The sequence below is a fragment of the Schistocerca nitens genome, chromosome 2, assembly GCF_023898315.1.
Source record: "Schistocerca nitens isolate TAMUIC-IGC-003100 chromosome 2, iqSchNite1.1, whole genome shotgun sequence".
Taxonomy (NCBI): domain Eukaryota; kingdom Metazoa; phylum Arthropoda; class Insecta; order Orthoptera; family Acrididae; genus Schistocerca; species Schistocerca nitens.
This window is the reverse complement of record NC_064615.1, coordinates 317,546,258-317,668,153: the sequence shown is the minus strand read 5'-3', so window position 1 is coordinate 317,668,153 and position 121,896 is coordinate 317,546,258. Positions and strand designations below refer to the sequence as shown.

General features: G+C 40.2%; 1 long non-coding RNA gene across 1 annotated transcript; it reads left to right on the top strand.

Moving 5' to 3' along the window:
• Positions 1–289: 289 nt before the first annotated feature.
• On the top strand, positions 290–109,232 carry LOC126236093 (uncharacterized). The gene is made up of 5 exons (XR_007544869.1): positions 290–635; positions 40,904–40,970; positions 60,239–60,387; positions 79,167–79,281; positions 108,798–109,232. It is a non-coding gene; the product is annotated as an uncharacterized LOC126236093 (long non-coding RNA).
• The last annotated feature ends 12,664 nt before the right edge of the window (positions 109,233–121,896 follow it).

Here is a 121,896-nt window from a genome sequence, read left to right as displayed (position 1 = left end):
CGAAGTTAGGATTTTCATAGCAGAACTGTCACTGTTTTTTCTCGCTAGATTAGAAATACTTCATTATGTTGATGTGTAGATATCTAGAACATCCAATATAAAATACTTATGAGGGCGCAGAACGAAAAACATTTTCATCCGTGTTTTGACACTTCGTTTTTTGCCAAATTCAGATATGGCGGACACTCAATGATAATCTCTTACCGGCACGGGCTAGACCCATCTATCGGTAGGTCCGGTAGTTGAGCATCCCTCATTTCGCTAGCTTTAGACGCCTGTCTGTTTTTGGCGTAGGGGATAAATGACGTCGCCACAATCTCAAATAAGCGTGGAGATGTTGCGTTTGTAACCCCAGCGAAGTCAAATTGGAATGCATGCTTCTTGCTGTTAAGCCTACCAGTAAAGTTCGGTATCGGAAGTAAAGCCGTTATCTATTGCCTTAAAAATGAATGAAAGTGATACGATTCTTTGCTTCGTTATTGGAACTTGCCATATCAGCTGTTACGCGTAAGATGATGCAACTATATGCAAATTCATTGCTGGCACAGACTTGGACGGAATCAACTCTTCGGTCTCGAGACAGTTTGGAAGTTTTTCATCCGGTTTTGGCGAAGTGACTGTGGTTGTATTGTAAGGTATACAGTTACTAATTTTTGTTTCCGTTTCACGCAAGAAATGCAATGTATGTTGCAATGCTGCGTAGTTTCTCTAAATCGGAATGAGGAGACTACTGATCAGAGTTTAGAACTGTGATGAAATTCTTCTCAATACTATAATTACGCTTTGTGACAAGGCATGCCTAAACCATTCTTTTATATTAACACCAGGTTTGAATTGTACTGAATTTGCTGACTGTGATTGCATACCGTATCCATTACTGAGTAAATAACTATTATTTTTGCGAAACTAAATTTGTGCGTTGAGAAGTTAGTCGCCCATTCAAAGAAAAGGAAATTACCATAAAGCTTGTAATTTGTGATTTTACTCAGCCGTTTTCAAAGTTGTTCTGTTGCCGCTATTTTTCTGTTGTTGTGCTTTATTGCAGAGGTCAAAGTAAGGAAAATGAAAGTCCAATACTACTAACTGCTACCACTGAACATGTAGGGCCAATATTGCAGCAGATGGAGCCCATACCATTTAAATCTGATTGTTATTCGAGAAAATAAAAACTTACCATGTGATATTGATTCGTGGAAGAATCTAGCCTCTAGAATTTAGTGATGACAGGCCCCTACTGCCACAACACAGTTTAATATAAGTGTTACTGTAAATGACAAGATCCAGTTCTCAAAAAGGAAAGAAAATGAACCAATTATTTACAAATAGATACTGCAGGAAAGCCTTAAATTCTGTAAATCAGATATATTGGCAGTGGTAATTTTTATAACAGAAGTTATGTTTCTTACTAAGTGTATCATCAGATCTTCCAAGGATTATCCTACATAATGTTCCCCATCTTAAAAGAGATGAATATTAACAGCATTAATACATATTGCTAATTATAAAATTTATTGATTGTTGGATGTACATGATCTCTTCCAAGTAGTGTGTGTGGTGTGCAGGCATTTCTAACTGCAAATTGCATTGTCATAAGATGTTATTTCTATAAGTTGCATGTAGCTGCCTCTTCTTCGTAACTTATGTAAACAATAATTTTCATATTCATATTTAGTAACATAGCAACTAAACTACAAAAGAAACTCCAAAAATATGCAATTCAATGACACAGAACTTACTAACATGCACATCGCTGCTGCTACCTACAACTGAGGTGAAAATCAGTGGGATCATATATAACTGTGAGAGTAAAATGTTCCTGGTTTACATGATATTTTTATGTGCCTGCTGAAAAATAGCAGTAGTAGTATCAAATCACTCTGTGCAGATATAACAAATGAGTCCTTCATGTCTGTCTGCTTCTGCGAATACCTAACACATGGGATAACTGTTATTATCTGTAATAAGACCATTAAACAAAATATGCTTATTATTTACTCAGACCCTTATTAGAACCCCTGGATAATGGGGAACTTGAAACACATGTTCCCAGGGCCAAACTGAAACATTTGATAAAATATGTATTATAACCCTCTCAGTTGCAAATAGTCGCATTTGATACCTAATTTGGATTGCACATTATGATTATTTTCAGATGTAAAATAAAAAATTAATAAACAACTATTTCAGCATACAAAACAGATAGAAAATATTTAAAATTATTATTTTTTAATTGTATCTGAATAACCAGACAATGTAGATTGACAGTATTTAAAATTCCTAAAATTGTACATGATTAATCATGAGTTGTGAAAAGTCAAAAATCTTTAAAACCACAGTCAGAGCTGTAAAATAAAGGTAACCGCACAACACACTTGTGTTAATATTTCATGGCATCGTGGACAATGCATCTGAGCACAATAAAAAAAAAAAAAAATTCTTTAAGTTCACCCTTGAAGTCACATAGGCACTGTGTATAAAATTACATGATCTCCAAATGCTGTCTTACTATTTGGTACTGCCGTGTGTTCTTTAATTGGGTCTCAAAAGTTCTTCCAGTCGTTACGTATTAATGTTATACACACCCAAAAAATTAAATTTACAATGTGATGTATTTGTATGAATCATTTCTTAGTTTTAAATTAATTGTATTATATCATCTAGACAGTTCTTCCATGCATTGTAATACCACACAATATCAGTACATTACCACTTCCCCTCACAACTTCCTCCCTTCCTTAACCATCATTTATGACATGGTTCTGTTTGAAGCATAGTGGGCTTAGTAAAATACTAGATGCTGTGGATGTTAACACAGTAGTATTGTACTGTAACCTTTGTCCTACAGCTCTGACTACATTCTTTTTAAAGTATTTTAACTTTTCACAACTCATGATTCATGCCTTTCAATTCTAAGAATTTTAATTGGTAAATATTTAAGTTACCGTTATCTGGTTATTCAGGTACAATTTTTAAAAATTAATAAATTTTAAATATTTTTAATATGTGTTACATAGTAAAATATTTTTTTATCAATATTTTATTTTACATCTGAAGATGGTCATTATATGTTATCGAAAATAGTTATCAAGTATGACCTTTTTCAACAGACAAGGAAGCCCTTGAGTTCAGTGTTGCAATTTCAACCTATAGTAAGGCTCATTTGAAACTGTTGTGTTAGCATTTACAACAGAAAAAAATATTAGATGCTAATGACTCACCATGCACATCAGGAGGGTGACAGAAATTGAGTGTCCAGAGGTGCAGAGATCAACCTTGTATGGGATGTATTACACTTCACGAAATGGAGACTGTCAACATTCATGAAATGTTCAAAACAAACCATTAACTTGCACTGTGAACGTCAAATGAAAATTGGTGTGCCACAGGGGTTACAAAGGTTCGCACCACCAGTTTCAGCATGTTGAAGGGAAGTTCCTTGGGAGTTACAGTTTTTGCAGGATGTTCAGCTAGGTATCCACTCTTAAAGAATGGATATAGAATCATAGTGGTGTCACAGGATGATGAAAAATGGTGGAATGTGATTGCATGCAACCAAATGCAAAACAATCTGTTGTGAAAATGGCTATCCTTTAAGGCATAGTGTATAATATGTTTTATACACACAGGAAAAACAAACTTGCAGAGGCTGACTTTATCCAGTGGTTCCAGGTAGTATGAGTTGTAATGCCACACACTTTTCAGGAGGGATAGTTTGCTCTAAGGGAGTATGATTTTTATATGTAGGCTAGGAATTGAGCAAAAGCAAGTTATTTGGACCAGCTATTGGCCAAAAACAGTGATTATACCATAATTGTAGTTCTCTTACATCCATTTTCTCACTATTGCTTGCTGCAACACAAATATTTCCTACTGCCTTTGCAAGGACACACACATAAGAAGGAATTACAGGGGGCAGAGCACCTCCAACTTCTCACAGCAAAATAAATAATTTTCCATACAATTTACCATCCAGATTAACAGTCAGCTTAATTGTATTCAAGTGCGTTAAGGAATAGATGTTAGTTGATATTGATACAGCTCTCTTGGTACCTCTAATTTGCAGGGATCCTTACATATGCTTTTCCTCTTCAAATCACGGTTGGTTGAAGTTGAAAATGAATCCCTTATTGAACAAGGAGATTAGTTTGTTTCTCATCTACAAATTTTTCAACCAATTCCACACATTCCTGTGCATTGTCAGGTTGACACTTCGTTTGAAATTTTGTTATCTTATGTCTTCCACTTTTGTAGCACAGTGTGAAGTTATGCAGCGTCCCACTGCTTCCTTTGAAATCATTGTACTCTATGCCACAAGCAGTTTGATGAGCATAACTTAATAGATCACTATCATGCACATCCTGTAAATTGTACCGAGAATCCTTGGAATGCTCAAACACCAGTTTTTGTAACAAGTGCACCTTCCTTATGCACTACATGGTCATATTGCTGTGGAGTTATTTGAAATTTGTTCATAATTTTTTTTTCTTCTGTACTGTGGATGATCTTCCATGTGTGTAATTATGTTTAGTATCTACACCTTGGACAATTATTGTCCTGTACTATGTTTCACTGGAGACGGGATTTGTGCCTTTCTGTCTGACAAGGATGATGGACAACACAGGTCAACACCAGTTTCAGCATCATGTCCACTTCTTAGGAACATATTGCCATCATTGTACTCCGTATGTACATTGTGCACACGGTTGAGCCTATATGACACCACACATTCTACTGACTCATCTTGCAGAAACGTTAATATTTGACCTGCCACTTCTTTCTCACTTTGCAAAATTCCTTGTGTTCCTTCCTGATGAAATGTCAACTTCGGCAACTGTTGTTTATATAATACAATGTTTGCTTCATTTATCGTTGCCATTTTTCTGCTTTGTATGAACACCACGAGCACTATAGCACTGTTGTGAAAAACTCGTTGACTAAGCAGATCAACTACACTCTGTAGCATCATGTTGTGCTCACCATTGTATACATCCAGTCCTGCTTTTTTTGTTGCCATCAACAGCCAGTATTGTGGTTGCATGGTAGACAATATGTGGAGCATCAGATGCCGTGAACATCATTGGCCTTTTGCAACCTTGCACTTGAGCAAATATAAGTTTGGCAATCAAGTTATAGTACATAGGTATGTATATTAAAGAAATATATTATGTACTTCAATTGGCGAGTCTCATCTGTCACATTAGAGGTTAAAAAGCAATTCCATGTTTTTTAATAGTTCCAGTGGAATGATATGTCATGTTTGTTCCTGTTGTTATGCTTACAGTATATGTCTACGGCTGGTATTTACAATAGTTCTCCCTTGTGTGCGTTACTGACTGCAAGATATGTAACAATGCTGAAATCATAATATTTGTTTTCTGAATCTAGAGCTACAGTGAACTGTGGTTGCTGTGCTGCATATTACCCTCACTGCCTTCTTTTGAAATTTACGTACATTCTATATCTACATGATTACTGAGCACTTCACAGTCAAGTGTCTGGCAGAAAGCTTAGTGAACCACCTTCAAGCTGTTTCTCTACCATTCTGCTCTCAAACAGCATGCAGGAAAAATGAGCATGTAAATCTTTAGTTGCAAGCTCTGATTTCTTTATTTTATTGTAATGATCATTATGCCCTATGTAGGTGAGCACCGACAGAATATTTTTACAAACAGAGGAGAAAGTTGGTGATTGAAATTTCACAAGAAGAGGAGGAGGAGGAGGAGATTTAGTGTTTATCGTCCCGTCGACAACGAGGTCATTAGAGACGGAGCGCAAGCTCGGGTTAGGGAAGGATGGGGAAGGAAATCGGCCGTGCCCTTTCAAAGGATCCATCCCGGCATTTGCCTCAAGCGATTTAGGGAAATCACGGAAAACCTAAATCAGGATGGCCGGAGACGGGATTGAACCGTCCTCCCGAATGCGAGTCCAGTGTGCTAACCACTGCGCCACCTCGCTCGGTTTCACAAGAAGATCCTGCCGCTATAAAAAAGTCTTTATTTCAGTTATTACCACCCCATTTTCCGTATCATGTCCATAGCAATCTCTTTACCCTATTTTGTGATAATACGCAACAAGCTGCCTTTCTTTGAAATTTTTTGATGTGCTCTGTCAGACCCATGTGATGCAGATCCCACACTACGCAGCAGTACTTCAGTAGAGGGTGGACAAGCATGGTGTAAGCAATCTTGTTAGTAGACCTGTTGCATTCCCTAAGTGTTCTGCCAATAAATCACAGTCTTTGGTTTACTTGCCCCACAACATTATGTATGTTATTGTTCCAATTTAAGTTGATTCGTGATTGTAATCTAAGTATTTAGTTAAATTCAAGCCTCTAGATTTGTGTGACTTATCATGTAACCAAACATTGTGTGGCTTTTGTTTAGTGCTCATGTGGATGACTTCACACTTTTCATTATTTAGAGTCAATTTTGACTTATCACATCATACATACATCTTGTTTAAATCATTTTGCAATTGGTTTAGCTCCTCTGGTGACTTTACAAGACAGTAAATGACAGCATCATCAGCAAACAATCTAAGAGGGCTGCTCAGATTGTCGCCTATGTTGTTTCATCTACATCCATACTCTGCAAGCCACCTGACGGTGTGTGGCGGAGAGTACTTTGAGTACCTCTATCGATTCTCCCTTCTATTCCAATCTCGTATTGTTCGTGGAAAGAAAGATTGTCGTGTGGGCTCTAATCTCTCTGATTTTATCCTCATGGTCTCTTCGTGAGATATAATAGGAGGGAGCAATATACCGCTTGACTCCTCAGTGAAGGTATGTTCTCGAAACTTCAACAAAAGCCCTACTGAGCTACTGAGCGTCTCTCTTGCAGAGTCTTCCACTGGAGTTTATCTAACATCTCCGTAATGCTTTCACGATTACTAAATGATCCTGTGCCGAAGCGCGCTGCTCTCCGTTGGATCTTCTCTGTCTTCCCTATCTGGTACGGATCCCACACCAGTCAGCAGTATTCAAGCAGTGGGCGCACAAGTGTACTGTAACCTACTTACTTTGTTTTCGGATTGCATTTCCAATGAATCTCAGTCTGGCATCTGCTTTACCAACGATTAATTTTATATGGTCATTCCCTTTTAAATCACTCCTAATGCCTACTCTCAGATAATTTGTGGAATTAACTGCTTCCAGTTACTGACTTGCTATATAGTAGCTAAATGATAACGGATCTTTCTTTCTGTGTATTTGCAGCACATTGCACTTGTCTACATTGAGGTTCAATTGCCATTCCCTGCACCATGCGTCAATTCATTGCAGATCCTCCTGCATTTTAGTACAATTTTCCATTGTTACAACCTCTCGATATACTACAGCATCATCCACAAAAAGCCTCAGTGCACTTCCGACGTTATCCACAAGGTCATTTATATACACTCCTGGAAATTGAAATAAGAACACCGTGAATTCATTGTCCCAGGAAGGGGAAACTTTATTCACACATTCCTGGGGTCAGATACATCACATGATCACACTGACAGAACCACAGGCACATAGACACAGGCAACAGAGCATGCACAATGTCGGCACTAGTACAGTGTATATCCACCTTTCGCAGCAATGCAGGCTGCTATTCTCCCATGGAGACGATCGTAGAGATGCTGGATGTAGTCCTGTGGAACGGCTTGCCATGCCATTTCCATCTGGCGCCTCAGTTGGACCAGCGTTCGTGCTGGACGTGCAGACCGCGTGAGACGACGCTTCATCCAGTCCCAAACATGCTCAATGGGGGACAGATCCGGAGATCTTGCTGGCCAGGGTAGTTGACTTACACCTTCTAGAGCACGTTGGGTGGCACGGGATACATGTGGACGTGCATTGTCCTGTTGGAACAGCAAGTTCCCTTGCCGGTCTAGGAATGGTAGAACGATGGGTTCGATGACGGTTTGGATATACCGTGCACTATTCAGTGTCCCCTCGACGATCACCAGTGGTGTACGGCCAGTGTAGGAGATCGCTCCCCACACCACGATGCCGGGTGTTGGCCCTGTGTGCCTCGGTCGTATGCAGTCCTGATTGTGGCGCTCACCTGCACGGCGCCAAACACGCATACGACCATCATTGGCACCAAGGCAGAAGCGACTCTCATCGCTGAAGACGACACGTCTCCATTAGTCCCTCCATCACGCCTGTCGCGACACCACTGGAGGCGGGCTGCACGATGTTGGGGCGTGAGCGGAAGACGGCCTAACGGTGTGCGGGACCGTAGCCCAGCTTCATGGAGACGGTTGCGAATGGTCCTCGCCGATACCCCAGGAGCAACAGTGTCCCTAATTTGCTGGGAAGTGGCGGTGCGGTCCCCTACGGCACTGCGTAGGATCCTACGGTCTTGGCGTGCATCCGTGCGTCGCTGCGGTCCGGTCCCAGGTCGACGGGCACGTGCACCTTCCGCCGACCACTGGCGACAACATCAATGTACTGTGGAGACCTCACGCCCCACGTGTTGAGCAATTCGGCGGTACGTCCACCCGGCCTCCCGCATGCCCACTATACGCCCTCGCTCAAAGTCCGTCAACTGCACATACGGTTCACGTCCACGCTGTCGCGGCATGCTACCAGTGTTAAAGACTGCGATGGAGCTCCGTATGCCACGGCAAACTGGCTGACACTGACGGCGGCGGTGCACAAATGCAGCGCAGCTAGCGCCATTCGATGGCCAACACCGCGTTTCCTGGTGTGTCCGCTGTGCCGTGCGTGTGATCATTGCTTGTACAGCCCTCTCGCAGTGTCCGGAGCAAGTATGGTGGATCTGACACACCGGTGTCAATGTGTTCTTTTTTCCATTTCCAGGAGTGTATATTGTGAATAGCAACGGTGCTACGACACTCCCCTGCGGCACACCTGAAATCTCTCTTACTTCGGAATTGAGAATGACATGCTGCGTTCTGTTATGTAGGAACTCTTCAATCCAATCACACAATTGGTCTAATAGTCCATATGCTCTTAGTTTGTTCATTAAATGACTGTGGGGAACTGTATCAAACGCCTTGCGGAAGTCACTTGTTTATGTAGATTAGGAACAGCAAAGGGTCTATAACACTGCCTTGGGTAAAGCCACATGTTACTTCTGTTTTTTTACTCAATGACATTCCATCAATTACTACGAACTATGACTCTTTTGACTGGGTGGCTCCAGTCACACAACAGAGGCGGTACTCTATAAGCACACAATTTGATTACAAGTTGCTTGTGAGTAACAGTGTACAAAAGCCTTCTGGAAATCTAAAAATATGGAATTAATCTGACATCTCATGTTGATAGCACTCGTTACTTTGTGAGAATAAAGGGCTAGTTGTGTTTCATAAGAAGGATATTTTCTGAATCTGTGCTCACTATTTGTCAATAAATAATTTATTTGAGAGAATTCATAATGTTCAAACACTGTATATGTTCCAAAAATGTACTGCAAATCAACATTAGTGATATGGGGCTGTAATTCAGTGGATTACTCCTGTTTCATTTCTTGGGTATTAGTGACTTGTGCAACTTCCCAGTCTTTAGGTACAGGCCTTTTGAGAAGCGAAGTATTTTATATGATTGCTAAGTATGCAGCTATTGTATCAGCATACTCTGAAAGGAACCTGACTGGTACACCATCTGAACCAGAGGCTTTGCCTTTATTAAGTGATTTAAGCTGCTTTGCTACACTGAGGATATCTGCTTCTAAGTTCTAGATTTAAATTCTGGAATATTTACTTCATCTCCTTTGGAAAAGGAGTTTTGGAAAACAGTGTTTAGTAACTCTGCTCTAGTGGCACTATTGTCAGTGACATCACCATTGTTATCATGCGGTGAAGGTATTGATTGCTTCTTGTTGCTGTTGTATTTTACATATGACCAGAATATCTTTGGGTTTTCTGCCAAATTTTGAGACAGAGCTTTGTTATGAAAACTGTTTAAAGCATCTTGCATTGAAGTTATCTAAATTTTGAACTTCTGTAAAACTTCACCAATCTTGGGGATTTTATGTTCTTTTAAATTTGGCATGCTTTTTACATTGTATCTGCAACAGTGTTCTGACACTTTTTGTGTAGCGTGGGGGCTCAGTACCACCACTTAATAATTTATTTGGTATATATCTCTGTTGGCGTTGATACTATTTCTGTGAATTCAAACCACATCTGGTCTACATATTCATAGTCAGATCTGAAGGGGTCAAGACAGTTTCTTAGAAAGGTGTCAAGAAAATTTTTATCTGCTTTATTTAAATAGATGTACTTCACATTTATTTTTGGTGGATTTGGACGTTACGGTATCTGAGTCGGGGGACACTAAAGGGAACCAACAATTAATTTATTCCAATTGTCAAGTATAACCTCTACCCACACTCAGAGGAACTATCTACTGCAATTTCACTACAAGGTAAACAATTTCTGATAGCAATAAACACTCTACCACCAACTGTGCTTAATCTGTCTTATCTGAACAAGATTAGGAACTTGGTAAAAAATCCTACTGGACTTATTTCTGACCCTAGCCATGATATATGACTGTGTGTTATGGTATAATAGACAACTCTCAGCACTGCAGTAACAACTCAAACGTGTAATTTTCTTAGAGCAAATATACCTTCACTAATTTCTATGTGATTGTCCCAAGATAGTTTGGAATAGGAAATGAACTGCACTTAATTCTTGTTCTAGTTGTGTGTTATGATTCCAGGTAATAAGTAGATCCTCTGCAACATCAGATATAAAGTCAGTTTCCTGTCTGCATCATTTACTCTTTACTGACTTGTTTATTCATTCATTCATAGACAGTGTAGCTATTTACAAAAAGCAAAACAAAGGGCAGATATTCAAATGTTTTCCTACAGTAATGTAAGGTGGAGGTATTCACAGAAAGGCAAGTGGGTATGTTCCACTTAGAAAGATGGACAAGGAGAGGCAGCAGATACAGAGAGGAACAGAACACGAAAATTAATCAGTATTATAAATTAATGACATTCAGGATGAAGATAAAGTAACTGATACAGGTATGGTGTGATTAGATGAAAGACTCACGATTGTATTGTATATTTATTGGTACCGCTTTAGCACATAGTACAGATTATACAAGTGCTATTGGACGGGGGGAATAAGGAACATTAATGGAAGAAGAGAAAGTAATGAAAATTTAAAACATTTCTTTTTTATATATGAAGAATAAAAATGCATTAGAAAGCTAAACCAGAACTATTTAATTATAAAAAAACTGGACAAGGTAAGAGAAATACAGTTCACTCTCATCCAAAACTGTAACTGTTGTCAAATAAGTAGTTACACTGTGACATTATACCCAACAGACCTTGAATCTGTTAAAATGTTTATTCACAAAAGTTGGAATATGTTGAATTATTGTCTTAACACGATATCATAACAAAGTTACTAACACACTCAAAAACAGGTTACATTCACCCATGAAAATTGATGTAACATTCTCACAGTGTTCTGTGTAATGATTATAACTTTCCTTCTAGCCAAAGTTCCATCACCTGTGATGGAAGTCTTAAGCACAATTTCCTGCCACTCCTGTAACTATCCTACAAAGAGCAAGAGATATTCTGATAGGAGAATAAGTGACAGTAACATTCATGCATCTGTAAAATCTGTTAAATGCGAACAATAATTACTTTAGAGAATGTTTTTGCAGTGGAATACTTTGAAATGGCGTATTTCATTTTTATCCAATGTATGGTGGATTAGGTGAAACAATAATTTGAATAGGCAGATTATCAAATAATTTCCACTTTCACCAAGATCTGAGTAGACTATCATACTGTCTATTTAGAATTTTTTTGCTTGTTTCAGATTTGATAGAGTACCAGTGTTTAAAAGCAAGCACTTCCCATTAAATTTATATACCATGTTCGTATAATCTTAAATAGGACCATGATGATTTTACAGTACTGTACAGTGACTTCTTAAACACAAGGTGGTTTGACTATTTCTTTTTCCATAGTGTGACTTATGGGCTCTTCCTGAGGGTGAATTTACCATTTTCTATGCAGAGATCTGCATATTACTACAAGTAATAGAGCTCATGGAGCTTGAGGCTAGAGCATTGCTGAGAGTGTAGAGCAAGCTGGCTTTGCCAACAGATTGATGTCATCTGCTGTCGACAGGATTGGTGACAAGCATGCCGTTGCTTCTGTTGTCCATTACCTCAGACTGCAGTGGACATGAAACCATTATTGCTGACATACAGGCAAAATGCAAATTTTTCAGGCACGTCCCCAATGTATCATTACACCTAAAATACATTCCATGGTGATTAAGGTACATGGTATGTTAATTATGTTCCAGGACTGCCAGTACCTCAAAATTAAGCATAAAATTAAGTTACAAAATTGCCATCATATTAATTTTCAATCTACATCCCCTTTTTGCCATACACACTTTGCATTGATCATACAGGCCCTGGAATACATAGGTAAAAGCTTTAATCAGAATACTGTTCCAAACTTCTGTCTTGTTCTACTGATTTGATTCAACATCCTCAGACACACAAGAATACCAGTGTAGCTGGAAAACAAGGAAATAGAATAAACATTCACAATCACAAGTCTCTTGTACTTCAAATAGAGTGTTGCAAACTGCTACAAAAATATCGTTACTGCATAGCTAGGTTCAAAAGGTTTGTAGGTAGTCAAACATTTAGTAGACATTTGTGCTTATGATTAGAGGAAACACATTTTAAATTTCCTGATGCTTTTCTGCTAATGGGATATAGTCTCCACATAAAGTAAAGCCTACTGGTAAGTGGGGTGAGAATTTTAAGGATTAGTAGAAGACACATATGAGTACTCGCCTCTTCTTACGAACACCAGACTACAACCAATTGCTATTACAATTATGTACACCGTAGAGTTATTCCTGTGTCTGCCACTGTCGTCATGAACCTGTTTACGAAGAGACTGTCACTAACCATATCACAAAATTCACAAGCTCATTCTTGCCCTATATCTGTCCTTGTACTCTACAGCCCTTGTACACACTACTCAGGTTGAAGGGACAATGACCTACAATCCAGTTACCAGTTTCCAACCTGGAAATATCTACCAGACAGAGCGGTATCCAAGAGAATGCTCTCTAGATGTGTGCTCAACAATGCAAACTGGTGACTTTACAGACATCTGGCTATGTCTAAATGTGGAGGCAGAGTCTAGGACTGGATGGACCACATTAGTAAAAGTGATCCACCATGATGCAGATACATCCTTGTCAAAGTTTCAGATTAGCTACAAAAACTGTCTGTTGTTTGTAATGACGAATAACTGTGCAACCAGAGACAGACATGCAGCTCTGCAGAGGTCCAAGTGCAGGCCATGTGTTTGGAACCTCACAGCCTTTCAGGTGACAGTTTTTGAACTCCATCAGCCATTCCACTGACCAACTCATAAATTAGAAGCAATAAGCAGAATTTCAGGAAGAGGCAGAAGATGCCCCATGTTAATACTGTAGTGAAGAATGGGGTCTCCTGATCAGCAAGAATGGTATTGCACTGAACATGGCAGAGAATTTCACTCAAATCACCAGTGCTGGCAACCAAGATACAGCTTTTTGTCACTGCTGTGTGCTTGCTGAGAGGGGCAGTTGGGACATCTGTTCCACCGGTGTTGAAGTGTATAATTGTCCATTCTGTATGTGGGAGCTGGACTCAACATTACCTGCAACCTGTTACCCAGCACTGGGTCACAACAAAATCAGTTGTTGATTGGCGACTCCATGTTGTCTTGTGCACAACGACCAGATAACAGGTATACTTGAAAAAAGAGACAGCATTGGTCGTATATTTTTTACTATTGCAAAATCGATTTTCTGTCACTGAGTGACCATCTTCAGTGCTATAAATATGAGAAACTGCAGGGTTGGGATTTTTATGACCAAAAATACATTGAAAATTACTACTAAATGGCTTGAAAATATTGATAAAATGACACAAAAATTAATGATGTAAAATGTACATGTAAACAATATAGCACTGAAGATGATCACTCAGTGACAGAAAATCGATTTTGCAATAGTAAAAAATATACGACCAATGCTGTTCCTTTTTTTTTTTCAAAAATCAGTTGTGGTATGTTGCACCATCTCTTCATCAAACTTTCTTACTTAATGTGGGCAACTGGGCAGTTTCCAGACTCATGAAAGGAAGATATTTTAATTTCCTTTCTTACGCCAGGTGGATGTGCCCAAGTACTATTTCAGTGTTGCTGTCACCAACAGCATGGGGAAACACCTTGAAGCATGTAGTGAACTGCTACCTTGCCTGGATCTTAGAATCTAGGGAGCTGTAGGAGTTCAGGTGGTATCACCCCATCTACTTCAAAATACATACTCTACAAGTCCCCGTATGTTGCATGGGAGAGGGTACTATGTACCACTACTAATCATTTCCTTTCCTGTTCCACTTGCAAAATGAGGAGAGTGAGTGAGTTACCTGGGCCTCACTTTTGATCAGAAGCTTACATCACTATCACATCTGAAGATTTGAGAGTGTGATTCTTCAAAGCCATACATAATTTAAAATGAATTGCAGTTTAAGTTTGGGCAGCAAACTGAGCCTGTTTGCTCCAGTTTTGTAGAGCTTTTGTGTGGACCTAGTGTGCTGTAGATACATGGTGTACAGTTGTGCCTGACCATCTTACCTTAAGATAATGGATACAATGCACCATGAGAGAATTAGTCTCATTTCCAGCCTATGAACTGAGGGTGGTGAGTCATCACTTCATGTCAGACAGCAGCTACTCGTGGTGTGACAAGTATACAAAATAGTTTTCACATTCCAGGTACCTTGTGATGGCATGGCAAGTATACAAAATACTTTCCGCACCCCGGGTACCTGAATATTCGTGTAGCTACTTTAGAATAATATGAGCATCAAGGCTATTTGGGATCTTTGCAAAGAGCCTTATTTTAGAAATTTGTGGTGGTGAATATTAAAATTTTATGCCAAAGATGAAGTAAATTACAATTTAGCCCAGAATTCTTTTAAATTGAACCAATTTTCGAAAAGAAAACACTTCACTTTATAGATATTTGATAATATTTTAAATGAGCATCAAAGTTTTGAGAATCTTTATATAGACAGGTCAATACAGAGAGAACCACTTGGCTTCTCAATAGTTACAGTAATTGTACTTCATCATGTCTTCGGGGTCTGCCTGTCAGCTGTTGGCAAGGGGCACACACAGAGGGAGGAGGGGGGCCATTGGTGGCAGCTGCCCCACGTGAGAATTTTCATTGACAAATATGAGAAACTGCAGGGTTGGGATTTTTATGACCAAAAATACATTGAAAATTACCACTAAATGGCTTGAAAATATTGATAAAATGACACAAAAATTAATGATGTAAAATGTACATATAAATAAATAGTCCCTTCCGCAGGGAATGAGCGTAGGGGGCGAGCAGATGTAAGAATCCAGCACTGCTGCTCATGGCAAGGTCCTAGTGGAGGTAGTTTGTCGTTACCTTCCTCTGACATGTTACGAAGTGTTAAGCGTGTTCTGTGTCGTGCGGATCGCTGTGGTGAGTGCTTGTATAGTGTAGTGTTGTGTTTGTGTTGCTATGAATGAAGGGAAGGAAGACAGTGGAGTCCAGTGCTGTTATATAGCCTACCTCTCGACAAGCACTGAGTTTAATGTTCCCATCTGCAAGATGGATCACCATCAACAGTCTCACTTGCCCTCATTCCATGAGACACAGTGGAGAGGTTTGGCATTTAATCCAGGGCATTGGTGCAAAGACTGGTGATCAAAAGCTTTTTTGTCACCCCCCTCTCCTCTCCTCTCCTTGCCGGCCAGATACTCAATGACAATTTCATCCACCATCAGGATTCGAACCGGCTCACCTCCAAGGTGAACTTCACTGCACAGGCATGCATTAGTGACTTCATCTGTGGATGCTGCTATAAAACATTTATAAAGTGAGATATAAAATGAACTAGAGTAATGAAAAACTTTATAGGAGATTGGAACTAAAATAATAAAAAGAGTAATTAGTGTAAAGTGACTAAGTTGTTCCTTAAGAAATCACAATCTTTGAAGATGTACAAATTCCTATGTAAACATCCCATGGACAATTATCATGTATGACTGTAATTAGAAAACATTTCTACATTTGCTGTAACAAAGGAAGCATTGACACACAAATACTGATATTTCGCAAATGGATGTATTACATTTGGTACAATAATGATACAAACTACCAATATTTTTGCTTTAATAGCCATAGCTGGTACAAGTTAACAACAGTAAGTGACACAACAATATCAGTATGTGGATGAACCATCAGTTTATTTTCAACATTTAAAAAGACATTCTTCAGCAATATTATTACATTTCTCCTAGAGGTTTGGGCATTGCTTATTGTTGCCAACATTAAAAGAATGATTTATTGTGTCATTAAATGGTTGTTAAACACAATTGCATAAGAAATGAAGTAGAATTTTATGTTATGCATTATCATATAAGTTGTGCGTGAACATGGACTCGAGTGGAAAGTACGGGAATGTTAAAATATATTTTGCTATAATTGTACTGTAAGCTGCAATAGGACATATTATGGGGACTCTTACCGGTATATGAAGTATTTCGTAGCACACCTTTACACATTATATGATACACACATTTCACAATGTAGCAAATGTTAGAATCCAACTTTTGATGCTCTGTATTGCATCAAGTGGCATTGTACAAAAGATATGTAAAATGTAACACACTCATTTAGTCAACTACAGCTCATTTAAGTACAACTAAGAAGAATCTTTAATTAGTGGAAAAGTATCTTACTGTACCCATAAATTTTACAAAATTTACCGAAAAATTAATTATTTCATTTGTGTAACTATCAGATAATAATCACATAGAAATGTTAGTGTTAAGATCAGTTCAGTCATTAAATGGGAAATTAAGAGTCAAAGTTCGATTATTTCATAAAATATGAAAATTATTGTTTTGGGTAGGTTTCTGGCTAACTGGTGCACTGAAAGTTGTGTTCACTCTCAAGAGATTGTTAATATAAAAACTCAAATCAGATTCATTGTAACTAATTCTGTAATTATGAGTTCAAGAACTTTCTGTCATAAACAAACTATTATTTCGATCATTTGGTCGAAACAAGATTATTATGTAAAATTTGAACTTCAACATTTACTGCCACATTATGTAAGTACTCCAAAATATGTTGTCATCAAAATTCCTGTTGTATGAAGTATTATTAGTCACATTTGTAAAGCACAATTTTGATCCTAAATTTGAAAAACAGTTTTATAAATCACATTTGTCGTAATCAGTCATTTATTACCTTCAAAATTGTAGCTGTAATTTCTTATCAAACAACTGCTTTTAATTGTAATTCTTTACTAATTAATGACTTTATTAAACAATACTTTCAAATAACTAATATTTTTAAGAAACTATGTAAGTAGTGAGCCTAAGAGCTTGGGATTAGAAGAGACAGCAGAGTGGCAGTAATTTGAAGGTAGTTTGAATACATGAACTGTAAAGTAAGTTTCTTCAAGATGTGCATTGTAAGAATGTTCTGGAACAATAGAAACATTAACACAAAATCCAAACTGTGTGTTGGTGTAAATTATGTAATATCATCGACTTTTCACATTGTCTCTTGGGATTTCTGCATTGAAGCTATTAACATTGAATTGGTGGAGAAAAGTTGTTGAAACTGCCAAGGTAAGTACCAATTCCAAGCATTTCATTGAACTTAACACAGACTCATAATCTATGAGTATGTTAATCATACATTTTTAGCCAGAACCTGGTAAAGAGGCTGTGTTAGAAGGCTCATTTATTTTTATTGGCCATATATTAAAAGTACACTGGAGAAACTAATAGGAGTGTAGGAGCTCGCCAGATGCCTCCTGCTACCTGAGTGTAAGATAGTTGAGTGGAGGTGGTGGAGTTCTGTGGAGCACAGGGACGCTATTGAGACATCATTCAATTAATAGTCATTTATTTCCAAGAGATTTTCAATCACTATGTCTTCTTCCGAGTGTGGCCTGGCAGGGCCATGCTGAGCCCACGTTTTGAGGAGTTTCAGGGTAATATGTCAGCACTGGTGAGGAATCTGCTGATGCAGTCCCATGGCATTGTCCGAGGTCACTGCTGCGGCCCTATTGTAGGAGGCATGCTGGCTGGCACATCACTGTCGCCTGGTGTGGCTGTTGGTGTGTGGCTGAACTTCAGCACTCTCGTTGGGTGAAGCTGCACTTAGGCTCAGCACCAGAAAGCTGCATGGCCCTGCTGTTGGTTGCTGAGATTACATGCATGTGTTAGACCCAGCAGCAACATGAAGGTCTCAGCTTATAGCCTGTAATGCAATGCTTGTACTACCAGGTGTGGCAGTGGAGGTGTCTGCTCACAAGTTGAACATCTCTTAGACAGGCAGATCAGGTCTTCATTCACAGAAGATCAGCCTGTCCCTTATCTTCAGATAGTCACAGATGTGACTGGCAGGAATGCAGCTCACAGAAGTTCCCTCCACAGCAGGACAGCTGTGCATTTGTAGCAGTGGGCCCCAAGCTGGCAGTGACTGGTGACACTTCCTCATATTCACCCAGTCATACTGCAACTAGCAGAGCTGGCCTTCCATTGGTATCAGTGATGCAGCTGGAGTGGCCAGACTATGAGAGTGAATGAAAAAAAAAAAGCAAGGGTTTTAAAGCAATCGATGAGGTGATTCCCCCACCCCCGTCCCCTGCTGGCAACAGAATGTGCTCCCATTTTCTGATACTGTCAGCACTCTACACTAGCCTAATATTTAAGTTTGGACATTCGCTTATTCTAAGCTTGCAGCGTGAAAGGTATTCTTGTGTCATCCCTAGGTGAAATTACTACACATAGTCCTGTTACAGAAGAACATTGTGTCTGCTCTGCACTGTCATCTAAGAGCTGAATCAGCTGTTCCTGGCTTCTCTCTTGCATGTTTTGAGGCAGTGAGCTCATGGCTTGTCTGTACTTACGTTCTTATGAGTGCTGACATTGGTTGCACTATCATTGCATACGCATTGGGTGGACTCCATGTAACATTGTCCCAGTTGGATCCAATGTAATTTTATTCTTGCACTTATGCAGATGAGTAGGTAGCGATGACCTCAAATTTTGTAAATCATATGTATTGGGAATATGTTTTGCCCATACTGACATGGAAACCTGCAGGTGCTCCTTCTATCCATTATATTTAAAGTATACTACACTGAGTTGTATTTAGATATGAATGCCCTGGTGCAGATGAGATGAGACCAGAAGAATATATTTCTCATCTGCCTTAATTCCTGTAGTTTCCTGCAGGACTGTCAACAAATAGACCTAGCACAAAAATATTATGCAGAACATTGTCTTCTCTTGCTGCTGGGTACCAGGGCACATGGGAATAAATGAAAATGAGCAAGCTAACATAGCAGCGAAGAAGAGCTGTAGAAGTTACTGAATTGAACCATACCATTGCTAATATATCAGTGGGAAGAAGGGTAGTTAGAGGTGTGCTGCAACAAGCAGTGGACGTTATATTAACTATCCATCATTAGTGATTGTCCTTCCAATCATAAATACATGAGATGACCTCACTCACCTGTTTCAATAGAACTTACTTTTGCCTTTTGATGCAGTGTGATTACCAATACATTTGTTGTGCCAATGTTCCACTCATTTTAATAGAACACATTTTATATTCTGACAAGAAGGCAACAGTAAATTTAAGTGGCTGCATGCAATTTATTTTAGGTGAGAGTTCCTAACCAAACTGTTCATTCTAAAGACAATAACAATTCTGATCTTAAAATCTGCTGTCTGAATATTCAAGGAGTGAAAGACAAAGAATTTATTGTAAATAATTTTGAACTAGAGAACAAATTTGATATTTTGTGTCTGAGTGAACACTGGACAACAGAGAGTGAACTTAGAGCTATCAAATTTGATAACTATAAAATAGCAAATGGTTACTGTAGAAAAGTGCATAAATGGGGTGGTGTTGCATTATATACTATCCAGTCACTCAGCCACTCCATCAACAGGTTGGATCTAGACTATTTGTGTGATGAACAGAATTTTGAAGCCACTGGTATAATTAGTGACAATTTTAAGTTAGTGATAACAGCCTTATACAGACCACCTAAGAGTAACATTAGTGTATTTTTAGAAAAACTGGACATGCTGTTAGATGTATTTAGAAAGACAAAATGGTTACATTATGACATTGTAATAGGTGGAGATTTGAATGCAGATTTTGATGCTAAACATAGCGTCACTGAGCTAAAAAATCTTCTAAGACAGTACAATCTGCACTTTATCAATAATAGACCCACAAGAGATGAAGCATGTCTTGACAATATCTTTGTCAGTTCCAATACTACTGTGAAGAATCATGTGATGTGACAGTGTTCCCATTCTCAGATCATGATTGTGTATCATTAAATTACATATGTAGGTTCTGTGCTGATAAGAGTAACATTGATAAGTCTGTCCCAAAAATGGTAATCACTAAGACTGGTCACAAATGATAAAATTGACAGGTTTTGTAAGTCCTTTACTAATAGAGGCTGGTTTGGCCAATTATAGTCTTTGCCAAGACCTGTCAGCTAAACTAATATTCAGTGACTGCCAGATCAGCCTATGTTCAATGTAGGAATAAGTACAAAAAAGCCATCGTGGAAGCCAAAAGATCACACGACTTCATCACTATTGAGAATTCACCACGAATAAATGCAAAGCTGCATGGAAACTAATAAATAGTGTTACTAAAGATGAAAGAAATAAAAAAAAATCAGTATATGCCCTCAGAAATTAAATGATTTCTTTATTAAATCAGTGCAAGAAGTAGGAAATGCAATCACCAAACCTGTCATTAGCTCATCTGAGATTCTTTCAAAAAATGTAAACCACTAGTAAATACAAGTATGTTTGCTTTCTCTGAGGTCCCACCTAGTCTTGTCCTAAAAATAGTTAAACATCTGAAATCATCTGAGAGTGTAGACATATATGGCATTTCTTGTAACATTCTAAAAAAAGTAATAGATTGTGTTGTGTATCCATTAACATACTGCATAAATAAGTGTATATATGAGGGATATTTTCCTGATGAGCTAAAAGTATCTAGGGTAGTCCCAAAATATAAAAAAGGAAATATTGACTCACCTTCAAGTTATAGACCAATTTCCATAGTCTCAGCTCTCTCTAAAAGTGTTTGAATGTGTAATGTACCAACATATTCTTATAAAATGCAGGAATAATTAGCAAATCACAGTATGGTTGTAGGAAAAACTTTTCAACTGTTGAGGCTATAAACTCAGTAGTCAGACACATCCATCAAGTATTGAGGATAAAGGATTTGCACAAGCCACCTTTTGTGATCTAAGTAAGGCTATTGACTGTGTAGAGCATAAAATACTCCTAGAAAAAATGGAGTACTATGGAATTAGTGGTAACAGCCTTAAAATATTAACATCATACCTAAAGGATTGCAAGTAAGCTGTTTGTGTAGGTAAAGAAAAGTCCAGCATTGAATTAATTAAAATAGGTGTACCACAGGGATCTGTACTGGGGCCTTTTATGTTCCTGGTGATGATTAATGATCTGCCATCATTCACTGAGTCCATAACAGTACTATATGCAGATGATACAACTTTCCATCACTGTAGTAACGATTTCAGCAGCCTCAAAGTTTGTATTGCAGAGACAATGGCTCAAGCATCCTATTGGTTAAAAGTAAATGGCTTCCTACTGAATGATATCAAAACACAGCAGATAGTTTTTAGTCTAAAAGACAAGCTTCCATCAGATGATCCTAGTTGTGTTAAGTTTTTAGGGGTATATATAGGTGAAAAATTATCTGGGGGTCATGTACAATAAGTTAGTGGTAAATTGTCTAGAGTGATGTATTTGCTACAGCAAATTATGGACTGTGTACCTCAAAATTATGTTAGAATGTCGTATTTTGCATTTTCCCAAAGCGCCCTAATATATGGTATTATTTTATGGGGGAACTCTAGTTCAGTGCGTGACATCCTAATACTACAAAAGAAAAGCATTAGGATAATTACTGGTTCTCCATATAAAGCACACTGCAAACCATTGTTCTGTAAACAAAAAATCATGACTGTAATAAACCTATATATTTACTATGTTTTACTCCACACAAAAAAGAAGTTACTGGAAGCAAAATGTTGAGAAAATATACATTTCTACAATACGAGAAGGAGCAGATGCATTTATACTCCTTACCAATGACTGTCAAAGTCACTTAACAGCTACGAACTGATGGGGCACAAATGATTTAATAAGCTTCCACAATATGTACAAGAATTGCCTGAACAAGTATTCAGACAAAAACTGAATGCATGGCTAGTTGCTCATCCATTCTATGACATAAATGATTATTTCAAATGTAATATATTTTTTAGTATTAATGACATGCCTCTTGTTTTCTTTGAATTAACAGTTATAGTATATTATATGCCCGACGTTGTCTATTGCTGTAATGGCCAAATGGCAATAAAATTATTATTATTATTATTATCATTATTAATGAGCCAAGTGTGGCAAAACTGTTACAGTTTTGTGCAGTGTATGGACTTTTGATTGTCTCATTTCCTTTCTTAACGATAGTTTTAGAACTGGCAAACATATTGGTTCTAGTGTGTGTGTGTGTGTGTGTGTGTGTGTGTGTGTGTGTGTGTGAGAGAGAGAGAGAGAGAGAGAGAGAGAGAGAGAGAGAGAGAGAGAGAGAGAGAGAGAAACTTTTGATGCTGTTGGCTTATGGACTCAAGAATCTTTTAATTATTTTTAAAATTTAATGGTTTATCTCTTTTTACCACACATCTCATAACAATAATATACAAGCAATAAAGATAGCTATCATGCGACCAGACAAACGTACGATCATTGTTGTCATCAACAATTTTGGAGGTTCTGGTTTTCAGATTGTTTATGGAGTTATGGTGTTATGAAAACAATGAAAGAGTAAGAAAGTGTAACGAAGTTCAACTTCAGACAATTTGTGAATAAATGTGTGACACAGCAGGATTAAAACATGACGGCTGCTATTAGAGAATTCAAAATGATGTGTTTTTCATTTTCGAAACCTGTCTGGGAACAAAATGGTTCAAATGGTTCTGAGCACTATGGGACTCAACTGCTGAGGTCATTAGTCCCTTAGAACTTAGAACTACTTAAACCTAACTAACCTAAGGACATCACACACATCCATGCCCGAGGCAGGATTCGAACCTGCGACCGTAGCGGTCTTGCGGTTCCAGACTGCAGTGCCTTTAACCGCACGGCCACTTCGGCCGGCTCTGGGAACAAAGTTCCAATTCAGTGATGAGAGTTGAATGGAATTTTATCAGATGAGACATAACAAGCTATAAACAAATATGGGGAAGGGCAGTGAAATTGATTTCCTAAGTCATACCTCAGTTCTGTCCTGTGGCATAATATTCTGAGGCATCGCAGTAAGTGTGTATTCTAGAGAAGCATGCAATAACGATATTGTGCAAAGTTGATTAACTGAATGTCTTGCAGAAGCCTCTTCATGGACCTAGGGATTCTTACACTTACATACCAATACAAATACTTGCTAACCATAGTAGATATTAATAACAAGAGTGAATTTAGGATGAACTCAGCAATTCACAATCACAGCACTCCAGTCCAGTCCCAAGCATCACCTGTCCCATCAAAGGCAGGGCTACCTGTGAAACCAGTCAAAAGATTTACAAGCCGCCGAGCTACAACCACTGTGCTTCATTCTACTTGGGCATGACAACCAACAGCTGTCTGACTGCATGAACAGCCGCCAACAGACTGGCCAAGAAACAGCTCGACCACCCTGTTAATGAGCATGCTGCCCAGCACAATGTTCTTCATTTTAATGACTGCTTCACAGCCTGTGCCATCTGGATCCCTCATATCAACATTAGCTTTTCTAAATTGTGCAGGTAGGAATTCTCCCTACAATATATCCTATGTTCCCATAACCCACCTGGCCTCAGCCTTCATCAGTCATTGTCCTTCAGTCACCTATTCCCTTCCCTTTTCCTCCTCTACAGACTTCTATTACATAAGCACATGCATAGTCTTTTTACTTCTCTCCTTATGCCTCCCTACCTCTCCCCCACCCTGCATCTAAGCTCCTGGCTGCACATAGCTGCCCAATCCTCTCTCCACCTTGTCCATGTACACTCCTATAAAGTGCACTTCTTACCATCCCTCACCTGTACCCTTCTCTCACTCCCCCTCCCTGCCCCAGCATCCTCCTTACTCCCAACCACCCAGATTGCTTCTCCTATCTTGCACAGTTGCTTGCAGTTTGGTCCTGGCAGCCAGAGTCATTGGACATGTGCGTATGAGCTGCTTTTTTTTTTTGTGTGTGTGTGTGTGTGTGTGTGTGTGTGTGTGTGTGTGTGTGTGTGTATATCCTACCCACCCACCCACCCACACACACACACACACACACACACACACACACACACACACACACACAAATGCAAATCACTTACATGACCCCAGTCTCAGAGAGAATCACCAGCAAAGAGAAACATTTCTGCTTCTTGAGTGTATAATGGGAGACTATTATGTAACTTTAAGAAGAATAAGATCATACCTAATATATATCCCTGTGGTACATCTGTTGTAATTAATCTCCATTCTCAAAATGCTGCTTTGTTGTGTACATTCCCTGTTTGTTTTTATGTGACATTCTGCATCATTTTAATTACATAGTATGAGAATCATTTGTCAATAAGATCTCTGATACCATAATATCTGAGTTTGTCTAGGGAAATACTGTGAACTGCATAATCATATGCTTTTGACAAGCTACAGAAAATATCAATTGGCAGTATTTTGTCATTGCGATTTTTTATAGTTTTGTGAAGTGAAAAATAGCATGTTCTTTATAGAGACCCTTTTGAAATCCACATTGATACCAAATATCAATGGTTCTCATACTATGTAATTAAAATGATGCAGTGTGCCATATGAAAATAAACAGGGGGTGTACATAACAAAGCAGCATTTTGAGAATGGGAAATAATTAGAACAGATGAAACACAAGGATAAATGTCAGGTCTGATCTTCTTCTTGTTAAAGTTACGTAAATGATCTCACATGAGAATAAATCAATAATTGAAACAGACTAGTTTACATCCTTAGGTGTTTGTATTGATAGCTAGCCTTTTCCCTGTGGCTTCATTCACATTGTATTTGATGTGTATATTGCACACGTCTCCTCCTGTACCCTCTTGTCCACCTCATCCTCGTACTGCTATCTGAATATTTTCTCATTTTCACTCTCTTGTCTCTCCATCTCCTACTCCTGCCTCTCTTTGTCTCCTCCACCCCTCTCTCTCTCATAACATTTTCTCCCCCCCCCCCCCCCCCCCTCAGTTCATCTCCTGTTCCCACTCTCTCTGTCTGTCTCCTCCTTCCTCTAATTGATAATCTCCTCCCCTATAATTTGTACATCTTCCACTTTCCTTCCATCTCCTTCTTGCCCCTCTCTCTGTCTGTCTCCTTTGACTCCTTCTCACCTCTCCCTCTGTTTGTCTCCTCTGACTCCTGTCTCCATCTCAACCTTCTCCACATTCACTTTGTCCATCCCCTCTTTCTCCGTCTCTCTGTTCATCATGTCCTCCTCTCTGACACTCCATCTCTTCCTCCACTTTCTCTGTCCACCTCATCTTCCCCTCTCTCACTATATCCTTCTGCCCCCCCCCCCTCCAATCTGCTCAGCCATGTCAATCTGGATGTGTAACCCTGCAAGGCTTGTTGATACTATTGGCACAACATGCCTTCTCCCCTCTCTGTCCATCTCCTCTTCTCTCTCCTCTCTGCATATCTCCTCCTCCCCTCTTTCTGTCCATATTTACCCCTTTCTGTCCATATTCTCCCCTCTATCTGTCCATCTGTCCATATTCTCCTCCTCTCTCTGCCCATCACCGCATCCCCTTTTCTCCCTGTCCATCTCCCCTCCTCAGCTCTCTCTGTCCATCGGGCACTGATGACCACACAGTTGAGTACCCTACAAACCAATCATCATCTATGTGTCCATCTCCCCTCCTCTGCTCTTTCTGTCCATCTGCTCCTGCTCCTTTCCATCTCCTCCTGCCTCCACTTACCCTTCCCACCCCTCTATTTCTATCCATCTCCTCCTGGCCCCCTCACCCCACACATTTTTTTCTGCCCCTCTCTCCCTATTGATCTCCTCCATCCCCTCCTCTATCTATCTCAACCACCACCCTATAAAACAGCTGATGAGAACTTTTTTTTTTTTTTTGCCTCTGATGTATAGGTTGCCATGCAAAGTAGGCCGATACTACTCCAACACAACATGCCTGATGTCCAGGGTAGACTACACATCACAGGCTGAATAACCACTATTGTCTGTAATTCCACTCCTATGGGAGCTTTGAGGTCATAATCACCACAGTGCTGATACTTGTGAAATGACCTGTTTGTGTTCAAATTTAGTCGAAGTTGACCCTGGAGTTTGGGAGGAGATGCTGGACATACATACACACACACACACACATGCTGCTTTGTAGAGATACTAGCCTTTTATCCACAGGTTCACCCACATATATATTTGACACATATATAGCTCTAACCTTCTCCTTCACCTCCCCTCACTTGATCCATTTCCTCCTCCTTCTACTCGTCCTCTCTCTGTCTTCCACCTCCCCATCTCACTCACCATCCCCTCCTTCCCCCATCTCTCTGTCCACATGCTTCTCACATCTCTGTCTACCTCCTCTTCCTGCCTCTCTCTCTGAACTCCTTTTGCCCAACAACCCTGTTCATTTTCTCTTGCACCTTTCTCCCCGTTCATTTCCTTCTGCCTGCTCTCCTTATCCATCTCCTCCTCTCTCTCACCCTATTGATCTCTTGTCCCCCTCTTTCTGCCCCCCTTCCTGGTTCCCTGCTTTCTGTCCATCCCCTCTTGTCCCCTCTCTGTTTTCATCCCCTCCTCTATCGATGTCAACATTGCTCCAGCCACATCTGTCTGTACGTTTAGCCCCTGCAATCAGGTCAAAGAAACAGGCCAATACTAGTGCCACAACATGCTTTTTCTGTGCAGGGCATCCTACATGTCTGGGGTTGAGAACCATTTTTTGCTCATGATGTATAGGCTGACGTGCAAAACGTATCAATAAAGCAGGCCACTGCTACTCAGACACACCTGTGTTTCACGCAGGATAGCCTACATGCTGAAGGCTTGCAAATTATTACATGCTGCTGATGTGTAGATCGCCCTGCAAATAAGGGTGATTACTCCAGCCCTTCTTTGCCTGCTGGCTCTCTCTGTCATCCATCTCAACTTCCCCTCTCTATCTGCCCATCCGCTCCCAGACCCCTCTATCTGTCCACCTCATACAAGCCCCTCTCTCAGTATCCATCTCTTTCCACTTCTCTCTGGTCAGCCGTGCACATCAGCACTTGTAGCCCCTGCAAGCATGCGGATACTACCGACACAACACATCTTCTCACGTCTCTGTCCGTATCCTCCTTCCTCTCTCCAGTCCATCTCCTTCTCCCTTCCACTCTCTGTCCATCCTCTCCTGTACTACCTCCCTTCTTGCCCCCCCCCCTCCCCCCACTCTCTCTCTCTCTCTCTCTCTCTCTCTCTCTCTCTTTCTTTCTTTCTCTCTCTCTCTCTCTCAGGCTGGTACTACTCCCGTAACATATCTGTCATGCATGGCAGCTTACACACATATGTATATCTCAGTAAATATTGGGACTAGAGTGTTATAACGCCCTCCCCCCAACCCCCATGTTGTCCTCTCAGGGGAAGGAGTTTGTGTGCGAAATTTGATCCACTTCAGTCCATGGCCCCTGGGAGGAGTTCCCAGGCATACATATATAAATATTCTTAGCCTTATATATATTACTAGACTCTTCCTAAGGTGTTCGCTTGCGTGCATGAATGTCACATAAAATGCTCACAACTTGTGGTCCACCTCCTCCACCCCCTACCTGCCCATAATCTTCTAGCCTTCCTGTCTGTCCATTTTCCTCTCCACCTATTGGCCCATCTCTTCTCTCCCCTTTTTGTGTCCATCTCCTCTTTCCCTGTCCATCTAATCCAGCTCCTCCCTCTCTGTCCATCTCCTCCTCCCCCTCCTCCTCCTCTGTAAATCTCCTCTTACTCTCTCTCCCACTACCCACCCCCTCCTACCCCCCTTTCACTATCCACCCCTCCTGCCTTCCTCTCTCACTATACATCCCCTCCTGCCCCCCTCTGTCTGTCTCCTCTATTATCCACCTGAACCTTCCATCCATACATGTAGTCACTACAAAAGAAAAGAGGTTTGCAAAGCAAGCTGGTATTGCTCCCACAACATGCCTCCGATGCAGCAATGCCATGTCAAGGGCTTCAAAACTGGTTCTCTTCCAAAATGTGTAGCCTGCCATGCAAAGAGGATGATGAAGCAGGCTGATACTAGGCCAACACAACACACCTATTGTGCTGGGCAGCCTACTTGTTGGGAGCAGGAAACATGTTTCTGCCCCCAATGTGTAGGCTGCCCTGTGAAGCAGGTGAATAAGTCAGGTAGATATTACTCCCACTCAACACGCATGTCATGCTGCCATGCAGGGCAGTCTATATGGCAGAGATTGAAAGATACACATCTGTATCTCCGTATTAGACCTCGGGCATATTGGTCCTCACAGATCAATGGGTTTGTGTGTCAGATTTAGGGTTTGGTCAAGTTTGGTCTAGCAGCCTGGGAGGAGTTCTTACAAATACAAACATTTGCTCAGACTTAAATATATACTTTACCTGCAACTTTGCCTGTGTATGTACCCTTCTCCACCACCAACCGTATGTTTCTTTCCTCCCTCTATGACCCATCCCCTCCTAACTCCTTGTCTGAATATTCTTTCTTGCCCCTCTCTCTGCCTATCGCTTTGTCCCCACCTTTCTGCATATCTCCTCCTACCCCATCTGTACCCATCTCTTACTGCCCCCTTCTTTCTGTGCATTCCCTCCTACTCCCTCTGTCTGCCCAGTCCTCCTGCCCCCTCTCTTTTTCCGACTCCTCTTCCCTGTCTCTGTCCATCTGCTCCACCCCCACTCTCACTGTCCATCTGCTCCACTCCTCCCTCTCTGCACTTCCCCTCCTGCACCCCTCTCTCTCCTTACACGTCTCTTCCTGCCCCCCCTCTCCTTACACATCCCTTCCTCCCTCCCCCCTCTCTCCATCCCCTCCTTTATCCATCTTAACCTTCCCCAGGTGTGCCCATCCACATCTTGAGTCCCTGAAAAGAGCTTGAAAAAGCAGGCTGGTACTTCTCCCACAACACACATCTCATGATGTGTAGGCTGCCATACAAAGCTGGTCAACATGACTCCAACACAACTTGCCTGTTGAGTGGGGCAGCCTACATATTGTGACTGGAAAACCATTTCTTGCACCTGATGTTTATACTGCCCTGCTATGCAGGTTGATCAGGCAGGTCCATACTGTTCCCATACAACATACCTGGCTTGCAGGGCAGTCCATGTGAGAGGGGCTTAAAAAGCATGCATGTTCGCATCTCCATATATGTTAGCGCTAGAGCATTATAAACCAACCTGTGATGGTCGTCTTGGGAAAAGGAGTTTGGGTGTCAAATCTCGACTCCTTTGGTCAAGGGACCTGGGCAGAGTTCTTTATATACATAAATATGCTCAGATTTACATCACATATAGTGCACACATCTCTTGCTCCACCTCCTCCCCCCACCTCTCCGTCCATCCCCTGTTCCCACCCCTTTTTCTTCCATCTTCTCCACCCCCTCTTTCTCTGTCCATCTTCTCCTCCTCGCAACACACCTCTCAAGGAGCCCATCCTAAGTGGCAAGTGCTTGGACCCCCCTCCCTCTTTTTATTACTGTGATTTATAGGCTGCCTTGCAAAGCAGGCTGATAAAGTAGGCTGATACTACTCTAGCACAACAATCCTGTTGTGCTTGGCAGCCCAAATATTGGGAGATGGAAAACTGTTTCTTGCCCCTGATGGGCAACTTAGGAGTATTTTTCCCACACAAGACACTGGTTGTACAGGGCTGTCTATATGGCAGAGGCCTGGTAAAGACTTCACATGTCTGTATCTTCTTAAATATTGGAGTTAGAGCATTATAAACCCCCCTACATTTGTGCTCTCAGGGCAGATAGACTGCATGCCATATTTGGTCCACTTTGGACCAGGGGCCTGGGAGGAGTTTCTAAGCGGACATACATATGATCAGCTTTGTGACCAGTTTGTGTAGTGGTGAATCATATGTAAGGTCCAGCACTTTGCTGGAAATGGTCAGTACAGGATTGAGGGATTCTGTTTACCTACTGCAGTAAGTTATGGGAGTGTGGTAGGCCACATTTTTGCTACTCAGTGTTGTGCAACCAGCAGTGTCTCGTGCCAAATACATTGCCTCTTGTTATAACATAATTCAGTTTCAACTGCTTTTAGTGGAATACCTATGCTGTAATGTCCTGGCGTGATTGGAAGCCTGACTGAGCATAAGCAACTGCATGGTATGAGGTCATTGGCAATTGCATGTAAATGTGATAAACAGGTCTGGACCACCACATTTCTACCAGTGATCATAGCCAGTGGAATCACTGTTGCACCAACATTGTCAGTTTTTCCATCTTTTGCATGTGCGTCCTTAAGATGTATGTAGTGCTCAACACACAAACAACATTGATGCTGCCATATTTATTGGAGGTTTTCAATCCCAATTTTTGCATACCAAGAATAGTTGCAATAATTGGCATCAGTTTAATAGGTGGTTGGAGACGCTGGTGTGAACCATAAGTTGGTACACATAGAATTTCACTGTGGTCACCAGCTTTGGCCTGGTTTCACTGGTTCAATATGCAGAAGGCTGGAATGGTAGCGATCATCTCCATGGGAGAAAATGAGGGGGTACTGCAGACTGACGTATGGTCAGTGGAATTCAGATATGCCATAACTGCTGTGTTGTTTTGGCATAGAATGATGTCCCCAATGTTAGTGCTGTCTGTGGATATGAGCTCTGCAATTCCGGGCAACTGGAGGGGATTGAAGAACTGAAATGGTGTTTCTGTTTGCATGGCAGTCATTTAATTGATTATATAACTAAATTGTACTATCACCTGGCATACGTTCTAAGGCAGTTTTAAACTGTGCAATTAGTTTGTTGTGAGTGCAACAATTTTTGTAATGTAATCATGGTCTCATGATGTGAGACAGGATTTCATTCGCATTGTCTGTCTGCCTTGATGACCTTGTTACTTGGGACATTCAACTGTAGGTATATGGGTGCATTGCTTTCAGGGGGCAACATGGACGCTACCTGATTATATATCTGCCCCTCAATCTTGAAAGTTGTGCTGAATGTGGTGTGTGTGCACGGTTGCATGGTATGTGTGATGATACATTATATTTTTTTACGTGCTGTGAGAAATGTCTCGACTGCAGCATATCCCCTTGGCTAAATGCATGTAATTCAGCTGGTGGTCAACTGAGATGTGCCAGTTTAACCTGGACATTCCTATAACACATGCCAGGTGGTTCAGCAGGAAACCATTTGGGCCACAATTGGAACATAATGCTGACATTTCAGCCACACAAACAACTGGTATTTCTGCATCTGTCTTTCACAACATGTAATGGTAGGTCAGTATGGAAGAGGTGTAGAAGTGCCTCTGCCTGATGGTGTTACATGTTTGTGAGACATGTCTAATGCTGTAGTTGAGTCTCATATGCACATGAGTGGGGGTGTACCGACTTAGATGTTGAATCTACACAGCTTGCTGCATTTGATTGCATATGAGTGTGATGTCATTCCATAACCTCAGGACATTCCTGTGTACTTAACATGTTTTGCATTTGGCACTGGGGTACACTTGACCTATTGGCATATGCTTTCGTCTTCATGTGTGTTACAGTAGAGGAGTTGCAGATGGTGTTCAGGTCTTGTGTCAATGCTGTTCAGCCATGTCACACACTGTACTGTGTCAACCTTGCCAGACATGTAATGAATGTAGCATTTTTACATAAGTGTAATGGGGATGGAAACACACAGATATTTCGCATTGGATGAATACAGTGATACATACCTGTGCTAAAAGCCTGTAATTCATCTGGTGACCTTATGACATGGGGCGCACTCCGGCTGTGTAACCTCAACTATGTACTGTGCTTGCTTTGGTATACTGATTGTCATCACCTCAGAAACAACACATTGTTGTCTCCGGAAGAATGGTAATGGAGGAGTGTATGCCGGGGGTAGGCAGTACATCCACATATTGGGGGCTGCCTATCTGATTGCCCATAAGAGGTCTGATATCTAGGCTGCCCTGCAGAGCAGGTCAACAATGCAGGCCAATACTATTATCACACATTACATTTGGGATGCAGGGCAGCCTAAGCAGCAAGGGCTTAAAAAATGTCATGTGTCTGTATCTCCGTAAATATAAGAGTTAGAGTACTGTAAAATCCTCCCACCTCCCTCCCCATGCTAAGTTGGTCCTCTCAGGGCAAGGAGTTTATGTCCCAAATTTGGTCCACATTGGTCCAGAGGCCTGATAGGAGTTGCCAGCTCTGTATACATTATGATAGATTAGGAGCATACATGAATGTCACATAAAATGTGCGCACCTCTTGGTCCATCTCCTTATCCCCTTCTCTGCCCATCACTTCCTCACCTCCTTATCTGTCCATCTCTCCTCCCACATCTGAGCCCATCTCCTCTTCCTTTACCTCCCCCTGTCCACCTTCACCATACCCCTCACTCTGTCAATCTCCTTCCCCTCCCTGTATGTCCATCTTGTCCTCCCCCTTCCTCTCTGTCTTTACATCCCCTCCTGCCCCCTCTCCTCCTACCTGTCCCCTCCCTTATCTCTTCTTATCCATCCCCTTCTGCCTCCTTATATCTCTGTCCCCTCCTCTATCCAGAGAACATCCCTCACAGGCATCCCCATCCACACATGTATATCCTGCAAAAGAGGTTGATAAAGAATACTATTCCTACAAAATGGCTCTTGTGCAATACAGTCTATATGCTAAGAGCTTGGGTATCCTATTTTTCCCATGGTGTGTAGGCTGCCGTGCAAAGCAACCTGATAAAACAGGCCGATACTACTACAACACGACATACCCCTCTCTGCCCATCACCTCCTCGCTTCCCTCTCTGTCCATCTCCTCCTCTCACCTCTCTGACCATCTCTTCTTCCCTCACCTCTAAGACCATCTCCTCTTCCCTCATCTCTTTCTGTCCATCTCATCCACCCCCTCTCTCTCTGTCCATCTCCTCTCCCCACCCCCTTTTCTGGCCATCTCTTCCACTCTCTCTCTCTCTGTCCATCTTCTCTTCCTCCCCCCATTTCGTCTGTCTCCCCCTCCCTCTCTGTCTTTACATCTCCTTCTGTTCCCTCTCTCTCTCTCTCTCTCTCTCTCTACCCTTTGTCTTCTGCCCATTCTCCCCCTATCCATACCCTTCTGACACCTCTCTTTCCTTCTGCTCCTCTATCCATCTCAATCTCCCACAGGCATGGCCCTACGCATATTAATCCCTGCAAAAGAGGTTGATAAAGCAGGCTGATACTACTCCCGCAATATGCATCTTGTGCAGCATAGTCTTTATGCCAGAATTTGGCAACCCTTTTTTCCCCATGATGTGTAGACTGCCATGCAAAGCAGATTGATAAGGCAGGTCAGTACTATTCCCACAGAATGCACCTGTCACGCAAGGGAGCCTGTACAGCAGGAGCTTAGAAAACATAGATGTCTGTATTTCTGTAAATAGCTGGAGTGTTACACTCACCTCCCCCCCCCCCCTTTTCCCCCTCCACGTGTTGGCCTTCTCAGGGCAAGGAGTCTTTGTGTCGAATTTGGCCTACTCCAGTCCAGAGGCTTGGGAGTAATTCTTTCACTGAACTAGGAGTCAAAAGTTACAGATCTTGTTAAATCTAAGCTCTGCAACTTTTGTATTACTGCTAATGTCAGATTGTGGAGAGATTGTCAGGTTTTCAGAGAGCTGACATACTTTTCCTATTTTCATTTGTTAATGTTGGTTGGTTTGTTGTTGAAAGGGATTAAACTACAATTTATAAGCTCCTACCACTAATGTCTATGGTATCATAGTCTGGGGTAACTTGCCATCAAGGAATAAAATAACTGTGGCATAGAAGTGCATAATAAGGATATTATGCAGTCTTAATTCTAGGACCACTTCTAAACAGATTTTTATATAGTTTGGCATGCCCCATAGTACTTTTACTTCCTTACGATGCCTCTTGTCAATAATCAATCACAGTAAAAAATGGCAGCACGTACATCATCTACGATCTGCAATTCACTGTGAAGTGCATGGCAGAGGATGCTTCCCATTGTACCACAAGTTGCTGCTTCTTCCCATTCCATTAACATATAGAGCATGGGGAGAATGATTACTTAACCACCTCTGTGTCCTCAATAATTAGTCTGGTTTTGTCAATTCAATCCCTATGGGAGTGATAAACAGGGGGTATAGTATATTCCTAGCTTCTTCACTTAAAATTGGTTCTATAAACTTTTTAAGTAGGCTTTCATGACACAGATCATGTCTATCTTCAAGTGTCTGCCATTTCAGTTCTTTCAGCATCTTTCTGACACTATCCTGGGGTTAAACAAACCTGTGACCATTCATGCTGCCCTTTTTTGTATTTGTTCAATATTCTTTGTTATCCTATTTGGTACAGGTTCCAAATGTGAACAATATTGTAGGGTGGGTCACGTGAGTGTTATGAATGAAATATTTTATGTACAGTGATTGCATTTCCCTAATATTCTACCAGTGGATCAGTCTGCCACCTGCTTTACCAAAACTGAGACTATGCAATCATACCATTTCATGTTCCTACAAACTGTTACACTCACATATTTGTAGGAGTTGACTGATTACATCTGTGATTCATTGATACTGCAGTCATAGGATACAACTTTTTTCATTTTGTGAACATTTGAAGTGCTCTGCTTTGAAATCATATCAAGATGTGACTGAATATTTGTGCCTCTTGTTTCAGAAAGTATATCATTATAGATAACTGTGTCATTTGCAAAAAGTCTGAGGTAGCTTTTAATGTTGTGTGAAAGGTCATTAGCATTACTACACAATGTGAACAGAAAGAGTCCCAGTAAACTTTCCTGGGGCACACCTGAAGCTACTTCTTCTGTCAGTGACTCTCTGTTCAAGATAACATGCTGTGTCCTCCCCAAGAAATCCTCAGTTCCGTCATAAATCTCACTTGGTACCCCATATGATCATACTTCCAATAATAAGTGTGTTTGTTGTGCAGAATTAAATGACTTTCAGAAGTCAAGAAACACTGCATCTGCCTGATTGCCTTGATCCACAAGATGTCTTGAAGAGAAGTGGGGATCAGATTTCACATGATTGTTGTTTGCAGAATCCATGTTGGTTGGGATGAGGAAGGTCATTCTTTTTGAGATACCTCATTCCAATTGAGCTCAAATATTTTTGAAGATTCTACAACAGATGGATGTCAAGGACATTAGATAGTGCTTTTGTAGATCACTTCAATTGCCCTTCTTTTACATATGCGTGACCTGTTGAAAAGTTAGGTGACAGGTAGTTCATCAATGCAGGAGTATATGATAAATATATCTATAAAAACAAAGATGATGTGACTTACCGAACGAAAGTGCTGGCAGGTCGATAGACACACAAACAAACACAAACATACACATGAAATTCAAGCTTTCGCAACAAACGGTTGCTTCATCAGGAAAGAGGGAAGGAGAGGGAAAGACGAAAGGATGTCGGTTTTAAGGGAGAGGGTAAGGAGTCATTCCAATCCCGGGAGTGGAAAGACTTACCTTAGGGGGAAAAAAGGACAGGTATACACTCGCGCACACACACACATATCCATCCGCACATACACAGACACAAGCAGACATTTGTAAAGGCAAAGAGTTTGGGCAGAGATGTCAGTCGAGGCTGAAGTACAGAGGCTTCAGACTGAATGAAAGACACACATCACAGTAAAGTGTGCCTATGCAGTGCATAAACATTTAGAGTACCCATCTCTGGTGCCAACACAGGCACATCTTCTCATATGCTTACTATCATAAATGTGCACCTTGCAGTTTTTATTGCAATTTGATAATGGTTCTTGCAGCCTCTGGAGAATGAGTAAGTTTCCTTTTCATATACCATGAAGAGCATGTTGGATTGCAGTAACCATATGTGGATGTACATTGTCCCATTGAAACAGCCCATCACCTTCCAGTCAAAGAAATGGCTGTAGCATGAGGATAACAATCTGCACCACATAGTGGATACTAGTTACTTGACCCTGCAGAAACCCCTCATGGGACCCCACAGCCTGGGATAGGACACAGTATCGAAGGTGAATGCTCTGTGGAATGGCAGCTCACCATGCCTACACCATACATGTCTGTCCATCACTAACATACAGACCTAACCTACTCTCATCATTGAAGAAAATAGAGCCTGTTCCACTTGTGAGTCACCTTGTCAATGACACCAGGGTAGTCACGCTTGGTGGTGTCATGGTGTCAGTGGTAGCATGGTCAGAGGCACATGTGATGTTACTCCTGCTGCAAGCAGATAGTTTCCAATGATATAGCAGGTGCAACATTTGTCCATATTTTGTCCCCGGTAGATATCCAGTTGGCTGCCACCGCTTACACAATGGGTTGATTCTGACATGCACCTATACATCACAGAAGGCCAGTACCTGGATTATAGGTGTGGAAATGTTCCACAGACCACTGTTAAAAGTAGCTACACACCACTGACACCATGTGCCTAAAATGTACAGCAATCCGCTGATGTGGCCATGCAGCTTCCTGCAGGCCTGCAGTGTGACCCTGTTAAAATGGCTGAAACTTTTCAACTGGAGTACATATTTATCGGTGGTGTGTGGTTGTACCCCTGAATGAATGTTGAAAATACTATTCACTCCTTAACTTGGCATTTACAGAGTCAAAGCAGTGGTGCAGAGACAGACTTCCTGAGTGTCATCTGATTGCTGATAACAGTGTCAACTAACCCATTAACACTAAAACCCATCATTATGCACATATTATACACTGGTGCCACTGAATACAGTCTTTGATGGTGTTGCATATTTTTCCCTCTGGCACTGTATTTTGATATACCCCACCCTCTGAGAGCTCCCATGAAAGAAATAGCAAAATTAATACACTGCAAGAGATTAAAGTTGTAAACATGAGAGCTGTCTGGAAAGGAACCTCTGTTTTTTGTGCGTTGTGGAAGTAATGGCGGAAGTAATGGGATATATGGAAGAATCACTACACTGAATCTTGCAATAGGTCAGTGTGTTTGGAGCTGAGATAGCAAGAAAGTTACACTGAGTCTTGTTTGCTTGTTAAAGACAAGCAATTGAAAATCCCACCAAATGTGAAATAGATTCTGTAATTCAGTTTATACTGATAAAGCAACTCAGAGCTGTTGACATTCATCACAAAGTTAGTAGTGTATATGGATCAAATGTGATGAGTGATGGTGTTGTGTATCAGTGTTGTTGTGTATTACGATTAATACGATTGTTCATGATGATAAGAGAAGTGTGTGTCTGTTTGTGGTTAGCTATTATCTGGTACAGAAAACTGTCATTCTCAGAACTAGAGTTTCACAATATCTCAGTTGTTGGACAATTTTCAGCAGATTTTTTGGAGTGTGTTACATGAATTTGACACCAGAGATGGGGTACCAGAAGTTCTGTACTTGCTGGATTCCAAACTCTCAGGTGCTAAAATTTTATGTAGTGGGAATTGATCAATTGGTTAATAGATATAGAAAATGCCTAAATCTGAAATTCAACCCATGTATCATAGCCAAATGTCTGAACATGAATTTTTGTTGTACTAACAGATGTATAGTTGACTAAATTTCTTGTAGTTTTACTAGAAGTTTTGCAATAGAACTTCACTGCAAAAGTAATTGAGATACTGTGCCCTACTTTTTAGCATGGAAACACATGTTAATTACTATCTAAATATTTATTACATGGTAATTTAGATGTTTGCAGTTTTGGTTTGTGCTAATTCCTGTATGCATCTTTAAAATGTGCTTCACAACTAAATTTGAATAAGGAGGTAAAGTTTTCAGACAATGGAAAATCCAGCATGGAATGTAAAAATATTATGAAAAGGAAAGTTGCTAATTACCATATAGTGGAGTGCTGTGTGTGTGTGTGTGTGTGTGTGTGTGTGTGTTGACAAAAGCCTTAATGGCTGAAAGCTTTAATTGTGGGAGTCTTTTTGTTGTGCCCATCTGCAACTCAGGTAAAGTTTTATATTTACTGTGGCAGCTAATTTGAAGGAATGGCAATAGGAGTCTCATTCTTGTAACAGCATCAGTTTTTATAACACTATTCTTCTTGGTATGAACATGTTGAAGAATTCTTCTATAAAAAGATGTGTAGAGGAATTATGGACAAAGTTTAAGCAGATTGTAAATAATGGTCTGGAGAGTTATGTGCCTGTTAAGTGGATAAAGAATGGAAAAGACCTACCATGACTCAATAGCAAAATTCAGAGGATGCTGAGGAAGTAGAGAGGCTGTTGCACTCTCAGTTCAAAAGGGAACACATTTAAAAAATGATGACAAGTGAAGGTTGGAAGAGATTCGTGCATCTGAAAATATCGATGCACGGAGCATACAATAAGCACCACCATCACCTTAGCAAAAGATCTGGAAGAGAACCTGAGGAAATTCTGGTCTTATGTAAAATCACTAAGAGGGTCCAAGGCTTTCAGTCAGTCCCTTGTTGATCTGTGTCATGTGGCAGTTGAATATCAAAATGAAAGTCAAAGTTTTAAATTTAATGTTCATGAAAACATTCACACAGGGAATCATACAAACACACCGTCATTTGACCATTGGACAGGCTCCCATACTGATGGCATAGTAATGACCATCCCTGGTGTAGAGGAACAACTGAAAGATTTGAAAGCAAATACCACACTATGGCATTGGCCCATTACCTAGCTTGCATTTATCGTGAATCTCTCACCCAGCACAAAGTCCCAAGCAACTGGAAAGAGGCACATGTGACTCCAGTATATAGGAAGGACCCGCAAAATTACAGACCAATATCTCCCCTTCTGTTTGATGCAGAATCCTTGAACATATTCTCAGTTTGAATGCAATAAACTTTCTTGAGACTGAGAAGCTTGTGTCCATGAATCAGCATGGTTCTAGAAGGCATCACTTGTGCAAACTCAGCTTGCTCTTGTCTCACATGATATACTGTAAACTATGGATGAAGGGCAACAGGCAGATTCCATATTTCTAGATTTCTGGAAAGCATTTAACATGGTGCCCCATTGCAGGCTGCTAATGAATGTATGAGCTTATGGAATACATTCACTGGTATGTGAGTGGCTCAAAGACTTCTTAAGTAACAGAACCCAGTATGTTGTCTTCGACGTTGAACGTTCATCGGAGGCAAGGGTATCATCAGAAATGCCCTAGGGAAGTGTGATAGGACCGCTGTTGTTCTCTACATAATAAATGATTTTGTGGACAAGGTCGGCAGCAATCTGCAGTTGTTTGCTGATGATACCATGGCATATAGTAAGGTGTCAAAGTTGAGTGACTGTAGGAAGATACAAGATAACATAAACAAAATTTCCAGTTGGTGTGATGAATGGTGGCTAGCCCTAGATGTGGAAAAATATAAGGTAATGCGGATGAGTAGGAAGAACAAACTGGTATTGTTTGGATACAGTATTATTAATGTCCTGTTTGACACAGTCAAGTCATTTAAATATCCAGGTGTAATGTTGCAAAGCAATGTGAGATGGAATAAGAGTGTGAGAACTGTATTGGAGAAGGTAAATGGTCGACTTCAGTTTATTAGGAGAATTTTAGGAAAGTGTGGTTCACTTTTAAAGGAGACCACATATAGGACACTGGTGTGAACTACTCTTGAGTACTGCTCAAGTGTTTGGGATTGGTACCTGGTCGGATTGAAGGAAGACATTGAATCAATTCAGAGGCGGGCTGCTAGATTTGTTACTGGTAGGTTTCAACAACATGTAAGTGTTACAAACATGCTTCGGGAACTCAAATGGGAATATCTGGAGGGAAGGTGACATTCTTTTTGAGAAACACTCTTGAGAAAATTTAGAGAAACCACGTTTGAAGCTGACTGCAAAACAGTTCTACTGCTGTCAACATGCCTTGTGCATAAGGACCATGAAGATAAGATACGAGAAATTAGGGCTTATACGGAGGCATATAGACAGTCATTTTTCCCTCGCTCTATTTACGAGTGGAATAGGAAAGGAAATGACTAATAGTGGTACAGGATACCTTACACCATGCACCATATGGTGGCTTGTGGAATCTATGTAGATGTAGATTTAATATTGCTTACTATTTAGTCAATGATCAAAACTATACAATGTTGAATAAATCTTTAAATGATACTCAGTAAAGGGAAAAATGACTTTAATAGGGTATGTCTTATTTTACTCTGTCATTTTATTGAATTCAAAACTATGTGATATTGTTTCCAAGATCCTGTATGTTTGTGTTTTACTCTTTATTTGTTTTATAATATATCAACCTAATGCATATACTTCCTTGCTGTAATTTCTATGAACAATTTGCCTTGTGGATGAGTCACTCAGTCAGGGCAGGCATTACATTAGCTTCAAAACCAGGAAAATTATGCTTTCAATGCAAACACATTAATAATCAAACATCTGTGTGCCAATTTAATAGTATTAGAAGAGTGTTGTTACCTTAGCAGTATTGTTTTAAGTAATCCTTTTTGCTGTTGTATGGCAGCCATCATGTCTTTAAAATTTGTTCCACCTGTGACGATCATGATTGTAATTTAAAATTTGTTGCTGTTTTCAGACATAATCAAAAATGGCATTTTGCTCATGGAGGGGTGAAGAATATTATCGAGATCATTTTGAATCAGGTAATGTTACAACAAACAATTTAATGCATTGTGTGTATGCAACTTCTTGTTGCAATCTTTCTTCTTACTTGTAAGGTCATTTAATGGTGGTTCTTTTTTCATAATTTGTTACAAAATACCTTAAAAATGTTGAAATATTGGAAGGAGAAAAAATTAGATAAATGGAACCATTGTAGAACTTTGATCTTAAGTATACAAATTATGTACATAAGAAGACCATCCATTGCAACATGCCATGGTACGAAAATGTGTAGACAAATAAGAATGGAAAATTAACTTATAAAAGTTTTATTAATTTGGACACAAAGTACAAATACAAGGTCAGGAAAATAAAAGTGTCCTGGATGATTGGATATGATTGGATGTGAATGTATGCATATAACCACATTTCCATGATGTGCACACCACGTGTATGCCTGCCATGTGATCCACAGAAGTTCAGAACATAGTGCAGGCTGTGTCAGTGTGAGAGGAGCAGTGCAAAGGAGATGATAGTATTCACGGTGGAGCAGTGGATGTTCATTGTAGAAAGTTATGTGACAACAAAGTCATGGAAATGGTATGGTCAGTTGTTTGCTGAGAAATTTAATGGTGTCAAAGTGCCAGCAAAGACTGCTGTGCAACACTTAGTCCAAAAATGGTATCAGACAGGATCTGTTTTGAACAAATCAGAAGCCATTCTGAAACATGGCCAGAACTGCTAAAAAATGAATGATGGCCACTTTCAACATCTGCTATAGTCAGGTTTGTACTGTATTTCCTTTCCTCTGCTGTGTTTGTTTTTTCCCTGCAACTCCTTTTTCTGAGCCATTTTCATTTGCCCAACCCTGTATAATGCTAGATTTGATTTGGGGAGTTTAGAAAGAGGGCCAAGGTACCCATGATCTTCTGTTATTTTCACAGTGGTCTTTAATCCAATACTTATTTTACTTTTTTGTGTCTGGAGCTGTTACTTTTTCGGCCCAATACTGTGCTAAGTCAAAAACGTCAGGCTTGCTTAGCCAGAGATCATCTAGGAAGCAACGTGCAGGACAATTTTGGCATGTTGGAAAATGCTCCATGTTTTGTATTTCTCCACAGTCGCACTTATTGTCATCAGGTTCTAGTAGGACCCATTTTACCGGATTAAATTTTACAGAGGCAACACCAGTACTGATACAGTTTAGTACTTTCTGTAACTTTTAGTTTAATTCAGCACCACTTGTTGGATATTCTGAAATGGGGTGGCAGACCAGGGGATCATCCAAGGTGTAATTGAGAAACTGATATCTTGATTTTAGCTTTTTAATCCATAAAGTCTCCCATATAGTGGATGATGCTCATAAAAAGTCTCTTTGAACTGCCTGTTATGTTCATGAGCTACCTTAAAAGACTTGGGACTGCTGAAACCTGGAACTTTGTGGAGCTTTCCATTGGAGTAGGCTTCATGCATCCTGTTACTAGCCTACAGGTTTCATTAAGAATTATGCTGAATTTTTTTGCATACTCTGATCTAGGCCAGACAGAGCACACATACTCAGCTGTGGAAAACCAAAGTCCTAAAGCAGTGGTTCTAAGCACAATACTGCCAGTTAGCTTTTTGAGGATATTATTCCTTGCAGCTACCTTACTTTGTGTTTTCTTTTTTCACAATGATGTTTGTATTTGAGGGACCTGTCGAGCATCACTCTGAGATATGTTGGCTCATCTGTGGGCTCAAGGGTAGACCTGTGTGCTAAATGAGCAGACTGAATAACACTGAAGGGACATTCAAGATGTATAAAAATATATTACTAGCTAAGAATTTAATATTTATATTTGAATGAACCCCTTTTCCCTACTTCCATTGTTGCAGTTTTTCTATTTTGAGTGGTTGGTATGGAGCTACACATGGTGCAATGTGTGCTTAATTGTACAGCTGATGGTCAGCATGGATAAATTTGGAAATACTCAGCAGTAAAGACCGAAATAAATTCATCACCAAACTGCATGCTATGTGATTCCAAACAATAAACTGGTCATATCCACCATACTATGTCTACATCTACATTTGCATGGATACTCTGCAAATCACATTTAAGTGCCTGGCAGAGGGTTCATTGAACAACCTTCACAATTTTCTATTATTCCAGTCTTGTATAGTGCAGAGAAAGAACAAACACCTATATCTTTCTATACGAGCTCTGATTTCCCTTATTTTATCATGATGATCATTTCTCCTTATGTAGGTCAGTGGCAACAAAATATTTTTGCATTCGGAGGAAAAGCTGGTGATTGGAATATCATGAGAAGATTCCTCTGCAACAAAAAAGCCTTTGTTGTAATGATGTCCATCCCAAATCCTGTATAATTTCAATGACACTATCTCCCCTATTCCGTGATAATACAAAAACGTGGTGCCCTTCTTTGAACTTTTTTGAAGTACTCTATCAATCCTATCTGGTAAGGATCCCACACTGTGCAGCAGTATTTTAAAAGAGGATGGATAAGTGTAGTGTAGGCAGTCTCCTTAGTAGATCTGTTACACTTTCAAAGTGTCCTGCCAATAAAACAAAGTCTTTGGTTAGCCTTTGCCGCAATATTCTCTGTGTGTTCCTTCCAATTTAAGTTGTTCGTAATTGTAATCCCTAGGTATTTAGTTTAATTTACGTCCTTTAGATTTGACTGATTTGTCGTGTAACAGAAGTTTAATGAATTCCTTTTAATACTCGTGTGGATGACCTCACACTTTTCATTATTTAGGGTCAGTTGCTAATTTTTGCACCATATACATATCTTTTCTAAATTGTTTTGCAGTTTGTTTTGATCTTCTGATGACTTTTCTAGTCAATAAAAAAAAGCGTCATCTGCAAACAACCTAAGACAGCTGCTCAGATTGTCTCCCAAATTATTTATATAGATAAGGAACAGCAAAGAGCCTATAACTCTATTTGAGGAACACCAGAAATCACTTCTGTTTTACTCGATGGCTTTCTGTCAATTACTAAGAACTGTGGCCCCTCTGACAGGAAATGATGAATCCTGTCATAAAACTGAGAAGATATTCCATAAGCACACAACTTCACTGCAAGCCGCTTGTATGGTACAGTGTTAAAAGCCTTCTGGAAATCCAGAAATATGGAATCAATTTGGAATCCCTTGTCAGTAGCACTCAAAACTTCATGCAAGTAAAGAACTAGTTTTGTTTCACAAGAACGATGTTTTCTAAATCTGTGTTGACTGTGTTTCAATAGACCATTTTCTTTGAGGTAATTCATAATGTTCAAACATACTATATGTCCCAAAATCCTGCTGCATATAGATGTTAATGGTATGGGCCTTTAATTCAGTGGATTACTCCTACTACCTTTCTTGAATATTGGTGTGATCTGTGCAACTTTCCAGTATTTGGTTAGAGATCTTTTATTGAGTGAACAGTTGTATATGATTATTAAGTATGGAGCTATTGCATCAGCATACTCTGAAAGGAACCTAATTGGAATACAGTCTGGACCAGAAGACTTGCCTTTATTAAGTGATTTAAGCTGCTTCACTACTTTGAGGATACCTACTTCTACATTACTTGTGCTGGTTGCTGTTCTTGATTCAAATTCTGGAATATTTACTTCACTTTCTTTTGTGAAGGCATTTCAGAAGGCTGTGTTTAGTAGCTGCACTTCGGCAGCACTGTCTTCGATAGCATCTCCATTGCTATCGTGCCGAGAAGGCATTGATTGTGTCTTACCGCTAGCATACTTCACATACAACCAGAATCTCTTTGGATTTTCTGTTAGGTTTTAGGACAAAGTTTTTCTGTGGAAACTATGTATTATAAGCATCTCGCATTGAAGTCCACGCTAAATTTTGAGCTTCTTTAAAAGAAATATTCTGTGATGGTAAAAAAACAGATAATTATACAGTGTGATAATAATTGCTTGAACATATAAGTAGAAGCATAAGCCTTGCCCTTTGATGGTGGAGACATTTATTAGTATCTTCCCAATAATCCACAAATAACACTACAATATTCTTAATGGTCAAAATTGTGATCTCATTGCTGTAAGAATTCATATGCCCCACTTCTTAATCGAACCAGAGCAGAATGTATCATAATTCAGTAATTAATCCCATAATGGTGGCGGTGGTGGTGGTTAGTGTTTAACGTCCCGTCGACAATGAGGTCATTAGAGACGGAGCGCAAGCTCGGGTTAGGGAAGGAGTGGGAAGGAAATCGGCCGTGCCCTTTCAAAGGAACCATCCCGACATTTGCCTGAAACGATTTAGGGAAATCACGGAAAATCTAAATCAGGATGGTTGGAGACAGGATTGAACTGTCGTCCTCCCGAATGTGAGTCCAGTGTGCTAACCACTGCGCCACCTCGCTTGGTAATCCCATAATGGGTTCTGACCAAATGATGAGCAGCAGAGAGAACAATATGCATTGAGTGCAGAAGACTGCTACCGCACAGACAATAGCTACTCTGGAGAACAGTAAACTTGTAACACAAACGTGATATACTATATGGCCCCCAATGGAAGCAGAATCTTTTGGTTACAAAATGTCATTGCTACCATTCATTGTTCAAACTTCTGTGGCTGAAGACCAAAAACCATTTTAAATTATCTCATTCAGATATTGTCTGATTAGGAGTGGGATTGAATTGGAATTTCGGGTTATTTACCTATATGTTATGTTTTCGATAAATCCATAGTTCAACTGTTTTGTTCATACACCATATACACTCAGTAAAATTTCTTTATGCATTATACATTTGGCTGGTGCTAAGAAATTCATGCTATTACATGAAATGTTTTGTGCTTGTTCAGGCCGGGTTTCACAGTTAATCAATGTCTTGCTGAAACAAAGTATGTCCCAAATGGTGGGGCAGAGCTTTGGGCAGAGAAGTTGGTGGGGGATGTGAGCTTCAAAATGAAACCAGTGTCAATCACCTGCATGCAGTTGTTGAGGCAGGGTCATGCTCCATGCGGAGGTATCTACTGCACCCTCATCAAACAAAAAATGGACTAATTTTCGGAGCAGTTTTATGCTGTGAAGTTCTCTGTGAAACTGGGGAAGAGATGCTAGAAATGCTTGAGAAAGCCTGTGGTGATGGGGCAATGAAACAATGCCAAACTTTCATGTGTCACAAGAAGTTCTGGGAAGGTTGGGAGTCCTTTACAGACACACATCGACACCACAAATGGATGACTTGGTGCAGAAAGTGCATCACATTGTGAATGAGGTCTGACAATTAATTGTTCAGATGTTTGCAGTCTGCACGAAAATGGTGCCAAAAATCCTGATGAGTGAGATGAAGGAGCAGCATTTGTTGAAGTGCCAGGATTTGCATGAGTGCTACAAAATGGACCCAGAATTTTTGGACACAGTCATAATGGGGTAAAAGACATGCATTTCTGAGTATGTTCCCAAAACAAAGCATCAGAGCAGCGAGTGGCACACTAAGCGGTCCCCTCACTTGAAAAAAGCAAGGGTGAGCAAATCATGAATCAAGGCAATGCTAATATTTTGACAGAAAAACTGTGGTTCACAGTGAATTCGTGTCACAAGGACGAACAGTAAACAAGGAGTTTCACTGTGAAGCACTCAGATTGTTGTACTGCAGGATTCAGTGTGTCCAAAAAGAAATTCACGACAATTTGACTGTGCACCATGACAACATGACAAGCCACACTGCACTTATTACCTCTGAATTGCTGGCCAAAATGGGTGTTGCAATGCTGCCCCACACACCGTACAGCCACAATCTGGCACCAGTGGACTTCTTTTTGTTCCCAAGGATCAAAAGAACCCTGAAAGGAACTCAACATAGGTTGCTGGAGGCAGTAAAAGCAGTTTCAACAATGCTGTGAAGGAGATTCCCATTGACGACTGCCTGGGCACCTTCAATCTTTGAAGCTTTGGCAATGGTGCATCAAAGGAAGGGGAAGAATGCTTTGAAAGGCACTGAAAAGATTGCAAATTGATAATGAATAAATGGTTTAAATTTTTTTCTGGGGACTTTTGGGACATACCCTGTGTATACATCTGATCTTAAAGAGTGTGCATGTTTTGCTATATAGATATATTTGTTGTTGTGTACAGATTATGTGTTGTTGTTTTCATTCAATTTTATGTACTTTGACATTGACAACAATTTCCTTACACGCAATTACATTGGTCAAGACTGGATTCCTTTACTTCCTGGAATCTTACAACTTGCTTTCCCCTTTAGGCATATCTCAAGGGAATTCCAGCATAAATCACTGAGTCTACAGCCCTGAGTTACATTATTGCTATAATAATTTGTGCTTACACTTGTTTTGAATATAGTAATAAAAAAATTAAATATTGTCAGGTGAAGCATTGAACATATTATCAGAAACATTGCAGTTCATTTTGGTTGCCTATCAACACTTATTGTAGATGCACTGTGTTTCAGGTATTTCATGAAATTGAAAAACTCAGCGACATAATCATTATTTTCAGTGCATAACACATTTGAATGAATATTATGTATAATGTTCATTTTGTCTTGATGTAAATGGAAGATTAGGAATGTTTGAGTACATTGCTGACAGCATGAAAAAAAAAAATAAATAAAAATAAAAATAAAAATAAACACACACACAGGATATATAACAACTCTGCCTTACTTGACAAGAAACCGAACCATGTAACTGTCAATTCCAAATTGAGGTAGACAATTCTTATAAAATATGCACATATGTCTAAAAACCTATATTACATTTATGGAATGCATTTCATAGTTCTTTACTTTCACTGTTCACAACCACCCAATATTACACAGTTATATGGCCAGTTCACTGTTCGCAACTTTTGATAAGCCTCGTGAATGGCTTGCAGACAATCATCAGCATATTGCTACAATAGTTTGCTGTTGAACTTCTACGAGCTGTAAAACCCTAACCACATAGTTTGCAGAATAATGAGGTACATGTGACACTTTTTCTCAACTAAATTAAACAGACACTGTCATTGTTTTGTGTTACATTAGTTCCACTTGAAACAGTACATAATGAAAGAAGAGTGTGGCTGCTGAGCTCATTGATATTCTTATTAAGTTGCAGAGACAAGGACATTATGCCAACGTTTGTCAGAATTGTGCATTTCATAAATACCGCTGCTGCAAACAACATCAAATGTGAAGCAAGCATGGCTTTGGTGAGAGAAAGGATTCGTGTCAGTCGGCGTGAATTGGATTCTGTGTCATAGGACATGTTCCACATACATTTGGAATTGGCAACAAGACTATCTTCTCTGTCGTGGGATTGGGTGGATGGTGTGACATGGGCTAAAGCAAACTGGAGCCATGACAAAGCTGTGACAAGGCAAACTTCCAAGATTGACAGACTTTCTACACCGATGCAGCAGGAAGTTCCAACTCGATGATCTGTTGTGAATTTGACAGAGAAAACTTTAGATGATGCGACTGTGTCTGTGCTAGCAAAAGGACTGAATTTTGCTCCCCCACCTGTTTCACCACCAATAGTGGATTTCGTCAGTGCCATCAAAGAAGCTGTATGCTGTCTTGATACAGATGAAGCGGAGGAAGTTCGTCGAGAGTCTTGACGTGTTTTGACCAGAGGTGCATCAATGAAGAGTAACATCTCGCCCATGGAGAGGATAGCAGATGTGGATACAGTAGTCTTAAAATCTGACAAAGGAAACGCTACTGTCCTCATACCAAGAGATGACTATGTTAATAAGATCAATGTTTTATTATGTGACTCAATGTATCACAGAATTGATAAGGCTCCCATGAGCCAAGTGGTGCGAAAAACAGCAGAACTTCTATCAAATAGTTCTCTACTGAAGGAGGTCATCAAGAGACTGAAACCAAACAGTTCAGTTCCACCTAGGCTATATGGACTGCCCAAGAGCCACAAGGAAAATGTGCCATTACGTCCAATTGTAAGTAACATTGGAGGAGCCACATATGACCTAGCAAAATTCTTGGCATCTTTGCTCAAACCAGTGATAGGCAAGTGTGCACATCATATAAAGAATTCTACTGATTTTATTAGCTGACTTCAGTCACTATAGCTGCAAAGTAACGGCTTATTGGTCAGTCTTGATGTAGTTTCTCTTTTCACAAAGGTGCCTCTTGTGGACTCACTACACCCCATTGGCAATATGTTTGGTGCAGACATTACAGCATTGTTTGAGCACACTCTCTCCTCTACATATTTTATATTTAACAATGAATTTTATGAACAATCTGATGGTGTTGCCATGGGGAGTCATGGCCAATCTTTTTATGGAAGATTTTGAGGAGAGAGCACTCAACTCTGCCACTTTTAAACCGACAGTATTTTGGTGATATGTTGCGACACTTTTATAGTGTGGCCTCATGGTTTGGACCACCTCCAAGAATTTTTACATCACATGAACTCCATACATGAAAACATAAAGTTTACCATGGAGATAGAGAAAGATGGTTGCTTGCCATTTTTAGACATCTTGGTGCATCATAAGAGTGATGGCACACTTGGTCACTCAGTGTACAGAAAGCCCACTCATACAGACCTGTATCTGCAAACTACTAGTTGTCACCATCCAGCACAAACAATGGGCGTTCTCAAAACCGTGCCCATAACATCTCTGACGTCGACAGTCTCCAAGCGGAATTGGAACACCTGCAAAAAGTATTTCTGAAGAATGGCTTTTCAACTAGGCAAGTGAACAGAGTGATGCAGACCTACAATCGACGGAACAAGGAAGAGGAAGAGGCCTTCAGGTCAACTGATTATCTACCATTTATTGGGAATATTTGTTCACAGATAGGCAGAATATTGAGAAAGTATCAAGTGAGAGTCATCTTTTGTCCTCCTCCCAAAATTTCGTCACTGGTGGGATCCATTAAAGATGACCTGGGCCTACATAAATCAGGTGTTTACAAGATTCTGTGTGAATGCGGCAAATCATTTATAGGGCAAACAACACGAACTGTGCAGGAACGCATTGTGGAATACCAATGGCATACTTGCCTTCTCCAGCCCACCAAGTCCGCAATCACCGAACATTGTATTTCCACAGACCACTTCATGAATTACAATGACACAAAAATTTTGGCCCATACGTCAAACTTTTGGAGCTCGATTATCAATGAATCTGTGGAAATAAGATTGTCTGACAATGAGACTTTCATCAATCGAGATAGCGGTTATCAGCTAAACTCTGCGTGGAATCCTGTTATAGAGAAACTTTGTAGTCGGCGTAGTTATCTTCATAAAGATGAAAATCGACCTGATATTGATACACCAAGCTTTCACCGTGGAGGGCGCAAGGCACAGTGCATGGAGTTGTTATGAACGTGCATGCTGAGCAGCGCATGCGCAATGTCACCTCAGTATGGCTTTAAATAGCAGAGCTCAGCGCATACGCGCCAGTACTACTACAGTGGTACTCACCTGAAGATAGTCAGAAGACTCTGCGCCAAAATATTGTAGCAAGCCTTCATTAGACACACAATTAACACATTTGAATTGTGTAACTGCTAACACATAGAGTAAGCCACTACTTACAAACTTCAGAGCTGCTGCCTTCTTTACAAACATTTAGAATGCATTAATACATCTTCTTGATATGCAAAATATTTTTTTTCAGATCCTGGTAAGGACACAATCCCTTAGCCCAGTAACTGTTAGGATGGGCTAACAAGTAAGCTCGAGGATGTCCTATGTTTACAGTTTCAATGGGTCTATGTACAGTAGTTGCCGCTTATTGTTTTCCTTGCTCTACACTGAAGATGGTTCCTTAATAACACCTTGTTTTTCACCAGTAAATTCTAAACCTTCAGCACAAAGCATTTGTTCCATTTACAGGCCTTCAATGTCAAGATGATTAATGCTTGTTTTATTTTTTTCTTCCCACGAGTTGTTATTTCTAGGGATTTTTGGGATTTTATCCATCCAATCATTCTCTCCAGTCTTCCTAAGTACGAAACCTGCAGGAGTGTGGTTATTTGAGGAGTGTTCCAAATAATTAAAAATTATTTTGAAGTTCCAGAGATAATCTACCCAGGCAGTTTGACAGTTGAGATAGTGCATCCGTATAAATTTGTTCAACTCATGAGACACTCATCCCACCTCATTTGCTTTGGAATGATAGCAGAGAGTTAATATTTGTTTAATTCGACTTCATTCCAAAAAGTACTGTCAGTATCACATAAAGTCAGTAGCATTATCAGACAGAATGCAAGTGGTTTACTGACATGAGGAATGTAGTCATCTGCCAAGTTTTTGATTATAGGCTTCCTTGTCACTTGGTGAGAAGCTCATGGGAATCCACTATATACTTCACACCTGCTCTTGCCTGAGGCAATGGACCACACATGTCAACAGTGACAATTTGTAATGGTTTTCTATGTAAAATCAAATGTAATGCATCTTTTACATTGTTGGTTAGAAAGTTTGACCTTTCAACAAAGACTACAGGTTTTCATTAATTTTTGTATGTTTCTCCTTAGATTCAGAACATGACAATAACCACTGATCTTGTTTGCACATTTTATCACTCCACAGTGCCTCCAGGCACATCATCTATAGTGATTTTTCTGTAACATTTTGTCAGTGAGGATCAGCATATTGTAACCTCAAAATACTTCAGCATAGTTTCAAATAATATTTCCTATGAATGTTGACATTCATGAGTAAGGTATTAAATCCAAACGATTGCTCTTCAACTTCTGCAGTTTGACTCACTCCTGGTAATAGTGAGAGGGCATCATCTATGATGTTATCTTTTCCTTTCATGTAAACAACCTCAAAATCATATTCCTGTAGAATTAATGATCATCTTCCAAGTGTCAGATGCAATAGTTCACACATTTGCAGGAATCTTAGTGCCTGATGGTCACAGTTGACTTTTGTAGTGTTCCTGCTAAATAATAGTGCAACTTTGTTGAGGACCACACAACTGCGAGCACTTCTAGATTCATGGTGATAGCTCATTAGCAGTCTGAATGAAACTGCAGCTATACAAAATCTCATTACTCCTTTTATGTCCTCTGTTAACAACAAAATTCAAGTGATATATCCAGATGTGCAGTATATCTGAATTCACAAATTCCAATTTGATTCCATCAAAAGCAAGTTGACAGTCCTGAGACCACTGCCAAGATACATTCTTTCTCAACAGGTTTTGAAGTAAGAGCTGAAAAATTCCTGATTGTCCTAAGCACACTGCCAGGTAGGGTTCCAGTTGACATAATTAAGTGAACAACAAATTTTATTTGTCGGTGTCCAAACTTTGACTTTTTGAGGTTTGTTGTTATTTCTGCCTCTAAAAATCTCTCTAACACTTTCTGCAACAATGCATTGTGTTGTCCCATGTCCAAGATGCTATTAATAAATCATCAACGAACAGCATTACTTTGCCTGAAGTTTCAGGTCACAGGTTAGCATCCAGGGCTGTGATAAATACACCTGCACTTACATTGAGTTCAAAAGGCAATAAATAATCTATACTACTAACTTCTCCCAGGGTAGAGAATTGATGCGTACTTTCTTGATGCTGTTACAAGGGATGATGAGCTACCAGAAGTGGCAGTCATGTGTGTTTGAGGTGTGCTTGCTTTTGTGAATGAATCTGTTCGTGTGTGTGTGTGTGTGTGTGTGTGTGTGTGTGTGTGTGTGTGTGTGTGTGTGTTTCCTTTTCCAAGGAAGGCTTTGGGCAAGAGCTAAATGTGTAACAGACTTTTTGTTGTGCTTGTCTGCAACTAAGTGTGTCATCTTTACAGTGAGTAGCAATCTATGTTTTTCCTTATATTGTTGATATTCCAATTATTGAGATGTGTATTCCAGTGTAAACACCTCTGGAGTATCTAGGCAAGATTGTTTAGATAGATGAGGAGCAGAAATGTCATAAGAATTATTTGTGGGAGATACCAGAAACTGCGTGATGATGGGTTGTGAAACGTCATGAAAATTATGCTGTAGGCGGGGACAGTGTAAAGAATATAAAATATGCATTGTGGAAATATTTTTGTCACTTAATGGCTATGACATTCATGAAATTTATCTGGTGACACAAAGAGTGAATATAAACGATTTATTGCAGCAAAATAGCCATTATAGTTATACATTAGATTACAATCATTCGAATTACAAGGATGTATTGAGTGTCTGCATAATTCTTAGTAGTAGATTACATTCAGTGCAAGTATTATAACAGATTATCATTTGAACCATTTATTGCATAGTCTCTAATTGATCTTGTCCTCTTGTTGCATATTTCTATATGGTATCTCCCACAAGACTGTCCTCATAGTGTACACTTGCAAAGGTTTGATGGTTCGTGGTATGTTGTATTTGCACAAATTTCATGTTGGAATCCGTGTACTGTGAGTCTTGTAAGTACGTGTCTCATCTCAAAATTTGCTGCTGTCCAAGTGCGGTCGATCATGGCCCTGGATCCATAGAATTCCGTTGGTACTTCCTCTCTTTACTTGAGTAGTGATCTTAGTAGGTTCTCCAATGCTGATGTGTTGGGAAGTAAGAACCTTGTCCTGAGATCCTCTATGAGGAAAGGTTCTCGGGCGAGAAGGTAGACTAATCTTGATCTTGTGGTTTTTGCTACCCCTAATGCTCTTTTGATATAGGTTGCTTTTACTCTTTCCAATGTTTCTAAGTTCTTTTCATTTAGGTGTATCCATATGATTTCTATCCCATAAGCCAGTATCGGTATTATTTTTGATTTGAAGAGTGCCATAACTGTGTCTAGATTTAGTGTTCTGATGGAACTTATTTCGTTTATCGCTCTGATGGCTTGTGTCGCTTTCTCTGTTGTGTGTTTAGTGAAGCACTTTGCGGATGGCTGGAGTGTTATCCCTAGATATTTGTAATCTTTTGTGATAGATATTTGCTTTCCTTGTAGTGCAATTCTTGTGGTTTTTGGGATTTGCCCGCCTGGTCTGAATACCATCATTTCCGTCTTGTCGGTGTTGATTACGAACTTGTGTTTTGTGCACCATTTTTTCACATTTTCTATAGTCTCCCGTAGTTTCTTTAAGTATTTTGAGCCTGTCACAATGTCATCCGCGTAGACATATGATTCGACATCTTCATCTTGAGCGATTTCCATAATGTCCTTTGCTGCCAGAATGTACAGGAGTGGGCTTAGTGGGTCTCCTTGGAGTACTCCGTTTGTTTGCCTTATTGGTTCAGAGAGGTTGAGGTTGTCCAAGATCCTTATCTCATTCCATTCATTTATGGAGTTTATGATCCTCGTCCAGTCGCTGTCTCTTCCCAGGGTTTCGTCAAGCATCCTTTTTACTAATGATCAATCGAGGAGGTGGAAGGCCTTTGTGAAGTCTATAAATACAGCATAATATTTTTGCTTCTTATCAATGGTTTCCCATATGTTTTTTAAAAGCAGCTCCACTGCTGTGATAGTGGATCTTTTTTCCCTGAACCCAAATTGAGATTCTGGGAGGTGGTCTTACAAAGTTTGTCTTATTCTTCCTGTGATTAGTTTTGTGAATACCTTAAAAGGGTTGTTTTCCAAGGCTATTCCTCTGTATTTGTTTATGTCCTTTGGGTTGCCCTTCCCTTTGTACATTACCCTTACTATTGATTTTCTCCACTGGCCTGGGATTTTTGCTGTTTCAATGCATTTGTTATAAAGTTTTGTCCAGGTTGGTGCTAGTAGATGGGCTGTGTCTTCAAGGTATTCATTGTAAAGCATGTCCGGTGCCGCTGCTTTCGTCCTTTTTGTTGATTCAATGATGTTTCGGACCTCATTTGGAGTGAGTGGGGACCAGGCTGGCATCTCTTGCGGTGTGAGCTCTTGACTTGCTACCTGTGCTCCTTCTCTACCATCTTTGTTGAGAATGTCTTTGAAATGTCTCGTCCATTCTTCCATGCTTATATAGTGTGACTGTGCCTGCTTTCGGGGGCGGATTGCAATGAATGAGTCTCTCCTGGCTTCTTCAGCTAGTCTTCTTCCCTCTTCTTCCCTGTGTGCCATTCTTTCTCCCTAGTTAGTGTTTTGTAGGATCTTCTTTTCTCAGCATATGTTTGTAGTAGTGAGTGATTGATTACCTGTGTCCGTTTTTAGTTGGTGTAAAGCTTGGAGTACTTATTTTCTTTGCTGATAACACACTTGATCGAACTACGGTTTAGCTCTTCTCACTTTCCTGGGGGTAGTTGTTTGTTTTAAGAGTTTCTCCAGTTCAAGCGCTGCCTCTTCTTCATTTGAGTTGTCGATTAAGGACTCAATTTGTTCTATCTGGTCGTAGTATTCTTCCACTTTCCTTGGATCCAGTCTCCTCGAGAGCGGTCTCTTCTCTTGGTTCTCTCTTGCCTTCCAATCACTTTGTATGGCTATGTTCATCGGGATGTGTTTTCTTATAGGCGTGTGGTTTGCATTACAAAGAGGGCTTATGCCCCCTTTTATGTTTCCTCTTATGAGGGCGATATCAGTAGCACTTTTGCCATTATGGCAGAAGTACGTAGGGACGTTTGTGTCGTTTAGCAGGATGAGGCCTTCTTCTTGTAGTGATTCGATTACTAATTTTGTTTTGTGATTCTGTACATCCAACCGACAGTTTAGATCCCCTGCAATAAGTAAAGGGATGTCTTTCTTGCTCTGTCTTATTTGTTGGCCCAGTTCATCAATTATGTCTATGGCTGATTCGCTTGGCTGGAAGTAGGTTGCTAATATTGTGATGTGTTTTACTTCTATTAGAATGGAGTGATTTAGTTCTGTTGTCACTATAATTGGTGTTACCCATGGTTTCGGTAGGACTGTTATTTCCCCTTGGGGTCGCCCCCTTTCTTCTTGCTTTGCCAACATATTTATGCTATAGAATTTCGGGTGTTGCCAATGATCTGTGAGAAAAGTTTCTGTGAATATTGCTACGTCATAACCTTCGAGAAAGTGTGTTGGAGCTATGCATGCCGCGTTTTTCAATCCTTCTACATTCCATAACAATTTCTTCATGTTTTTCTCCCTTCGCTTTCTCCTAGTTTTGTCGTCTCCGGGTACATCTGGTTTTGGCACTCTAGTAGCGGTGTGCTTCTCAGATTGTCTGCTATGTTGTGGCATTGCTGGTCTTGGGCCAGTGAAAATCCTGAGTTTCCTTCAATGACAGCCTCTTGTAGGTTGGCCGGTTTCCGGCTTCATTATATAGGAAGTCCTGGTCCCTGATAGGTTTCTTTTTTCTTTCTCCCCTCCCATATCCTATTTGTTGGGTCTCTGATGACCTTACTTCTTTTGCTGTTGTTTGCGTTATCTGTTCCTCTTTTGGGGGTGGGGGTGGTGGGTCCTCTTCTGTTGGTGATGGTGTAGCTTCTTTTTTCTCTATTGGACATGGTGAGGTTTGTGGGTCTGCTTCTGTTGGTGATGAGGTTGTTTCTTTTTCTTTTATATGGCATAGTGAAGACTTTCCTGCCTCTTCCTTCATTGGTAGTATTATGGGTGTCTGTGTCTGCCCTTGTAGTTTGTCAAATTTTTCCAAAATTTCTTTGCACATAATAGTTTTTCTGCGGTTGTTACTGTGTAAACCATGCCTTGTGAAATGCTCTCTTTGTGAGCTTGTTGCATTTATGAAAGTCACATTTGGGAAGCTGCTACATATCTTCCTAAATATCCTATTTGTTTTGGTAATTTCTTTATTTACGCAGGACTCGACCATCAAGTCGTGTCTTTGAGGAATGCTTAGCACATATACTTCAGAATGAGTAGCTTTCCGTAGAGTTTCCCTCAGTACTCTTCTTGCATTGATACTTTCGTTTCTATAAATGTCGTTTCCTCCACCTATAATGACACATTTCGCACCTTTTGTTACGGATGTTTCCCAGGATTTCAACACTTCACTTCATGGTGCGCTTGGCTTGATGATTCCGCTTCCTTTTAGTTTGTTTTGCATATTGGCCATTTTTTCTGCTAAGCCTCTTCCGTGGCTGTCTGAGAAGATGTATACGTCACTATTTTTATTTCTCCCACTTGTCTTAGATGTATGTTCCTTTCTCTTGTTTCCCTGTTTGTTCGTATCTTCACTAGTGCCCGGCAGGTCATATTTATTTCTATTATTCTCACTTGTCTCATACATATCATCCTTACTTTTAGTTCCCTGTTTGTTCAAGTCTTCACTGGTGTTAGGAAACTCAACTTCATTCGTTGTTTTCAGATCGTGATGATTTTTGCACTGTTTCACACGCCAGGTCATTTTATGCCTAGTACTCTGCTCGATTTCCACTTTTTGTTTTTGTTTACGATCCCAATTTACCCCTTGTTTCACACGCCAGCTTATTATAGGACTAGCAAATGACTCATTTTCCACTTTTTGTTTTTTAGTTCCCTGATTGATTCTTCTAGGTTGCTTGTATACTCTTTAGCTTGCAGTAGGTCCTGATCTAGAGTTTGTGCGACGTTTTCTTCCTGCATATTTGCTTGTTTTAATAAACACATTGATCGTAAACAACAACTGATTACAAAGAGTTAATATAATGATGATTTTTATTTTTATTTTTCGTTTTGTGTATACAAGTGACAACATATTCATTGACCTGTTAGCTCTATGTACCAGTTGCATGCTGATTTATCCATGACTGTAGATCTATAAATATCCAGGTGGTTTCATAATATTGCTCATTCTCTGTTTGCACCTTGCAATATGGAAGTGCCAAACTACTATACCTGGTGGTGCTTAGTGCAACAAAGATTTTTAACAACCCATCTTTTAAAGAGTGCTTGTAATGCCTCAGATAAACTTTTAGGTCTGCATAAGAATAAAAGTTCAATACAGTTCAATTCAATTCAGTCGTATAACAGCTATCTGCTCTGTAGGAAAGATGTAATAATCCTGCAGCTGTGTTGAATGGTTTTGTGTGATTGATATGACATCAGATCTTGTATTGGGTGTCAGTGTGATAGATGAGCTCATCTACCAGTGTGTTTGATCACATACAGATCATGGATATCCAATATCTGGGACACTCCATTTTTGAGGTCATATGGGTACTGGCAATCTGTAAGCCACTGTGTACCACAAATACCTCAAGTCTATGAAAAATGATACCAATAGAGTCTGCTCGTGTGGGCAGCCACATGTAGATGAGAGTGGTCACCATTGGTCTTTACAGAACTGGTGAGTCCACAGTGCAGCCCATTACATGCTGTCTCAATGCTAGAAAAAATAACCAGTTCAGCCTCATTTTCTCTAAAGTCAACTTCAATAAACCCGAAGTTGTTTTATGCTCAGTGAACAGCATCACATAAATAAACGTATTGTGGTGTCATGAACTTACTGTGACACTGTTTTCACAGCAGGACGTGATTAACATCACATCACTCTTGCTATTATCAAGTGAATGCCATACCTGTTAGAACACAAACAAAAAGTTGTGCAAATTGACATATGCTGTGAGTTGCTTAATAGCTTTTGAGATGATGAGATCATTTTTGTGGAACTCTTATGATACCCTAAGGAAAAGAAAAGGGAGTGAAACAAGTAAAGTGCACAAATAGCTGGATTATCAAATATGTAAAAAAGATAAAAGTTGTTCCACCTGTAAACCGCTCTCATATATAAAAAGTATTAGATTGCTGGATAGCTCTTTTGACAGCAATGACAGTACATCTGTTTACATGTCAGTGTTTGAAGTTATGTGATGAAAGGAATACATTCAATTTAAGAATTTGAATTCTGGTACTTATCTGGTTGGTGTGCTGATCTGCTTCTGGTTTCTCCAGCTGTTTCCAAAAGTTGGGTAGTGGGTCATTTAATTATTAAACTGGACACAAGATGCTTTCCATTGGTTTATTTCCAAAAGTCATGTTATTGCATCACTACTTCTAATATCAATCACAATTTATAAAAACTACTAGCTTCCACCACTGATGTGTCTCTCTCTAATCAACTGACAAAGCGTTTTCCCTCTCATTGTACACAGAAATGGATACCTTCTGATATGTGAGTAACACCACATTTACTATTCAGTTCAACAGTTTTGTTTTAATAACTTTGATTCTTGAAATTACATGATTGTTTGGTTAGTTGTATTTTGTTTTATAGTAAAGCAGATAACTGAAAACATAAGAAGAATTGGCATTTTGATGTCTTTAATTAAGCAAGCCAAATTTGGTCTCTAATCAATATTTGAATTGATGGGTAGTAGATGTGATTTAGAAATATAAATGCAGTTATGCAAAATGTCTTTAGTTTTTGTGCACTAAGAAACATTTAAATAAAGTTATAACACATTCTACTTTTCCTTTGAACATAATTACTAAAACTGTAGAGAAATTATTTTACAGAGGTATGGCATTTTTCTATTATGTGATAAAATTGGTTTATTAATGGTGTGGATTATATCTCCTTCCACTGACAAAGATTTTTGTGTTTGTTTGTCTACCTGATTTGGTCTAAATTTGGAAATGTAGTCATAATGTGAAGAAAAATGGTGTGGTATCGATTGCTTCGTTAGTGGTAAAAGAAGGTAGCATAAAGGCTTGTTTCATAACAAAACACATGAGAGATGAAGATGATGATGATGATGATGATGATGATGATCATCATCATCATCATAATATTTCTCAGCTAGAAAGGAAATATTTATAAGAGTACTATTTATACTCTGGATTCCCATTACGGGAGCCTTATATAACACTGCAAGTCTGGTTCGATGCAACAACTACATTGCATAAAAAAGAAGGTACCATGACCTTATCAGCTGAATTATAGAAGAAAATCCATGTTGTTCTCTTGTCTAATTATTCATAACATACCATCAAGAACTCATAGTCCAGCCAGTTAAAAATTTATCAGGACAAGTGTTGCACACATTATGCCCTTAAGTCAAAAATTGAGTAAAAAATATTTTGCATCATTAAACATAATCTCAATCTTTTTGACTTTTGTCTACTTTAGTCCCTGAAGGAAAGACAGCAAGACCTTTTATTGAAGTGGTAGTCAACTATGAAATAGTTTTAAAGAACCAGATAAGGAGGTATCAACATTATGTGTTTCAGTATGGGCAAACAAGGTGTAGGAGGTACATTCATGCAGGAGGCTGTTGTCTGTGGGCTGCACTGAGAGACAGTGATCCATTTCCAGTCCAGAAAATAACTTAAAGCATGAGTAGACAATGAAATCAGTCTCTCTTACTTTTTTGTCACTTCTTATAGCATTTGCCATAAAAATTCTCTCATATAAGATTTGATTTTATTATTAAATTTAGTTCCTTGAACTTATAATTTTATTTGAAGGTTAGGACTTTTTCATGACTGATTGTTTCTCAAATGCTAGAATCCTAATGTTTTCTAAATACTTTTTGTTGCACAGGAACTTACGTTTGCTCAGAATGTGGATATGAACTTTTCACAAGTCTATCAAAGTATGAACATGAAACACCCTGGCCAGCATTTACCCAGCCTATTCATGAAAACTCTCTCTCAAAAACGCCAGAAATTGGACGTCCATTGGCCTTGAAGGTAAGGACACATTGATTACATGTTAGTTTCTTGCTTTCTATATTTTTAGGTGGGTTGCAGGGGTGGGGATCATGATGTTCATCTGTAAGTGTTTAAATCAGAATAGTATCATGCAGACTGTGGTGTTATGAACATGTAGGGGGAGGGAGGGTGGGGGGCAGAGAAATGAATAAGGGAAATGTTGGGTTCACAACTTGAGAATAATAGACCAAAATGGAGACAAAATCAAACAATGGAAAATCCAGGCTGGAATGTAACAGTATTATGAAAAGGGTAGTTGCTACTCATTATGTAGCAGAGATGCTGAGTCACAGGCTAAGCGCAACAAAAAGACTGTCACAAAATAGGAGACATGAAAGACATAGTGAAGTCCAACACTGAGTTTATAGGGGCAAAATGGATCAATTTAGAAACAGTGCAAAAATGTAATTATTGCATACAGTAGTGGGTTTTTTGTGTTTGTTCATCTTATAGATAAGACAAAGCTAAGAATACAAGGATAAATATGGACATTGTGACACACACAAGATGGATTTGGTAGTGACCTATATCAGGAAAATGATAAAGAGGCCACAGTTTGCTATATACAATGTGCGAAACACAAGTTCTGTGGGTAGTAGTATGGCGAGGCATTCCGTAATTCATGTAGAATGGTGTAGCCTTCTGTGAACATTACAACATATTGTCACGCAGCTTTATGTGTACACAGTTCATATTTGAGGACAGAGATGATTACTAAATGATTTATGGGATAAAAGTGCAAAACACAAGATCAGCAGGTGGGAGAAATGTGACACCATTTATCACAAATATCATGAATGATATTCCTACTGCAACTATGTGTGTAGATAATCCATTTTACAAAATGTGGCGTAAACAAATTTGATGAGAAAATTTCCTTATCTTTGGACAAGTCCCAAAAAGTCACAGGAATTTCGTGTAATGGTAGTAAACCACTCCTGATTGCTCCTTAAATGAGAAAGATATGGAATAAATGGCAGTGCTATGAAATGGTTAAAAGTGCATTTAAAAGAGATAAAGCAAAGGTTTGTTGTACCATTAGGTATGGCAAATTGTTTCTCTAACTGGAAAATTATTTAATAGGGATTCCCACAAGGTATCATTTTAAGACCAGTGGTGTTTTTTATTTTATATGAATGATTTTCTCGAAATATAACTTTTTTTGCTGATGACAATTCTGTATTCATGAAACTGAAATCACAAAACAACTTCCTTAAAGAGGCATTGGTAGCCTAGTAAGCATACAAAATTAGTTGCTTCTAAATGGATTAAAATTAAACATGACAAAGACCCAGTTAACACAGATTAAAACTAAACAATCACAATCAAATAACATCCATAAAAATCAGGAACTTACTGGAGCAGATACTGTCAAATTGCTAAGAATATTGGTGGAAAAAAAAACTGTCACAGGCTTCTCACATAAGCTAGTTGGCAAAGGTATTAAGCACTATTGTTTTTGTAGTGACAGTACTGTCATATGTAAGTGTCATATGCAACTGCTTTGAATTTGTTGTAAGATGTAGAATAATCTTTTGGGGGGATGCCATTAGAATAAATATGATATTATTAATACAAACATCATTATGAGAACTATGTTGTTAGAGTAGAGGTATTGATCCTGTACTTTAGAGATTGAAGCTACTCTTAAGCTTCTTTTGTACAGCACAGTGGCATCATTGATGGGGATGTCCAATAGTTCTAGAAGGGCAGGTTGGCACCTGGAAATAGTTTGGCACAAAGGAGTGAGGAAGCCATGCCAAACCCATTGTGCGAACAGGACACGTATGCATTTGAAAAAATTCCTCATGGTTAAAGTAATAATTGTGAAGCACAGGATTAATTTTGTACTGGGAGAGTTCTTATACACTACTGGCCATTAAAACTGCTACACCAAGAAGAAATGCAGATGATAAACGGGTATTCATTGGACAAATATACACTCCTGGAAATGGAAAAAAGAACACATTGACACCGGTGTGTCAGACCCACCATACTTGCTCCGGACACTGCGAGAGGGCTGTACAAGCAATGATCACACGCACGGCACAGCGGACACACCAGGAACCGCGGTGTTGGCCGTCGAATGGCGCTAGCTGCGCAGCATTTGTGCACCGCCGCCGTCAGTGTCAGCCAGTTCGCCGTGGCATACGGAGCTCCATCGCAGTCTTTAACACTGGTAGCATGCCGCGACAGCGTGGACGTGAACCGTATGTGCAGTTGACGGACTTTGAGCGAGGGCGTATAGTGGGCATGCGGGAGGCCGGGTGGACATACCGCCGAATTGCTCAACACGTGGGGCGTGAGGTCTCCACAGTACATCGATGTTGTCGCCAGTGGTCGGCGGAAGGTGCACGTGCCCGTCGACCTGGGACCGGACCGCAGCGACGCACGGATGCACGCCAAGACCGTAGGATCCTACGCAGTGCCGTAGGGGACCGCACCGCCACTTCCCAGCAAATTAGGGACACTGTTGCTCCTGGGGTATCGGCGAGGACCATTCGCAACCGTCTGCATGAAGCTGGGCTACGGTCCCGCACACCGTTAGGCCGTCTTCCGCTCACGCCCCAACATCGTGCAGCCCGCCTCCAGTGGTGTCGCGACAGGCGTGAATGGAGGGACGAATGGAGATGTGTCGTCTTCAGCGATGAGAGTCGCTTCTGCCTTGGTGCCAATGATGGTCGTATGCGTGTTTGGCGCCGTGCAGGTGAGCGCCACAATCAGGACTGCATACGACCGAGGCACACAGGGCCAACACCCGGCATCATGGTGTGGGGAGCGATCTCCTACACTGGCCGTACACCACTGGTGATCGTCGAGGGGACACTGAATAGTGCACGGTACATCCAAACCGTCATCGAACCCATCGTTCTACCATTCCTAGACCGGCAAGGGAACTTGCTGTTCCAACAGGACAATGCACGTCCGCATGTATCCCGTGCCACCCAACGTGCTCTAGAAGGTGTAAGTCAACTACCATGGCCAGCAAGATCTCCGGATCTGTCCCCCATTGAGCATGTTTGGGACTGGATGAAGCGTCGTCTCACGCGGTCTGTACGTCCAGCACGAACGCTGGTCCAACTGAGGCGCCAGGTGGAAATGGCATGGCAAGCCGTTCCACAGGACTACATCCAGCATCTCTACGATCGTCTCCATGGGAGAATAGCAGCGTGCATTGCTGCGAAAGGTGGATATACACTGTACTAGTGCCGACATTGTGCATGCTCTGTTGCCTGTGTCTATGTGCCTGTGGTTCTGTCAGTGTGATCATGTGATGTATCTGACCCCAGGAATGTGTCAATAAAGTTTCCCCTTCCTGGGACAATGAATTCACGGTGTTCTTATTTCAATTTCCAGGAGTGTATTATACTAGAACTGACATGTGAATACATTTTCATGCAATTTGGGTGCATAGATCTTGAGAAATCAGAACCCAGAACAACCACCTCTGGCCGTAATAATGGCCTTGATATGCCTGGGCATTGAGTTAAACAGAGCTTGGATGGCGTGTACATGTACAGCTGCCCATGCAGCTTCAACATGATACCACATTTCATCAAGAGTAGTGACTGGTGTATTGTGATGAGCCAGTTGCTCGGCCACCGTTGACCAGACGTTTTCAATTGGTGAGAGATCTGGAGAATGTTCTGGCCAGGGCAGCAGTCGAACATTTTCTGTATCTAGAAAGACCCGTACAGGACCTGCAACATGCAGTTGTGCATTATCCTGCTGAAATGTAGGGTTTCGCAAAGATCGAATGAAGGGTAGAACCAAGGGTCGTAACACATCTGAAATGTAACGTCCACTGTTCAAAGTGCCGTCAATGCGAACAAGAGGTGACCGAGACGTGTTACCAATGGCACCCCATACCATCACGCCAGGTGATACGCCAGTATGGCGATGATGAATACACGCTTCCAATGTGCATTCACCTTGATGTCGCCGAACATAGATGTGACCATCATGATGCTGTAAACAGAACCTGGATTCATCTGAAAAAGTGATGTTTTGCCATTCGTGCACCCACGTTCATCGTTGAGTACACCATCGCAGGCGCCCCTGTCTGTGATGCAGCGTCAAGGGTAACCGCAGCCATGGTCTCCGAGCTGATAGTCCATGCTGCTGGAAAGGTCGTCGAAGTGTTCGTGCATATGGTTGTTGTCTTGCAAACGTCCCCATCTGTTGACTCAGGGATCGAGACGTGGCTGCATGATCCGTTACAGCCATGCAGATAAGATGCCTGTCATCTCGTCTGCTAGTGATATGAGGCCGTTGGGATCCACCATGGCGTTCCGTATTACCCTCCTGAACCCACTGATTCCATATTCTGCTAACAGTCATTGGATCTCAACCAATGTGTGCAGCAATGTCGCGATACGATAAACCGCAATCACGATAGGCTACAATCCGACCTTTATCAAAGTCGGAAATGTGATGGTACGCATTTCTCCTCCTTACACGAGGCATCACAGCAATGTTTCACCAGGCAATGCCGGTCAACTGCTGTTTGTGTATGAGAAATCGGTTGGAAACTTTCCTCATGTCAGCACGTTGTAGGTGTCGCCACCGGTGCCAACTTTGTGTGAATGCTCTGAAAAGCTAATCATTTGCATATCACAGCATCTTCTTCCTGTCGCTTAAATTTCACTTCTGTAGCTCGTCATCTTCGTGGTGTAGCAATTTGAATGGCCAGTAGTGTATAATTAAAAGACACCATACTGTCAGAAATCAGCAATGGTAAACTCATATACACTCATGGTAAATGAGTGACTAATTGTAGTGTGAATGCAATCAGTATTAGTAGGTATGTGATACTTGAAATTAAACTGAAATCAGCTAAGTCATACAAAAGTGTTCTTATATTGTTTTGGAAGGCACTGAATTGTAGAACAGTGTGGGAAAATAAATAGGGCATGCATTGTAGGCAGTGGCCAGAACTTTAGTTATCACCACATATACCTGTAGAGTGAGTTCACACTTCAGAACTTGCTACTTATTTTCCAACTAGCCAGACCATAGCAAGTAACAATCAAATATAAATTAACAAATAGTATAGAGTGGCACCTTATAATGTGTAATATTACACCTATGGTTTCACTTGTGACTACCTAACAGTGATTATATTGGCTGATGTAGAAAACACTCTGCATCAGGAGCGCAGATCTGTTGCAGAATAATCTTTGGAGTGAATGAGCTATTGTAGTATGTGCATGAGATATGAGATATTGTTTCCAGTATTCTACACTTGTGGTTTCAATCATTTTACCTGGAGCATCCTCACCTGAGCCTTTGCTACATGCTATTTAAGAATTTAAATATTTTAACTATTTCAATAGCGTAAGGGTAAGATAGATTGCTGCTCACCATAAAGATGATGTGTTGAGTTGCAGACAGACACAAGGAAAAGACACACAGACACTTTCAGCCAAAGCCTTCTTTTCATGTGTTATCTTTGTACATAAAAATTCAGAATTATTTAGAAGGAATGATTTTCAAAAAAGGTAGGATACTATAAAAAAAGAAAATTTCGTGTTAACATATTGTAGGTTAAAACTCTGTTTCTAGACTCTTTTGTAAATGGTTATGAAAATTTGCTGAAGACAAAATTACATGCCATTCTTGTTCAGAAATGTTATTAACTCATAGAATTTTTAAATTGTATTAGAGCTATCTTTGTGAAGTAATGTCATAAACTTTTACTGATGACTGTAAATTTATTTATTTATTTATCTGTGTCCAAAGGACACTAAAATGCAATATAATAAACAATACAACCTAATGTTAATCACAGAGAATTTCACACTTTATGAGTCCAATGTTAAGCAACCAGAATTGCATTTTATTCACTACAAACAAATCTTTCAAGTCACAGGATTGACTCAGGTTACTGCAGACCAACAAGTGTTCAAGAGTCCTTCCTTGCCCAATTTATACAACACTCATCGTAACGATATTCCTCTTCTTCAAATTAGTGTTGCACTTAGTCACCTCTGTTCTCAACCTGTTGAGGGTTTAGCAGGTCCCATATTGGAGATGGCTGCCTGATAGTAGCTTCTCTTTTGCTGTCCAGAATCCTCCAGGAGACTTTGTTCTCCACAGCTCAGCTCAGTGGTCTTGTGCTGAACTCAGAACTGGTGTAGTTGTAAGTAGAAAGCTTCTTCTGGATTTCAGTCATGATGGATAGACGTGAATTATGAACAATGGATGCCTTGGATCTGCTTCTTGATTTTTCTCTTCATTTCTGCTACTACCTGTCTTCTTACATCTGCAGTTCCTACTACCATAAATGGAAATATTTTGTTGACAGGTTTTGGTCTTAGGTATGCTGTGACTATGTGGCCTGTCTCATGAAGAGCTACATCAACTTGGTTAACATGTGCAGAGTTTCTCCTGACTGATGTGGTGCAATCCACAGCACAGAAACACAGAGTAAGTGTGGATGTGTGGTGGACACTGGGCTGCGCTCTCCTTGTGGTGTTTGGCACCATGCGGATAAGGTTGTTTATGGTGCATACCTTCTGTCTGGTGTCTATAGATTGTTGTTTGTAGGTTAAGGCATGATCCAACTTTAATACTAGTATTGGGGCTTGGCACAGTGATTTAGATTGTGTCCTTTCTAGGTGATGTTCAATTTCCTCTTGCTTTCTTTTAGGTGAAACACACACACTTGAATTTTATCTGGGTTGGATTTCAGTTGGTTATCATAGAGATGCCAATCCTTCAAGAGTAGATGTTAGATTGGCTTCTGCTTCTTCACATGTCATTCCCTGAGAAGCAACAGCAGTGTCATCTGCGTAGACAAAGGGCTGGGTTCTAGTGTTGAGTGGCCGATCATTGTTACATATGTTATATGATATTGGAACCAGCAAACTTCCCTGGGAAAGACCATTTTTCTGCATTATCCATTGACTCTTTTTGTTAATTAGAGTGTCAAAAAACCATCTGTTCTGCATCAGACAATGAATAAACTATGTCAGAATGCAGTCCTTAGTTGTTTTGTGCAGTTTCTTTGTTAGTTTCTTATGATTCATGGGCGAGGAGATTAAATTTTTTTCTGTTCGTGGTGTTGGTATGGCTTGGATAAGTTGTTTTTCCTGTTTGTATTGTCTCTTCTGAGAATGGACCATTTTTGAAAAGCTGTTCATACCTCCTAAGAAGCACTTTTAAGTCTTTATCAAGTCCAGGTAACTAAACAGTTCTACATCATCTTATAATGTTTTTATGAGAAATGGTCTTCACTAGCTGCAAAAAGTCTCCATAATTTTCTGGATAAGGCCTGGATTCTTCATCCACTTTTGAGAAAATTGATCCCACTGAGCTTTTCTGAAGTTGAACTGTCTTCTGAATACAACTTCTTCTCATGTAACAACTACTTCCACAGTACATGTAAGAGCTCTGTGTTGTGTTCTTGGAAATGGTTCTGCAATGTGCTTCTTGATTTGGTGAGCAACATATTCAGAGGCAAAAATATTATCTGGGTTGTAGCCCCTCCACTAGTAAAGAAATAGGGCAGATTTGATTCAAAATCAAACAATGGAAACTCCAGGTTGGAATATCAACACTACTAGTCACATTTGCCATCCCCCTTTTCACACTTATCCATCCACAGACCTGCAACCCACATTACAATCTTTTTTCTTTTCTTTTCTTTGATCTCATTGTGTCTTCACACCAATTTCAGTTGGTTTTTGCCTTTCACTATCAGCCTCCTCCCCCAGATCTTATCTTGTTTCCTCTTACTTCATTCATTTCATCCTTTTCTTGGGTTTCCCCATGTGTATGGATGTATTTTTGCGATATTTTCAGACATAATTCTATGTTATTTACATATTTTTATGTGTTTTGTCCATCACCATGGACCCTTGCTCCTTACATCTGTGTCAGTATAGAAAAGTTTCCTTATCCCTGGCCATAATCCAGTTCCACGTATTGTTCCTGCATTGTTGCTTTGCTCATAGAATCCTCCCAAATGGCCTTGCCATCAAATTACCCATCTCTGGCTGCCATCCTTCTTTCCACAGGGACTTCCATCTGTTCAGATTGTGCCAATCCTTAACCCTCACCAACATAGTCCTTCAAATCCGAATCAGTCGGGCTCAGACCTCCTTGCAATACCTTCTCTCCATCCATAAAATTTTCCTGCTATGCAATCCCAAATTCCTGGATTCCATATCACACATTGAAATTCTTGACCTTCAGGAACTAGAGCAATATGCGCAGTGCCACCTCAAAAAACTCTCTCCTGTGTTCACTTCCTACTCTAACCTTGGACTGCCACTATCCACCTCTTCTACAACTTCAAAATCTCCCCTTTGTCCCCTCATAGCTGATAAACCCTGTCTCGCAGACCTACAACATTTCCCCACCCTCAAAAACTCTCTTTCCCTGCATTACAGAATCCATAACCTAAACAGACCCAAAACACAGTCACGAACCTTTCCTCTGAAAGACTTGACCCCACAGAAGTTTCAGTCTTTTCCAAAGGCCTCACCTTTCTTCAGTCCCAGATTCAATCATGCCGGACTGTTAAAGACTTCCTCTCCTTCTCCCAGTGGAAACACTTTTTCACCACCAATGCTACCAACAGACTCAACCAAAGACCAATGTTGAACCCTGCCTGACTCAGTTCACTCCTCAATCCAACTGTAATCTACCACCACTGCCCCCAAATCACTCCCTGTTAATTTTCCAGAATTTCTTAGCAACAAACTTCACCTCACCATCATTCCCAAATTCCCTCAACATGCAAACCAACCTTACAGCCACAGAAAGAACTGCAATCCACCACCTAAAAATGTATCCTGACCTTATAATCCTATCTGCTGACAAAGGTTCCTCTATTGTTGGTTCCTCTGTTGTTGTTTTGAACCCACTGCTTGAATACTGCCCACCGGTGTGGGATCTGTACCAGATAGGGTTGATAGAAGAGATAGAGAAGATCCAATGGAGAGCAGTGCACTTCATTACAGGATCATTTAGTAATTGTGAAAGCATTACGGAGATGATAGATAAACTCCAGTGGAAGTCTCTGCAAGAGAGACGCTCAGTAGCTCGGTACGGGCTTTTGTTGAAGTTTCGAGAACATACCTTCACCGAGCAGTCAAGCAGTATATTGCTCCCTCCTACATATATCTTGCAAAGAGACCATGAAGATAAAATCAGAGAAATTAGAGCCCACACACAGGCATACCAACAATCTTTCTTTCCATGAGCAATACGAGACTAGAATAAAAGAGAGAATCAATAGAGGTACTCAAAGTACCCTCCACCACACACCATCAGGTGGCTTGTTGAGTATGGCTGTAGATGTTGAACCCCAAGGATTACATGGCAGAAGGACTCAGCCAGCTGTCAGATTCATCCACCTAAAAACCCTTCCACAGTAACCCCATTGCAGAAATCCAGCATGATCTCCAGTCTCTCCTCAGATCCTTAGGCCCATCCCAGAATCTCTCCATGGAATCCATCTCTCTCCTCACCTCTACCACTCCCTGCAAGCATTCCTTCTACATCCTCCCTAAAGTCCATAAACGAAACCACCCAGGACAGCCCATTGTGGCCAATTACTGTGCATCCACTGAGAGGGCCTCTGCTCTTGTAGACCAACATCTTCAGTCTGTTACCCGCAACCTACCCTCCTTTACAAAAGATACCAAACAGTTTCTCCACTGACTCTCCACAGTTCCTGTTTCTTTAGCACGTGGTACTCTGATTGTCCCTATTGATGCCACCTCCCTTTACACTAACATCCCTAATGCCCATGGCCTTGCCACTATTGAACACTACTTTGCTCAACACCTGATGGATTCAAAACCAACAACCTCCTTCCTACCTAATTACTATGACCAAATACATCCTCACCCTCAATTAATTCTCTTTTGAGGGCATTACCTCCAAACAAGTCCTGTATACAGCTATGGGCATCCACATGGCACCATCCTATGTCAACCTCTTCATGGCCATCTAGAGAAATTCTTCCTAAACACCCACAATCCCAAACCCCTCACCTGGTTCAGATTCATTAATGTTATCTTCGTGATATGGATTGAGGGTGAGGACACCTTATCCACATTCCTGCAGAACCTCAACACCTTCTCCCTCATTTGCTTCACCTGGTCTTGCTAAACCCAACAAGCCACCTTTCTTGATGTTGATATTCTCCTCAAAGATGGCTACAACAGTATCTCTGTTCATATCAAACCTACCAACCACTAGTAATACCTCCACTTTGACAGCAGCCACCCATTCCACACCAAGAAGTCCTTACCATAGAGCCTAGCCACCCATGGCTGTTGCATCTGTACTGATGAGCACCCTCTCAAAATATACTGAATGTCTTATTGAGGCCTTCGTGGGCCATAGGTGTATCATGACACTGCACTGAACAGATGTTTGAATGTTGTGCAGGGGCAGTTGAATTTAGTGAAACTAAACTTCTAATTGTTGTTGTTTATAGGTCCCCTAACTCTGACTTCAGAGCATTTCTGCTCAAGCTAGAGAGGGTTCTTGATTCACTTTGTAGGAAGTACCAGAAATTAGTTATATGTGGTGACTTCAATATTAATTTTGTATATGATGGTGCAAGAAAGAGGATGTTGGTAGATTTCCTAAATTCCTATGATCTGATGCAGACTGTGTTGTTTTCCAACTAGGGTGCAGGGGAACAGTAGCACAGCCATAAACAATATTTTTATTCATTCTTCATTACTAGATGGGCACTCTGTTAGTAAAAGAGTGAATGGCCTTTCAGACCATGATGCACAAATTTTAACACTAAAAGGCTTTTGTACTCAAACCAATGTAATATTTAATTACAAACTATGTGGAAAAGTTAATCCAACAGCAATAGAGAGTTTTTTAAACCTTGTCAAGGAACAACAGTGGCAGGATGTTTATAGTGCCGATAACATAGATGATAAATTTAATGCTTTCCTTAACACATTTCTCATGTGCTCTTTGAGAGTTGCTTTCCATTAGGATGTTCTAAATGGGGTACTAGCAGTAATAGGCAGACTGGGTGGCTGACTAGTGGGATAAGGACATATTGTAGAACAGAGTGGGAATTACATCAAAATGTTAGATGTAGTCAGAATCGAGATACAGTAGCCCATTACAAAGAGTATTCTAAGGTGCTTAAAAATGTTATTAGGAAGGCAAAGAATATGTGGCATGCAAATAGAATAGCTAATTCAGAGGATAAAATTAAAATCATATGGTCAGTTGTGAAGGAAGTGTCTGGTCAGCAGCACAAGGTCGACAATATAAAGTCAGTTCACAGTAAAAATATTTCTGTTACTAATAAATCAGATATATGTACAGTATTTAACAATCATTTTCTGAGCATTGCTGGTGAATTAAAAACAAATTTAGTTTCTACAGGAAATCATTTAACTTCCTTGGCAAATGCCTTTCCAAGATTGATGTCTGAAATATTGAGTCAATAATTAAATCACTGAAGACTAAGGACTCTCATGATTATGATGGAATGTCTAGCAGAATATCAAAGTACTGTGCTGCACATGTTAGCCCTGTATTTAGCCATATTTGTAATTTTTCCTTTAGGAATGGTCAGTTTCCTGAGCGATTTAAAGTACTGAGTAGTAAAGCCGCTTTAAAAAAAGGGAGAAAGGGATAATGTAGATAATTCAGACCTATTTCTATGCCATCAGTGTTTGCAAAAGTTATCGAAAAGGCTGTGTATGTAAGGTTAATTGATCATTTTATATCACACGATTTGCTATCAAATGTACAGTTCAGCTTTAGAAGTCGTTTGACAACTGAAAATGCTATATGCTATTTTCTCTGTGAGGTAATTGACGGGCTAAACAAAAAGTTTCGAACGCTTGGGGTATTTTTTGATTTAACAAAGGCATTTGACTGTGTTGATCTCACAATAGTGGTCCAGAAATTGGACCATTACGGAATAAGGGGAGTACCTCACAATTGGTTCACCTCTTACTTTAACAACAGGCAGCAAAAGGTCATTATTCACAGTGTTGATAATGACTGTGATGTGGGGTCTGAGTGGGGTACTGCCAAGTGGGGGGTGCCCCAGGGATCAGTGTTGCGGCCACTCCTGTTTCTTATTTATATAAAGGATATGCCCTCTAGTATTATGGGTAACTCTAAAATATTTCTGTTTGGTGATGACACTAGCTTGGTAGTAAAGGATGTTGTGTGCAACATTGGCTTGGTTTCAAATAGTACAATACATGACTTAAGTTCATGGCTTGTAGAAAATAAACTAACGCTAAATCACAGTAAGACTCAGTTTTTACAGTTTCTAACACACAATTCAACATAACCTGACATTTTAATTTCACAGAACGGGCATATGATTAGTGAAACTGAACAATTCAAATTTATAGGTGTTCAGGTGGATAGTAAGCTGTTGTGGAAAGCCCACGTTCAGGATCTTGTTCAGAGACTTAATACTGCCATTTTTACTATTCAAATGGTACCAGAAGTAATTGATCGTTTGATATGAAAATTAGTCTACTTTGCTTGTTATCATTCGCTTATGTCTTATGGCATTATATTTTGGGGTAACTCTTCCCATTCTAAAAGGATATTTGTGGTTCAGGAATGGGCCGTTCGGGCAGTAAGTGGTATAAGTTCATGAACGTCTTGTTGATCCCTGTTCACGAGTTGGGTATTTTGACATTGGTCTCTCTCTCTCTCTCTCTCTCTCTCTCTCTCTCTATATATATATATATATATATATATATATATATATATATATATATATATATATATATATATATATAACAGAGGGAAACATTCCACGTGGAAAAAATATATCTAAAAAGAAAGATGATGAGACTTACCAAACAAAAGCGCTGGCAGGTCGATAGACACACAAACAAACACAAATATACACACAAAATTCAAGCTTTCGCAACAAACTGTTGCCTCATCAGGAAAGAGGGAAGGAGAGGGAAAGACGAAAGGATGTGGGTTTTAAGGGAGAGGGTAAGGAGTCATTCCAATCCCGGGAGCGGAAAGACTTACCTTAGGGGGAAAAAAGGACAGGTATACACTCGCACACACACACATATCCATCCACACATACAGACACAAGCAGACATATTTAAATATGTCTGCTTGTGTCTGTATGTGTGGATGGATATGTGTGTGTGTGCGAGTGTATACCTGTCCTTTTTTCCCCCTAAGGTAAGTCTTTCCGCTCCCGGGATTGGAATGACTCCTTACCCTCTCCCTTAAAACCCACATCCTTTCGTCTTTCCCTCTCCTTCCCTCTTTCCTGATGAGGCAACAGTTTGTTGCGAAAGCTTGAATTTTGTGTGTATATTTGTGTTTGTTTGTGTGTCTATCGACCTGCCAGCGCTTTTGTTTGGTAAGTCTCATCATCTTTCTTTTTAGATTATATATATATATATATATATATATATATATATATATATATATATATATATATATATCCCTTACTGTCATTTCTTGTTAACAATATTAGCTTATTCCCAACAATAAGCAGCTTTTACTCATTTAATACTCAGCGGAAATCAAACCTGCATTTGGATCGGACTTCCTTAACTCTTGTGCAAAAAGGTGTGCAGTATACTGCTGCATCCATTTTCAATAAGCTACCACTCAAATTCAAAAATCTTAGCAGTAACCCGCATGCTTTCAAATCAAACCTGAAGAGTTTCCGCATGGGTCACTCCTTCTATTCTGTCAAGGAGTTGCTTGAAAAATTAAGCTGATTCTTATTGTATTTTTAATTGCATTTACTTAAACTTATGGACTGACTTTTTTCAGGTTCATAAACATATATTTTTATCTGTTATTACTTTTGTGTTGTAATTTCATGTACTGACACATCCATGACCTTGGAGATTTGCTCCTCAATTTGGTCCTACAGAACTTGACATGTAATTAAAAATAAAATAAATAATTACCTTCCGAACCTTGTACAAAGACAGATCTCCCATGCCCTATTTTTCCAGTCACCCACCATCTCCCAAAGTCTCACCATCTGGCCACAGAAGAGCATTCTCTTCATGACTCACTACCACCCAGGACTGGAGCAGCTGAATCACATTCTCCATCAAGGTTTTGACTACCTCTCCTCATGCCCTGAAATGAGAAATGTCCTACCCAAGATACTTCACATCCCTCCCACAGCAGTATTCTGCCGCTCACCAAACCTACACAGTATCCTTGTCCATCACTACACAACCCCTGCTCCCCAAACCCTTGCCTCGTGGCTCATATCCTTGTAATAGACGTAGATGCAAGACCTGTCCCATACATCCTCCCACCACCATGTACTCCAGTCCAGTCACAAACAACACCTGTCCCATCAAAGGCAGGGCATATGTGAAACCAGTCATGAGATCTACAAACTAAGCTGCAACCACTGTGGTGCATTCTATGTGGGCATGATGACCAACAAGCTGTCTGTCCTCATGAAAGGCCACTGATAAACTGTGGCCAAGAAACAGCTGGACCTACCGATTGCTGAGCACTTCACCCAACACAACATTCTTCATTTCAATGATTGCTTCTCAGCCTGTGTCATCTGGATCCTTCCCAACAATGCCAGTGTTTCTGGATTGTGCAGGTGCAAACTCTCCCTGCAATATATACTATGTTCCTATAAACCACCTACCCTCATCCTTCATTAGTCATTGTCCTGACCCACCTAACCCCTTCCCTGTTCCCATTCCAGCTCTACACAGCCCTCTGTTCTGTTCTACCTATGCACCCTCAGTCTTTTTACTTCTCACCTCTCTCCTTTTCCACTACCTCTCCCCCCCTCACACCCCCCCCCCCCCCTTGCCCTCTGCCTAACCTTCCGACTGCACCTAGCTGCCCTACCCTTTCTCCACCATGTCCCTGTACACTCCCTCAAGCAGCACTTTACCAACCACCAACCCATACTCTGCTATCCCTTCCCATCCCTGACTCAGCCTCCTCCTTACCCCCACCACATGGTTTCCTCTCCCATCTTCTGCTTGCAGTCTGGCTTCAGCAGCCAGAGACTGTGATTTTGTGTGTGTGTGTGTGTGTGTGTAAGCAAGCTCACTTTTTGACAGTCTTTCTGCTGTGCCTATCTGCGACTCAACAACTCTGCTATGTGGTGCGTAGCATAATATTGTTACATTCTATCCCGGATTTTCCACTGTTCAGTATAAGGAAAAGAGAGGTTGCTAGTTATTGTAAAGATGACATGTTAAGTTGCAGACAGGCACAACAAAAAGACACTTATCACATTAGCTTTCAGCCAAAGGCTTGGTCAGAAAAGGAAACTTACACACATTCACTCAAACACTCAAGCACACCTTGCAGACACACACGATCATCATCTCCAACAGCTTGGACCGGAAACATAGATCATGTATTAGTTTTAAAACAATGCATCTGGCCCAGTCTTCTAGGTTTAAGTCATTTGCATTTGTCGCTTATATCTCCAAGAAGTACTATTAAAATAAAAGAAAACAACAGCCAGATTTGTTGGCTGAGAGTTAAAATTGCAAGCTTTTGTAAATTTGTATTGCTGATGTATGATGAGACAGATGTAATAGTGCAAGAACAAGTTTCTACTGTTAGTATCTCAATATGGTCTACACAATTCATGTATGCAGACAGAACATCAGTATCCAGTTTTGTAAAAATTGCACTTCCATATTGCTCATTAAGCCTCTCTGTGGCAAATACATTCCATTCACCCTTGGTCAATGGTTGTTTGGCCCTCTGTGTCTTTCTTGGACCACTAACACATCACAGTTATGTTTCATGCAAATGTCAGACAGTGGTGCCTCCTTCTTTGTTGAAATCCCTCCAGTATTAATGGAGACCGTTACTAGTGCTGACACTGACAAATGCCATTTTAAGTGCACCATTGTAGTGTCTTTAGTGGTAGAAGATTCAGCCATTGCCCAGGGTATATCCAAGTGTTTCACCATCTTTGAGGAGGCATCTTCCTCATACCTCCAAGGTTGTGAATCGAGACTAACTACTCTTTGTATAAGTCTCAATTATATTACATAGATGAGTCTCCTGTACATTCAACTAATGATTTATATACAGGATGCAGCACTTAAATCTGGACAAAGGAAACTTCTTTTCAAAGTAAATTTATTAAAACAAAATACAAATGAAAATGAAAATCCTTTTACATATAAGTAGAGGTATTTTTTAAGAGTAACATTACTCTAAACCCCCTTCAGCCACAATGACCACCTCCAATCTTCTCCTGAAGTGATCACACACCCTCTTTAAAACAGAGCTGTCCATATTCGTGAATGCTGATTTGGTAGCAGTGCATAGAGATGTGACATTAGGGTGCCTCGTCGTACTGGTAGCACTTTTGACTACACTCCAAACATACTAGTCGAGGGGGTTCAAATCCAGGCTATTCGGGGGCCAGAATTCCTTTGAATAGAACATTTCAATGTTATCAAAGAGCCAGTTTTGGACTAAATGGCTTGTATGAATCAGTGCACCATCCTGTTGAAAGACATATTGTCTCCCTGAGGTCACAGTTACCATTCACAGTTTCACGAAATTTGTCAAAATTTGCAGATAAACTTCTTTTATGACAGTTTGACCCTTTTCAAAGAAATTTGGCAGCATGATGTCATGCTCACTGGACACAACACCTAGGACATGGACCCCAGACAGTCAACAAATGAACTGACAGAACTATGTTACAATATAACTAAATTTATGTAAGGTATAGTCTGACTTTTCGCACTGGGATGGAGAAGTAAAGGAAAAACATACTTATTTTCAAGAGTAAATCTGGTAATTCAGAGAGTGTTGCTTATACATACTTTGCAATTTGCTGAAGATAAGGTACTGGACCACTAGATAATCACTGATTATACTGTCGGGTCAATTGTAAATTTTTTGATGATAGTTTCTCACAATCACTCTAAATATTTTTGGCTGATAGTTTCTCAGTTTTATTGGAAAAGAACTCTTACTTCCCCTGCTTAAGTGCTCTGTGAACCATCTCCTGTGTAATAGTCTATATCACCAAAGAGAATGTAGACAGGCAAGTGTGGCTTTTCTGTAGAGTGTTATAGTAAACCATTGGTTGAACATGACATGTGGCACAGTATCAAAACAGTAGATACTTTGTTTGTGAAAATCGCTTAAGACGTTGTCTAGATATCAATTTTCAAGTTAATTTTTTACATAAAACATTTTTACATGAACTGACTTAAAAACTAGTATTTGGACCGAGACCGCATTTTCACCCATGGACTTGTCTTACTTTTATATTTGTAATCATGTTACTGGCTTCTCTGTAACTAATCAGGTTCAGTTTTTATTAGATTTAATCTTACTTAATATTTATGCTGGACACTCAATTCAGCCATAGTGATTCTCTTCTCAAAAGTTTCTCACTAACAGCCTAGTGCTTAAGTTTTTCCGACCACGTAGCCCGGAGCATGCTTTTACCTATCTGCCGTCCTATGGTCTAGGTAATTCTCATACTTTCAGTGTCTGCCAATCACTGAAGCTGAAAGGATGCTGCCACCTATTGAGGACACTGTGAGACTCTTGTGGCTACTGAGCTGTGCCCAGCTTAGCTTCCAAGCCCCTTTAGCTGTCAAAACACACACAGGCCTGGTCGCACCTGCTCATAACATCACAAAAGTATGCAAGCACATGGCTGCATCTGTTTTTAGTTTCTAGTCCTGATTACAGTGTATTGTTAAAGTTGGTCGTACCATTTCAACAAAGCCATTTGTAGACAAGTGTTTCATAACTTAGGCCAAGAATCATAATTAAGTCTGTAACATATCAGTGTAGAGGCCCTGTATGATTACAACAAAAGAAGAACTAGATGAAATAAACTTACTCCAAAGAAAATAGAGGCAATGTTGGTGAACAACATTGTCTAAGTGATGTAATCAAGTTTTGTTACCTTAACCTGCAGTTGTATTTTAGCCCTTGTGGTCAGTTTTTCTGTGGCTCACAGTTATTGGTAATTTCTTTCCATTAATATAATTGTCAATGGTGGCCATGGAAATTGTAATTATCCTTCAAGTATGATAAAAGTGATTTTATTATTCTGTTCTGATCTGACCTTGTAGACTCAGTTTTTCTCTAGTTTCTATAGAACTCTTCAGCTGCATACTGAGATGGTTGCTTGTATACAATCAACTGAATTCTTCTTTATTCACTGGTTAGTTTCAGTAACCATATTTTTAACCCTCTCACTGGTGATGAGATGTTAAATAAAGGAAGAACAAAAATGACAACTGAGTGACTGTATATAATTATGTACTGAATCATAAAGCTGTTGTTAAGCAGAAGTTTTATGTGTTATGCTAAACTTATTGCATATTCTGTGTAGTGTGTAATTCTTGAAATTTGCTGTGTGTGACTTGAGTAGTATTTCATTTAAATATTTCTGTTGTTGATGTATGAATTATGTGGTATTGAATATAAGCATTTGCTATTCTTTTCTGGTTAGGACATGTGCTAAGTAAACAATACTAGCTATTTTGAATGCCTTTTTAGAAGTCAGTGTTAAATGTCTTGTATGAAATATTGTTCATATTTTAAGGAAATTACAGCATTTTTACAAGTTGAATGATAAGTCCAAAATCTAAGTATAGCTCCCTCCCTTTAACGGAATTTTTTACTCTTTTCATGTTTATGTCTACTGTAGTTATGGGAAAGAAATGTGAAAATATAATCATTGTATTTTAATTGTATTACATGCATTTTAATTAAATTATATTTAATTACTTTGACTCGCAATTGTCCTCTCTCAGGTATCATGCGGCAAGTGTGGAAATAGTCTGGGCCATGAATTTCAAAAAGACAGAGAAGATGGTGGATCACGTTTCTGAATATTCAGTCACTCCTTGAAGTTTATTCCACTTGAGAGTAAGTGGGATTGTGATTAATTAATGCTCCTTTCACAGTGTGCTGACAAACTACTGAATACAAAATTAACTTTAGATTTATTGCAATGATTGATAATAATTGTGTGTTATGGAATCAAGTACTTTACTTACCTTTTATTTAAAAAAGAAATACTGAAAAAATACTCACAAATATTTTAAACAGTCTGAAAATTCATTGAAGCTGAGTGATGTAAATTTGCATTGTGTTTTTGTCCCAGTTATATGTAACAAGACTGGTAAAGTGCAATTCCTTGTATGTGTTGGGTCCAGTGATACTTTGTTTCACAAGGAATCTATATGAATGTAAGAATGAAAGTGGTGCATGTAACATTTTCTAGAGAGAAATTTAATAATTACATCCAAGAAAAATAGAAATGAAAACAAAAAAATTACCACATAACTCAAGTGAATGGCTTACATTCTGTCAGAAGTTTTAGAGAGTTACAGAAAATGGATTCTGTTTGTTTCATTTTATGGTCAGTATTTTGTACTACAAACAGGGCAAAATAGAACTGTTTGTTAGTACTTGCATGTATTAACCACCTCGTGGTTTCAGAATCATTTACGATTAATGGGCTTTATAAGTTTGTGTGTGTTTGTGTTGTTGTTTTATTTTATGAGTGCTAAACAACATAGTTATCATTGAATGAAAGGTTGAGATGATACACAAAATCATTATGCAGCCAGGTACACATTTGAAGACACTGATGTAGTCTCACAATAGTATTTCTATAAGTGTGGTACAAGTTGTCAGTTTAGATATGTGGTACATTAGTAGACCATATAAATTAGATGCAATTCTGTTGTACAAGGACTGTTATATCAGGATATAAGAACATCCGTGCGATCTGCTCCATATTTATTTCATTATTAGCTGATATTGCCCAGGTATTTATTTATTCAAATCTTCTACTAGTCCATCTCCTCCTTCCTCCTCTCTCTGTCCACCTCCTCCTCCCCACTCTCTCTCCACCTCCTCCTCCTCCTCCTCCTCCTTCTCCTCCTCCTCCATTCTCTGTCCACCTCATCCTCCCACCTCTCTCTGTCATTCTCCCCCTCCTCCTCATCCTCCTCCTCCTCCTCCCCCTTCCCCTTCCCCTTCCCCTTCCCCTTCTTCTCTCTCTATACATCCCCCTTGTTTCTGCCCATCCGCTTCTCTTCATCCTCTCTCAGTTCACATCCTCCACCTCCTCTCCCTCTCTCAGTCCACATCCTCCTCCCCTCCCTCTCTCTGTTCACCTCCTTCTTCCCCTCTCACTGTCCATCCCCTTCTCCCCTTACTTCTGCTCATCTCTTCCTCGCCCCTCTCTCATCCATCTCATCCTTTCTCCCCCTTCTGTTAGTACCCCCCACTCCTTTCAGCCCATCTTCTCCTCTGCCCTTTTCTCCTGCCCTTTTCTCTGTTCATCTCCTCTTGCCTCCTCCCTCTGTCCAACACCTCCTATCTTGATCAATCTTCTTGTCTGTTCCTCCCCTCTTCCTACCCATCTCTTCCTGCCTCTACTCTTTCTGTCTCTCTCTCTGTGAGACTCATGCTCCCCCCTCTCCTGGTCAATTTCCACCTTCCCCTCTATCGGTACATCTCTTCCTTCCTCCCCTTTCTGTGTCCATCTCCTTCTCCATCCTCTTTCTATCTATCTGTGTACTCTTCCCTCCTCTCTGTCTGTTAATCTCTTCCTCCCCTTCTGTATGTCCATCTCCTCACCATATCCTCAATCTCTCTCTGTATCTCATACTCAACTTCTCTCTCTTGTATTCACTTCCTCCCTCCCTCTCACCATCTCCTCCTGCCTATTCTCATGTCTGTCCACCTCCTCATCTTCCTCTCTCTGTCTGTCTCCTATGTCACCCCCAACCTCAATGGGAGCTAGGTGGTTCGTACCTCCACAGTACTTTTTTCCAGATAGTAAGTGTTGTGTGTATTAAGTTGGGTTGAAATTGGTTTGTCAGTATCAGAGGGGGTGTGGTACATAAATACACACGTGTGTGTCCACGCGCACGGGTGCACGCACGCGCGCACACACACACACACACACACACACACACACACACACACACACACACACATTTTTATATATTTGTTAGTTTTTCCCTGCAGCTTTGCCTGTATACACATTCAACATGTATATTGAATTCTTCCTTCCTCTGTTTGTCCACCTCATCCTCTCACCTCCATTGGTCTATCTTCTTCTCCTCACTCTGTATCTTCATCTCCTTCTCCCCCTCTGTTTGCTCATTTCCTCCAGCTCCCACTCTCTGACCACATTTTTTTCCCCCTCCCTCTCTCTCTCTTTCATATCTGCCATTCCGTCTTCCTTTTGCACCAGCCAACTAGCCCTCTACATCCTCCACCTGCCTCATGCCTCTCCCCCTTCACCCCTCTCTCTCTCTGTCCATTTCCTCCTCCTCCCTTTTCAGTCAATCTCCTCCTCTGTCTATCTCAACCTGTCCCCAGCCATTCTCATCACAACACACCTGTTATGCAGAGGTGGCTGTACATCAGGGGGTTGAAAATCATTTATTTGGCCCTGACATGCTGGCTGCTCTACAAATCAGGTTAATGAAGAAGGCCGAGACTACTCCAAGGCATCTTGTCTGTCATGCAAAGCAGCCTACATGTCAGGGCCCAGAACAACCATTCCTTGTGCCTGACATGTAGGCTGCCCTGCAAAATAGGTTGATTTGACATGCTCATGTTGTCCCCACAAAATATGCCTATGTGCAGGGCAGCCTATATGCCAGGGACATTTTTGCCTGTATGTTCTATTGGACTACGAGGTTAGCCCCATTGCTGATACAGGTAATGCCTACAGTTTCTGTACCAAATTTGGTTGAAATTTATCCAGGGGTTTGGGAGCAGATCTCGAACATACACATATACATGCAAACTCTGCTGATATGATAGATATCCTTTTTTCAGAAAAGCTATTTTTCCTAAAGCATCATCTGCTGTGCCACATAAAAATGTCACTGTAGTATTTATGCAACTGTTACCTTACTTCATTAGTTTTGTAAAAGGCAAATTACACATGAAACTAGTGGACACACACACACACACACACACACACACACACAGATATATATATATATATATATATATATATATATATATATATATATATATATATATATATATATTCCCCACGTGGAATGTTTCCCTCTATTATATATATATCAAAGATGATGTGACTTACCAAATGAAAGTGCTGGCAGGTCGACAGACACACAAACAAACACAAACATACACACAAAATTCAAGCTTTCGCAACAAACTATTGCCTCATTCCTGATGAGGCAACAGTTTGTTGCGAAAGCTTGAATTTTGTGTGTATGTTTGTGTTTGTTTGTGTGTCTGTCGACCTGCCAGGACTTTCATTTGGTAAGTCACATCATCTTTGTTTTTAGATATATTTTTCCTACGTGGAATGTTTCCCTCTACTAGCAAAGATGATGTGACTTACCGAACGAAAGCGCTGGCAGGTCGATAGACACACAAACAAACACAAACACACACACAAAATTCAAGCTTTCGCAACAAACTGTTGCCTCATCAGGAAAGAGGGAAGGAGAGGGAAAGACGAAAGGATGTGGGTTTTAAGGGAGAGGGTAAGGAGTCATTCCAATCTCGGGAGCGGAAAGATTTACCTTAGGGGGAAAAAAGGACAGGTATACATTCGCACACACACACATATCCATCCACACATATACAGACACAAGCAGACATATTTAAAGACAAAGAGTTTGGGCAGAGATGTCAGTCGAGGCGGAAGTGAAGAGGCAAAGATGATGTTGAATGACAGGTGAGGTATGAGTGGCGGCAACTTGAAATTAGCGGAGATTGAGGCCTGGTGGGTAACGGGAAGAGAGGATATATTGAAGAGCAAGTTCCCGTCTCCGGAGTTCGGATAGGTTGGTGTTGGTGGGAAGTATCCAGATAACCCGGACGGTGTAACACTGTGCCAAGATGTGCTGGCCATGCACCAAGGCATGTTTAGCCACAGGGTGATCCTCATTACCAACAAACACTGTCTGCCTGTGTCCATTCATGCGAATGGACAGTTTGTTGCTGGTCATTCCCACATAGAATGCATCACAGTGTAGGCAGGTCAGTTGGTAAATCACGTGGGTGCTTTCACATGTGGCTCTGCCTTTGATCGTGTACACCTTCCGGGTTACAGGACTGGAGTAGGTGGGGGTGGGAGGGTGTGTGGGACAGGTTTTACACCGGGGGCGGTTACAAGGATAGGAGCCAGAGGGTAGGGAAGGTGGTTTGGGGATTTCATAGGGATGAACTAACAGGTTACGAAGGTTAGATGGACGGCAGAAAGACACTCTTGGTGGAGTGGGGAGGATTTCATGAAGGATGGATCTCATTTCAGGGCAGTATTTGAGGAAGTCGTATCCCTGCTGGAGAGCCACATTCAGATTCTGGTCCAGTCCTGGAAAGTATCCTGTCACAAGTGGGGCACTTTTGTGGTTTTTCTGTGGGGGATTCTGGGTTCGAGGGGATGAGGAAGTGGCTCTGGTTATTTGCTTCTGTACCAGGTCGGGAGGGTAGTTGCGAGATGCGAAAGCTGTTGTCAGGTTGTTGGTGTAATGGTTCAGGGATTCCGGACTGGAGCAGATTCGTTTGCCACGAAGACCCAGGCTGTAGGGAAGGGACCGTTTGATGTGGAATGGGTGGCAGCTGTCATAATGGAGGTACTGTTGCTTGTTGGTGGGTTTGATGTGGACGGACGTGTGAAGCTGGCCATTGGACAGGTGGAGGTCAACGTCAAGGAAAGTGGCATGGAATTTGGAGTAGGACCAGGTGAATCTGATGGAACCAAAGGAGTTGAGGTTGGAGAGGAAATTCTGAAGTTCTTCTTCACTGTGAGTCCAGATCATGAAGATATCATCAATAAATCTGTACCAAACTTTAGGTTGGCAGGCCTGGGTAACCAAGAAGGCTTCCTCTAAGCGATATATATATATATATATATATATATATATATATATATATATATATATAAAGATGATGTGACTTACCAAATGAAAGTGCTGGCAGGTCGATAGACACACAAACAAACACAAACATACACACAAAATTCAAGCTTTCACAACAAACTGTTGCCTCATCAGGAAAGAGGGAAGGAGAGGGAAAGACGAAAGGATGTGGGTTTTAAGGGAGAGGGTAAGGAGTCATTCCAATCCCGGAAGTGGAAAGACTTACCTTAGGGGGAAAAAGGGACGGGTATACACTCGCACACACACACATATCCATCCACACATATACAGACACAACTATATATATATATATATATATATATATATATATATATATATATATATATATATGGGAAACATTCCACGTGGGGAAAATATATCTAAAAACAAAGAAGCTGTAACTTACCAAACGAAAGCATTGGTATGTTGATAGAGACAATAAAAACAATAAAAAACACACACACAAATTTCAAGCTTTCGCTTCCCAAGGTTGCTTCATCAGAAAAGAGGGAAGGAGAGGGAAAGATGAAAGGATGTGGGTTTTAAGGGAGAGGGTAAGGAGTCATTCCAATCCCAGGAGCGGAAAGACTTACCTTAGGGGCAAAAGAGACAGGTATACACTTGCACACACACACACACACACACACACACACACACACACACACACACACACACACCCACACACACATCCATCCGCACATATACACATGCAGACCCAAACTCTTTGCCTTTACATATGTCTGCTTGTGTCTGTTATGTGCGGATGGATATGTGTGTGTGTGCGAGTGTATACCTGTCCCTTTTTCCCCTCAAGGTAAGTCTTACCCTTTCCCTTAAAACCCACATCCTTTCATCTTTCCCTCTCCTTCCCTCTTTCCTGATGAAGCAACCGTGGATTGCGAAAGCTTGAATTTTGTGTGTGTGTTTGTATTTGTTATGTTATAACCTTTAATCACCAATAATTGCGTGGATATTCAAACACACTCACTTAGAAACAATAGCTGGTTACATGATAACAACTCAGTATCTCTCATTCGACTGCCGTGCTGTGACATGCGGCCGGCGCTGTTCGTAGCTAGGTGGCGCTCCCGCACTCAGCCGAGTTGCGGAGCGCCTCTATCGCCGTTTGCGCGTACTGTCGTGGTGGCACTGATAACTGTCGTGGCACTGTCACAACATGTTAGTGTCTCTATCAACATACCAATACTTTCGTTTTGTAAGTTACATCATCTTTGTTTTTAGATATATTTTTCCCACGTGGAATGTTTCCCTCTGTTATATAGACACACACACACACACACACACACACACACACACACACACACACACACACACACACAATTCTCCATGGAGACAGTACAAGCTATTTTAAGTCTGTATACCAAAGAAAAAAAATCCAGTCCACGCCATATTGGATTTCCACCAAGGACAAAATAGAGCCCCCAGAATAACTAATAAATACAACTACTATGGTTAACACACTCTTTATTACACAGAAAATACTGATACTCTGTAATTACTTGATAATTCACAATTCCAGCCCGTGATAGGTCATTTGTAAATTATAGAACACATGAAGAGAATAATCCAGTAAGTAGAGGGTCAAGCAAATCCATCCACAATCTGTAGCACAGCAGTTAAAGCAAGGAAGAACAAAATGTTGCTGCACACTAGTGAAGTCAAGGAATGGACACAGCAAAACTTCTGCTCACACACATTTATTTTCACAATGTCCATTTACAGTTAAGAAGTTATATATCCACTGCAGAGGGCAGCACAATCTACAGTCTTAACATGACTCAAACAGATGGTGTAAGAGTTTTTACTCCCTGACATCCTCCCCACCCTGGTCCATCTCAAGGGGGATAACCAGCTGGACCATTTGACATATCTTCATACCATCTGGCTGGCGGAGGACAATGCACCATATTTTATTGTCTAAGCCCCAATGCACCGTATTTTATTGTCTCTGCCACGCGGCACTTCTTCCACCACAGCCCTCTTCCACAAGTGCCATGGTTGACTGTCTTCTTGGAGCAGAACAACCTCTACAATTCTCGGTTTCCTTTGCGAAGGGTATCCCTTCACCTCATGGTAGTGTCTTAGCAGTAGGAGGTATTTGGTCATCCAACTATGCAAAATGTCCTCATTGACCTTTTGTCTAAGTCGGAACTCCTGGTCTCTTCTAGTTGCTGGCTCTGGCCCTGGCCCACATGGAATTGTCATTAATTTCCCACCATTTAGAAAGTGGGCTGGTGTCAATGCAGTATCACTCTCTCCTTGAGTGATAAGTCCTGAGTTTGTTGTGGCTTCTATGCTGATCAAGGTAGTGTTGAAACTCTCTTCATCCACCTGGCAGCGACCAAAAACTTTCCTCAAGCAGCGCTTGACAGAGCCTGTCATGCGTTCCCACCAGCCTCCCCACCAAGCCGAATGTGGTGGTATGAATTTCCAAGTGATTCCATGGTGGGCACAGCATTGCTGTTACAGCTGACACATATGAGCAGACTAAGCAAATTCTGAAATCCAAATATGGGGATAGTCACCTGGATTTCTTGGAGAATCTTAATACTTCAACTTCAGGCAGTCCAGAGGCTCTCTTTTCCACCTACATTGAGTGCCATAAGTGCGTCAAGCACTATGAGCACTAGGAGAAAATATGGACTCTTATGGGAGAGTGCTTGCACCCAAACTTCTTCGAGGCTTTCCTGAAGAAATTTGCAAAAATTGTCTTGTGCATGCCCCAAGACAAAAGAAGGGAACCTCACATGCCGTATGGAGTTCTTAAATGAAGGGGTGGAAGGAGCTATCAAAATGCACAAAATTCGTGGAGATACCAACAGCATCTGCCTTCCATGTACAGGTTAAAACAAAGGGGGACAAGGAGAAGAAACAACAAAATTCAAAGCCCTTCTGTGTGTGCTGCAACAAAAGAGGGCACTGGGGCCAAGACTGCCTAAAGATTGCAAGCTTGCAGGCAAGAATAGATTCCCTCAAGACAATGACCTGTTGCTTCCTATGCCTTAGATGTGGCCACAACAAAAATCAGTGTTTCAAACGGGGAAAGGTGTCCTGTGCGAAATGTAAGGGTGAGAATCACATTTCCATCTGTAGTAGCCATACCACAGTAAATAAAATTGAAAGTATGACTTCTAACTTCACTTATTTGTAGACTGCTTGTGTGAGTATCATAAGACCAACTGATAAGAGCAAACAGACATCTGCTATCCTGGACACAGGTATTCAATCGAGTTTCATTCACCATTCACTGACTGAATCTCTCCAACTAAGTGTTATTGGAAGCACTACTCTGGAGATAACAACTTTCAAATCCACCTACAGTTCATCCCTTTCAAGGAGGAAGATGTAGTTTAATATGATTGGGTGCTCCACCGATTCCTCTCACATATCAGTGACAGCCTTTGAAAGCACAAATAATTGTTCACCGCAACCAAGAGTGCCACAATATGTAGGAGATGTGGCCTTGAGGGGTGGTACACCACTGGCAGATCCTAAAGGAGGCACTGAAGATCTGCCTATTGAGAACCTGATTGGAGCTGATTATTTCTGGAGAATTGTGACTTTGGAACAACCAATCAAGGTATCTCCATCATTGGTTCTTCTCCCAACAATATTTGGATATTTTCTCTGTGGAAACAGATCTAGTACTACCGTCAGCAGAGCAACCATCAACTTTATTCAGGGCAGCTTCAGTGATGTGTCTGATGAGTCAGTGCACCGATTTTGGGACCTGGAGACAATCAGGATAACAGAACATCAAGAACGAGCATTAACACTCATGGACCACCCTATTTATCAAGAATTCCAAGAGTCATACTGTGTGGAATATGGCCACAGAATTGTATCTCTGCCCCAAAAGAAGGCAACTGCACAACTGCTGAAGCATGCCTTCAGTCCTTACAAAACAAGCTGCAAGGGAATGAAGAGCTGAAGGTCATTTACCATGAGACCATGTCGAAGTATATTAAGAAGGATCAGGAAGAGTTAGCAGCTGAGGACTGTATTGATGGAAACACTTTCTACCTGCTACACCACATCATGAAGAAACACAGCAGTGGAAGTGTGAATTACAGAATAGTCTTCAATACATCGTCACATGAGCCAGAGTCTCTATCACTGAATGATGCCCTCGAAAAGGGACAAAATTTACTCCCGGGTTTCAGCAGTAAAATCAAGGAATCAACACAGTAAAGCTTCTGCTAACACACATTTATTTTCACAATGTCCATTTACAGTTAAGAAATTATACATCCACTGCAGAGGGCTCCACAATCTACAGTCTTAACACAACACCAACAGATGGCATAAGAGTCTTTATTCCACGAAACTGGAGCTTGATGTTAGCAGCCAAGCCCATAGGATGCTCCACTGAGCTCTCCTACTGGCCGCCAAAGGAACCATTGAAAATAGACATTACAGGTTGTTGACCTCACTGTCAGATGACAGAGATACAGGTTCCTCCTCCTTCCACATACATAATAAATAAATATAAAGCAACTACAAATCGTCCAAACATGCCGTAGCAGCGTGCAAGTACTGATAACAGCCGCGCCATACGTCACACTTCCTGCAGATAATTAGCAGCAGACTGGGCGCGGCAGGAAGTAGCGCGCTGAAAATCCAACATGGCAGCCGGAGAAAGGCTTTCGCAGCGGACCGTGCTTAGTTAGAACCCCAGAGAGCATCCCAGAGTGACCCAGAGAGCATCCCAGAGTGCCCCAGTGAGCTAAAACACCAACTCTGAGTCACTCTGGGATGCTCTCTGGGGCACTCTGGGATGCTCCCAGGTGCACTGTCTTATTATTTCTGTTTCATATATTCATGTTTACAATTCTTTTTAGGAGTGCAGATGCGCAAAACTATAGACCTATATCTCTGACGTCGATCTGTTGTAGAATTTTAGAACATGTTTTTTGCTCGAGTATCATGTCGTTTTTAGAAACCCAGAATCTACTATGTAGGAATCAACATGGATTCCGGAAACAGCGATTGTGTGAGACCCAACTCGCTTTATTTGTTCATGAGATCCAGAAAATATTAGATACAGGCTCCCAGGTAGATGCTATTTTTCTTGACTTCCGGAAGGCATTCGATACAGTTCCGCACTGTCGCCTGATAAACAAAGTAAGAGCCTACGGAATATCAGACCAACTGTGTGGCTGGATTGAAGAGTTTTTAGCAAACAGAACACAGCATGTTGTTATCAATGGAGAGACGTCTACAGACGTTAAGGTAACCTCTGGCGTGCCACAGGGGAGTGTTATTGGACCATTGCTTTTCACAATATATATAAATGACCTAGTAGATAGTGTAGGAAGTTCCATGCGGCTTTTCACGGATGATGCTGTAGTATACAGAGAAGTTGCAGCATTAGAAAATTGTAGCGAAATGCAGGAAGATCTGCAGCGGATAGGCACTTGGTGCAGGGAGTGGCAACTGTCCCTTAACATAGACAAATGTAATGTATTGCGAATACATAGAAAGAAGGATCCTTTATTGTATGATTATATGATAGCGGAACAAACACTGGTAGCAGTTACTTCTGTAAAATATCTGGGAGTATGCGTGCGGAACGATTTGAAGTGGAATGATCATATAAAATTAATTGTTGGTAAGGCGGGTACCAGGTTGAGATTCATTGGGAGAGTGCTTAGAAAATGTAGTCCATCAACAAAGGAGATGGCTTACAAAACACTCGTTCAACCTATACTTGAGTATTGCTCATCAGTGTGGGATCCGTACCAGATCGGGTTGACGGAGGAGATAGAGAAGATCCAAAGAAGAGCGGCGCATTTCGTCACAGGGTTATTTGGTAACCATGATAGCGTTACGGAGATGTTTAATAAACTCAAGTGGCAGACTCTGCAAGAGAGGCGCTCTGCATCGCGGTGTAGCTTGCTTGCCAGGTTTCGAGAGGGTGCGTTTCTGGATGAGGTATCGAATATATTGCTTCCCCATACTTATACCTCCCGAGGAGATCACGAATGTAAAATTAGAGAGATTAGAGCGCGCACGGAGGCTTTCAGACAGTCGTTCTTCCCGCAAACCATACGCGACTGGAACAGGAAAGGGAGGTAATGACAGTGGCACGTAAAGTGCCCTCCGCCAAACACCGTTGGGTGGCTTGCGGAGTATAAATGTAGATGTAGATGTAGATGTAGGTTTGGAAGTGTTCCTGTTGGTATTGCGATTGCCGACTGTTAGGGGGGAGGTGTGGGCGGACAAGCCAGCTAGAAGCTCACTATCGATCCTCTGGTGTGCCAGGAGTGTGGTGCTGATGCTGGAGCTGATATTTCAGTCGCCGGGTCCTTGCAGGAAGTCAGCAGACTTGGAAGTGGAAAATGATCTCATTACATTGGGGACCAACCCCAGCGGCATTGAACCTGGGTATGTGAGTTTCCCAGGCATCTGAAGTTATATTGAACCAGCTCTAGGGACAGGAATGATAGTCTCCAGGTGGAAACTGCTAAGTGTGCAGGCAGCTGGTTGACTTATGATACCAACAATGCAACATTGGGATCCACTGTGAATGTTTGTTGTTCCCAAGTGGTTCTGATGACACTTGGTACTCATGCTGGGACCCTCCTGTAGGTGAAAGATCAAACCTATGTGCCCAGAGGTAGAGAGGGTGAAAATTAGGTTGGTGTGGGCATGTTTTATGCCTCAGGAGGTCCCAGAGGGTCTGCTGTCAGGGCCTATGCAGTACTGTGACCCTGCATTGGTGTACTGCTGTAGGAGGAGAGGAACTGAGTCTGGGCCTCGGCTTTGGGTGCAGTTAACAGCATCCTTTGCATCTGCACCTTAGAGGTATGCTTTTCTGAGAGCAGAAATCCTGAAACATACTGATTGAAAATGGAGGCCACTGTGTGAACCTGATTGCTTCTGGTCCCCTTCTATGGTGAATATTTTCTGCAAGGCACTTATTGTCTCCCTTGCTGTGGCCTTTGACATTTAAAATACATTAAAACTGGAAAATGAGTTTATGAGTTGGGTTTAAAAAACATCGTTCTTGTGAAACACAACTAGCTCTTTATTCACATGAAGTGCTGAGTGCTATTGACAAGGATTTCAGATCGATTCCGTATTTCTGGATGGCTTTTGACACTGTACCACACAAGCGGCTCGTAGTGAAATTGCATGCTTATGGAATATCATCTCAGTTATGTGACTGGATTTGTGATTTCCTGTCAGAGAGATCACAGTTGAGGCCCTTTGCTGTTCCTTGTCTATATAAACGATTTGGGAGACAATCTGAGCAGCCGTCTTTGGTTGTTTGTAGGTGATGCTGTCATTGATAGACTAATAAAGTCATCAGAAGATCAAAACAAACTGCAAAACAATTTAGAAGGAATATCGGAATGGTACGAAAAGTGGCAGTTGACCTTAAATAATGAAAAGTGTAAGGTCATCCACATGAGTGCTAAAAGGAACTCATTAAACTTCAGGTACAAAATAAATGAGTTTAATCTAAAAGCTGTAAATTCAACTAAGTACCTAGGTTTTACAATTATGAACAACTTAAATTGGAAAGAACACATAAAAATGTTGTGGGGAAGGCTAATCAAAGACTGCATTTTATTGGCAGGACACTTAGAAAGTGTATCTGACCTACTAAGGAGACTGCCTACACTACACTTGTCCATCCTCTTTTAGAATACTGCTGAATGGTGTAGGATCCTTACCAGATAGGACTGACGGAGTACATCAAAAAAGTTCAAAGAAATGCAGCACGTTTTGTATTATTGTGAAATATGGGAGAGAGTGTCACAGAAATGGTACAGGATTTGGGATGGACATCATTAAAAGAAAGGCGTTTTTCGTTGCAACGGAATCTTCTCACGAAATTCCAATCACCAACTTTCTCCTCCGAATGCGAAAATATTTTGTTGACACTGACTTACATAGGGAGGAATGATCACCAAGACAAAATAAGGGAAATCAGAGCTTGCCCGGAAAGATATAGGTGTTCATTCTTTCCGTGCGCTATACGAGATTGGAATAATAGAGAATTGTGAAGGTGGTTTGATGAACCCTCTGCCAGGCACTTAAATGTGATTTGCAGAGTATCCATGTAGATGTAGATGTAGATGTAGACTTCCTCTCTGAGGAAGGGGCCAGCAAAGTCTATGTGGACACTCTCTCAAGGGCGATGTTGCATTTGCTAGGCGTGTAACCATTGCATGGGTGCAGACTGGATGGGCATAAGTTCTTGCATGACTGGGCTGTTTTGATATACTGTATGATGCCGGGCCAGTAGGCATACCACCATGTGAGTGTCTTTGTAGGTGCCATCTCACAGTGGTCAGTATGCGGGAGGTTTATGACACACTGATGCAGTGGCAGCAGGATGACCATCCAGCAATCATCTTCATCCTGTGTACTCTCTGTACTAATTGGACCCTGTTTTGTTGGGGAAGATATGAGCAGAGAGCTGAAAGAGAGAGTGGGGTGGGAGGACTTCCGGCCAACCTTGGTCAGCGTATTTCAGAACTTGGTTTAGGATGAGGTCCTCAGCTGTAACCTTTGCAATTATGGATGCAGTGACTGGAAACTCTTGTAGGTGGTATTGTAAGGTGTCATCCATTTGAAAGCATAGTGTTTCCTGAGAAACAAATGTGGCACCTGGTCCTACAGGTAAACTGGATAGGGTATCTGCATTAGCATGTTATGCTGTGAGTTAATAATGAATTAAGCAAGTGTAATTGCTGAGGAAGAGGGCCCAGCATTGTAGACATTGTGCAGTTTTTCTGGAAGGTGGTTCTTAGAACTGCATGAGGAAATTAATGGTTTACGGTTTGTTATGTGGTGAAATTATGTGCCATAAAGAAATGTACAGAATTTATGGATGGTGGTCTTGAAAGAATTCACACTTTTGTAGCATACAATTTAGTTCATTTATCTTTAGTGTCAGGAACAGTAGACACAAGTTCATAAGATGATGTTCTCTTGTAAAGCCACTTACTAGTATGTTGTTCAGATAACTGACTATGTTCAGAATGATTAGAGTAAGCTGCTCCGAAAAATTGTTAAAATTCATTGTGAACCATAAGCTGTCATTTATTTTCCACAATTAAACTTGCTACTAGTTTCAGTCAAATGACCATTATCAAGCACTAGCTGTCATAAATGGCTGGAAAGTTATACCATACTAACAAACAACGTTGGAAAATTGCTGGTACTTTAGCAGTTCTGAAAGGCAATCTGTTGTATCTGTGCAGTCCAAATGTGGTGTTGATGACGATGAAGTGATGGGACTGTTTGTCTACCGGCACTTGTAAATAAGCTTCAGCTAGATCAATTGTAGATAAGAGCTGAAGAGCTGTCCACCTGAGAGTCTTGACATGAGATTTTCTGTCCTTGGAACAGGATAGATGTCAATCTCTGACTATGCATTTATAGTTGACATAAAGTCATCACATACACATAGAGTGCCATTTACAAATCGTTCAAATGGCTCTGAGCACTATGGGACTCAACTGCTGAGGTCATCAGTCCCCTAGAACTTAGAACTACTTAAACCTAACTAACCTAAGGACATCACACACATCCATGCCCGAGGCAGGATTCAAACCTGCGACCGTAGCAGTCGCGCGGTTCCAGACTATAGCGCCTAGAACCGCTTGGCCACCCCGCCCGGCAGTGCCATTTACATTTCATAATACTATCAGTGGTGTTGCACATCAACTGTACGTGATAGGTGTGCACCAAACAATCTGTTTTGGACTTGAGGTCATTTTGCAGTGCTACTGGCACTGGTCTAGATCTAAAGTTGCAAGTTGCTGCAGAAGGCTTTAACTGAATTTGAACTACATAATTATTTGCCCGCCCTAAGCCTGTTAAAATTCTTTGCACATTGAATCAATATCATCAAATGGAACAACTTCTAAGTGTCAATAGGTGGTGTTGTCATCCACTATTTCAAACCTAAAAGGTGATAAAGCATCCATCCCAAAATGTGTTGTGTCTGATGTGATGGCACAACTCAGAAAGGACTTAGACAGCTGTTTTTCTTTTTCATTGTTTGTGCAATGCAATTACAGTGCATTTACTGCACAAAAGTATGTGGTGCTTGCTGTAGGATAGTAACCTTTATGGTTATTGATCATTAGTATGAGAGAAAACTTTTGAAGTTATGTTGTGGGAGTGTTCAACTATGGCTATAAAATGTTTATGCTGGTTGGGCATAGTCAGTGCAACAAGGTGCTACTTTTGCAGATGTCCCTTATTGAGGACTGAGTGCACATATGTTTGGTAAAACAATCTGGACACCATGGATACCACTTCCTGCTGTTGGAGTAGTGAGGTTTTGTGGGAGAGTGACTATATGAAGCTTGTGACTCAAATGTGTGCTGCTACTGATCTGTTGTTTGGTATTCAATTCTGAGTTGGATGACAAAGATGAATTTAGTATCTGACAGTGATTCAGATTTCCTGCCCAGCCCAATTATTGGTATGGAGAACAAGTCAGAGGTATTCGGGCTACATACTCCACATACTCCAGCTGCGGCTTGCTACAGCATGAGGCACCACTGCGGCAAATGAGTCACATAGAGCCATCCATTGATGTGAGATTGACTGTAAATACTGTGGCCGGCACTAGCCAGTCAGACTCTCACTAGTCTTTGAAGCCTTTAGATATGAAGCCTTTAGATATGCGCCATTGAACAGTAGGGTTTTGACCTTATTTGTGCTGTGTTTGTGATTTGGATTGCTCTCTGGTCTGTTCTGTATGGTTAATATGACTTTGCTACTCTTAAGACTTGTTTTTCGTTAGCTGTTCACTTCATGAACTCTGCCATCACTGACCTCTGGAACTGTGTGTTGTGTGTGTTATTCTACCACTCTCTGCATTAACACCACTGCGAGTGATCATGAGCTGTGTTCTATTTATGCAGAGTAAGACAGAAAAGTGGTGACGTATACTTTCTCACCACATGCAACTACTCCTGTAAGGCATGGATCCTGAGTTTCTAAAGTTGTAACAACATCAGTTACAGCTGCAGCAGGGGCAAAAACAACAACAACAACAGCTCTAAAAACAATGGAAATAGTAGTAATGAGAACAGCAGTGACACTTCCATGGGCAGCAGCAGAAATTGCTGTTACAACTGCCAAGGTTACTCATATGATCGTTCGTAGCCGGGGATGGGGGGAGGGGGGTGGGGGAGGGGGGAATGGGTCTACGGGTCTACTGATGGATGACAGTTGGGAGGTCAGTTTACGTCATTTTGTTCTTCACTTCAAGTCAAATCAAGTAACTGTTCCAGAACATCAGTGTGCACTCTTACTGACTTTTAGCAATAAACTATATGTGCAAAAATTATGTCCACTCTTGGACTCCAGTAGTTTGAGCTTTCCTGATGCTTCTGATTTGCTGACTGACTATTACAGTCTCCAAACCTTCATAGCTGCAAGTAGCCTCAAAACAATGCAACAGCCATATCACAATATGGGCTGATGACATGCAAGGCTTAGCACACAATTGTGATCTTTTTCCTGTGAGCAGTGTGGTGCATTGTATGCCACCTCATTAGTCTGTGGTGTTATTTATGTCTTTCTCCTGATAGAGAAATTAGTGGGAAGGCTTGGGAGTCATCTGATCCAAACCAGATGTGTTAAAACTGTCAAAGCTCACAAAGTAACTGTGTCAGCACAAGGAATATTTCACAGTTCTTTTTCACAATTCTTCTGGTGTCGATGTTGTGTCCTATGATCAACTGATGACTTATAATCAATTTACCCAGTATCCATTCATCTGGCAGTCTAGTGACATGGGATTCAGTATTTAGTGCAGTAGTTAAAAAGTCACAACCTCATCATTGGTAGGTGTATAAAAAACAGAAATGCTTTGTTTGCCGTTGGCATGTTGCAAAGCAAGCAGAGGCTCAGACAATGGTTTCCTCCCTGTCAGTGCCAAATGTTTCCCAAACAGTTTACACTGTCAAACCATGTCCAGGCAGTGGCCCACAGCATCACTGCCCTTTCTGTGACATCACCTGCTTTGCATGCTGCAGACTGGGGCTTCTATTGAGTGTCTGTGCCAGCTGGCTGGTAACAGAAACATAGCCTGTCAGTGCACTGCATGCTATCCTGCCAGTGCCCAAAGCAGCAGCAGATGGAATGGATAGGCTCATGTTGCAAGTTGATATTAATGGAGGAACAGCGGATTTCCAGTTGGACACAGGTGCACCAGTATCTCTGATTAATGAGGACACATACTGGCACATTGGTTCCCCACAGCTGAGGTCCCCTCAGTGTAGAGTGGTGACGTACAGTGTCCTGTTGAACCCATTGTTGTGTGAGATCATAGTCAAGCAAAGTATAAAAATGTAGCTCAGCAACTAATCCTGCTAGTAGTCTGTTCTTTGACAACAACTAACATTTTTGGCTTAGACCTTTTACTCTTTTTGGTTTTCAGATTCAGGACCAAGTGAAACTATTTTCAGCTGTCATAACTGACACACAACTGGACATTTTATGTGCACAGTATAAACAGCTGTTTGCACCTACAGTAGGTCACACAACAAGGTTCCAGGCCCACCTACCCTGAAAGGAATTGGCAATTGTTGGATGTGCAAACACGGCCAATACAAGGAGCTGCAAATCAAAATGATGGAATTGGCAATGCCTAAGTTTTGTAGAGGTCATGTAGTGCCTTTTGCCACGTGTGGGCAAGTTATAGCTGAACTCGATAGATTACAGAGTAATATACCTATATCCCCAGCATTATCTAGCCAATGGGCTATCCTCATGTTCAATGGTTAAGAAACCAAATGTGCCACTTTGAATTTGTGGTGATTTTAAGTCTGCCATTAATGCTCAATTCTTAGGCTGGAGGAATTGTTGGCACAATTAGCAGGGGGCCATTATTTTTCAAAGATAGATATTGATACTTATTTTCAGTTGCCTGTAGATGATCAGACGAAACAGTTCTTAGTTATTAATATGACATCCAGTATGTATCATTATAACAGGTTGCCATTTAGGGTCACAAGTGCTCATGCAATAGTTCAGAGATACCTTGATCAACTCATCCAAGGTATCTCCAGTTGTTTTAATTATTTAAATGACTTTCTCATTACCAGAGCCACACAGCAGCTCATTCTACAGATGTTGCTTGAGCATCACCACGACGATGGTCTTCATTATCACATTGACAAATGCAATTTCTTTGATCCAAGTGTCAAATGCAAAGAAGGGCTTATGACCACACAAGATTATGTGGATGCAATGACTAATTTATGGGCTCCTATGAACTTCGAAGAACTCCAATTATTATGTGAAATTTATTCCCAGTGTGGTCCAGATTTACCACCTGCTTAATAATTTGCAGAAAAAGGCGTTACATTATTTAAAAAATGTATTAATTCAGAGCTGTGACAGGAAGCTTTTGTGTAATTTATAAAGTGCTTTAGGGTGGCACCTTGTTTTGCAACATACCATCCTGGCACATGTTTAGCATTTGCCAGTGGTACATGAGTTTGTGGCATTCATGCCATGCTCTCCCACAGATAAGCTGATGGCATTTGCATCTAAAGTGTTAATTGTAACTCAGAGGAATTATTTGCAAATTGAGATGGAAGGGTTGGCTGTTGGCTAATGTACACTGTGTTGGGAAGTTTTATGTGTCTGTCTATGGTACTAATTTTCACCTGATTGCCAATCAGAAGGCTCTTATTTTACTTTTTGGACTCCATTCAAAACTTTCTGATATGATGAGATGGTGGTTGCAGTGGTGGCCATTGTTCAGAGCAACAATACCTGCAAGATCAATTATCAGCCCACTATGAAGCATTGAAATGCAGACACACTTCCTTGCTTGTTGTGTGGCCCAGATCTGGAGCTTGACAGGCACTTAGTGTTTTGCCTTGGAAGCCAGCCAACAATATATCCTCAATCTATTCCCAATTATGACATGTTAGGAGAAATAAGCCATTATCCACTACTCAACATGGTACTGTCTGCTGTATAGTGGGGCTGTCCACAACATCTGCCTGGCACACACAATTTTCATTATGGTGCAGGCTTAACATCACTGATTGTGTCGCATTGTTGGCTACAGATGATCCTGAATGCCACATGGTAGTTCCTCCACATACTGAAATTCCTCCACAATGTTCATTCGGGAATGTGCATAATGAAGACAATAATGTGGTGTCATGTCTACTGGCCTGGTGTTTACATCACAACATACCATCCAGACTTGCTAGGCATGTGTTCATGCTCAATCAACCCCACTACAGTATTTAAACCATGGCTGTGCCATGACCGCACCTGTCAAAGGGTGCATGTTGATATCACTGGACTGTTCTGAGGAGTTGCTAGTTATCAGTGCCCTCTCTAACTTTCCCTGTGTGACACAGATGGCTGTCACCAACACAGCAACCACCATCTGTACCCTATCCATAATATTTTCAATAGATGGGGCAGTGGCATCTTCTTCCCCTGTTTTCAACAATGGCCCTCAGTTCAAGGCATCTGTGTTTCAGAATTTCTATCAACACAATGGCATGAAGCACCCAACCACTGCCCCTTTCCATCCTGCAACCAATTTGGAAGCTGAGCAAATGGTCAGGACCTTCAAAATGTAGATGCACAAAGTAATGGCATGAGCCAACTCTGGTGATGTGCTCATCAGGTATCAGTTCATCCCTGTGTATGGATGTAGGTTGGCTGAAATTTTACACATGGCTTAGTGGGCCCACCACCCATGCACACAGCCATATTAATGTGTGGTCTCTCACATCTGCAGTATTCCACCCATGCAGAGTAGGATAGAAAAGTGAACCTGATGAGTTTGATCACACTTGCTGTGGTGCAAATGGGAACACTGTTATACAGACTCCACCTTGCTTTCATGAAAATTTTGCTTTGCTGCTTTCAACATTTTAAGTAGTTTTACAGAAGATGCATTGGTTTCCTCAAAATTGTGTTGTGCTGCATCTCACATTTCAAAGGTTTTGCTATGGTTAATGCTTCTTCTAGAGCAGAATTTGCTGATTTCAGTGCCTGTGCACCAAACACCTTTATTGTGTGTGTATTTAATTATTGCATCATGCACTAATGAGTCAAGATAGGATTGTTCACAGTTTTTTCCCACACAAAAATACTGAAGAATGGGTTACAACCCATCAACTTTGGAAAATGATGTCACAAGTTACCACATATCATGGATTACAAAGACACTGATGAGTGTTGAGAAACCACGGAATATAATACAGAGAAAACAGATCATTGACATATACAACATATATCCATAATTCGAACATAATTTTACACATATCACTTTTTTTCACAGTAGAAAGTACTAGTATCCTATTCTTCAGTTGATCTACATAGGTCAACTGAAGGACAGGATACTAGTGCTAGCAAAAATGAAGTATGGGATACAAATTATATGAATGTCAGTTTTTTTCACCTTATCTAGTACTAGTGTCAAGTAGCAACAGAAGACTAGGACACCAGTACTGCTAAAGGTGAAAAAAAGCAACAGACAAAAAATTTGTATGCTGTACTTCAGTTGACCTATATATATATATATATATATATATATATATATATATATATATATATATCAACTGAAGGGTGGGATAATAATGCCCATAAAAGCAAATAAAAAGAATAGGATAGTAGTACTTGTGAATGTCAGAAAAAGCAACATACAATTTGTATCCTGTGCTTCAGTTGACCTGTATAGGTCATCTGAAGAATAGGATACTAGTACTAGTGAAAGCAAAAAAGGCAAAAAATGTAAAATTTATACCCTGGACTTCAATTGATCTATATGAACTGAACAGCCAAAACATTACGACCACGGTTCACTGTTATGTTGGATGCCACCTGGTGGCACTATGGGCACATGATGCAGTAGGGTAAGTATGTAAGCAGAGCTGACAGATGGGGGATCACTTTAGCAGATATATGGGCTGTAAATGGGGAAATCGATTGAGACATGTGACTCTGACAAAGGACATATTATTATTATGCAGAGCCTGTTAACGATTATCTCGAAAACGGTGAAACTGGGCGAATGTCATGAACATTTATGGAAAGAGGCAGAAGGACAGTGAAACTGCCACTAGGCTGTAAATGACTGGAGGTCCATAATTATCCACAGAATGTGGGGTTTGAAGGCTTGTCTGCTCTGTAAAGTGGGATAGGTGGTGATCTGTGGTCTATCTGCCGAAGGACCACAATGCTGTGGCACACACAAGTGTTCTGGAGCACACTGTTCATGGCACATTGTTGAACATGAAACTCTGCAGCAGATGACCCCTGAATGTTCACATGTTGACCCAATGACTTTAACAATTAAGACTGCATTGGGCACGGGACCATCAGGATTTGACTGTGGATCTTTAGAAACATATCAGCTCTTCAGATGAGTCATGTTTATTGCTACACCAGGTTAATGGTTATCTCCACAAATGCCATCATCAAGGTGAATGGTGGCTCAAACGTGCACTGTGCCATGGTCACAGGCTGGTGGGAACACTATTGTACTATGGAAAACATTCTCCTGCACTTTCATGGGACCTGTGGTGGTAATTGAAGACACTTCAACTGAGGACCTCCTGCATCCCTTCATGCTTGATGTCTTCCCAGATGGTCATATCATCTTTCAGCAGTATAATTGTCCATGTCTTGAAGCCAGAATCATGCTACAGTGGTTTGAAGAGCATGGTAGTGAAATAATGCTGATGTCTTGACCACCAAACTTGCCTGATGTGAGTCCAATGGAACCATTCTGGATCACTATTGGGTGCTATCACTATGTACACAAATCAGGAGCCCATTATTTATGGGAATTACATGACTTTTGTGCAGACATTTGATGCCACATACCTCCACAAACCAACCAAAATATTGTAGAATTAATGGTACGCAGAATCAGAGATTTTAACTCCTTACATCTTGTTCCTCTTTCCTATTTTATTCTTTCTTATTCTTTCGAACTTTTTGATTTTTTGCAAAATTGTTTTATAAATAAAATAAATGTTATAATAAAAATGGTTTGTACAATCCCAGACATTGTTTTAGTCAGATACAAATATGTGTGTCTGCACTGTTAACTCTAAGGTTTCTGGTTGATGCAAGATAGGGCAAACAAGTGGATAATGAATAATGTATTCTCTGAATCCAATTTAGTTTCTTATTTTGTAGGGTAGCTCATTGTGAGTGCATTTGAGATTGTTTCTTGTTTTCCATCGTTCAACTTATTACCTCTTATTTACTTGTTTTGTGTTTATGATGGCTAGGTTGTATATTAAAATCTTAGGAGAGCACAGGTACTTAGCCACTTTAGCCTTAGTTAGGCTGTTTTTGTGCTCACTGGTAAATCATCTGTCAGCTTCTTATTTCATATGATACTGCTGTAGAGCTTTCAAATTCCCTTGCTGCATTAATTGTATCTGATAGTGACAGATTCTTAGTGATGGTGATTGCTGTGTGTGTATGTAGTGGGCACTCACCATTGTATGTCAGCAGCTGGAAGCAGCATGACCGTGACTAGCTAGCTGGTGGAATATGGCAGCAGTGTAGTTTTTGAGAGGATGGCTGCTGATATCACCATTGATGCTTCTGGATCATCCATTGTTTCTGATCTCATTGGATTTGTCTTGACATAGGGGTGAATGGCAAACTGTTCATGGGTTAAATATCTCTGAGGTGAAGGCAAACATCAGTCAGAGAGTATAGGATGCAGCATGTTTCATCTGAGATGTAGGGCTCTTCTGGCTGCTGCTGAACTGACTTTGGGAAACACACTGCATTTCGCAGCTTTTGTTGACATGAATGTCATCTTTCATCTGCATTTAGAGATCTTGCTTTGCTCATTTTCCTCAGTGGCTTTAAAAGAAGAAAGAGTGACATTTAACACCCCATTAATGGCGAGCACTAGCTCAGACTGGAGAGGGTAGGGAGTGACATTTGCTGTGTCCATTTGAAAGTAATCATCATGGCATTTTCCTTAACACTGTGACACCTCACTTGGTGAGAAATAGTGAAGGCAACTACAGTTTCTCAGCTTATGGTACTATCCCCAGGACTGACTGGAGTCTAATGGTGGGCAGCCAGGTGGAAGGTATAACCAAAGGCTCTGTCAATTCTATAGTGACCCTGGAAACAATTTTTTTGACCTGCAGTATTAGGGTTCTCCTGAATAATTCTTGAAATTATTACTCACAGGATGCATCTATTCAGGCAACAGAGTATGTGGGATGTGCACGTAAGTGATTTTTATGTTATAGAATCTTTCTCTGGATTCTATACAAAATTTAGTTTCATACACCAAAGAATTGTGAGTCATTAACCTATATTTAGAGCAGAAAATCCTTTCTCACAGGTCAGAAAAAGAAAATGTGGAAGCATACGACCTAAGTACTGTGATAACTCTCTCTTAAATGTGATCTTAATGTACACACTACACTTGAAACAAAAACCTGACAACCCTCCTCCTTCCCCACCCCCCACCCCCCTCCTCACCCCCCACCCCCCTCCTCACCCCCCACCCCCCTCCTCCATCCACTTTCCCATCCAAACACGAGCCTCTGAATCTCCTTGTCTCATCCAGTCCTTTCCCTGACTCCATACCCCTACCCCCTCCATATCACCACCGCCCATCCAGTCAACAATCAGTAATTACCCTAGTCAGCAATTTTTTTGCTTGCTCTGCCAAAGAATTTTGTTGTAAGACTTCAATTTTTTTTACATGCGTGCTTGCTGCTTACTGCCTCCCCTAGTTGGTGAGTAGCGATCCATTGTCTTCTGCATGTTTGGTTGTATGACACATGTATTTGGAGGGATATATATACTGTTCCTTTTCTTTAATGGTGTGATATGGATAGTTTATCTAAAATATAGAATTCAAGATTTTTATTTTGAAGATAGATACTAATACAGGAAATTCACAGTATTACTGTAAAAATAACAGATTTTTTTAATGGTACTGAACATGACTAATAAATTTCATAAGCTTTACTTGGACTGCCAAAGTGATAAGTGAGAACAGGCTTTAGTGAAATAATGATTTAGGCTTTCTCCTCCTACTGTGTGCTTCTTGTCTGTGCTATTCTTGTTAATAATTCATTAAACAGATTAAGGGAATTTAAATGGTAATTGATCTGTACTGACTGCAACCCTGGTGTTTGGTGTTTATAAGTACAGTTTTTTCTTGTCAATACTGCACTCATAAGTATCATACTAATTGTTCTGTATTTAAAACATTTTCTATGATGATTTTTCTTTAGATAAACATTACTCAAATCAACTTTTTTTTTTTTTTTGAGAAAAATAACACAGGCCAATGATGGAAAAACTTTTTTCCTGAAAATAGTTTATTCTTAGGGTGGGGAATCCAAATATGATACTTAAAAAACTGTATCACCCACCATTTCTTCACATTTTACAGTTACATTTATTAAATTAAGCAGTTTTTTAAGAATTTAACAGCTTTCATATAGTTAAAATAATTTAAAAAGGAGGTGTAATGAATGTGGATGACGTTGGTAGCACTGATGAAAAACTTTGCTGTCAAAAAAAGATCAATATGTTTGTGTTAACAGTTGGTCCTTTGTTTACTGTTAACCTAGCCTCACTTTCCCGTTTCCTGTACATGTGCTGAGTACAATCTAATCATGATTGTAAAAACTGTGCTGACAGTTTTTGTTATATTTGTGGTGAATTTGTGATTAAAAAGCACCAAAGAAACATTACAGACTTTGTGAAAAAGGTTTATCTGCCTTCTTTGGATCTAAACTTGGTGATCAAGAAAAATCTTGGGCGCCGCATAAGGTATGTTATGTGTATGTTGAAGATCTGAAAAATGGTCTAAAAAGGAGAAATAATCCTTTAGATTTTCTGTTCCTATGATATGGAGGGAGCCAAGAAATTATTCCAATGATTGCTATTATTGCGGTGTTGATATTGCTGGTCATAATTCGAAAAACAAGAAGGTAATAAGCTACCCTAACCTTCCGTTCGCCATCCGACCAGTAGGGCTTGATGTAGATTTGCCGGTTCCTGAACCACCAGATGATTTAATTTCCGTTCCAACAGAAGTATTTTCTGATGTACAATCTGATTTATATGAACCAGATGATGATGAATTCCACTGTAATACAAAAAGTCTAGAGCCCAAATTGTTTACTCAGACCGAGCTTAACAATTTGGTTAGGGATCTGGGCTTAACGAAAGTAAAAGCTGTATTGCTTGGCTCTAGATTAAAAGAAAAGAACTTATTGGCAGTGGAACCAGCATATACATGTATAGAAAGAGATAGCAGCAATTTTCCAAGTTTTTTCAAGGTGATTTAGTGTACTACTCAGACATTCCTGGTCTGATGAATAAGTTTGTTATTGAATACAAAAAGGAAGACTGGAGGCTGTTTATTGATTCATTCAAAACTAGTTTAAAGGCTGTTTTATTACACAATGATAACATGTATGCCTCTATACCTATTGGACATTCTGTACATATGAATGAAAGCTATTAAAACCTAGAAATAGTGCTAAATAAAATAGGGTATTCTGCTCAGGGTTGGATGATATGTGGCAATCTAAAAGTAACATGCATGCTCCTTGGTCAGCAAATTTCCATATTTCTCATGTGAATGGGACAGTAGGGCTAGGGATCAACACTGGTGCAGAAAGAACTGGCCTGTGAGGGAGTGTTTAAAACCTGGTAAGAAGACCTGGTCAAAACAAGGCCCTGGGAGTAGACAACATTCCATTGGATCTACTGACGGCCTTGGGAGAGCCAGTCCTGACAAAACTCTACCATCTGGTGAGCAAGATGTATGAGACAGGTGAAATACCCTCAGACTTCAAGAAGAATATAATAATTCCAATCCCAAAGAAAGCAGGTGTCGACAGATGTGAAAATTACCGAACTATCAGTTTAATAAGTCACAGCTGCAAAATACTAACGTGAATTCTTTACAGATGAATGGAAAAACTGGTAGAAGCTGACCTCAGGGAAGATCAGTTTGGATTCCGTAGAAATGTTGGAACTGACCCTATGACTTATCTTAGAAAATAGGTTAAGGAAAGGCAAACCTATGTTTCTAGCATTTGTAGACTTAGAGAAAGCTTTTGACAATGTTGACTGGAATACTCTCTTTCAAATTCTGAAGGTGGCAGGGGTAAAATACAGGGAGCAAAAGGCTATTTACAATTTGTGCAGAAACCAGATGGCAGTTATAAGAGTCGAGGGGCATGAAAGGGAAGCAGTGGTTGGGAAGGGAGGGAGACAGGGTTATAGCCTCTCCCCGATGTTACTCAATCTGTATATTGAGCAAGCAGTAAAGGAAACAAAAGAAAAATTCGGAGTAGGTATTAAAATCCATGGAGAAGAAATAAAAACTTTGAGGTTCGCCGATGACATTGTAATTCTGTCAGAGACAGCAAAGGACTTGGGAGAGCAGTTGAACAGAATGGACAGTGTCTTGAAAGGAGGATATAAGATGAACATCAACAAAAGCAAAACGAGGATAATGGAATGTAGTTGAATTAAATCGGGTGATGCAGAGGGAATTAGATTAGGAAATGAGACACTTAAAGTAGTAAAGGAGTTTTGGTATTTGGTGAGCAAAATAACTGATGATAGTTGAGGTAGAGAGGATATAAAACGTAGGCTGGCAATGACAAGGAAAGCGTTTCTGAAGAAGAGAAATTTGTTAACATCGAATATAGATTTAAGTGTCAGGAAGTCATTTCTGAAAGTATTTGTATGGGGTGTAACCATGTATGGAAGTGAAACATGGACAATAAATAGTTTGGACAAGAAGAGAATAGAAGCTTTCGAAATGTGGTGCTACAGAAGAATGCTGAAGATTAGATGGGTAGATCACATAGCTAATGAGGAGGTATTGAATAGATCTGGGGAGAAGAGGAGTTTGTGGCACAACTTGACAAGAAGAAGGGACCGGTTGGTAGGACATGTTCTGAGGCATCAAGGGATCACAAATTTAGCATCGGAGGGCAGCATGGAGGGTAAAAATCGTAGAGGGAGACCAAGAGATGAATACACTAAGCAGATTCAGAAGTTTGCAGTAAGTACTGGGAGATGAAGAAGCTTGCACAGGATAGAGTAGCATGGAGAGCTGCATCAAACCAGTCTCAGAGCTGAAGACCACAACAACAACAACAACAACAACAACATTCTATGCAAAAACCTTCTAGATCCATAAAACATAGTCATAGCACCTCTACATATAAAGTTAGGCCTAATGAAACAGTTTGTAAACGCTTTGCCTAAAGATGGACCATGTTTTAAGTATCTCTGCCAAAAGTTTCCACTCCTTTCAGAAGATAAACTAAAAGAGGGCATCTTTGTCAGACCTGACATTAGAAAATTGATGTTTTGTGTTAACTTTGAATCTACAATGACCTTAAATGAGAAAGAAGCATGTGTATCATTCAAGCAAGTCATTACAAAGTTCTTAGGACATGAAAAAAACCCAGAATATGTTTCTATTGTAGCTACAATGTTAAAGAAGTTTAAAACTTTAGGATGTGTAACGAGTCTGAAAGTTAACTTTTTGAACAGTCACCTTGATTACTTCCCAGATAATATGGGAGATGTTAGTGAGGAGCAAGGAGTGCGTTTTCTCCAGGACATTAAAGTGATGGAAAAATGCTACCTAGGCCGCTGGAACACCAACATGGTGGGGGACTATTGTTGGTCACTTCGCTGAATAGTTTAGTAAGCGACTCATTGTAGAAAAAGCTACACAAGAAGCTTCAAAGAAAAAAGAGAAAGAAAATACAAACCAATTCCCCTGGATGATACAAAAAACTGAGGCTAGATTTGGATTCAGCTCATAAAAATCTAGAAGGATCAGCTATCAAAGTAAAAGAAAAGTAAAAAAAAATTTTCATTTGTCTGTATAATGAGTATGTGTGTGGTGGAACATAAAATTATTTTTGATACAGTATTTACATTTTTTGATTTAAATCATGTAATTATTTATGTAAAGTACTGTCAGGCAGGAAAACTGTCTCATAAGTGGTACAGTTACCTCAAAAACTTATAGAACATTTAGCTGAATAGCTTATGGGATTTCTAGCTGAATAGTATTTTTTCAAAACTATTTTTACACATACATGTTTTTATTTGCTGATTTTACTGATTTTTCTTTTCTTACTATCCAAACTTGTCTGTGCATATAATACTTACTGTCTACAAATGATATTGGTATTATTTACCAATAATACTTGCACTGATCAGCCAGAACATTATGACCACCTATTTAACAGCGAGTACGTCCACCTTTGGCATGGATAACAGTGGTGACACATCATAACATGGAAGCAATAAGATCTTGGTAGGTCACTGGCGGGAGTTAGTAACACATCTGCACACACAAAAGTCACTTAATCCCCATAAATTCTGGGGAGCAGGGCGATGAGCTCTGATGCTACGCTCAATTGCATCTCAGATGTGTTTGATCGTGTTCAGATCTGGCAAGTTGCGAGGCCAGCACTTCAACTGTAACTTGCCACTGTGTTTCTTAAACCACTCCATCACACTCCTGGCCTTGTGGCATGGTGCATTATCTTGTTAAAAATGCCACTGCCATCAGGAGAAACAATTGTCATGAGAGGGTGTACGTGGTCTGCAGCCAGTATGCAGTGCTCCTTGGCTACCATGGAGCCTTGTACGAGCTCCACTGGACTGATGGATGATCATGTGAATGTTCCCCAGAGACACCAGCTAGTCTACATCCCACCAAACAGGCGTCTTGTCCTGTTTTACCCATCTGTCCAGCCTATGATGTCAGACATGTGTAGTGAGAGGTGTTCATCCAGCCCCATGGCATCTGGATGTGGTTTCACCTTGGTTCCACCACATGTTGAAGGCACTCATCAAAGCACTCTTGAACACCCAACAAGTTGTGCAGCTTCTAAAATGCTCATGCTGAGCCTCTGGGCCATTAAAATGTGCTCTCGGTCAAACTCAGATAGATTGTGTGCCTTCCCCATTCTACAAACAAACAGCACACTCAGTGGTACCACATGCACTGTTAATGTGACTGACTAGCTGTCATTCATTGCCAGCTGATGTTGCTATCACCTGGCTAGGTTAATACCAATAGTAGGTCAGTGGTCATAATTTTCAGGCTGATTAGTGTATAATGATAAACAAGTTTTGTGTTTTTATGTTCCCTAGAGTATAACCACTCCATCATAAATCTAAGCAGTTATGAAATTGTGTAGCTAAAAGTCTCTTATAGTTTGTTGTAAATTTAATGCAATGGCTGTTTGCATACTATTGACAGGAATCTATTCAACACTGTACACCATATCAAACCAATACATCTCAGATTTATATAATACTGCATTACAATTTTTAACACTCTGCCACTGTTGTCTTAGTTTGTACCTATGGCAGCATTGTTATTGTGGTATCCATTCAGTATTATGATGATACAAGAACATGTACACTACTTGTATTTTGTTTAAAAGTGCTTCCTATTTGTCTTTCATCCAGGTAACAAGACTTCAAAGGAGATAACCAAACCTCAGGCAACAGAAGTTAAAACTACAACACAGTAAGAGATCAGTAATTTAGAAGAATTCACAGTTCATTGCCTACAATTGGAGTTCACAATTCATGTAGTTGAAGGATGAAAATTTCAAGTTCTATGCTAAATGATGAAGAATGTTTTTTTAATAAGTCAGTTCATATTCTGTGAATTTTTACAATAGTTATACAGTTTTGCACCTGTTGTATAAAAATGCTGTCTCAAAGAGAAGAAATGTGACATGTAAATTTGTTCTGTTGGCTGAAGCCAAGTTTACAATGATGCTGCCATTTGAAACTCATTAGAGAGATTGGCTGGCTGATGAACCTTTAACTTGTCACTTCAGTCATAAGTACAAAATTTGTTACAATTTCTGAAGAATAAAGAAACATAAATGTTCAGACTTGTGCTTCCATAATCTTCATGTCATATTTCCATTCAGTGTATTGTTTGTAGAAAGAGAAGTCATTATTTTAAGTAGCACATTCTACATGTATGACAGAAAAGTGTTCCAAATTTCATAATGAAATGTGGAAGGCATACAACTACAAAATATTGCACCTATGATACAGAATCCTTCAGTGCTCTCTCTCTCTCTCTCTCTCTCTTTCCTCTCTTTTCCTTTCTCTCTCTCTCTCTCTCTGTCTGCCACAATTATAGTGAAGCTGCAATAGGAGGATGATTAACATTTGGTATGAAATTGTCTTATTCCATTGAAGAAAGAACTTTGTTTGTAAACAATCAACACTAAAAGATGCGCTACAAACAGTACTGCAAGATTCTTCACCATATCACAAAAAAGTGTCAAGAACCATGTACTACGCACAAAAAAATCAAAATTACAAGAATGAAACAAAGGCAGTTTAGAGTGTTATTAGGCACAAAAAGAATAAACTTGATGAGATAAATTTTATTCAATGCCCTGATTACAATAGCAGCAAAACAGATTGTGTTGTACTCTGATCATTGACAGTCAAATCAAATCAAAATGGGCCTTACACAAGGACTTAGACAGATACAGCATACTCCATCAGGAGACATCAATTCTAGCAAATAAACTGTAAATGAGATCACAAAAGTTGTCAGGTCACAGAAAACTAATAACTATTTCAATAAAAGTACAAAAACCTTGTAATGTGAGTTGTCATTGTAACTTATAGTCAAGGTGTATTTCTTGAAGACTCAAATACATGTTTGTAACACCCATTTATAAAAGTGGAGATCAGAAAGAGATCTCAAATTATAGGTGCATCACCCTCCTTCACTCATTCTCACACATTTTTGAGAAGGCGGCTTACAAAAAATATTAAACCATCTTTCTGAAAAATAACCACTTTTGCTTCTTTAAAGACTTCTCAACTGGAAAACAGTAATGATCTGACAAATCCAGTTCTAGTGGAATTGAGAAAAAATGCCTTAGGTTACCACACAATAAGAGTCTACTGTTGTTGTGGTCTTCAGTCCTGAGACTGGTTTGATGCAGCTCTCCATGCTACTCTATCCTGTGCAAGCTTCTTCATCTCCCAGTACCTACTGCAACCTACATCCTTCTGAATCTGCTTAGTGTATGCATCTCTTGGTCTCCCCCTACGATTTTTACCCTCCACGCTGCCCTCCAATACTAAATTGGTGATCCCTTGATGCCTCAGAACATGTACTACCAACCGATCCCTTCTTCTGGTCAAGTTGTGCCACAAACTCCTCTTCTCCCCAATCCTATTCAGTACCTCCTCATTAGTTATGTGATCTACCCATCTAATCTTCAGCATTCTTCTGTAGCACCACATTTCGAAAGCTTCTATTCTCTTCTTGTCCAAACTATTTATCGTCCATGTTTCACTTCCATACATGGCTACACCCCATACAAATACTTTCAGAAAAGACTTCCTGACACTTAAATCTATACTCGATGTTAACAAATTTCTCTTCTTCAGAAACGCTTTCCTTGCCATTGCCAGTCTACATTTTATATCCTCTCTACTTCGACCATCATCAGTTATTTTGCTCCCCAAATAGCAAAACTCCTTTACTACTTTAAGTGTCTCATTTCCTAATCTAATACCCTCAACATCACCCGACTTAATTCGACTACATTCCATTATCCTCGTTTTGCTTTTGTTGATGTTCATCTTATATCCTCCCTTCAAGACACCATCCATTCTGTTCAACTGCTCTTCCAAGTCCTTTGCTGTCTCTGACAGAATTACAATGTCATCGGCGAACCTCAAAGTTTTTATTTCTTCTCCATGGATTTTAATACCTACTCCGAATTTTTCTTTTGTTTCCTTTACTGCTTGCTCAATATACAGATTGAATAACATCGGGGAGAGGCTATAACCCTGTCTCCCTCCCTTCCCAACCACTGCTTCCCTTTCATGCCCCTCGACTCTTATAACTGCCATCTGGTTTCTGCACAAATTGTAAATAGCCTTTTGCTCCCTGTATTTTACCCCTGCCACCTTCAGAATTTGAAAGAGAGTATTCCAGTCAACATTGTCAAAAGCTTTCTCTAAGTCTACAAATGCTAGAAACGTAGGTTTGCCTTTCCTTAATCTTTTAATCTTTCTTCTAAGATAAGTCGTAAGGTCAGTATTGCCTCACGTGTTCCAACATTTCTACGGAATCCAAACTGATCTTCCCCGAGGTCGGCTTCTACTAGTTTTTCCATTCGTCTGTAAAGAATTCGTGTTAGTATTTTGCAGCTGTGGCTTATTAAACTGATTGTTCGGTAATTTTCACATCTGTCAACACCTGCTTTCTTTGGGATTGGAATTATTATATTCTTCTTGAAGTCTGAGGGTATTTTGCCTGTTTCATACATCTTGCTCACCAGATGGTAGAGTTTTGTCAGGACTGGCTCTCCCAAGGCCGTCAGTAGTTCCAATGGAATGTTGTCTACTCCGGGAGCCTTGCTTCGACTCAGGTCTTTCAGTGCTCTGTCAAACTCTTCACGCAGTATCGTATCTCCCATTTCATCTTCATCTACATCCTCTTCCATTTCCATAATATTGTCCTCAAGTACATCGCCCTTGTATAGACCCTCTATATACTCCTTCCACCTTTCTGCTTTCCCTTCTTTGCTTAGAACTGGGTTTCCATCTGAGCTCATGATGTTCATACAAGTGGTTCTCTTATCTCCAAAGGTCTCTTTAATTTTCCTGTAGGCAGTATCTATCTTACCCCTAGTGCGATAGGCCTCTACATCCTCACATTTGTCCTCTAGCCATCCCTGCTTAGCCATTCTGCACTTCCTGTCGATCTCATTTTTGAGACGTTTGTATTCCTTTTTGCCTGCTTCATTTACTGCATTTTTATATTTTCTCCTTTCATCAATTAAATTCAATATTTCTTCTGTTACCCAAGGATTTCTACTAGCCCTCATCTTTTTACCTACTTGATCCTCTGCTGCCTTCACTACTTCATCCCTCAAAGCTACCCATTCTTCTTCTACTGTATTTCTTTCCCCCATTCCTGTCAATTGTTCCCTCATGCTCTCCCTGAAACTCCGTACAACCTCTGGTTCTTTCAGTTTATCCAGGTCCCATCTCCTTAAATTCCCACCTTTTTGCAGTTTCTTCAGTTTTAATCTACAGGTCATAACCAATAGATTGTGGTCAGAGTCCACATCTGCCCCTGGAAATGTCTTACAATTTAAAACCTGGTTCCTAAATCTCTGTCTTACCATTATATAATCTATCTGATACCTTTTAGTATCTCCAGGGTTCTTCCATGTATACAACCTTCTATCATTATTCTTAAACCAAGTGTTGGCTATGATTAAGTTGTGCTCTGTGCAAAATTCTACCAGGCGGCTTCCTCTTTCATTTCTTACCCCAAATCCATATTCACCTACTACGTTTCCTTCTCTCCCTTTTCCTACACTCGAATTCCAGTCACCCATGACTATTAAATTTTCGTCTCCCTTCACTATCTGAATAATTCTTTTATTTCATCATACATTTCTTCAATTTCTTCGTCATCTGCAGAGCTAGTTGGCATATAAACTTGTACTACTGTAGTAGGTGTGGGCTTCGTATCTATCTTGGCCACAATAATGCGTTCACTAAGCTGTTTGTAGTAGCTTACCCGTGTTCCTATTTTCCTATTCATTATTAAACCTACTCCTGCATTACCCCTATTTGACTTTGTGTTTATAACCCTGTAGTCACCTGACCAGAAGTCTTGTTCCTCCTGCCACCGAACTTCACTAATTCCCACTATATCTAACTTTAACCTAGCCATTTCCCTTTTCAAATTTTCTAACCTACCTGCCCGATTAAGGGACCTGACATTCCATGCTCCGATCCGTAGAATGCCAGTTTTCTTTCTCCTGATAACGACATCCTCTTGAGTAGTCCCCGCCCGGAGATCCGAATGGGGGACTATTTTACCTCCGGAATATTTTACCCAAGAGGACGCCATCATCATTTAATCATACAGTAAAGCTGCATGCCCTCGGTAAAAATTACGGCCGTAGTTTCCCCTTGCTTTCAGCCGTTCGCAGTACCAGCACAGCAAGGCCGTTTTGGTTAGTGTTACAAGGCCAGATCAGTCAATCATCCAGACTGTTGCCCCTGCAACTACTGAAAAGGCTGCTGCCCCTCTTCAGGAACCACACGTTTGTCTGGCCTCTCAACAGATACCCCTCCGTTGTGGTTGTACCTACGGTACGGCTATCTGTATCGCTGAGGCACGCAAGCCTCCCCACCACCGGCAAGGTCCATGGTTCATCTACTATGAAAACTAAAATGTTATGGTATTACAGGCATTCCCTTGTATGACAGTCATAAACACTGCCTTAGAAAAGAAGTGAAGGAGCCAGAAAGAAGACACGGTTGGATGTCAATGTAACTTCATACATGAATGTACCATCCACTGACATCTAACTGATTAGAGTTGCATTTCACTCTGGTGTATAGAATGGCTGCCAGATTGCATTAGTGCTGTCTATGTTTAGTGTCATCAGGCCTGGTAGGGTATATATGGGGCATGAAGAGTCTCAGGTGTTGAATGATCACTGAAGGACTTGGAGAAGCCATTACTCATGCGAGACAGTGCTATCAGAGGGGCTGCATTGTGTGTCTTCATTTGACCAGCTTGTGGAATCATGCAGTATCTGGCTTTGGGGAGCATTCAGATGTGACAGTCCTTTGATACTGGATTGCATGGAAATGTGAGGATAGACATCCTCATCATCAAGATTCAGGTTGACCACATCTGACAACCACAAGGGAGGATCACCACATTGAGTACCAAGCACATTATAATCCTTTACATTCATGTTGCCATATAAGAATAAAGTTCAGGATTCCATGCGACATTGTTTGTCATCCAGCACCATTTGTCAGAGATTAGCAGCAGCCAGCTGAAAGAATTACGGCCTGCTATGTAGGTTACCATTAACATCACAACACAAATAGCTCCATTTGGATTGGTTGCATGAGCAGGGGGCATGGATGTCACAATCTGTTCAGTGATGAATTGTGGTTCTGCATTTACCCGGATGACCATTGTCAGCAAGTATGGGGGTGATCTGGTGAGAGGTCCCCTTCTAACAATGTTTTGCAGAGGTGCAGGTGTGATACTCTAGAGTCATGACAAAGCAGGGTAGCATGGATGCTTGGACGTTTTTTTAAAATGGCATGGCCAATTTCCTTTCTCATCCTTTTGTAAATTGAACTTGTGCTTCATCTCTAATGACTGAGCTACTGACACTAAATTCTACTCTTTCTTCCTTCTAAACCAGTCCTCCTCTTTTTCCTAGGGTAATGATGTTGGGAGCCATCGGGTACGACTTCAGGTCATGACTGGTACTGATTGAGTAAATGCTGATTACACCATAGTATGTCCCAAAACTCATGCGGCCTCATGTGTTTTCTCTCAAGCGACAATATCATGATGTCATTTTTTAACAGGACAATGCTCATCTACACATTTACTGTCTGTATGATGTTGAGGTACTCCCATGGCCACCAAGATCCCCATATCTGTCCTGAGTAGAACGTGAATCCTGAGATACCAACACCATCCCAGTGCCTGTATCCAGGATATCAAGGACCAGTTGCAACAGTTGTGGACTGACGTGCCTCAGGAAAGGATACAACAGCTTTATGACACCTTTCCCATCAAAATCAGTGCACAAGACCAGGCCAGAGGGAGTGCAACACCATACTGATAAGTGTGCTCATACTACCAAGTTCTTTGTGAATTTAACTTATTTTCTAATCACTGACATAATCCCATATCCTCTTAATCCTTGAAGTTTCATTTTGTTTCCTCCTCTCCTCCTGGATGCTTCACTTTTTGGCAGGCAGTGTATTAATAATGCAAAACAGAGGCCCAAAGTAACAGATGATATCATAGGAATAGGACTAATTTCATTGGAGGCCCAATCATAACTGTGATGTTTGCTAACAACACAAGTATATGGGTGAAGGATCCAAATCAAACTGAGCCAGCAGAATGACTAAAAAATCATAAAATTCATTTATAGTAAACAAATTAACCCTTATTTTACAAAGACTCATATTATGCAATTCAAAACATTAAAGACAACTTACAGTCACCAAAAGCAAAGATCAAAGGGTACACACTGGATAAAACTATGTGTATGAAATTCCTAAGCAACCAGATGGATGACAAATCGAGGTGGCACCAGTATGTAGATAAGGTAGGTTCCCTGCAGATAGGATTGCTAGCATATTTTCACTCAATGCTGTCCTGTACCATAATATTTTGAATCTGTAAAGCTAAGGTCAAAAAAGTGTTTATTCTAGAGAAGTATGCAGTAAGTTTATTTTGTAATATCTATAATGAAACATCTTGCAGAAAACTCTTCAGTGATCTAGTGGTTCTTAGACTTATATGGCAACACATGGTTAATGGAAACCTCCTTTCTCATAACATTTCTCCACATTTCTCTCACCTAGTCAACAGCAGTGAAAGGCTCTTGAATTGGCTAATCTTTTCATCATTGCATCTATTCAGTAGCAGAATTTCTAGATCATTTAAGATACAGAAGACTTGAAACAAGACAATGTGGCTACTGGACGAACCTTTATGGATAAAGCTAAAATTCATGTGTGTGTGTGTGTGTGTGTGTGTGTGTGTGTGTGTGTGTTTTCTGTATCCCACAATCTGGAAAGATTTATTGGATGAATCAATAAATCAGTAAATCTTCTCATATGAACTTCTGCCCATGAAGTAACCATAAATCATCTAGAGAACCAATAGTTATTTGAAAATAAAACTATTGAATAGTATACTAAGACTAAATTCCTTGAGTTTGGATGGATAACATACTACAATGAAATATTCACAGAGAGAAATGGCTAAGCAAATTAGGCAGCCTCTGATATGGTTGTAGGGAACTGAATTGAAGGTTTCAGTTGAGTACCATAGGAACTGTGTTCATTTCTCTGGCCAGTGCTATCCTTTCATATGGCATTCCTTTACGTTGGTCAACACACAAGAAAATATTTGTCATGGAAAAAACAAATAGTGATGATCATGACACAGTCACCACCTCGTGCAATGACTAAGCCAATTTTCAAGGAAATGGGAATATTGACTTTCCCCAGTCTTAGAGACTGAATCATGTGTAAATAAGACTCTCCATTTGTTTGGAAGATATAATTGTATGCATGGTTACTATACACATACTAATGAGAACATTTATATAACAAGCTGGAAACTTAGTAAATGCCATGACAGTCTGAGGCATGTAGGCAGCTTGTAATTAATTTCTCTGCCCATTCAAAAATAATTAAAACTTATTCAGAAAGAACATCACTAGTCTACTGCTCCAGCATTATTTTTATTTAGCTGCTTGACGTATGGAGACCAACTTACGACAAATGTAACATAAATTTTTATTATAGTGATACTTAAATTAATTTTCAAACTGGCAACCATTCTTTTAAAAGTCTTAGTGGTTTACCTATTGAAGTACCATGGCACCATTGGGAATTTGAGGAATTTGCTATGCATATGCTAAATTAATTCACACTAACTGTCATCTGAAACAGCTGAAAAAATCCATACAAAATAATTACATTCACATCTACACCTTTTTCATTTATACTATGGTATTAATGAAAAGAAATTTTATAATCTTAAATTTTTGTGGTGCAGGCACCTTTGTGGCAAAGTCACTAGGCTGCAGTGTAGATGGCCTGTATGGAAATGCAATGCTGAAAATAACTATATGAAAGTAAGTGTGATTTTCTGCCTCAGATATCTTACAGTTAGTCTGGCATCCCTTTGAGTGTCTGGTATGAGATGTGCTAAGACTGAACAGTTGGCTTGACTGACCACAACCTGTTGCCCATCTCCACCAGCCAGTTCTCATCCTCCAGTTGCAAACTGTTGTTTGATTTAACAGCAAGATGACAGTCTGCAAAGGAATGGCACATCTATATTTATTCAATGGCTAACCCGAGGCATGTTTCCAGTTGCAGGTAGCCTATCTAATGGTTTCCAGATTTGATTTTCAATGTTTCATACAGTTATTAACCAAATTAAAAAATTTAAATTGCTGTCATGATCCGTTCATTAATAGCTATAAACTTATGTTAAACGTTTAACATAATAAATTGAGTATTCCAATTAGAAACTTTGTATAGACATTGAGGCAGCATAACTCACAATGTGAAAATTACCAAGAAAGTGTCCAGTATTTAAGAATGTTCTTCCTGAATGAGTCTAATTGCTTTGACTGGGCAGAGAAATTAATAACATGATGTGCCTCACACTGTCATTTTATTTGCTGAGTCTCTGGCTTGTTAGATTAATGTTATCACTAGTATGAGTATAGTGATTGTGTGTGTGTACTGTAACTATATCTTTCAAATAAATGGAGATTCTCATTTACACTAGATGACATAAATAAACTTTACAAAATGATGATGGGAAAAAAGTTCTGTTTGTGCATTAACCCATATGCAGTCGCGCGGCTTTTCGTAACGTTAATAGTCGCGTGGTGTGTTGTCATGTGGGGTGTTAGATTGGGCAGCATATCACTGATCTGAATATGTTTACTTCACAAAAGGCTATTTAGAATGTTATCTCCTGGTACATTATCATACATTATTGTTTTATTTAATATTGCTTTAGTATTAAATGGAAATCTATGTTGTGAAACAGCCAGAGGGTCCCTTTGCACTGCCAAACTCACCTAAGGAGATACTAAATAGACTTGTATGGCCTATCGAAGGTACAGGACGCAGTATGACACTAGATAACTTGTTTTGTTCCATACCACTGGCTGAAGAGTGTCCTGAAAATTAGTATTAAATAATTAAATAATTCCCATTTTCTTACAATATTTTGTTTAATTATTTATTTCCATTATTCTTCATACTGTATTATAGGTATAAGACATTTTACATATAGTTAAACATTTGTTCAGTCAACTCATACAAACATTTTATGAAATCAGTCCCTATCACTGGCTGCAAGGGGTGCATTATCATAACACTTTTCACACACATTTCTCATGTACTTTACGCACAACTTTCGAACATTGAGCACAGTGCGATTTAACTTTTATATCTTTACTCCGAGGACAAACCGTGCAGCACCTGGGCTTAAGTATCCTTTGTTCAGATGATGGTACATTGTTGATGTCTTCAATTACTGCCATTTTTGCGGCTTTCTGTCTAACTTGTTTAGGCAGGGAGTGAGTGGCTGCTCTCTTGCACACTATGGGATTTACTAATTCCTTCTTAAATCATGTAAAAACATTCTTCGGGAACATTGTTATTATTTGCATATATGATGAAGGCATTAATGCAAGCAATGTCAATCATTCGGAAAAATAGGGCAAGTGGCCAGCGTCTAGTTTTTCTTGATGTTGAATAAGTAGTGCACATTTCATCTATTGTGGCCACACCTGTTTTGGTCTTATTGTACATTGTTATAATTTCTAGTTTCTTTTCCTCCACAGTATTAGGTCAATGGCACTGCCATGATGCAAAGATGAAAGGAGAATAACGTTTTGGCCCTTCTTTGGCACATATGAAACTATGGCGATATCCTTTCTGAATCCAAAAAGGCTGCTTCTAAGTTCACAACCTCCCTTGCAAACAAAGTCTGAAGGGAGCTCCCTCTTATTCTTTCTAAGAGTTACTACTACTGTAAGGTTATTTTTCAGGACACTCTTCAGCCAGTGGTATGGAACAAAACAAGTTATCTAGTGTCTCACTGCGTCCTGTACCTTCGATAGGCCATACAAGTCTATTTAGTATCTCCTTAGGCGAGTTTGGCAGTGCAAAGGGACCCTCTGGCTGTTTCACAACATAGATTTCCATCCTCAAAGTGTACCATGTTCTTGCTAAGATGATAATTTTCAAACCATATTTCGCAGGCTTGCTTGGTATATACTGTCGGAAACTGCATTTGCCTCTAAATGCAACCAGTTGTTCATCCACTGTCATACATTCAGACACAGTATAATTACTGACACAGTTTGACATGAATGATTCAAATACTTCTCTGAACGCAGCTAGGTGATCAAGTTCTCTACGCTGTGGTCTGTCTCGAATATCATCGAATCTCAAACAATGCAAGAAGAAATGAAAGCACCATAAACTCATTTTTGCTTGAAATATTGCAATTCAAAAACCATTTGTGTCCCATAAGTCTTCCAGGTTTTGGTGTCCTACCCTGTAATGCCCAGCCAATATCAACAGACCCAGAAGAGATTTTGATTTCTTCCTCATTTGTTGGTTTGGCATCACGGCCTCTTGTGAAATTTGATGCAATGTGTTGTATGTAAATATTTGTGCACATTGTATCGTTCTAATTATTATGTCATTTATAAATATCAAAAAATGGTCCATAGCAGTTTTCGCAGATTTTGCGATAGCTGTCACACCAGGGAGATGAACAATGAGGTCTACACTTCTAGTTCTTATGTTACGACTAGGACAACTTTTCATCCATTTTGTAACCTTATCCTTTGCAACTTAAAAAATCATGCTTGCTTTCATTATATGCTGTACTTTCTTGCGGTTCCAGTTCCAGGTTGTCTTCATCCACCTCTTCTGTGTCACTGTGATGAGAGAGAACTTCACAACTGTCTGTTTCCTCCTCTTCCTCTTCTTCTCCTTCAAAACGTTTTGTCTAAGACCTCTTCCAGAAGCTTCCGCACTCTTTCTTGTTCTATTTTGTAATGATCCATAGCTGTTTTAACTGTAGAGTGTGACAAAATAGAAGCAGCTGCTATGGAACACAACTGTATGCTTTCTCACACCACTGCAACATAAAGAGTCATGCAGGGTGCCGGCAACACCCCAAGACACATTGTTGCATGCTTTCTTGGAACTTGTGCTTCCATTGTAGATTCTATTGTTACTCAAAGCTTTCATATTACATATTAGAAAGGTACCAAAGAATGTGATGTTATACTCTTGTCCATCATGTAATAATCCATCGATAAAGATGACTGGAGTGTTCTGAACACCATGCGCGACTGTTTAAGGGTTAAAACTGTAACATCAGGTATGACATTTTAGATTTATTACTTCTTTACTACTATTTGCAACACATTTTGAAGACAGAATCCACATATACCACTGATGTACCTGCAAAATTATATCATTGTACTGCACATAAGGCAAGATGATGTTTTATACAGGGGAATTTGATTCTTTAAAGAATTGGAGATGGGTGTTTACTAATTGTCACATGCTCTATATCTAAATCCACACTCTGCACATTGATCTGGAGCACATAGTGGATAATACTTAAAATGGTACCATGATTCCTTACTGTTCTGTTGACATACGGAGTTTGGAAAGGATAATAGCTTAAATGCTTCTGTGGGTGCTGTTAAGTAGTCTCATTACATATTCCGGGTCCCTAGGAGAGTGATATTTAGGGCACACTGAAGTGTTACATGCCATTGTGGCAAACATTTCCACTTGTTGTGTAGTACAAGGAAAGATGATTGTGACAGAATAATATTAAGTAGGGAGTAAGTTGTGGAACATATACTATGCATGGGTGTTTGTTTTCTTATGTGCTGAGATCAAATGAAAGGTGTGGAATATGAGAAAACAGCAAGAGCCGGTGACAAATAAAGGGCTTCACCTGCTGTGGGTGGGACCTTTTAAAGTTTGGCATTGCAACTTGGTGGTGGCTTGATTGTCAAAGAGCAACCACACTCTCCAAGAATGAATACAAAAGACAAGATGGTTTTGTATCAAATGAAATGTATTGTAATCTGTTTTGTCATGTTGTGCCTTGAAGGTATACGTGATATAAAAGCGTGTTCTATTCAAATTCATAAGTTAAACTAAATTATCTGTACCACTTAAGGAAATATCTGTTTGTGAATGGAAAATAGTGGATGTGCTTTCTTGTGATATGAGTGGAAGTTATCTTCTTTTGCTCCAATAACAGCTGCAGAACTTGAAGAAGTCAAGCCTTTCCTTGGCTACACATGGGATTTCAAAGGTACTGATTAGCAGGCCCTCTACTTGAAGAGAATCAGCTACAGTGACCAAATTAAAATAAAAAGGTAAATATGTCAGATGTTATTTCGAGTGTCAGATATCAGGAAGTGCTCTGACTCAGCTTCAGCTACAATGAGTGAGTGAGCAGTTACATAAAACCTCAAACAGGAAAGCAAAACATTTCAACACTATCCGATCAGAGATATCTGGTTTAGTGCAAGATGCTACTTTGTTAGAGTCGTGTGTAGCACAATGTATTTAGGACCAATAGATGATGATCTTCAACTGCTGAAGAAAATTTATTTGATGTAGTTTGGAAGGTGGGACATTTGTGTTGAGTATGGGGTTTCTCTGTATGTGAATGTCAACAGAATGGCAATGGAGATGATGTAGTTATTGGATGGGGCAAGTCTAAAGGAATGTTTGATACTAGCTGTTGCCTTTGCCCTGTAATGTAATGGCTGTTATGATGTCACATTTTGATGCATATCTTGAATTGAATTTCTGTGTAGCCTTACATCCTATGAATTGTAATCTCATTGGTTTATATAGAAAGTAATTTTTTAATCTTTGCATGGGATTTGAAATTACTTTTCAGTTATTAGTA